Source organism: Emys orbicularis, chromosome 10 (assembly GCF_028017835.1).
Source record: "Emys orbicularis isolate rEmyOrb1 chromosome 10, rEmyOrb1.hap1, whole genome shotgun sequence".
Lineage (NCBI taxonomy): Eukaryota > Metazoa > Chordata > Testudines > Emydidae > Emys > Emys orbicularis.
In genome coordinates, this window is record NC_088692.1 from 51,927,995 (window position 1) to 52,070,791 (window position 142,797).

A 142,797-nucleotide genomic window follows, 5' to 3' on the forward strand; every position below is an offset into this window, starting at 1 on the left:
AGGCCCCCTCCTGCTTGCCCTTTCCCCCAGCCCAGGCTGGCTAGCTGCTCCTCTTCAGGGAAGTGTACTGGGGCAATGGCTAGGGTGGCCAGAGCCAGCCTGCGGTCGGGACTTGGGGTGGCTGGAGTCGCCCAGCGCTGGGGATGTGCTGCTCGGGGGTAGGGGGCTGCACACTGCCTACCTGCCCAGTGCTTGGGGGACTAGGGGGGCCGTGTGCCACCCGCCCAGGGGGAGGAGAGGCTGGCAGCCGTGGGGGGACAGCTCTGGGCTCTGTCGGGGGAAGAGGGGGGTGATGGCCAGGGCCAGCCAGGGGCTAGCCTCCCCGAGCCGGCGGGTCACCCGCCGCCCATGAGTGAGCCCCTGAGCATGTGAGCAAGAACCAGGCAGCCAAGCACCCGAGAAAGAGAATATTCAGTGCCACCCAAGAGCCCTGACCCTCCCCCCGTCATCTGGCACAAGCAAGGGTTTGCAGAAAGCTACTATCCTAGTCCCATGGGCCGAGCTAAGACTAGGCTCCCCCAGTCTACTGAGTCATGGTTTAGTGCTGGGAAGTTGGAGTGGCTAGGTAAGAAGAGACAGTTGGGGTTGTCAGGAAGTTCTACCCGTGAATTTTGAAACAGTGCTGAATGTGGTCAGTCCTTGGCAACACCTGCAATTAAATCACGCTCAGCGCCAGTTGCTCTGCACCTGTGTCTCACATGGCAGGCCCAGACGTGGGTTGTTTTGTAGTACAGCTTTGGATTCTAGAGCACAGCTGTGCAACCAAGAGTGGGGGCTGTGCAAATTCTGCAGCTCTAGATGAACAGAAAAGCAGAGGGCCTGGTGGGTACTCGACTGGGTCCCAAGTAGCTAGTGGTGGGTATTTTTAGAGTTGGATGAGCAGTATTAGCAACCTCAAACATTAAAAACCCAGGAGTCAGGCCCCAATGAATCATGAGCCTGTCTTAAAAATCATAAGAGAACAAAGTAATAAATTGTGGGTTGTGTTTGTTTGCCTTCTGGTCGCTGAGTCTTTCCAGAGCCCTTGGTTTACATTTTCCACCTTTTCTTCATGAGAGCTAGAAATGTCCTTATTTTTGTAAATGAAAGCTGAGATTCTCCCAGTTCTGAAGCTTGACGATAATAAACACCAAAATCTTGAGAGTTGGCCCCTGGAGAAGTGTGTGGATGAGGTTTGCTCTGTGTGCAAATAAGAAACGGGCTCTTTCTAGATAAAGCACATTGTAGTTGTGGCCCGAGGTCAGGTGTCTTTGTTCTTTTGCACATTACAAGTGGTTCATTGGCTGAAGCCCCATGGTCTTCCACCCAGCCTTGGAACTGTGTAATCCAGGCTCTGATCTGTCCCGCTGTGGCATTTCTTGCCCTGTATTTTGTGTAGCCAAGTTGTAATTGCAAGAGTTTTCTTGTGCGAGTTGTAACGTGGTGGGCATTCCTCACTGCTTGTGTTACTATTTTGAGGAACACTGTTTCACTGCGGTTTGGTAAATATCAGGGTTATGTCTGACAGCACATACCGGCCTCCTGTCTGCTTTTCTTTTATTTTTTCCAAGGGCATGTCGGTGGCTTTCTGGAGGCTTTGATGTATATGTGACCAAATGGGCAGCTTCAGATTTTGTGCCGGGGCCAGTTTGCTTAGCCACGTCCTCGCCAGCAGGGGTGGAGGCCAAAGATTTTCCAAAGTGATCAGTGATTTTTGGGTGCCCAGCTGGCGACAGCCTGATTTCAGAAAGTGCTGAGCACCCACCTGCTGGAAATCAGGGATCTCAAGTTGGCTGCTCCAAAATCCCTTAGTCCCTTTGAAACATCTTGTCCGTGAATTCATTTGGTGGGGAGTGGGGCAGATAAGACTTTTGTGAGAATAATCTCCATGGGATTGAGTGGGCGCATTGTGGAGGGTGCCTCGCCTAGAAGAGGCATCCATGTTGCATAGAATCCAGTAATGGTTTTCTTTTGGGTGCTGTTCTGTGGTGTTGGGAGTAGCATGGAGAATGGTTGATTCATCCTTCAGGCCCGCCTGCTTTGCTGAGGTTTTGTGATTTGTTTTCAAACGCAGACATGGGCCGCTGCATGAATGTTGCGCTACCGGACACCTGAGGCACTTGCTGTAGGTTTGTCAGCATTCCCAGTGCCTGTGTAGCTGGGGTATCACAGGAGGCAAAATCTGGAGAGGATGGAAATGTTTGTGTTATTACCCAATTTCTTTCTTGTGTATTCGCAAATAGTTAAGGTGCTTTTGACCCCTGTGCTCATCTGAGCTTTGATCTTTGTGGCATGCACAGAGGGGATTGATTTCATTGGTGTACCTGGAAAGCTGATTTCCCATATGGGCGTGTGGTCTCTGATATGCAGATGGGCTGCCTGCTAGCATTTTGCTGAGATTTCAGAAAGCCGTTCCTCTGGTTACTTTACTGGCCTGCAGAAGCTTGTGTTTGCTTTTGTTCTTTATACCTCCCTAAATAATCCTGGAAATGCACGTCCAGAGATCAGAGCAAAGAAGTTGGGAGTATTGGGGGTAGGTGCTGGAAAAGGGATTGGAATCTGCGGGTGATTTTCATTTCAAGGAATAAAGGGAGCATCGAAATTGCTACACCAGTTCAAACCAGTGGCCTGTGGAGTCTGATATCTGGCCCAGCAATGACATTTCTTATTTGTGCAATGTGTAGCGCTTAGGGGCCCCAACCAAGATCAGGTCCCGTTGCGCTAGGTGCTGCACAAACACATAGTAATAGACAGTCCGTTCAGCTGAAGAGCTTATGATCTAAAAAGACCAGACAGACACAGGGATGGAGGGTAAAACAAAGGCATAGAGAGGGGAATTGCCCAAGATCTCAAGCAGGTCAGTAGCCGAGGTGGGAATAAAACTGATTCCCCCCAGTCTAGTGCTCTACCCTGCCCCTCTAAAGACCCTGTGCAATGGCTCAGGGGGAATGTCAGAACCAGCATTCTCCTGGCTCCTATGCTCCGCTCTAACTATTACACTGTGCTGCTTTGCTCCTACTCAACGTGTTCAGGTTAGCCAGGGAACTGGCCATCTGGTTTAAATCTCTTTTAATGTGTTCAGCTCGATGGAGGTCGATTTTGTGCTACAGGGCAGTTCATGTTTGGGTGAGTTATTATTCCAGTGTAGTGGAAGCCCTCTTTACTCCACGCTGGGCTCAGGATCACAGATTCCTGCGGGTGGGCAATCTCTGACTATAATGGCTTCTGTCTTTGGTTTGTTGATTATGGAAACGGAGATTAGGTTGAATCCCTGTCTTAGGTGAAAGACCTCAGCTTGGCCTGCAGGTATTTGGCTTCATGATGAACAGCGGAATGTCATCTGAATAAAGCAAAATTCTCTTCTCTTCTCCCTCTGTATTTGTGCCTTGTATCTGTGAGCTATCGCAGGTCATACGAGGCAGGGGGCTGATTGCTGAGGCAAAGCACAATGAGGATAGAAATCCAGAGCCTCATTTTTGTCTTTTATCCCCATTGTTCTTTGCACTGACAAGCAACTCCTTGGCCAAGTGGATATGCAATAACTCACGTATTCCGGGCATAGATGGAATTGTATCCCATCTGCAAGATGCCTCTGGTAGCACAGTGCCCCCTTAACTCTGTGCTGGGGCTTTGCTTCTGTACTGACTGCAGGGAGGGCACTGCTACTGAATCACGCACCCCACTTCCTGCAGCACTCTTTTCTCTAGAGCGTTCGCATTCAAGCCCTGTCCAGCCCAAGCCTGCTTAGTTTGTTAATTCTGCTGAGCTCCCAAGGTGGGACAACTGCAAGGTTCCTGTCCAAACCAAACTACATTGTGCAAGACTTTAGAAACCACCTCCAAAACCCAGGCAGCGAAGTAATAAATGAAGCGTTCACTGGTATTCCAACAGAGGTGAGTCTGAACCCAAAATCCGAATCCCGCCCTAGGGATCTGGATCGGAACCTCCCATCTGGCTCCTGTTTTTAAAATCGGCTGAGCTAAAACTGGGCCTGATCCTTTGGGGGAGCTTGGACCTGGGTCCAGACCTGAACTTCCATCTCAACATTTTAGGAAGATGCAGATTGGAATATTCAGCAACCCCCTGGAAGTGCCTGGAGATGCTGCCTCGAACCATGGCATTGCTGCGAACTTCGTACTATCCAAAGCAAACGACCGGGAGCCCAGCTGGGCTCTAATCTGGATTGTGGCACCAACTCACCGTGCAGTCAGGGCCGCATTAGCTGGAAAAGAACTGGAAACGCATTCCTACCCCAGCAGGATCTCACTGAGGCTCTGCCTTGGAGCTGAGCTGCCCAGTGGAGAAAGCAGCTGGGATATGAAGCAGGAAATGGTTTGTGTACAGAGCTCTCCTCCACATCAGACTCAGTGCAGCCCTGCCTCCTTGCCAGTCCAGACAGGCAAGTGTCAATGCCAGTCCATACTGCACCCACTGCTCCCCTCCCGGCCTTTGTTGCTCAGTTCCAAGAGAATAACATGCAAGTTTCTTTTCTTCTTGCCTGGAATTCAGGGAATGTGGCCTCTGACTTTACTGGATCAGATTTTGACACCTCCTCCCAACTCAGGAAGTGGAGTGGAAACCGTCCGCAGATGGATGGCTTGAGGAAATCCATGTCCAAATGCTTCCCAGTCCTTGGGCTATGTTAGCTGAGTTGCTGGGATTAAACAAAACCCATGGTGACTGGGGCTGGTAGGCAGGCTTGTGAGGAAACTGATCCCAAGGAATTTAGGAGGGGAAGGATGACTTTGTGGCTACAGCACAGGGCTGGGAGTCAGGAGATCTGAGGCCCAATTCATCCACTGAAGACAGCTGAGTTACACGGAGGTGAATTTGGCCCCTTGGCTCTATTCTTATCTCCTCCATGGATTTACCCTGTGATGTTTGGCAGCTTCTTACTCTCCATGCCTCGGTTTCCCCAACTGTGAAATGAGGATAGTGATACTGTCGCATAGACAGCAGTCCCCTCCATGACTGCTTAGCCCTGGCCAGGACTCTGGGGGCCAGAGAGAACAACAGGGTTCGTCTGTGTCCCGCAGCCTCAATAAATAATCCTCTTTATATCCATTACAACCAAGTCCTGTCTCTCTTCTCTACCTCGAGTGATCCTGCACACACCTCACATGGGGTTTTATGAGGCTTAAATTGTTATTGCTTGTAATGGGCTTTCCGATCTTCAGGTGGAAGGTGCCATAACTTAGCACAGCTAATTCCTGCTGATTAGCCTGGAGGTCAAATCTAATGTGAGGAACTCGAGACATTTCCCATTTCTATTCTGAATACACCTGCGGCTTCCTCATGGCATAGGAGTTTGCAGGCTTCTATCCCAGTGGCTAGGAGCTAGGTAAAGGCCCAGAGCACTCTGAAAGCTGTGGGATCACATATGCATTGTTCCTACTAGATTCATGAAGACAGCAGGCTCTGCTGTAGTAGGTCTAGCTTGCTGGTCACAGTATTCTTATTAATTATTTGTATTGTCATAGTGCCTAGCAGCCCCAGTCCTGGCCCAGGACCTGTTGCGCTAGTTGCTGTACAAAAAATAGAACAAAAAGGCAGCCCCTGCTTGCTCCAAAGAGTTTACAGTGTAAAGAATCTAGCTCAGGTGGTTCTCCCTGTCTCTCCAAATGTCAGATGGGTGACCACAACTTGGGTATCTTGGTATCAGCGCATGGCATCTGGGTGACATGAGGCAGATGACAAACATTCTATTGTTCAGTAGCTTTTTACATTTGCAGAGCTCAGAGGTTTCCGAAGGTGCTTCCCTTGCCCCCCCAAATGCTTTTTTCTTAACAAAAACAACCTCCCCCCCATCTTTTTCTTTTATATGCATGTGAAATGCGTGCTGGTGCAAGAGGAGTGCAAAGGAGGTCTAAAACATTCCCAAATCACCGTGGTGATACCCAGGGGCGGCTCTATGTATTTTGCCACCCCAAGCATGGCAGTCAGGCGGTTTTCGGCGGCATGCCTGCAGGAGGTCCACTGGTAACGCAGATTCGGCGGCATGCCTGCGGAAGGTCCGCCGGTCCCGCGCCTTCGGCGTACCCTCCGCCAATTTGCCGCTGAAACTGCGGGACCGGTGGACCTCCCACAGGCATGCCGCCAAAGGCAGCCTGACTGCCGCCCTCACAGCGACTGGCAGGCCGCCCCCCGCGGCTTGCCACCCCAGGCACGCGCTTGGTGCGCTGGTGCCTGGAGCCGCCCCTGGTGATACCTCTTGGACCTAAGTGACTATGCAACGCGCAGTGCAATGGGGAATTGGGCCCCTGGTTTCTTAAACATCTCCATTAATGCTGTTAATCTTTCAGAGGAAACCAGAAACACACAAGCTCCCATCTGCTCTGGGTGGACACTAATGACTCTGTCATGCCTTTCTTATTGCTGATTTATTTCTTTGTCTTAGACAAGTCCTTTGGGCTCCCATTCAAAGATCAGAGCTCTGCAAGTAGTTGCTAGGTTTCTCAGTTAGATTTTCTCCTCCCACCAGCTCACTGATTTGTGCAGTGTACTTTTTGCTGTAGCTGGCTCCTTTTTGCCATGCCAGGTGCAGTGTCTGCATTTCCCTGGTGCTGTACATAGGTAGATGGAGGCGATGAAGGTTGCTTTATGAATGTAAATTATTCTTAAGGTTATGGTCTGGATTAGGCATAGGGTGACCAGATGTCCCAGTTTTATAGGGACAGTCCCAATATTTGGGGCTTTGGCTTATATAGGTACCAATTACCCCTCACTCCCTGTTCCAATTTTTCACACTTGCTGTCTTGTCACCCTAATTAGGCAGCAATGGAACAACCAGGCTAAATTCCAGCTTGTGAAATACAAAGGTGTCCACGCGAGGGACTGAATCCAGCAGGCCTAGTCGATCTACTTGTCTGCATGGCAGCCATGGAAGATTACTGCTCGCTGCTCCTTTAAGAGCCCCCCTCCTTGGCAGGAGCTCAGGGCTGAGCAGTGAACTCCTCCCTTTGCGGGTTGGTCCAGGGCGGGTGGGAAGCACAGCTCCATTCTAGCCTTAGAATGCTGCCCCTGCCGTTTCTATGGGGACAGATTCACAGTCAGCTTTGAAGTGGGCCTGAGCACTGAAGCTGGAGTTTCCCTGCCAGTTAAAGGCGCAGTCCCATCACTCCCTGGCTCTGCTGGCGGCCAAGGAATTTGGCCTGGCAAAAAGAAGGCCAAGCGCGCTAACCAGCTGCCTGGCTGAAAGCCCCTGGGGACTGGGAGGGCAGCCATGAGCTTTAGAGCCTGGGATTTGGAAGAGGCCGGCCTAAGGAGCAGTGATAAATTATAACATCAGCCTTTTGCAGCTCCTCCTTCCTCCTCTTCTGCAGAGGACTCAGAACCAGGGACTAAGGGGCATCATTTCAAGGCTCCACTCCTCTAGCTGCAGCCCAACCCCACAATTGCACTTCCAACCATGTGTAATCTCCCCTCCAACTGTTCTGCTCTGCTGTGGGGTGGTAATTCCATCTCCAAATCAGTGAGGAGCCTCCTGCGATGGATGCCCTGGGAGCCCTGTCCCTCCGATCCTGGTCAGTGGGCCAGTGGAGAGCATCCTATGAGAAGTGTGTATGGGAGACCCTGCACTCGAGTCCTTTCAGGGTAACCTTCTTGGACATTTGTGCAGGGTGCATGGGTGGGCTTAAGTTATGCCAAATGCAGACTGGTGGCGGCCCACTCAGTGCAGTCTCCAGTGGCTGGCTGGCTGTGGACTGACAGCTGCAAAGTGCAGGACACACTCACACACCGAATGAGGCCACCTGCTAATTTTTAAAGTCCACCTGCTTGGCCCAGAATTAAAACAAGGAATGATCACAGTGCACGTGCTAGTGTTGCTACTCATCCCAAACAGGGTGGCATCAGGACAAGCCTGCAGGTAGAGTAGGGCTTGTCAGAGCATCCAGATGTCTTGCCAGTGGAGATGTTGCGGGAGCTGAAGGAATGACCCCAGTGTTATTCTGGAGATGGTCAGCAGGTCGAGGGGAAGTGCTCTGTGAGAAACAAGGGGTCCTCTAGCCATATCACGCTGAGCTGTGATCCTATCAGTGCTGCCGAGCTAGGCGCAGCTTGGCTGGGTCAGCAGATGGAGGGCCCTGCTTAGGGTGACCAGACAGCAAGTATGAAAAATCAGGACAGGGGGTGGGGGGTAATAGGAGCCTATATAAGAAAAAGACCCAAAAATTGGGACTGTCCCTATAAAATCAGGACATCTGGTCACCCTAGCCCTGCTCCAAAGAAATCCCAAGTGCCACAGGGGAGGTGTGGAGACTGATCAGATGCCCTCTCTGAATCAGTTCTGAACCAATGCCCTGGCCTGCTGGCAGGGGGCTCTGGAGGTGCTGTCTTTCCATTGCGAAGTAGCACTGAGGCCTGCTGCTCCCCGAGTGTGTCTGTAGAGATCCCAGGCAAGAGGAGGATGTTAACCCTGGTGTTCTGCCTAAATCCCAACTCGGTTCCCTTTCTTCTTTTTCTTTAGCGTCTACAGAGGGCTGGGGCCCTGTTCTGCCAGGGGCCGTTTCCTCCTTTCTACCTCCCTGCAATCCCCGAGACAATTCCAGGGGTGTACAGCGGTCTTCCCTCCCTGCCCTCAGCTGGGGTGTGGTGCTGTGTGCTATGGCGCACCCCGCAGGCAGACAGTGATCCCTACCCATATCGCTTACCAAGCTCACAGAGGGCATGCAGGACTGTTGGGAAGGGTTTTGAGGCCCTTGGGTCAGTGGTGCCAAGGTTGGTTATTAAAGGCTTTGCAGCTAAGGGCCTGGTAGGGTTCATCTTGAGAGGCTGATGCTAATGTTGTAACCCCGGGCCAGTGCTGGCGAGTGCAGTAATGCAGCGTGTGTGTAGCAGTGCCAAGACAGGAGTGTACCTGGCCACCATGCCCAGACTGAACGCGTAGGCAGGGTTAATACACGGAGGAGGGCAAGGACTGGCAGACTGCGTCCCCCCCTTCACCACCTGTTTTCTGGAATAGTCCTGCTTCTTTCAAGTGCATTTGTATTCCACAGGGAGAACAAATACCTTTTATCTGACACCCAGCTTCCTGCTCAGGTTTTCCCTTTGTTTCAAAGGAACAAAAGCCACGCTGCATCCCCAGCCAGCTTGTCTTACTCAGGTTCGGGTTGTGATCTATCCCTGGGACTGCCTGAGAAGGATGCCAGAAGTGGATGCCTATGGAGACTGCATTCCCCTCTCTCCCCAGCAGGAGGTAGTCTCTTCCAAATCAGGAATGGGATCCACTGGTGGAGTCAGGCCTTGGAATGAAGGAGCATGGAGACTAAATTCCCCTGTCCACAAGGAGGGGGCAGTCTTTGATACAAGGCAAGGGAGTGGACCCTGTGGTGAGCGCACATGGGTGAATGCCAGGGCTGGCTGAGACTGAGCTCCATTGATGGAGCAGGGTGAGGGTGTGGAATCTGGGACATTGAACTCCCTGTCAGCAGAGGAAGGGGATGTTGAGCGTTGTGTGATCTCATCAGGGCTCTCTGTCGCCTTGATGCTCGGACCGTGCTGTTCTCCTTTTGCCCGTGGAGTGGCCCGGCAGAGACAGCTGTGGAGCGTCAGCCCTTGGGAATAAACACTCCATTCATTCCACAGCTGACCTGCAGGACCCCGTTTCCCAGAGTGCCCCCTCTCATGGAACATAGCCCCAACTGTTCCTTCCCCACACCACACGCCTCAGCCTTTCCCACTCTGTCCCTTTGTAAGTAGCCTTAGAAATACAGAAGCCCCATTAGCTCCCCGCCACACGGGGGTATCTTTAATGGGACAGCTGCTTGGCTCCATCCAGAGGATGGAGATCTGTGATCCTTGCTCACATTCATGGATCTCAGCTGATGTCCCCACTGGCAGTGCTAGAGCACTGTGGAGGGGAAGCTCGCACTGCTGGAATCCCAACTGGCAATGCTAGGTACTGCTGTGAGGAAGCACACGCTCCATGCTGTCATTTCTAGAGCGCTGCTCTGTGGTGCTCACAATGCTGATGTCCTTGTGGGGGGTGAGAATCGCCTAGTTAGTGTTTTATTGCTACATCACAGGGCTCAGGGAGTTTAGAATGACTGGAGTTCTGTGTGGGTAGGGATGTACATACGTATGTGCCTGTGTGAGCATGCTGTGTAAGTACTGAGGGCAGGTCTTCACTACAGGGGGGGGTCGATTTAAGATACGCAAATTCAGCTACGCGAATAGCGTAGCTGAATTCGACGTATCGGAGCCGACTTACCCCGCTGTGAGGACGGCGGCAAAATCGACCTCCGCGGCTCCCAGTCGACGGCGCTTACTCCCACCTCCGCTGGTGGAGTAAGAGCGTCGATTCGGGGATCGATTGTCGCGTCCCGACGAGATGCGATAATTCGATCCCCGAGAGGTCGATTTCTACCCGCCGATTCAGTCGGGTAGTGTAGACCTAGCCTAAGCATTAGTATTGCTCATGTGTACCCTGGATGAGTGTCTACAGAATTCCCATGCGTGTGTCTTCAGGCTGTGTTATTGTTAACTTCTGTGTTAATGAAGCCAAGTCCTGGAGAGAGGGCCACAGTGTGTGAGCTGTGTCTGAGCTCAGCTTGGGAATGGCTCTTCCCTCTCAGCAGGGCCCACTGGACTCCCTCCCTGATGTGTGCCTGCCTCCCAGATTGTCTCCTCACCCCTGCTTTTCTCTTGTCCTGGCCATGTGCTTAGTGCGGAGGAGTCCTGTCATGCACGAGGTAGGACACCGGCTTCTCCTGCTCTGCACTCAGCCCTCCGCCACAACACAGCAGTAACTGGGCAACCCAGCAGAGAAAGGGAAAGCAGTGAGAAGAAAAAATAGTCTCAGCTGTACGCAGGGATTTTGTGTCTCCAAGGGATCCCCCCAGCTCCCGTGCTGGGTTCTGAAGCTGTCTGGGCTTGTCTTCCTGGCAGGGTTAGTTATCCACGCTCGCGCCTGCTCTGGAGCTAGCCTCGCTCGAGGGAGAGCAGCCACACTGCACAACAACCCTGGAGCCGCCCGGCGTCTTTGTAGGAGCTGCCCAGAGAAGCTGCATCCCCACCATGTTAGCTCCAGCGTCAGCCACACTCAGGCTTCAACCTATGCACCCCCTGACGGGCCACCTAGCCCGAGCTGAAAGCACCACCTCACTTGAGCCAGAGATTTGTGTGTGTGGATGGGAGTCAGTTTAGGGGCTGTAACTCCTAGCTATACCTCAATCTAATACTGCAGCAAAGGCAAGCCCTCCGAGTGACATACACGTCTGGAGCACAGAGAGGTCCTTATCAGGGGCATATACTACAGTGCATATGTGATACACTCACACTTCACTCAAATTGTACAGCTGTACACATCTGGCATGCATACCACTACAGCTGTACACATCTGGCATGCATACCACTACAGCTGTACACATCTGGCATGCATACCACTACAGCTGTACATATGTTTTAAAGGTTGAAGTTTGTTTTTATATTTTTAACTGGTTCCGCAGGGAATGCTGTGGCCCCAGCTCACAATCAAGAGACGATCCCATGACATGCATCATGTCAGAGGTGTGCGCAGCAAAGAAAAGACTCTGACTACCACTGACAGAACAAGTCCTCCAGGGCCCGTTCAAAGTTGGAATCCAACTCCCTCCTCAACTGGGCATCAGGTGAGTGATGCTAAGGTAGCATAATAGCTGAGGATGTCCTTATTTAAAGGCACCAGGAGTTTTCTGATCAGCTTGTTCTATTGCCAGTAAAAATGTAAAAGGTCGTTTCTTACCTTTGGCGCGAGAACGTTATATTCCGAGTACCATTAAACACTCTCTCGTTTGTAAAGCCTCTTTGGAAACTGCATAGTAAATTAACATGATGTTTAACTCTGTTGCTTGTGCACTGGCGTCTTCAGAGATGAAAGTTCAGCACACAAAATACCTGCCCTCCTGTCCCATTGCAGGTGTCTGGCCCTGCTCTGAGATCAGTAATAGCTAACTGCTGCTGCCCAGTCTGTGTAACAGCAGCAGGCACTGCTACAATGTAGGTCGGGTTTGTGGGTATATTGGGCAAGAGACTCTCCTGTTCTGGCCACTCAGGCAGAATCTGGCTGTAAACGACTATCTGAGAATTCCAGAGCAGGGGAGCTCTCAGATAGTGGACAGTGGTGTAACTGGCTCCTATGCCCACTGCTTCTCCCACACCCTGGTGTAGAAACGCTTGGGGACCGTAACCAGCTGGTGTAAGTTAGAGCAGCCCTTAAACTGCTCAGAGTCATACCAGACATGGGGCAGGCTTTACTGGCTACCTGACTGCCCCTCCTCCACCCCTGTCCCAAGCAGATTTCGGCACAGGAGACAGTCTGACCCCACTGCCTGTTGCTTTGAGGCTAGGTGACGGAAGGCTGTCATGTATAGAATATAAATATGCAGAAGCTGGAGGAGGTTGAGATTTTGGACCTAAATTCCTTGACGTGGGGCATAATTCTCCTTTCACTTTTACTGGTGTAAATAAGGATTGATTCCACTGAGGTCAGGAGAGTTAGACCAGGGTCTGAGTGGAGTAAGGGCAAGGAGAACCAGGCTAAGTGTCCCTGTTGTTCGTATTTAAGTGATGAAATTAAGCCCACCCTCCGCTGCTAGGCTCCGGATTTCAATATAACTGGCCTATGGATCTGTTCCAAAGCCCTGCATTGGTAGAGTGTATATGATCCATGACAATTATGTAGCATGTCATGGGGTGAGTCCGGTGTGGCCAGCTGAGAGGAAGCAACATTGTGCTGGAGAAACTAGAGACTATTGACAGTCCTGTCTAGCAAGTCTTTCTCCTTTGACTGTATTCCTTTACTTTCCCTTTATAATTGGAGCACAGGAACAATGCATGTAACAAGATGGTTACTTAGTCCTGCCATGAGGCAGGGGACTCGACTAGATGACCTCTCAAGGTCCCTTCCAGTCCTATGATTCTATGATTCTATGGTTTCCAGGCTAAGTAAAATCCTGCTCTTCCTTCCAATGGAACGTTAGCTCCGGATGTTTGACAGTAGCTGAGCACCTGGCCTTCCTGTGTAAATGACACCTCTAAGGTGGAATAAGATCAGCCATGCTGGAAAAATACAGGAAGACTCACCCTGGTGAGAGACAGTGTAGCAAAGGCATCGGTGTGCATGCGCTGCTAGGAGTGCAGAGTTGGCAGTGCAGGGACATACGCTGAGCTAAATTCTGCCCTTATATTCTCTGGCATAAATCCAGAGTAACCTGAGTGAAGACAGTGGACTTGTACTGGATTTACATCTCACTGTAATGGGCAGCAGAATCTGGCCCGGTATATGTTGGACTCAGGTTACAGTAGGTCTGATGTGTCCTGTGGCTCGATATTTCCTTCTACAGGGAAGTCTCCAGATGACTATGTGCTTTAAAAATAATTTGTTTATTTCAATATTCATTACAAAATTGGTCACTTTATTATAAATTATCCAATTCACTGTTGTGAAGCAAAATGTATAGAAAGGAAAATACAAAACCAAACACGTAAAGGTAGCTTTAAACAACGTTGCTGCTATTTGAACTATTCACATGTTTCATCCCACCCAAAGGCTCCGTCTCTGACTCAGGGATTCCTTTGTTATTAGACAGGTGAGGTACAAAATTCCAATCTGGGGCTAATGTGGGAGGAGGGGGAGAATTTGCATTGCTTTTCTTGTGTGAACGTGAACAGGATGAGGGAGCCTTCTGACGCTAGCTGTGACATTGCTGGAATAGTAATACCTAGCTCTTTTCATCAGTAGATTTCAAACAGCTTTACAAAAGAGGTAAGCACCAGTATTGTAATTTTTACAGATGGGAAAACTGAGGCACAGATTGGGGAAGTGAGTTGCCCAAGGTCACCCAGCAAGACAATGGCCAAGCCAGCAGGGCCGGTCCCAGGCACCAGCGCAGCAAGCAGGTGCTTGGGGCGGCCAATGGAAAGGGGCGGCATGTCCGGCTCTTCGGTGGCAATTCGGCAGCGGGTCCCTGTAGAGAAGCGGACTCACCCCTGCGGCGCCTCCTGCTGGTGACTTCCGGGAATTAGCTCGTTCCAGCTCCAGAGCGCCCTCTGCAGGCTGGTGATCCGCCTTGCCACTGCTTGGCTCCCGTGTCCCTCCCAGGCCCCCGGTGCCCCTTTTCTCGGGGTGCTGCCCCCTGGCAGTAACCCCTCAGTCTTAGAGTCTCCCCTCCCCAGGGAACCCCCACCCACTATTCCCACCTCGCCTCAGTATAAGGCTACTGCCAGTCATCGTCTAGCTCCACGCCCTGGGGCAGACTGCAGTATCAGCCTACTCATCACTGGCAAGGTTGGGTTTGGACCTGCTGCCTTGGCCTACCCCTGGGCTGCCCTCTGCAACCCCCAGGACCCCTTGGCCTTCTGCTAGGCCGCAGCCTGGGGCTTTCCAGGCTAGAACTCCCCAGCTCCTCAGCCAGTCCCCAGCCCTGCTCCACTCAGGTACTCTGTCTCTAGCTCCCTGCAGCCAGGGCCGGCTTTAGGCCAATTCAGCCAATTCCCCTGAATCGGGCCCCGCGCCCTTGCCGCCGCCGGTACGCCGTACCGGGGCGGCCTGGCTTCCCCACGGGGCAATTTAAAGGGCCTGGTGCTCCCAGCAGGGGCTGGAGCCCCAGACCCTTTAAATTGCCACCAGAGCCCCACTGCTGAAGCCCTGGGGTAGGGCTGCGGGGCTCTGGGGGCTATTTAAAAAGTCCGGGGCTCCCGTTGCGTCTACTGCCCCGGCCCTTTAAATTGCCGCTGGAGCCCCACTGCTTCCCCAGGGCTCCCTCAGCTATTTAAAGGGCCGGGGCAGTAGAAACAGGGGAGCCCCGGGTCCTTTAAATAGCCCCCAGAGCCCTGGAGTAGCGGGGGGTTCCGGCAGCTATTTAAAGGGCCGGGGCGGTAGAAGCAGGGCAGCCAGCCCCTGCTGCACCCCCTGCCCAAACCAGCCCCGCACCCCGCACCCCCTGCCTTGCACACAGCCAGCCCCTGTCTCCAGCCAGCCCCGCACCTCCTGCCTGCAGCAAGCCCCTGCTGCAACCCCTGCCCTGCCTCCAGCCCCGCACCCCCTGCCCTGCCCGCAGCCAGCCCCTGTCTCCAGCCAGCCCCGCACCCCCTGCCCACAGCCAGCCCCTGCTGCAACCCCTGCCCTGCCTCCAGCCCCGCACCGCCTGCCCTGCCCGCAGCCAGCCCCTGTCTCCAGCCAGCCCCGCACCTCCTGCCTGCAGCCAGCCCCTGCTGCAACCCCTGCCCTGCCTCCAGCCCCGCACCCCCTGCCCTGCCCGCAGCCAGCCCCTGTCTGCAGCCAGTCCCGCACCCCCTGCCTGCAGCCAGCCCATCTCCAGCCAGCCCCGCACCACCTGCCCTGCCTCCAGCCAGCCCCTACCTCCAGTCAGCCCCTGCTCTGCCTCCAGCCAGCAATGTACATAATATATAATTTTGTTATTATTTATATAGTTATTGAAAGTAAATAATACATGTAAGAAATGCCGGGGCCCTGCCAAAAATGTTCGAATTGGGCCCCACACTTCCTAAAGCCGGCCCTGCCTGCAGCCAGGCCCTTCTCTCTCTGAATGCAGAGAGAGACTGCTGAGCTCCTGGCTCCCAGCCTTTTTATACAGACCAGCTGTGGCCTGATTGGGGTGTGGCTCAGCTGTAGCCGCTTCCCCAATCAGCCCAGCTTTTAGAGCTGCAGCCCTCTCCAGGGCTGCTTTCAAGCCTTCTAGGCAGGAGCGGGTGTCCACCCCGCTACAGTCCCTCTCGGAGGGAAGGACCTGCCGCTGAATTGCCGCCGAAGAATGAAGCGGCGGCGATAGAGCTGCTGCTGAAGTGCCGCCGATCGCGCCTTTTTTTGTTTTGTTTTTTCCTGCCGCTTGGGGCGGCAAAAACGCTGGAGCCGTCCCTGCAAGCCAGAAATAGAAGCCAGGTCTCCTGAGTCCCAGTCCAGTGCCCTCTTCGCTAGGCCATACTGCTTCCCTACAGCAAAAGGAAGCAGGTCGGGGCTGAGGTGTATTGGCAGAGCTATGTGGGGTCCTGATAATGGACAAACTTGCTGATAAAAATCTAGATGGGGGAGTGTAGGCAGAGCTCTGTGGAGGTCTAGGAGTGTCTCCCATTGGGATGGGAGTGTATTGGCAGAGATGCACCTGGAGTCGGACTGGAATGGCAGGGTTGCTGCAGGACAGAAATGAGATGCATTGGCAAAACTACATGCAGACCTGGCCAGAACTGGAACAACAAAGGTATTTGGACTGGCAGAGCTGTGTATGAGAAGCCTGCGCTACCCTGCTCCGGTCAGTGCTGTCAGTCTTACTTTCTTGAGTGCTAAGTTTCTAGTGTCATGCAGCGAGCGTGCATCATCACTGCAAACGAGGAGGAAGAGAACTTGAAATGAGTCATTGCCTCCCTCTTCCTCCTGCTGGAATGAAACCTAGCCCTCAACTCCATTGCAGTTCGTTACAGCCCTTCATGTCCTACGGCACAAGAGCAGTCTCAGAGATAAAGTATTTGTTATTATAGAAACCCTGAAGCCAGATTTTCAAAAGGGTGCATGCTACACTGCACATGCATTTCTAAGCATGCAAATAGCAATGTATGCATGCTCTGATTTGCCTGTGCACAAGGGTAGCTGTGCACACAAAGCAGGGTTTACACACACACACACACACACACACACACACACACACACACACACACACACACACACACACACACACACACACACACACACACACTGGAGTTTAGGCTCTGGAGTCCGACGTGCAATTTAGCACCCACAGTTCTAAAAATTCGTCCCCATACGTAAACAGTAAACTTCAGCATGAGCAAAATAAACATGTCTCATCTTTGTGTTGACACTAGATATAATATAGCAGGAACACCCCTGGGGTTCCAGGACCAAACAGTCGATTTGGAAGGAACAATAAAAGTAAATTTAAATTAAGGCCAAGTTCTACTGTGAGTTAGAACGGTGTACATTGGCTTTAGTGGAGTTACACCAGCTTTACACCAATCTCAATGAGAGATGAGATTCTCAGCTGTAGCAATACAAAGGACTATTATTGGGTCAGAGCCTGAGCTCATAACTTAGTTTTTCCTCTGTCTTTACTCAGGTTAATTTCCATTGATGTCAATGGGAATTCTACCTGAGTAGAAACTGAGCAAGACCCAGGATTTGACCCATTCTTTCCAAATGTTGTTCTAGAACTAGCAGGGCTGAGAACAGGTCTGGAGGGCATCCCCTCTGGAGAGTATCAGAATGTTTGTTTAGAACAATATGATCATATGATCCACCTGCTGTGGGTACTTCTGCTGGAGTGTCCTTATAACGGATCTAATTCTTCTCTCACATGTATCTCCTTTGACTTCTGTGGGGTTACTCCTGATTTACACTGACGTAAGGGAGAGCAGAATCAGGGTCGATATAGCACAGGACCAGATCCTCAGCTGGTGAAAATCAGTGGAGCTCTGCTGAGTTACACCAGCTGAGGATCGGATCCCGTATGTTTGTTATCTGTTTCATAAAATATATTCCACACACCAACAGACGTCCCAGATAGTGGCATCCTGATAGACCCTAATCACTGCAAACATGCTCCAGTTTTGTAATCTGTTACATTCCTTCTACCTGTTGTGCAATATGGTAAATGACTGTTCAATCCATCTGATGCAACACATGACAAATATTCAAAGAAAAAGAGATTGCTTTTCTGAATGGGTGGGGACAATTTAAATTCCCTTGGCTTCGGCAGTGGAGATTTTCTGATCGTAAGGGCCAGTGCCTTAGCCCACCTAGCCCTGGGGAATTTGGAGGACTCTGTGACCACCCTGACTGAATGCAAATTGCTCTTAATCTTGCCTTTTGCGCCAGAGCTTGAAAAACACCCTGGTGGAAAGCTCACCTCCCACCAGCCTCAGGGCCGCCCAGAGGATTCAGGGGACCTGGGGCAAAGCGGGGAGCGGACGCACTCACCAGGCGGCGCTCCGAGTCTGTGGCAGCGGCGGGTCCTTCAGTCGCTCCACGTCTTCGGCAACACTGAAGGACCCACTGCCGAAATGCCGCCGAAGACCCGGACCGCCGCCGGGTAAGTAAAAAGGCGCCTCTAGCCAGGAAAGGGATTCTCAGCCAGGGCTCGCGGGGCCCCTGTGGGGCCCGGGGCCAATTGCTCCACTTGCCCCCCCCCCCCCCCGGGCGGCCCTGACCAGCCTCACTGAAATGGTTAAGTGCAGACACTCCTGTGCTTGGGCTGAGCGAGATGGGCCAGCCGGGACCTACCTGTCCTATGATTTATTGGTATCTGTAACTCTTTCCCAGTGCAGATGAGCTATTGAGGTGGCCAAATATCTGCCTGGAAAGGATTCACTGGGGGCACACTGTATTCCCACAACCTTCCCCTGCCCCCCGGCCCATTACACTGCACAGTTAAGTCACCCACAGGAGTTATCTGGCTTTCAGCTGTCCTTTCCTTCCCCCCTCCCATCCCACCCAAACAACTGGGAGACCTGGGATGTCAAGATATTTATTCCCTTCAGGGAGATTCCCTGCTGTCATACCAGTGAGACTCTGGAACCATCTTGGGGACCCTGCATCCCCAGGAGTCCTCTTGTGTCAATGGGATTGCCTCCTGCTTGTCAGGAAGGAGGAGGAGGAAGAGGCAGGATGACTCCATAACAATCCAGGAGGCCGAGGAGCTCTGCTTGGAGACAGTCTTGCCTTTTAGACTCTCGGCCCAGCGTTCAGACCCAGTACTGGTTATTTTTTAAGGCGGGGTTGGATGTCCTGCAGTACTGAAGTAGCTCGGGGTCCTGCTGCCCTCCTGGCCCTTTGCCTGTGGGCCCCGATCCTTTGGCCTCCAGAGGGTTCACAGTCGTTAAAGGAATGGCTTGGTTCGGGTCAGTCTTGCGGAAGGTTTCCTGGTCGACCACTGCCCCATTCTTGGGTTTGGAAGTTGTCCCCTGGACGTTGTGCTTCCCGGTCTTGTTGCGTTTGTGGAGATAAAAGATCAGGAGAAGGATTAATGCCAGGAGGAGGATGATCAGGCAGATTGGGATGATCACGCTGAACATGTTGGCTTCAATGAAGCTGAGGAATGTGCCCCCCTCCAAGGGAGAGGGGCTGGTGGTAGCTTCGTGGCCCCCCCAGGCTGTTGGAAGCATGTCATACTTGCTGGTGTTGTGGCTCAGCTGGTCAGAGCCCTGGGGCTGGGTGGCCAGTGTTTGTGAGGAGGAGCTCACCTCTTGGGGCGTTTGCCTGTCACTCGTCTCCGGGAGGTGGGGGGCTCTGAGTAGCGGGGTTCCGTATGGCGTGGAGGAGTTGTACGGCTCTGTGCTATACCCCAGAAATTCCAAGGCGGGTGGCACCCCATCAGCTGCCAGCTCGAACAGAAAGCTGTCATTCAACAAGTGGTGGCCAGCATCTTCCATTTCCAGAACTTGCAGCCCGACCAGCCCCTGCTCGAGGTCGTGCTGGGTGAAGGTATCTGTGGGCGCATGCTGACTCTCTTTGTCTCCTGAGATTTTCACAAAATGGCTGCCCTGGGGGGCTCTGAGGATTGTAAAAGCTGGGATGCTCTTTGTCTTGTTGGCCAGCTCACTGGCATCAAGGACCCTGGTGTCCAGAAGGGTGGTGGTTCCCCTCGGCCACCGAATCCCCTGCCATGTCCTGACCAAGGCCTTGACTGTCACATTCACTCCCCCCGATGTGTTTGCTCCTTTGGACGTTGAGAGGAACTGGAATTCATCTTTGGCAGAGGTGAAATCTGTGAAAGTAAAAGTCACTTCACCATTGTCCACTTGCTTCTGGGAAAAGCTTCTCGCTGGGCTTTGATTGACCCTCAACTGGCCAAATTTTGGATCCCTGGTGATTGTGTAATGGACTTCTTGTTCCCCTGGGTGTGATGCCCCCAGGAGGTGCTCTCGGGACAGCGAAGCAATGTTTAGGCCCTGGGGTATTTCCAGGGGTATCTGGCTCATCACTGTGGTTACTTCAGGCAGAACCTCAATCTCCAGAGAAGTGAAGATGGGTGGATTATGCCCATCGGAGATGCTGAACTCTAAGGACCCAGGAGAACCACTCCCATTGGTGATGAATATTAGGTGCCCGGCATTGATGTCTGCTTGGGTGAACTGACTGATAGGCACCTGTTTGTTGTGTGTGTTGGCCAGGAAGCCATTGGATGGCCCCTTGAGGATTCTGTATTCAACCTCTTCCGGGGAACTGTCAGGATCTATAACATCCAAATGATCCTGGGAGAGCACCGCTGAGGAGCCATGGAGAACCTGCAGAGCATGGCCTTGCTTTGCGAGGCGAGGTGGTTTCTCATTGATCTCGCTCACTGTTATGTTGAATGCTTCAGAAATGACCAATCCCCCTCCTTCCTGTGGAGGCCGAGTAGACTCCATAGCCCTAGGCCGCAGCCAAGCCTTAAATCTGAAATTATCTTCCCGGGTCCCAGACCCACGGTGAGCATATTGCAGGTTTCCCACGACCACATCAGACTGCAGGAAGTAGGGATGCTCTTCGCTGATGGGTACGTCTGCAAGAGAAAGGTGCCCATGGGTGGGCAGCTCCGTAACTAGGAACACTACATCATAGGATGCCCGCTTGGACTCCGGAACTTTGGTCAACAGGTTGGAAGCATCCAGCACTGAGGTGTCAATTTGCGCTCTTTGAGCTTCCAGGATCCTGAGGCCTGGAAGAAAGGAGAACACTGTCCAGTGACTGTCTTGATGACAACAGCACTCAGCCAGGAGGAACCAGAAAAGGTGAAGTGGTGGGGAGGAGAGGAAGGGCTGGGAGAGAGAGACGGTGGAGCTAAAACAGAGAATGCTATGGAGGAGAGAGGAGGAGAGCTCAAGGAAGAGAGATACAAAGGAAAGCTGGAGGCAGGGGAAGGAGAACAAATGCAATGTATCACAATAGTTCTGCTGGAGAACAGGAGGAAAGGAAAGGAATCGAGGAAGGTTGAGAGGTACAGAAGGAAGAGGGAAGCCACAGCAAAGGAAGGACTGAGAGAAGAGAAGTATGAGAGTCCTTGCTGCAGAGGGGGCCCGATTCAGAAAAGCATTTAAGCACTTGTTCGGCTACGATTGTGCTGAAGTGCTGTCCGGCATGGGGTTGCCTTCCTGAACTGGGATCTCAGTGTGGAGATTCAGAATGGCTGTTCCTAAGACTCCTCGGTAATACAGAGAGAGAGAGAGAAAGAGAGAGAGGGAAGCTAGCAAAGTTCAGTACAGCTCTCATGTCCCTTGCTTCCTGGATGACATTGTCCGCACCCTCCCTCCCCTTGACCACAGACTCCCTCGTCTGTTCATGGGAGCCAGCGCAGCTTTGTTCCCAACAGCTCCATGGCTCTTTTACCTTGGTTTCTCCACAGCTTCGTTGAGGGGTGGGGACAGCTTGCCTCGAATGAGACCAGCACTCCGAGGACGTTTGAATTGGTTACTGTGGGTGGGGAGGAGACTTGGAAGTGAAAAGCATCCTGGGTAAACCAGAATGGCTGCTGAGGCATGTCGTGCTGGTAAAAAATTATTCCTCTATCCACCTGGTTTGAAACAAAAAGCAAACAAGCAAACACCCTTTTAATCATAGCAAAATAAAACAAGAAATAATACCCAATACTATTTCCTGGACAGGATCCTGCAGCCAGCCAGCATGCAGAACTGCCACTGAATTCAGCAAGAGATCTGCCTATCTGTTTTATTTATAGATCGCCAATCACTGCGGTATCATTATCAGTGTTGTACAGGTGGGGAAACTGAGGCACAGCGACTGCCCTGGGTCATATGGTGAGTTGATGGGAGAGAAGGGAGTAGGACCCAGAATTCCTCATTCCTAGCTCTCTGCTCTAATCACTGGGTCATGCTGCCTCCGAGTGCCCCTCTTGGTGCCCAACACAGAAGAATGGGAGAGTCAAGCCCTCTGTTATGCTGAAAGGTGCTATTGGCTGCCACTGGGCGGGTGTTTCAGATCCTAAAGCCAAGGGGTACCAAGCACCCTCTTTCAGGCCTAAAAGAGGGAGCAATAAAAGCCTTTTTATTTAATAAAAACAGCTACAGATGATGGTGTGGGGGACGACTGTCCAAGGCAGTGGCCTCATGGCAGGTCAGAGCTAAGCCGTTGGCACTGAGGGCTTTCCCTGGTGCAAGTGCAGGAGTTAAGCTATTGGTTGCAAGCAGTGTGTGCTGGAGGCAGAAAGCCAGGAGAATGAGCTATGTGTGTGACCCGCAGAGGAACAGGGCTTCTTGGGCACAGAGCTTGCTGGAAGAGCAGACGTGGGGATTTCTGAGCCAGGAAACTGCCTGCTTTGTTTCTTTATGCTCAGGGAAAAAGGCCTAAATACACAAGATTACATCTAGAATATAACTGACTTGTATCGCTGATTTCTTGTCCTAATGGAAACAACACTGCAAGACCCCGAATTTTGGCTACCCGTTCAGGCCACAGGGGCAACACACTGAGGGGCCCTCAGTCTGCATTGGGCTGAGAATGGAGGGATGTGGGCAGGAGCAGAGCAGAAGGGCAAAGGATTGGAGCCAACACTGAGATAGGAGTAGCTTAAAACAACATGTAGTACTGGTTCTGAGCATTGGTCTAGCGCAGGGGTCTCAAACACGCGGCCCAGGGGCCGCATGCGGCCCGCGGGGTTGTTTTCTGCGGCCCTCAAGCTCCTTGTGGCCCCCCCGCCCCCACAGCATTTACCTAGAGCGGCTCCAGCCCGACGCGCACCGGGGGAAGGGCAGACTCCCTGCCTGCCCTGCCCCCGCGCTGCTCCGGGAAGCGGCTGGAACGTGGGGAAGGGGGGCACAGGGGTCTGTGTGTTGCTCTTGCTTCAGGCAGCACCCCCAGCAGCTCCCATTGGCCGCGGTTCCCCATTCCCGGCCAACGGGAGCTGCTGGGGGCGGTGCCTGAAGCAACAGCAACACACAGACCCCTGTGCCCCTCCTCCCCCAAGTTCCGGCCACTTCCTGGAGCGGCGTGGGGACAGACAGGCAGGGAGCCTGCCCTGCCCCCAGTGCGTGTCGGGCTGGAGCCCGCCCCCCGAACCTCTCCTGCAGCCGAACCCCCTGCCCTGAGCCCCCGCCACCTCCTCACACCCCTCCTGCACCTCCTGGGAACAGGAAGGGGGCAGAGTTGGGGTGGGGATTTTGGGGAAGGGGTTGGAATGGGGGCGGGGCCTCATGGAAGGGGTGGAGTGGGGGCGGGGCCGAGGGCAGTGGGGGGGGAGGTGTCAGTAATGTGGCCCTCGGCCAATGTACTAGTCCTCATGTGGCCCTTGTGGTCAATTGAGTTTGAGACCCCTGGTCTAGCGGGTAAGATGCTGGCCTGGGTATTAGGAGACCTGGGTTCTATTCCTGATTCTGCTACAGATGTGCTGGGTGATTTTGGGCATGTTACCTCCCCTCTTGCTGCTTGTCTCTCTTGTTTATTTAGATTGTAAGTGCTTTTAGGTCTGGGAGTGTCTCTCACAATGTCTGTACAGCGCCTAGCGTAATGGGACCGGGATCTTAGGTGTATGTATAAAAATGATGTTGTTGGGAGATGATGAAAGACAACACTGATTCTTCTCCCAGCTCCTTATTTGCTGGGCTGAGAATGGCTACTATGGAGGAGTATGGGAAGCACAGAACTGGAGAGATCGTCATTCTGAAGTGGGCTGAGAATAGCTCATGTGGGAAGATATGGGAAACATTTATAGTTTTACTAGCAAAAGAAACTGTGACTTGAAAGCTGTAGCTGTTTAAAGCAGGGTTAAATTAGAGTGAGAAGCCTCTCTTAAATGCAATTCTCCAGAACTAGGCAGGCAGAATTGCACATGCAAAATATATATGCCTAATTTGTATGTGCAGTCACTCAGATTTTTTGCCTAAATCAGCTAATTGTGGGTACAAATGGTTGATTACACAATCCTGATTTGCATGTGCAGCCACGATCAATGTGTGCACAATTTAGATGTGCAGTTGTACTTCTGTGTGTGCCTGGCTACGTGTGCCTGATTTGAATAGCAGGCCCTTCCTGGTTTGCACTGTAAAAATTATTAAAGTACCCTCTGCCCTCTCTTTAATCTAGATATTTCCATGTCTGCACCTCCCTCGCTCTGTTGAAGGCAGCAGTAGATTTCTGGAGGGGGAGAGACCCCTAATTTGAAACCCCATCAGAGGTGACCCAGTTTGAACAGTCCATCCGCCTGTTCACATGTTGCTGGGGACACTGGGGCCATCATCTGCCACAGCCTTTCTGGAGTGTGATGTCAAGGGAGCCGTGGCAACTGCATGCGTTGCTGTGGTAACCCGGTGAATATTTCATTGGCTGGCGATGGCAGAAGAGTTCAGCGCCTATCTGATGGGATAGTGTTTACAGCCCTGCTGCTTGCTGGGACTGTCCAAGGGGGTGGGGATTAAAAAGAGGATGAGAAACGAAAAACAAAATGTGGTTTGAGTTCTGTGCTGGGGATCTCGGGGGAAGTCTGAATCAGAGCAGTGCTGGGTGAGAGGAGCAGTGTTCTCCTGCGTATTTGCTCTTTCTGCAATTCTGACAGATGTGGTTGAGTGCTGAGCCCTCAGAGAACAGAACAGAATAGTAGTAATACTCTGTGCTTGTATAGCACCTTTCATCCAAGAATCTCAAAGCACATTACAAGGTGGGTGAGTATCACTGTCCCAATATTACCAAAAGGCATAGAGGGGTGAAGTGACCTGCCCAACAACCCAATGGCATTGCTGAGAATAGATCCCAACGTCCTGCTTTAATCACTAGATCACGCTGTTTCAATGGGCAAACTGAAATCAAATCATGGCTACCAAAGTTTAGAAGCTACCCAGGAATGCTGCATCCTTCATGGAAAGTTCCTAGAGAGAACAATCAGGCCACATTTTGATAGAATGTCCAGGCCAGCCTTTTGAATTTATGTAGCGGGGGGTAAAATTCTCTGTTACATTCAAAAGGGTTTGAGAATCATTTCTGTAGAATCCTATGAGTGCATTTACTATAGCATTTTGTAAGACTTTTCTGTAAGAGAGGTGTGTGTGTGTTGAGTTAGAATGGCGATGGTAGAAAAAGAGAGAGAAAAGAAGGAAAAGAAAGGCAGAATGAGAAAGACGAGAGAGGAGGTGAAAGAGATGAACAGCCTGCAAACTGCAATGTAATCTATTATCTGAGAAATATACTGGATCCCATCTGTCCCTCCATGGAAGGAAAGGCAGCAGGTGAGTGTGCTCAGTCTGATCTTACAGCCTGCTCTGCAAAATAATGTGTAGCACACAGGGAATGCTGCTGCCAGGAGGAGTGGGGAGAGCCGAATTCTGAATTGGTTGCTTGCTATTAAACACAGGGCTCCAGAGTTCCAAGATTCCCATGGCAGACCTGAGAGGGTTTCAGGCCCCAGGTTATAGTTAAAGTTGCCAGGACCAAGATTTGTTCTGAAATGGGAGCAGTGTGGCACCCGGTGGAGAGAGACAATGACGGCTTTTTTTGGTTTGTGATTTGGGAGGAAGGCCTCACTTTTGGCAAAGGAAGGGCTAGATGCTCAGCTGATGGCGCTGTGCTGCTCTACCGCTGCCGTGGATCTGGCCCTCATGTTTCATCCAGGAATGAGCAGTGAATTCAGAGCTGGTGCAACATGCCAGTTTGACAAGGCTGGAGACACATGTCCTCTATCTCCAAACACAGGGGCAGGCTTCCAGAACAGAGCCCGATAATCCCCCTTAACACCAGATTTTAGGACCTTCTGTAGGGCTGGAAAAGCCAGTTAGTCTCAATGGCCTCTTCTCTGAGACCACCAGCAAGGACGTTGGTTGTGTTGATACTTCTCCCATGCACTGGGAACTGGTCTGAGACCACTGACTCACATTGCAGAAACCACCAAACACCACAGGTCACATGCAACAGTGTTTGGTCATTATCAGCTCTGGCTGGATTTACCCTGGTGACAAGGAGGTAAATGGCTCTGCTGCCTTGAGCCATCCGGTCTCCTTGCATATATTTCAGCGGTGACTAAAGAAGACTGCATTGTGCTGTAGAATCCAGTTATGTTAGTCAGGCTGGGAGCTAGAGGGTTTGCGCAGGTGCAGCACAGTGGCATAGCTAGGAAGGGAAATTTGGGTGGGCTGCAATTTATGCTGGACAGGCAGTGAGCAAGGTCTGCCATCGGAGCAAATCATTGATATTGCACATGAAGAAATTTACTTACACTTGGCATTCAGCCATGCTCAGATTTGGGAAGGCCTGGCTGCTAATAGGGTGGACCACACCCCACCCCGGCCCACACATGGCAACGCCTGTGGTGCAGCAGCCTCAATAATGAATCAAGGCACCTGAAGCTTGTCTCTTCTCTAACATGAGACATGATATAACATGAGGGACATGACAATGGGGAGGCAGGACCACTTACCTCAGCCTGGGTGAAGTTCTCCAGTGGCCCACTGGCACTGCCCAGATGGTATTTCACCAGCCTGCCCAGTTGTGGGGGCTCCTCTATGCTGTAAAATAAGGGACGGGAATCTGCTTTGCTGTTGGTTACTGCTTTCAAATTCTGGCTTGTGATTGGCTGAAGGGTCCCTTTAAAACAAATAGTATACAGTGCATTTATTCACAGCAGCCAATCAGTGCTCCCTCCTTCCCCCCTTTATAGAAGGATGTATCTTATAGGCTAAGATGTCTCTAACTGCCTGGGAACCTGGCATAACCACACAGATCAGAGTGCATTAGCTTCTTTACCAGCCCTTTCATTCATATCCTTACACCTGTAGATTCAAGTCCCATCCCAGAATTTGGGCTAGTCCCCTGGACAGAAAAAGGGCAGGTGGGGCATTGATACACATCCATTGGGTATCATCAGATACTTGTCCCTGCATCAGTGACATCAGTGGGAGTTTTGCAGTGGATTTCAGTGCTAGACGTAAATATTTATACACACAGATATATTTTAAGCTAACCAACCACAGCCTTTAAGGGCCGGCTTTGCTGCCCATTTACGTGCACACAAAATGTCTGCATGATTTGCCTCCACACCTGCCAAAACTCCAAGCATGGACCGGGTATTTATGTGAGTAAATGATCCATAAGTGCCCCATCTGCACAAAGAATGGTCCCGATTTGTGCAGGCCGTGCGATCCGGGTAACTGTGCGTGTAAATGGGCAGCTTGGGCGATGCTGCTGCCTGTGCATTTTTCTGAAAATCTGAGCCTAAGAGGCTGCTGAGTCCTTATGTCTCAGTGGGCAACAGAAATGCCTCTTATCATGTCTCCCTCTCTCTGTGCAGCTAGGCTGGAAAGTGTCACTTGAGTGTTAGGTAAATGCCACACAATAGGAGGTGAAATGCCATCTGTGGTCTCAGAAAGGGAGTGGAGTCACAAATCAGGCCAAGCCCTTTCTCGTGCCAGATCACCCACCCCATCGCCTCCCACTGCTGCATGCTTAATCGTCTGCATGGCTGAACAGCAGCTCACTGGATCCTCTGGGGAAGGGCTGCTGGCAGTACTGACATAGTAGAAGCCAGTCAGGACAAAGGCCCAACATATAGATTTCTAAGCATCTACCTTTTCCTGCATTGTCTTTCATTCTGCCTCCATCAGCGCCCATATGTTACCATCAGCCCTCCCTCCTTTCAGCCTGACACACCTTACTCCCACTCATGTTTCTTTCAACACAGTCTTCCACTGATTTTTCTTTTCTCCTTCCATAAACCAACCTAGCCCAATAGCTACTGGAGCTGTTGGACACTGCTGATTCGATGACTTTTCAAGGCTCTTGCTGGCCCAGCTCCTCTCCTTTCAGCAGCCCCGACTGGGGTCACCCCTCTTTCCTCTGTGGGTGACTCACCTGGACACAGAGTGAGATCCTGTTTGTTTTCCAAGGTGATGACCAGCTTCTTCTGGGCACTCACAGTGAAGAAATGCCTGGGGGAGATGTTCTCGCCATCAGATAGATTGAAGGAGAAGCCACCATCAAGGGGTCCTGCAGAAAGCATGTTAGTGGGACAGGGATCAGTCAGCGGGATCCAGTGGCATGACATTGATAACTCTTACCCCATAAGAGGAAGGCAGAGGGTGAGAGACACTGGTGGAACAGCGTAGCAAAGCTTGTGAAGGAATGAACATGGAGACTAAATTCCTCACTAGCCATTGTTGGGGTGCACTAGTGACTTGGGAAGCCTCATTCAGGGCTGAATGAGCAGGAAAACTGAATCCCCCCAGCTCAGCACTGGGCTGGGGTCCACTGGTGACTTGTGTGTTTGTGTATTGGGTGTGCGTGTGTGTGTGGGGGGGAAACTAGCCCAGCTCAGGAATGAGTAAGCATGGAAGCTGAATTGCCTCGGCTCACACCAGGTCAGGGCTGGGCTCTATTGTAGAGTCCCCTTGTGTCACTAGGCTGTCCGTGATTGCCAAATTATGGTCCATGGTGCCCTTCATGGTGGTCATAAGAATAAAACAAGAGGACAGCCAAGAAGTGAGGGGTTCAGGAATCATGTGGGGAGGCGGCTCCCTCAGCGGCCTCTCTTATGAAGTGACAGGAAGACTGAGTCCTTGCCGTAAGTGCCATGCTGTCGGACACAATGCCTGAGCTCAGTACATCACGACACAAGTTAATTATGGGGGAGGGCCAGGTGTTGGGTGAGTTACACATCAGGGGAAAGCCAACTTTGAGTTGAACGAACTTGCAGGGTTGGTGTAAATCTGGAGTAATGACATTGAAGCTGAGGGGGTTACTCTGCGTTTACAATGGGGCTAATGAGAGCAGGATCTGCCTGGGAGACTGCAGTCTCTTCTTGTCCCAGGACAGGGGGTTCTTTCCAGCTGTGGGCTGTACACTAGTGTTTATGGGCTGGGCAGTGCCGTGTTGGGGTATTTGACTGGCCAGAGTTAGTTTTCCTTAACATACAGCTCTCCCCGCATTGATCCACAACAGGCCCCTCAGCACCCTGGCCTCCAGGCCCGGGAATGTCCTGCTTCCACCTGTCCATTACCTACCTTCATGCACAAACTGAACAAGTCCACTATTTATCTGAGCCTGAGTGAACTGCAGGATCCCGTTGCTAGGAGACGACCTCAGCACAACCTTCCCATTGGCTGGGGGCCTGATGGAATAAACCACTTCCTCTGGAGGGGAGTCCTCATCCTCACTTCTCAGGATATCGGGAGTGATCTCTGCGGTGGTACCTTCCTGCATCTGGGGGAAAATGCTGAGCAATCAGCCAAGCGTGAACGTGACACAGTTTCCCAAAGGGGTGGAGAGATTCCACCAGTGCCTTTGGAGAGCTAATTTCATAGCCAGCTGGGGGCCCAAACCAATCTCTCCCCGACCCCCTACCCCCACACAGCCTCACTGACAGCAGCTGGACTACTCACATGAGTGTACACAGAGAGGGGGAATATGCAGATAATCTGGTGGTTTCACAGGCACCATGCCACCCTGTGACTGGAGCCCAGCTGTTTGGAACTGATGTTTCACAGCACAAGCTGGGAAGCCAGGTGCTCACGGCCATAAAGCCAATTGTATTACCAGGGCAGCATCGTTTCTTGGTTAGAACAGGCAAGTGGAGGGCAGGACTCTGGGGTTCTATTGCCGACTCTGCCACTAACTCACCGTGCTTCCTTGGTCAAGTCACATCACCTCTCTGAGCCTCAGTTTCCCCTTCTGTGAAATGGGGCTAATGATGCTGACTCACCTCACAGGGCGCACATGTGGCTTAATGAATCTCCATTAGGCTGGTGAGTGAGAATTCATTCTCTCCACCAGCATCCTCTGACCCACATTTCTAACAGGCTTTGTGTCTTGGAATCTCACGCAGATTTCACCACGGTGCTTTCAACTGGGTCACTGGTTTTGAGCTCTCTCCACGTAACCCCACTCGGCCAGTTCTCCTTTCCATATTATTGTCTCATTTTGCTTGTGCTACAGTCTCTAACTGAAAAGCTTCCAATCCTACCATCCCTATCTAATGAGGCCATAAACTGTGCCAGCAAACCCTTGTGGAATGAAATGTAAACTAGCTATGCTTCCTGTAAAGCCATGATGACAAGTTGTAACTGTCTGGGAGCAACCTTCCTCAGGGTAATGAGCTATTACTATTATTTAGATTACACTAGCATCCAGAAACCTCATCTAAGATGAGGGCCCTGTTGCGCGAGGTGCTGTGCAGACAGTCTCTGCCCCAAAGAGCTTTCAGTCTACATAGACAAGACAGACAAAGTGTGTGTGTGTGTGTGTGGAGGGGGGGAAGCAGCTTGCCCCAGGTCACACTGCAGGAGGGGCATGAGCAACAGATCATGCAACGTGCATGGAATTTGCAAAGCATTTGGAATGTCTTCCCTGTTAGACTGATAACTGCTAGGTGTGGCCACTGGTCCCTGGACTCCCATGGGGAGGAGATGCTGCAGGCACCATTTACCCCTGCTGGGGCAAAGTTACACCGGGGGATGGATTTGGCTGGGAGACTTTCTAGTGCCTTAAATAACGGGTACATTAGATTTTACAGCCAGATATTTATTGTCTGCGATGAGCCAAATTCTTTTGGTCTTTAATGGGGCCAAATTCCCATAAAAATCAATGGGAGCTTGGCTCCCTGGAGGACTGTGGGATTTGAGCCAATGCCACTTTAGAAACGATCCAGAACCAAACCCCAGAGACCAGGCTGGAGGTTCTGATTTTGGGTATTGTGGGTCAGCCCCCGTCTCTACAAAACAGTTGGAAAATGAGGCCAGGCGGAGAGCGTGGAATTGATTTCAGCATGATGATGTGTGAGCACTGTCATGCTGTGCTGGGCAGGGCTGCTCACAGCAGGAAGTCAGGCCCAGACGCTCTTTGGCCTTTGAGTGGCTCCGTGTGTTAGAACAGGGCACACCCAATCCGTACACACTGCAGCCTCAGCTGGAATGTTAGCTCCCAGCAGACACTACAGTAAAATCACCCTTTCAGCTCTGGGTTTCAGGCACTCGATCTCGACTCGGGCAGTTTTATGTGCTCACCAAACCCTTCAGTTGAAAGCTTTCCATCATCTGATTGGGTGTAGCTGGTTCTCTTCCTATTGCAGTGACAGGATGTTGCCAGTTGCTATGGAGAAAGTTCTAAATGAAGAACATTCTTGGAACCCTCCAATTCTGGATTGGTGTCTTGGGCACACAACTCTGCCAGTTCTCCGTCCCAGCCTCCTCTTCCAGGGGACAGGAGGACAAGCTACTCCAAGACATAAAAGCAAGCTCCTGTATATCTGTGGTCATTTGGCAAGGGAGCGAGTACCCATTGTGTTCTACTGACTTACTTGATTCTCCACTCCCTGCCCTAAAATCTTATGTAGTGTGGGCTGTACATGACACCCCAGAGGTGGCTGCATTTCACAGATGAAGGGATCCCTATGATGCTATATATCTGTTGAGAAGCTGCAGCTTCTATTAAATGTGCTATATCTCCCTGCAGCTTGCATGGTGGAGATAAGGCCCAGATCGTCAAAGGTATTTCAGTGCCCAACTCCCCTAGGCATGGAAACACTTTGAGACTCTGGGCCTGAGAGCCCAATCCTGAAAACTCTCCAAGGGAGTTCTGGATCAGGCCCTAAATGACGGCAGTTACTAAAAACTGTACTGTAAAATTGTGGTCACAAAGGGCTTAATCCAGCTCCCCTGGGTGGTTATTATTTGAGGGCATCTCCTAAGCACAGATACACTATATGACATGAACGGCTCGGTCCCACAAGCCCTCCAACCATGAAGCAAGCAGTGAAGTCAGTGGCAGCTCTGTGAGGACTCCCAGGGCTGGACCCATAGCTCTGGAGTCTTGGGTGGAAGGTGCTCTCTAAATACAAGCCAGGATTGCGGGGAAACATGCCTGTTTCAGAGCGTCCCCTTTAGAGTCAGAGCCATCCCAGCGGAAGCTGCTGTTTCATTTGTGTCTGGGATCTAACAGCCCCTGAGGGTGGGAATAAATAGCTGAGGGCTCTGTGTTGCATTCAAGAGCTTTTGCATTCCCTCTGCCAGGTACCTGCGGCCTAATGAGGAAATAAGGATTTTTAATGGCAGGTAAATTTTATAGTGGGTTCAGCACCATCCAGAATTCACACTGGCTGGGGCTAAAATGTGCGGTTCTGAGCATGTGCAGCAGTGGCACATTTCCTAAGCCAATAACTCGTTGTAATTTATTTCTGCCTATTGAAAAGCATTATTCCCCATCACAGACTAATGGAAAGCACTGCAGCTCGGCAGACAATGCTTCCTGAGCAGCAGGGACGACTAATGGAATGTCTTGGGCCTTTACTCTTCGGGGTTTGTTACAGAAAGCCTGCTCCGCAGTCACTGAAGTGCTTAATTATATCCCACATCCCCTCTGAATTATTAAAGCTTTGCACTTGGTTTCTATTCTTACTTACTCGTCTTATTATATCCGGTCAGACTTCGTGTCGCCTGTGTTCTCTGTGAGCACCGGGTGTAGTTTAGAGACCAGCTCCAGGACTGCTTTAGCCTGACTTGGACTCACTAATGGGAAGGTGTTGCTGTTATGAAGTTTCAGCCCATGTACTGATTCCTTTCTGTGATTTATCAATGAAAACGCTTCTTTTAAAGGGGCTGAACATCTGAATAAACCCCAAACGATCTTTTTGTGTTTGCCTTGTGGCTGGTCAGTTTCACTTGTGTTTCTAGTTAGTTTTGCTTTTGGGCCACAGGGGCTGCAAGGTTGCAACCACAGGATGGCTTAAACACCAGGGAGGCAAACAGTAGCTGAGTTCAGAGCAGACAATGAAGTGGAATGGCTTTGTGTATCCCCTATGCTGGGGGCTGGAAGAGGTTAGAGCAGTCTGAGGGCTGCCTTGACTTTCATAAGAACAACAGAATGGCCATACTGGGTCAGACCAATGGTCCATCTAGCCCAGTACCCTCTCTTCTGACAGTGGCCAATGCCAGGTGCTTCAGAGGGAATGAACAGAACAGGGCTATTTATCAAGTGTCCATCCCCTGTTGTCCAGTCCCAGCTTCTGGCAGTCAGAGGTTTAGCCAGAGCATGGGGTTGCATCCCTGACCATCCTGACTAATAGCCATTGATGGACCGATACTCCAGGAATTCTTTTTTGAACCCAGTTATACGTTTGGCTGCACCCTTCGCAACATCCCCTGGCAATGAGTTCCACAGGTTGAGTGTGCGTTGTGTGAAGAAATACTTCCTTTTGTTTGTTTTAAACCTGCTGCCTATTAATTTCATTGGGTGATCCCTAGTTCTTGTGTTATGTGAAAGGGTAAATAACACTTCCTTATTCACTTTCTTGACACCATTCCTGTTTTTATAGACCTCTTTCATATCCTCCCTTAGTCGTCTCATTTCTAAGCTGAACAATCCCAGTCTTTGTAATCTCTCCTCATATGGAAGCCTTTCCATCCCCCTAATAATTTTTGTTGCACTTCTCTGTACTTTTTCCAATTCTAGTACATCTTTTTTGAGATGGGACAACCAGAACTGCATGCAGTATTCAAGGTGTGGGCAGATCATGGATTTATGTAGTGGCATTATGATATTTTCTCTCTTATCTATCCCTTTCTTAACGGTTCCTAACATTGTTAGCTTTTTTGACTGCCGCTGCACATTGAGCAGAGGTTTTCAGAGAACTATCCACAATGACGCCAAGATGTCTTTCTTGAGTGGTAACAGCTAATTTAGATCCCATCATTTTGTATGTATATTTGGAATTGTGTTTTCCAATGTGCATTACTTTGCATTTATCAACATTGAATTTCATTTGCTGTTTTCTTGTTCTGTGAGATCCTTTTGTAACTCTTTGCAGTCAGCTTTTGGACTTAACTGTCTTGGGTAATTTTGTATTGTCTGCAAAGTTTGCCACCTCACTCTTTACCCCTTTTTCCAGATCATTTATGAATCTGTTGAACAGCACTGGTCCAAGTACAAATCCTTGGGGAACCCCGCTATTTACCTCTCTCCACTGACCATTTATTCCTATCCTTTGTTTCCTATCTTTTAACCATGAGAAGACCTTCCCTGTTATCCTATGACTGCTTACTTTGCTTAAGAGTCTTTGGTGAGGGACCTTGTCAAAGGCTTTCTGAAAGTTCAAGTACACTATATCGACTGAATCACATGCTTGTTGACACTCTCATAGAATTCCAATAGATTGGTGAGGCATGATTTCTCTTTACAAAACCCATGTTGACTCTTCCCCAACATACTGTGTTCATCTAGGTGTCCGATAATTTTGCTTTTTACTATAGTTTCAACTAATTTGCTTGACATTGAAGCTAGGCTTACCAACCTGTAATTGCCACTGGAGCCTCTGGAGCCTTTTAAAAAAATTGTTGTTATATTAGCTATTCTCCAGTCCTCTGATACAGAGGCTGATTTGAGTGATAGGTCACATACCACAGTTAGGAGTTCTATAATTTCATATTTGAATTCCTTCAGAATTCTTAGGTGAATACCATCTGGTCCTGGTGACTTATTACTGTTTCATTTATCAATTTGTTCCAAAACCTCCTCTACTAACACCTGAATCTGGGACAGTTCCTCAGATTTATCACCTAAAAAGAATGTCTCAGGTGTGGGAATCTCCCTCACATCTTCTACAGTGAAGACCGATGCAGAGAATTCATTTAGCTTCTCCGCAACGGCCTTGTCTTCTTTGAGGGCCTCTTTAGTACCTTGATTGTCCAGTGGCCCCACTGATTGTTTGGCCAGCTTCCTGCTTCTGATGTACTTACATTTTTTTTTGCTGTTAGTTTTTCTGTCTTTTGCTAGTTGCTCTTCACATTCTTTTTGGGCTTTCCTAATTATACATTTACACTTGACTTGCCAGAGTTTATGCTCCTTTCTATTTTCCTCAGGAGAATCTGAGTTATAATTTTTAAAAGATGCCTTTTTGTCTCTAACCACCTCTTTTACTCTGTTGTTTAGCCTTGGTGGCATTTTTGTGGTCCTCTTACTGTTTTTTAAAATTTGTGGTATACATATAGTTTGAGTCTGTGTTATGATGGTGTTTTTAAAATGTTTCCATGCAGCTTGCAGGCATTTCACTCTGGTGACTGTTACTTTTAATTTCTAGTTAACTAGCCTCCTCTTCTTTGTTTATTTCCCCTTTTGAAAGTTAAATGTTATAGTGGTGGGTTTCTGTGGTATTTTTCCCCCTTCAAGGATGTTAAATTTAATTACATTATTGTTGCTATTACTGAACAGTTCGACTATATTCACCTCTTGGACCAGATCCTGTGCACCACTTAGGACTAAGTCAAGAATTGCCTCTCCCCTGGCCAGGACTAGCAGCTCCAAAAAGCAATCATTTAATGGTGTCTAGAAATTTTATCTCTGCATCCCATCCAGAGGTGACATGTACCCAGTCAATACGGGGATAGTCGAAATTCCCCATTATAATTGGGTTTTCTGTTTTTGTAGCCTCTCTAATCTCCCTCAGCATTTCACAATCACTGTCACCATCCTGGTCAGGTCATATATTCCTACTCTTATTATTCAAGCATTGAATTTCTATCCATAAAGATTTTATGGTACTGTTTGATTCCTTTAAGACTTTTACTATATTTGACTCTATGCTTCCTTTCACATACAGTGCCACTCCCCTTCTGTGATGCCTATTATATCAATATCTTCATTTAATTCTAGACACTCAAGTTTACCTATCTTTTTCTTTAGACTTCTAGCATTTGTACACAAGCACTTATAAAATTCATCAGTATTTAATTATCTGCCTTCATGTGATGAAACTGAATCTTGCAGTCCTTCCTATTAATGTTAAGTTTTGTACAACCTAAATCCTAAACCTAAATTGACCCGGCTAGGGTCCCTTTAAACAGCGAAGTCATTCATTTTAACAGCACAGAAATAGGCATGCAGCCATCCTTTCTGATGTTTGATTTTTTTAAAAAATGTCTACCGCTTTAAAACGCCAGAGCAGATTTATTTGTTGAAGCCCCTCTGGAAACAATCCCTCCCCGAGCTGACACAAGTGGGGCTAGTCAGTGTGTCGGCATGAACCCAGCGTCCTTAGGGGAAGGGCGGTTATCCTAATGGAAGTGCTGAAGGGCCCTTGGCTCTGTAACAAAGCTGGGTTTATTTCTGGGCTATGTTTTTAGCAGCACGCCCTGGAGGGATGCATATGTACATGTGAAGGCAGCTTGGTATTGCGGGAATGCACAGTAATGGACTGGGTAATAATAATAAGCCAACAGCTGAGGCTCCCCCCCACTCCCGCATCCCACTCTTGCAAAGTAGCAGACACAATGGCCCTGCTGTCCCGCCAACGATGCCCTGCTAGCTCTCTGCTCGGGTTTCTCCCAATGCAGCAAGTGCAGGGGTGCTTGTGAATGGGTGTTTGGCCTTCCCAGCTCTGAGCGCATCCTTTGAGAGTTGGCAAGGCAGCAGCGTCTCAGCGGAGCGAGAACAGGCGGGTGAGGTGGCTGGTCCTTTCTTGTGGTTGGAGTGCTGGCTCTGCCCACGTTCCCGTTAGAGAGCGTGGTTTCCGTGCCGTGTCAGAGGGGCAGGTTGAATGGGATCCAGAGCATTAACCAGGCAATTATAATACTCCTGGACTGTAGCACCTGTGATGGGGAGGGGAGGCGCTGCTGTGAGCTTGGCAGAAAAGGGATTAAAACGCTCTGTGACTAGAGGAAGCACCCCCAGCTGCCTGTGTCTGGAGCACAGGGGCTTGCTGGGTAGCAGGCCCAGGCCAACTCTGGGGAATAAGTTAAGTTCTCCCCAAGGCACTATTAGAGGGATGTCTGTGGGGAGTAGGGTGACCAGATGTCCCGATTTTATAGGGACAGTCCCGATTTTTGGGTCTTTTTCTTATATAGGCTCCTATTACCCCCCACCCCCATCCTGATTTTTCACATTTGCTGTCTGGTCACCCTAGTGGGGAGCTGGGTGCTGAGTCAGGGACTCTAGCTGGGGCAAGGGCTGGAGCTGAGGATGGTGCTTGGATTCAGCCGCCCCGGATGTGTTTCTTTACCTCAGGCTCTGGCTGAGTGAAGCCGTGTGCGGTTTGAGTTTGGCCTTAAAGGTGCAGGGCTGTCTTTACATTCACCATTTTCCTTTACCATAAAGCTTGCCACAGAGGTGGTTCAAACCCCTCCTTGGGGTGCAGAACGCTTTCCTGCTCCCACCAGCCGTTCAGCTCGCCAGACGCTAACTGAGCCCCGCGATCCTTTGTGTGGCCTAGCGTGCAGCGCGCTGGATGGGGCCTCAGGAGACCTGGCTTCTAGTCCCTGCTCAGCTGCTGGCCTGCTGGGTGACCTCGAGCAAGTCACAGCCCTGCTCTGTGCCTCAATTTCCCCATCTGTACAATGGAGCTACTGCTACTGCCCTCCTTTGTGAAGTGCCCCGAGATCTGCTGATGAAATGTGCTAGACAACAGCTAGGTAGTTATTATTATTATTGTACACAAAATACAAAGGCAGACAGAGAGGTGAAGCAATTTGCCCCAAGTCACACAGCAAGTCAGTGGCAAAGTTGGTCCTGGAGCCCAGGAGTCCTGGCTCCCACCCCCTTCTCTGGCCAGGCATGCACACTCGCCTCTCCCTGAGTTTTGCTTTTCACCTGCAGCTCCCGTGACTTCAGCTGGAGTTGGGGGTGCTCAGCACCTCTGCGAATCCAGCCCCAAGTTATAGGAACAGAAAGAAATGTTGTTAAATTAACCCTTGTGCTGCTGATGAATGGTGCGAGAGCCGCTTCCTTCATTAGGGCCAGGGATTGGCTCTTTCCTCCTTTGTTGGCCCAGGCTGGGAGCTCTCCGAGCTCAGCTACCATTCGCAGAGAGCCCGCAGGAGCCTGACTTGGCTTGATGTTAAAGCAGGTGCTTCCCTGGGGACTTGGTATCACTGAACTCGCCCCACTGTATCCAGTGACACTGCCAGCAGGATAATGTTCCTGTGACTGTGCTGGGCTCTTATTGCAGTACTTTGTGCTCATAATACTGGGTATGATAGTGCTTAACAGGGCAGGCCAGCGTCGTAACCCTGGTTAGAGACAGAGGCACAGACTAGCCCAAGGGCAAAGAGCAAGTTAATGGCAGAATGGAGAACAGAACCCAGAAGTCCTGAACCCCACCCCCCACTCTAATCGCGGAAACCCTGCTTCCCAAATGACATCATGCCCCATTTTTCCCCAAGGGAGGGAATTCCCCTACTGCAGAGTCTCTTGTTTGCCCTCGGTGGGTTGATCTGCTGAGGGCAGAGTTTACCAGGGGCTGGCTCAGGAAGGTATTTGTCAATAGTGCCGATGCCAGCAGTCAGGAGCAGGAAGGACCCTCAGTTGGGTGCTGAGGCTTTCCAGGCACAAAGGCTGCAGTGGTGCTGAGCCCCGGCCCAGGTGCCAGGCCAGTGCCCTACCAGCACAGGAGTGAAACTGGGGCGGGGCCTCCATTAGATGATCATGATGGACCCGTCTGACCTTAAGTAGTCTATGTAAAATCACCATGTAAGTGAGTCACACAGGCCAACCCTTTACAGAATCAGAGGCTGCAGAGTGGGCAATGCTGCCATCTTGTGTTCACCAGTGGCATTGCAAGGCAGAAGATGGAAAAACAGATGTAAAGATTTGACTGAGTTCATTTACCATCCAAGGAGCAGGTTTTTTTCTCTCATAAAAGCGTCCAGGTCAAGGGTCAGTGGAAAAACTGCACAAGTAGCGCAACTGCCTCAGTTCAACTGCTTTTTGCTTCCCCACACTTTGCTTTGCCCTGGCACTGCTGGCAGCCAACTCCTTAGCAGCTGGAGCCGAGACCCACAACTTTCCTTAACCCCCAGGGAGTCTTTTTGTTTTATAGTTTTCCTTCTCTCCTGACACCTGGGCTGGCATTTGACTTGTGAAAGCGAGTGGCTGAAAGCCACGAGAACAGGTGCTGGGCAAGCTTCCTGCAGCCCAGTTCTGTGGATCATCTTGATCCGGATCTGCAGGCCCCTGTGATTCCAGCCCTGGGATCCCCACACACAGGTCTACCTATGCACCTCAATCCTGACCTGCAGCGCCCCAGTGATTCCAGCCCTGTACCCCACCCAGCTCTGCTGGTGCCCATCAGTCCGGACCTGCAACCTTCCCTGATCCAATATCCCTTAGGGATTAAAATGCATCATTATTACACATGATCATATCAGCTGATTTGGTTTTCACCCAGGTCCTTGGGAGCAGGGTCTAATATGCTAACACCTGCTGCTCCACATGTCTTAGCATATCTTTGAGGCGGTCGGCCAGTGGATCAGTGACATGCACCAGCATCAGCAAACCCAGGCCCAGGGCATGATTGCTGGTCACCCCTAGTCTGTACGAAGGGAAGCACCGGATGCACACCTATCTTATGCATGCAGGAGGGATTCCGGCAGCACCATGCTGCCTTCTTCTTTCTCTGTTCAAACCCGCTGGGGCAGAGCACGTCACACTCCTAACACTGTCCTGGCCCAGTCCCCATCCCTGCCCCCTGGTCAGCCAGCAGTGTGCACTCAGCATGCAGGCTCAGGTGGAGTCACAGGGTCTTCAGCACTGGCTTGCCCCTTTCCCCCTGAGTTAGGCTGACATGCCCCGAAAGGCTTAGGGAGCCAGCATGAATGCAGGGTGCATTGCCCTCTCCCTGGGTCACACGTGGGCAGCAATAAGCTGTGTGCTGTGCTACCTGCTGTTCCTGCCCTGCTGCTGCAATGGCTCATCCTCTGTCCCCCACCCTGAGCAGTAGGGAAAACGGCCGAGATGTCGTTTGCAGAGGAGCAGAAGAGCAGAGTGAGACCTGGCTCCCCCAACCCCAGTGCAAAGTCAGGTTACCCAGAAGTGACTCTCTTCCCTGGGCTGAGTTGGAGGATGGCTGGGGATTGGACTCAGAGCTGGGCAAGCAGCATGGGGGGTTGCACAGGCCTGGTGAGGGCTGTGTGTGACAGGGTATGGCATGGATCAGCTGGGATGCATCTCCAGACTGGATGTTCCCCCTTCCTGCATTGGCACCTTGACAAGCATTGGGACACAGGACACAGCGACACAGACCTAGGCTGCATGGGGCTGCAGCAGCTGGGAGGGAATTCTCTTTAGCGGGAATGGGGGGCTCTGTATTCTGGGGGTGGGGCAGGAGCAGTGCTGGGACACAGTAGGGCAGGGGGAGACAATCCCACTGGTCAGGAGGAAAGGGCAAGGAAAGGGCAGACAGTAGTGGGGGGTGAGGTGATGGGGGCAGATTCCTTCTGGGTCTGATTCCCCCTGGGGGTCTAATGGGTTGCAGAGGGGAGGGAGGAGATGCATGTTACTGCTCTGAGGGGGCAGGAGATGCTGCCCTGGAGGTTGTATGGCTGGCAGCTTGGGTCACAGGAACAGAGGTCATGGAGCTGTGTGTCCTGGCAGGGGAGGTTACCTGCAGCCCGGCGTTGATGGTGATTGTGGGCCCCTCGTCATTGCGTGGCACGACAGTGATGGAGACGGCCTTGGGCTGGCTCTGCCGGTTGACCTCGGAGGCGTTGGCCACGATGGTGAAGCTATCGGCCAGGGACTCGCTGCCGTCGTGCACGTACTGGATGAGCTGCTGCTCCACCTGCAGGCAATGCAGATCTGAGGAGTCTGGGAGGGTCTCACCCACTAGCAGGCTCCTCCGGGAAGCCACCGTGCGGGTGGGCCTGACCACTCCCTTGTGCAGGGATGCCAAGGCCAATGGAACTACAGCAGGGGTAGCACAAGGCCCGTGCTCATCAGAGCAGGCTCAAGTGGAGCCATACAGGGAACAGGTCATCTGAGCTGCCATGGGGAGCTGTGGGAGGAGGACTGTGGTGATAAGCCTCACATAGGCCTCCTGTTCTGAGTTGTCCATCCGGGATGATCCCATCCCACAGACCTGGCTGTGTGCACAAACACCCCCCTCCCACGACACTGGGAGAAGATCTGTGCAGGGACCAAAGGCAGGAGGTGACCCTCTGTGCACCTTGAACATGAAAGAAACGTGGATCCCCTCAGCTGCTGCGTCTGTTCAGCTTCCTAACCTTCAGTATCCCTGGGGCCTGATTCTGATCTTGCTTTGCACAGGTGTAAATGAGGAGTAACTCCACTGGGATCTGTGGAGTTCCACCACTGGGGGATCAGGATCAAGCCCCTGGGTATTAACCTGGCACAAAGCCTATCTAGACATATCAGTCAGCCTCTGGAGAGGTCGGCTCCATACCTCATTCCAGGTGAAGAAGTGCAGGTTGCCCTCCTCAGGTCTGACCATGTTCTGGATGACGCCGTGTCTCGGGGGCTCAGGAACCATGAACTCCACATTCAGGGCTGTGAAATAGGCGCTGGGGATGGTCAGGATGTCTGTGGAGAGGGTTATGGAGCTCCCTTCAGTCACTGTGATGTTGTGGATGTCCAGGGGGACTGAAAAGGGAAGGACTTCCAGGTCCACCACAATCCCCTCCAGGGTCTCTACCCCACTAGCCGTGACATCCACGGTGAACTGGTCGCTCTGCCCCTCAGGCCCAGAGTGCAGGTAGAGCACTTGGCTTTCGTTGATGTCCTCCTGGGTAAAGGACTGAATGGGGTTCAAGATGGGAGGCTCGTTGGAGGTGCCGCTGTGGTAAACCATCATCAGGGATCCTAAGCGCGGGGGACTGGTCACCGAGTAGATAATCTCCTGAGGAGGGATGTCCTCGTGAACTACCTGTGTCCGTGAGAGAGAGAGAGAGTTGGCAAGGCCTGGTCGATTCCATCCTGTGATGGGAGAGGCACTTCATTCTTTCCGGTGGGAGCAAGGTGTGACTCCTCCCCCATTCACACAGGGAGCCCCACTCTCAGTTGGACAAAAGCTCCTGGCAGTGCCCAAAGGGGTTAAAGTGGGCATGATTTACAGAGCAGATGAGAGTGAGGCCTAGTCCATTCTACTGAATACCATGTGCCTGGACTCTGTTGCCTAGTGCCTGGTTCATTTCCACCAGTGACAAGGGGTGTCAAAGGCTACCACTCTGAGTAAGTATCATTGTACACCCACTGGGCACTGGTGGGAATGGCCGTGCAAGGAGCAGGGCAATGGAGAATATTGTATTCAGTGGGGCTGGTTCTTCAGGCTCCTTGTTTGCAGCGTGGCTCTAACCTGAGAAGTGGCTCTGTAAAGCTGGCATGGTGGGGTTCCATGCTCACTGTGTCTCCTGGCCCCCAGATCAGGTTTATGCAGATTGCAGCTACAAAGATGGGATTTGTTAGTGGCCAGCCTTGCAAACTCCCCTGAGATCTGAGAGCCAAGTGGGCCTCTCCCCTTCTCACACACCAGCAGTAATCGAGGCTCTCCAGGGCCGATTGTGCCTCCAGATCCACCTGTGCAACACCATTATCTCAGTGACACCTGTGCCAACCCACCGAGACCTGTTGAGGACATAACCTCAGACAACAGGATTGCACAGGTTTAGCAGAATTTGGACTGTTAGGATCTTCATTAGCAGTGCTGATGCACAAGGTGGTACGGACTCAGTCTGACTCCCAGATCCCAGGGGGTGTTTGCAGGGCTGGGCAGTTAGAACTGTATCCACACCCAACCTCCACCACCCCGTCTTTTTACATGCAGAATGAGAAACTTTGATCTGGAAATCGGTGAGTGAGGATAACCCCGGAATCCCACAAGGCAAAAGTACTGCATCATTCTTCGCGGTAAAACCGCAGTTTAAGGGATAAGTTTTCCATGCACCTCTCTTTGGGAGCTCCGCAGAGCACAGTAACTCGAGCCCTCGATTGTTTTCAGGGCTGATGTGTCTTGTGCAAGGCAATTATCACTGTGCATCATCCTCCCTGTGGGAGACACCTGCATTCACAGATTATTACCCTGTCAGTAGGAAAGATGTGCTGGGAAAATTCATGCCCGTTCTAAGCTCTTTCCCCTATTCAATTCCAAGAAGGTCCTGTAGGATTTACTAGCAGAATTTTGCTATCCCATGTCCTGTAGCCAGGAAGACACATGGGGGGAGGGTGAATAAAAGCCTGGGGAGATGCCTACAGAAGGTGTTACTTACCAGTAAATAGTCTTTCTTAATCTCAACTGGTTCTCCTTGGAAGATGTGTATCTTCTTGAGGTGGATGATGGTCAGGGGACTAGGATGGGTATCCAGGAACACAGTGATCTCCAGCGTGTCTTCCACAGCCACCTGATTAGCTTCCACAGAGAACTGGAACTTGTCCTTGGCATTCCTGCTGCTGTTGTGCTGATAGATCACTTCTCCTGCCAGCAGATCCTTCTGGGAGAAGGAAGTCACTGGCTGGCCCCCTTTCAGCACCACCCCCCACCTTGGCGGGGTAGTAATCTGGAACCAGATTTCCTCGTCGTTCCTTATGTCCATGTTGGTCTCCAGGCTGAGGATGGAGGAGTCAATGGTCTCCTGGCTCCCTTGGTGGATGACTAAGCCAGTGTTGTTGACAATTTGGATGTAGGGGTCCGAGGCCTGTACTTCCAGGAGGGCTGCAGTTTGGTGCAGGCCATCAGAGACCTGCAGCTGTATCCAGCCCCGGTCTGCTCCGGAATGGACAAAGAGTATCTTCTTCTTCCTCAAGTCATCCTGCGTGAAGCGATACACCTGGCGGCTCCTGTCATCAATGGAAATGATGCTACCAAAGAGAATGTCCTTCCTCACCAGCACCAGCTGTGTGTCAGAGAATCCGGAGTCCTGGTCTGTGAAGGCGATGTCATTGGTGGTCAACAGGCGCTGCCCGTTCCGCACTACGTTGAAGACCTTGCTCACTACCTGGACTGGCGGGTGGTCATTGATGGGCTGGATGGAGACTCTGAAGACACCTCTCACCTCCTCCGCATCAGAGTCAGCACTACCCTCGTCCTGCTTGACGGCCACAAATGGGATATCATCCTCTGTGGTCTCAGAGTTGTCATGCTGATACAGAAGCCTGCCCTGGAGAATGTCCTCATTGGTGAACTCTGTTATGAAGGAAGGCCAGTTGGATGGTGTCCTCCAGACCAGCTTCCCATGCGTCGGCCCTTCAATCACCTCATACAGGTAGTCCATGTTATTCAAACTCCTCACAAACAGGTGGTCCTTGGAGATGACAGCCTGCCCTCCTTCCAGGACAGATAGAAGGACATTGGTCAGGACAGGTGCATCTGGGTCACCCCCAATGCTTATCATATAGGTGTACATGGGGGAATACTGGGCATCAGCAATGACACGGAACTGGAAAGAGTCCTCAGTCTCTTTAGAGTTTCTGATTGTTGCACTGTAGCTTAGGTGTTTTCTCTGCAAGTCCTGTTGGGTAAATCCAAAGCCCTCTGTCAGCCTGCTACCGAGAAGCTCAAGGTTCCCCTTTTTGGGTGCCTGGATTATCATGTAGTAGAAGGAAACTGGGTCAGAGCTTGGATCCTCCAATACTGCTTCCATTTCCCTGGTGGTGATGTTTTGGTGCCGCTTATTCTTCATCTGAAGGGGGACCAGGGTCCTCATCTTGATGGTGGCCTTCTTGATCCTGATTAGGAAAGTGTTGTTTGGTAAGGTCTTCTGGCCAACTTGGACCTCAAACCTCAGCTTCTCCATTACATCTTCCAGATGGTGCTCAGGATCCAGGCTGAAGTACTGTATGCGCCCTTGCACAATGTCCTGCTGGTGGAAGGACTCAACTCTCTTCCACTCCCCTCCCATGCTCCCTTGCTTCTGAACTTCGCCATACCAGAGAGGCTCTGTGAGGCGATACAGGATGTTCACTCTTTGTTTCACGGCATTGGTCTCCACGGAGAGGTTGGCTGTGGTAACTGGAACGGCACTTCCTTGTGAGACAAACAGGCCAGTGTTGTTGCGCACTTGGATGTCAGGCTCTATAGCGATGACTCTTAAAGTGGCCACCGGGCTTCTTACCAAGCCATCGCTAACTTGGAAGATGACCTGTAACGCTGGGCCGTTCTGGTGGACGTAGACCATGTTGCCCGCTTCCAGGTCCCTGCAGGAAAACTCTTCTGTGGGCACCCCAGGCTTAAAGTCATATTCCACGTAACCTTCTTCCATCCTCTTGCCTCCAAGCAGCTGGAATTTCAGACTGTCACAGGGTGTGTCGTCATCAAGGGCCTGGATGATGTCCGTGCTTAGATGCTTTCGCGTATGCTCCAGAATCACCATGAGGTCTCCGTGGGGGAAGATCACCTGCGGGGCATCATTGATGGGGTTGATCTTTATTGGCAGCAGGTATGTCTGGCCTTGCCATAAACACTCAGGAATCCCCCTTCGGGTCGTGACAGTTACCTCCAGCATCAGCTGATCCATGGGACCCTCGGAGCCATCATGAACATACTTGACTTTCCGATTCACTATGTCTAGCAATGTGAATTTCCTTCTGCTCCTAGAGCCGTGGATGTCTAGTTCCAGCTGGCCATGCCTGGGTTCGTTTGTGACACTAAAGAGGACTTGAGACTGTCTGATATTTGCGCTGCTTAGGTCTATTGTAGGTTGGGTATGTTGCCATTCCAGGAAGGCCGTGCTTCCTTCAGCTACGACCAAGGGGCTGACGTGCAGCAATTTGGTGAAGTTAGCAAAGGCGGGAGGGAGGTTGGGGTCAAGGTGGCATGGTTCTACCACCGGGCCTAATGCTCCCTGCCAAATATCAGGAGTTGGGATGATGGGTGCCTCGTCCCGCTCATATGCGTCCTCATAATCTGAGTACTGCTCCTGCATCCTGCAGCCGGGTGTTATGTCCTTTGTGACCAGAGCGTCTTGCAGGCTCTTCTTCTCCAGGTTGACCCTCAGGTCCTCCATGCAGCCAACGAAGGAGCTGTTGGCAGTGCTGCCCCCTGAAGTGAAAGCAAGCCGGCGTTCCTTTAGCCTGTGGGAGGCATTTTCATTCATGCCGCCGATGAAGAGGCTGCCCTGGAGATCGAGGTAGCTGTGGATGCCCCTGTTGGAAGTCCTCGAGGCATAGTAGTCGACAAGGATCTCAAACTTGTAGATGTCCACTTGGAGCTTCACGTAGTGCTGCTGCTCGTCACTGATGAAGATGTTATTGTGCAGGATGACGGCCCCATTGCCTTTCTCCACCACCCCCCTCAGGCGCCCGTCGTAGATCTCCAGGTACAGGAAGTCATTCTGCAGCCCCGACTGGTAGATCAGGGGGGCGTGCTTGATGCTCGTCACGATCACAAACTCGATAGTCCCTTCTTCCCTCGCGCTCCACCCCGGGAAAGCGATATAAGAGCGTGGGCCCAGGAAGCCGAAGGGGTCATCTGGCCCGGCAGAGAACTCCTCGCTGCACCCCTCTCGAACCTCGTGGAACATTGTAGAGCCAACATCAGATGCCCACGGAGAGAGAACATCGAGGCCATTGAACTTCGCCATATGGAGGCAGCCTCTGAATGGAGAGCTGGACCCAGGGAGGTATGGCAGCTCCAGACTCCCTGTCCCGCCCACATAGAGGCCGTACTGAATGTCCAGCCGCTGTAGGGGACCTGGGATCTCCACAGAGGTGTTAAAGAGGCCATCCACGGTCAGAGTCATCCTACCATCTCCCACCGACAGCTCAGCATCATGGGTTACTAGATTATTGAGGCGTGGCCCTGCTGGAGATTGGATCGTCACTTCTTCTGAGCCCAGCTCTAGTCTGACCTGCAATGAGAGCGGGTGAAAAGTGGAGTTAGAACCTTGGGACAAGCCGAAAGTTCTCTGGGTTGGACAAGGATACAGGGCATGGCCTGGGTGTCCTTGTGCCCCAATGATCTCCAGCTGCCAAGACAGCCCCTTGGGGCAATGAACCACCAGATACAAGTCACAGCAGCCCTAAGTCTGCTCCCATTTATGCTGGGGACCAGCCCAGCTTTAGGCTGGCCTTGGGATAAGGACAGCTTAAAGATGGCTTAAAGATATCCTTGCTCTGCCCTCCCCTCTGGTTTTGCACCAAGCACAGCTCCATAGGACTGGGAGATCCAGACCTCTTTCTTCTTCTGTTTTGAAGATATAGCTGTTTCAGGATTGGCTGATGTGCTCTTGTCCCGTGAACCCAGCCTTGCAGAAAATGTTATGGGTCTCCAGCCAGACAACTAAAACTCACACATCAGAAAAAGCAGGTCCCTGCCCCAAAGAGCTTCCCATCTCTTTAATGTTAAAAACAAAGAAGGAAATGAAATGCAAAAATGATGCCGAGGCAATTGTAAGGTTGCATCGTTAAAATACATTTTAAAATGTAATGCAAAAACAACCGGGGCCAATTTCTCTTCAAGTGTAAAAGTTCAAAGCTGCATTGAACTCAAAGGAGCTACACCCATTTGTGCCAACACAGAATTTGGCCCAAGGTTTCAAAAGCAACATTAACATGGCTTCTTTGCACATCCTGGAGACATTGACATAGGCAGAGCTATATTAAGCAGCACATTTCAGAAGGAAAAACAGGAACAGGAAATACAGGGCAACTTACTGATGCCGCCTTAATGTTGCATTAATGCAGTTTGTTGCACACGAACGCACAGGGCGATCGATTGCCATGTAAAAAGCTCAGCATATGGCACAGATATGACACAGATGTGACACAGACCTGATAACTAATCTGTTCCCCCCATACCTAGAATGGGCAATACATTTGGGAGCTGTTGATAGCTGTTGGCAAGTGCTGGCTTTTGGAGGGTGGTCGCTGTGGATGTGCACATACATGTAGACAGTCTAGGTAATTCAGCGATAGGTCTTTCTCTGCTGCTTGTAACTGGGCTGTCTATCAATCTGTCTTGTAATTAAGCATGTGTCTGGTGCTCATCAGTTAGGGCTTGGGGGTCCCTTAGCCTGTGCATCTGTCCAGGAGCATAAGGAGAAGTCAGAAAGTCCTTTATGCCTCTGCACAGGCTGCCTAGACTAAACGTCTGGGTGTGCCGGGGTGAGTAGGTACCTGCGGCTCTCACCCTGGAATGGGGGAGGGGGGCATGGCAGGAAGTTGGTGGGGTTTGGCTATACCTCTCCCCCAGTGTGCTGGCCTGCAGAGCTGAACTGGGGTGGAGTAATAATTTATCGCTGGGTTTATAGGTGCTGGAATTAGGAGTTCTGGGGGTACTGCTGCACCCTCCTGGCTTGAAGTAGTAACAAACACCAAATACATGGTTTCTGCCTTCAGCACCTCCACTATAAAAATTGTTCCAGCACCCCTGGCTGGGATGGTTCAGCTAGGGCGGTGGAGCTGTGGATCAATCGATTGTCTGTCTGTCTGTCTGTCTGTCCTTCCCTCCCTTCTATCCATCCTAAGATACTCCCCCAGCCCCTCCACAGTATATCGAATTTGAGCACCAGACGCTTTCTCTAAAGGCTCCCTCCTCTTGGCTCCCACCCTGTCTCTGGGCCTGGATCAGCAGCTCCCATCCAGGCTCGTGTCTTGAGTAGGTCAGATGGGGGCAGCGTTTTGCAAGCAGTGGGGGCAGAGATCCTCATTGGCTGCAATGCTCTACCTCCCCCTCCCACACAGAGGAGACCAGCCCCGTGCTGACTCTTCATTCCTGATGTCCTCATTGCCTAGGGGCTGGCTTGGCTCTGCTCCGTAACCACTGCTCTCCCTGCCTGCCAGGGAAATAGCAGGCTAGGTTTCCTCAGCTGTCCCCACAAAGAGCAACCTCGGAGCCGGGCTAAGTAGAGGGTTGGAGGAAGGAACCTGAGGGACGAGGCGGGTGGGATCTCTCCTGACAGATGGCCTCCATTAGAGAAACCTCAACCCATCGTCTCCCAGGCGCTGCAGCCTGCCAGGCTCTGTAGTCCGTGGGGCAGCCCTGGCGGCTCTCTTGGGCCTAGAGAGGTGTGGGGGAAGGGAATGTGTGTTGGGGACACTCCTTCTTGTTCTTTCTTTGTGACAGACCCTGGTACAACCACACAGACAGGGGGTTCATCTCTCTGCCCCACTCACCCCTGCAGCAGTCTGGGCCTTTTCCCAACGGACGCCCTGGATTTGGACAGCGGGTCGCTTTTCTGGAGCTGTCCCACCCTGCTACTGGACTGTCAGCAGGTGCGGCATTAGCAACAGGCTCTTGTGCCGTGCTTGCACGACATCCTGACGGTTGCTACCTGGGCAGGTGGCAGGTGGGCTTGGATTAAGGGCTTTCAGAGCTAGGTAAAATAGCCAGCTTCACAGTGAAGGTGTTGGGGGGAGGGACGCTACAGGCTCTGTCTCACCACGATTAGCAGAGCTCCTGATTGGCAGCCAGGGGAAGGGGGGGAGGGATGGCTCAGTGGTTTGAGCATTGGCCTGCTAGATCCAGGGTTGTGAGTTCAGTCCTTGAGGGGGCCATTTAGGGAACTGGGGTAAAAATCTGTCTGGGGATTGGTCCTGCTTTGAGCAGGGGGTTGGACTAGATGACCTCCTGAGATCCCTTCCAACCCTGATATTCTATGAGTCTATGACAGAGGGCCAATTAAAAACAACTGTAGGGTTCAGCACAGATGGTGCAACCTGCTTTCAATAGCACTGACACACTGGACAATAGGCCAAGACCCACCCTCCCTCCTGGAGTTTCCTATCAAAGCCAGAGCTCCCTCCTGAGCTGGTTGTTTCCGGGGCTTCCCCCTACAGGATGTCCTGTCCCTCCTGCTCGGTGTCCTTTGCCTTAGACACGCCTGCTTGGTCTGACTGCCAGGGGAGGTAGCGCTGCACCCCGATCCCTGCTGAGCCTGGTCCCACAGGGTGTTTTGTGGCCTTGGTTAGTATCCAAAGAGAAGACGCTGTCCTTAAAAACGTGCGACATGGGTGGGCGTTACTGCCCAAATCACACTGCCAGACTCACAACCCCCCATTCCCCCAAGATCCCAGCCTCCCCACCGTGGCTTCTCACACTGGGTCAAATCTCGGGGTAAGCAGGTACAGCCCCACTGATGTCAGCGGAGACCTGCCCGCCAGTAACCTTGCTATGCCTGCTGCAAGGAGGAGAGAGCGTTGCTGACCTGCAGGACGCCGGAGCGGAGCTCCACCAGGAGATAGTCAGTCTGTCCCGCAGCCAGGAAGAGGAGCCCACTCCGCTGGCTTGTTGAAAACTGCAGGTGGAGCTGGACTGTGCTGTACGCCTCCACCAAGGGCATCTCCATGTAGCCGTCTCCAAAGAAAGAGGCTGAGAGGGAAAGAGAAGAGGTTCAGGGCCTGGGCTCCTGTTAGGTGACTCGAGCACCACATGGGGCCAAGAGAACCCCCCCCCTCTCCCCTGCAGAAGGGCCTCTGCCCTGTGACCTAGCCGTGGGGCTCCCTTTGCAGACCATCAGCTGTGTTCCTAGGCAGTCCACCAGAGGTTGCTGGTGAGCAACATGCGGCACACTCTCCAGTCAAAAGGGTGGACGTTTGGTCTACTGGACGGGGACTCGGGAGACCTGGATTTTATTCCCCGCTCTGCCACTGCCCTGCTGGGTGATGGCAAATCACTTAACCGCTTTCTGCCTTTGCTTCCCCTCCCACCCTTCGTCTGCCTTAGCTGTTAGACTGCAAGGTCTTTGGGGCATGGACGGCCCAAGAGTACCTAGTCTCGAAGGTGCCTAGCACATTGTGGCCCTGATCTCATCTGGGGCCTCTGGCACAACTGCATTACAACTGGGGCTGAGCGTCTTGCCCCCATAACGCCAGCTGCAGCCAGGCCAGGATGAGAGATGGGGAGTTAGGGATTAAAGCCAGCTCTTTCACTTGGCAGTGCAGAGCTCTGGCTTTGATAGGAAACTCCAGGAGGGAGGGTGGGTCTGCAAAAACTCAAGTGTCTTCGCTATTCGGGTTTATTTTTTTCTTAGCAATCTTTTGTTTTTAACCTCAAGGAACCACTCACAGGGCTAAATTAATGGGAGATCTAATCTCCTTGCTGGATTTCCATTAGCCAGGAATTGAAATACTCTAACCTCTCCAGCCCCTGTGTTGTTTCATCGCCCTGCAGCATTCAAAAACCCCGTGAAAAGCAAACACAAATACAACTGGAGGAAGCTGCACATACCCCTCACTGTCACTAGGTGGGGAAAGCAGGTCAGCAGACTAACACAAAACTGTCTCTTTTTGCTACCCGCTGCTCTCCTGAAGAGCGTTATAAAACCTCTCACTCTTCTGGTGTTCAGCAGTGCATATGCCCAGGGCAGTGTTATTTAAGCAGCTTCCCTCTGTGCCTCTCAGAGGTCCCTGTTGGTGTCACCTTCAGGAGCTGCCCAGCTCTGACAGGAACATGCTTCGCTCCACAGAAATGTGTTGCAAGTTGTTGGGCGTCGGCAGCACAGGAAAAAGGAAGGAAAGCGCTTCAGACAAATCCTTTCCCCTTTCCTGGGTGTCCCTTTCCAATGGGACGCCATAGAGCTGGGTGGTAAAGACGAGGAAGGCTGTGTTTCTTCTCAGAGTGCAGCTAGCATGAGATTGGGCTGGAGTGAGATCTTTCCTGTCATCTTTTCACAAGAGCTGGTGTGTGAGCCCCAGCGTTCTGGCCAAATTTCAGTTTCGGACATAAGGCTTCAGTAGCTGGAACCTCAACTGGTGTAAATCAGTGTAGCTCCATTGAAGTTAATAAAACGACCTAGATGTACACCAGCTGAGGATCTGGCCCGCTGACCTTATTCTCCCCTTTGTTTTAGGCAAAGGGTATGTATATTCTACCAAAATTTCCTCTGCCGTTGCAGTTGGATACTGTATTCTTCTTTATTCTCGGTGTACACTACTGCGTGCTGTTGCTTTGGACCATTCAATAGTTGCTGAATTTCACCCCCAAAGTGGCTTCTTTTCGGTGATAGGGAAGTTTATTCTTTTATATGTCTGTGTGTGCACAATGTATATCTGTACAGCTATCTATTTTCCATACAAAAAAAGCACATTCAAAGAATTTAAAATTACAAAATCAAGCATTCCAAAGTTTGTAAATGCTAGAATTAGGAGCAATCAGAAAAAAGCATGTGCTCCTGTAGTTAAAGATGCTCTCATAATGCACATGTCCAAGGGGGCAGAATTAAAGTTGCTCAGGCAACCCAAATTCTGGCATTTCCTAACTTTTAAAACTTTTGAGTGCTTGACTTTGCAAAGTTTTAGAACATTTTAATGTAGTTTTTGTATATATGTGTGTGTGTGTGTGTATTACTTAGTCCATCCCATGCTTATCTGCACATTGGGCTACCCACATTTGCCATCCTTGCCTGTCAACTGCCCTTCTCTCCAAATCTTCCCATTTCATGTTGAGGTGCTTGATGTCGTTCAGAACTGTTCGATTCCATGCCATTCGCGGTCTTCCTCTCTTTCTTTTTGCGTTTTCTGGCTTCCATTCAAGGGCGGTATTTGGTAAGTGTTCTTTTTCCATTCTCAGCACATGTCCCAGCCACTGATGTCTACTTTTGTAGATTATTGGTGAGAGGTATGTGTGTATGTATATGCATATATAATATGTATATGTGTATAGTATATATATGCATATATGTATAGAATATGTATGCATGGTAGATAAATATACAGACACAGTCCCAATCTGTGCAGTCTCTTAAATAAATATACAAGTTTAAAACAAAACTTTGCATGTTCCAGAAGCAACCTTAACTCTGCCCGGTATCACTGCCCAGTTTCAACGTATAGATCAGAGATCTTCTTACATTTTCCCATCCTCCATCGCTGTTGTCACAAAACACTGCCCATCTATCACAGACCCTTGCTGGTTCACCCACCCATTGGTGTCCAAAGACACCAACATCTTGCCTCTTATCCTTCATATACAGAACAGAGACTTGACTCTGCCCAATCCCAACAACCGTTTATGATCAAACTATAGCATGGCGCACCTTGGGGGACAGTCTTTGAGGATAAGAGGGTTTAGGGCTTGGCTTCTTTGAATGCTACAGCCAGCATTTTCAAATGTGCACTACCTAAAATTAGGCATCTAACCCCATACTTAGGTATTTAAGTAGTCCGATTTTCAGAGGCACTGACCTGTCCATGTCTTCCTCCCTGGCCATGCCCCTTATCCTGGCAGCCATGAGGCGGGGTGGCAAAGGAGCCACCATAACAGCTCCCCACTACACCAGGTTCTGCCGATGCAGGAGAGATTGTCTAGAGGCTGGGTCTGCTGGGTTTCGAGCCATTTTGCATCAGTGGAATGCTGCTTAGGCCCAGGCCTCTCATGTCTTCAGTGGATTTACTCCTGATTTACCACTGGTACATATGAGAGGAGAATCCAGCTCACTCCTTGCAGCTTGTTTGCCTTCAAACAGCTCCTAAATATCAGCTGCCTTTAGGTCTCTGATTTTAGGAATTTCAGCGTTGTGTCCAAACTATCACATTCTACATGACGCGTTTGCAGTTTTTAAGGATCTCAGAAGCTTTCCGGCTTGACTTGAGATTGAGCTCAGTTATCTCAGTGACTGAAGCTGACAGCTTCTAGAACTGACAGGAAATTAACCAGGCTTATCCCCTGCAGGTAAAATTTGCTAATACAGCCTGCAGAGCAAACGGAAAGCAAACACAGCACTTGGTGACTGCAGAACAGCATCTGTAAGGGACAGTTTGAAATAACAGGAGTACTTGTGGCACCTTAGAGACTAACAAATTTATTAGAGCATAAGCTTTCGTGGGCTACAACCCACTTCTTCGGATGCGAAGAAGGGTTGTAGCCCACGAAAGCTTATGCTCTAATAAATTTGTTAGTCTCTAAGGTGCCACAAGTACTCCTGTTATTTTTGAGGATACAGACTAACACGGCTGCTACTCTGAAACCTGTCAGTTTGAAATAAGCCCATCATTGGAAAGGTTACAGATAATTACACTGGCTTGCCTGGAAGAGGCAAAGCCAGGGCTCCTGCCTCTTTGACATATTTTCTTATAGATTCAAAATCCTGTGTTTGTTTTTTAGCTAAACCTTGCTCCTTTGCTGCTCTACTCCTACCCATCACTTTCTCCTATGTAGGAGTTTGCCACCTGAGCTTTCAAACGGTCTTCTGAATCCCAACCTTTAGGGACAGCCTCACGGCTTCAATAACTTAGGGGCGTCCCTGATGTTATTTAGACACGTAAACAGTGTTTTCATTCACCTGCAGAGCGGAAGCTGCCCATTGGTGTCCCTTTGAGAATTACATATGTATTACATGTATATTACACCCACTTTTGGCTGAGCAGAAGAAGCAACATGTACACGCTTGTGCTTGTTTGAAACTCGCCCTCCTAGTTAGCGCTGGGCACAGCTGCCAGCACATCTGAAGTGCTTGCTCATTTCCTGGTTGTTACACATGCCCTTGCTCATTTCCTGGTTGTTACACATGCCCTTGGAAGCCTGTTACACATGTGTCATTTTGGAAGCCTGGCCCAGATGAATCACAAGAGGTGTGCTTTTAGCCACGAGGGCATTGTAAGTCACTGTCCTCTGAACATTGCTCCTCTGGCCTTTTTTAAAAACTAGATTTGCCTTTCTTTACTGCGTTGGCTGTTTCACTAGGAGGCACTCTTCTCTCTGAACCAGCGCCTGGCTGAGGCACGAGCCGGCAAGGCACTGCTAGATGTGTACGTAGGTACTTAATTGGGCATGACTTTGTGCTCTCTATCTCACCTTTACATTTCTATGGCATCGGCCTGCTTGCAGGGGCAGCTGCCATTTTGTGAGCAGAGCTGAATGCAGCATGTTTCAGAGGAAACACACTGTGCTCTGGCTCATAGAGAATTCCCTAAATTTTTGTTTCCCTGCTTCCCTTCATCTGAAGGAAGTGGCATCCAGACTGATGGTAAATGGCTGCTCTGCATATGGAAGAGCACAGTCTTTGAATGAGCGGTAACCCTGAGCTTCTGATTAATGACACCTTTTAATAGGTTAGGCTAGAGGGAGCATGGTCTAGTGGATATGCTGTTGGACTGGCTTCTGTTCTTCGTTCTGATACTGACCTGCTGAGTACCCAGACCCCCTCTTCTCTGTACTTCTGTGTCCCTTGCCACCCTTTGACTTCTCTATTTAAGCTGTAAGCTCTTTGGCTGTCTTTCCCTATGGGTGTCTTCACTGCAGAGCTCAGCCGGGGATGGACGCCTGGGTTAGCCAAGCCCAGGTGTGAGATCGCATCCCCAGTGCTAAGGGAACACTCAGGTCAGACCTGTGTAGCTGCATCCACGCTGGGACTGTGGTAAACCTGGGTGAGGTGTTGGGATTTCTGGGGGCATATCCCTTGGTTCTTAGTGCTGCATGAGATAGAAAGGCAGGAAAACATGGCCCCTGGGGCACTGTGGGAAGGTACTGGAGGAATATCAGGACCTGGGTTCTGTAACCCAGTTAACATCCTGTATCCATGCTGCAAAGTAGGTGGGTTAGACTAGAGCTCCCTTAAAGCGAAACGTGGGCTCTAACCTGAGTAAGCCCAGGTTCCAAACTCATATGAACCCAGCTAAAAGGCATTTGTGTGCAGATGGTAGGGGGGCATAGGGCTAAAAGCCAGGTAAGAGCTTGAGCTAACTCTGCAGTGAAGACACACCTATGTGTTTGTACGGTGCCTAGTGCCATGTAGCTCAGATCTTGGTTGGGGCCTCTAGCTCCCACTGTAATACAAATAGTAATAAATAGGGTTGGGAGTTTGACCCTGGCCTTGGTAATCAGATTCATAGTTTGTGAGGCCAGAAGGGACCATTCTGATCATCTAGCCTGACCTCCTAGCACAGGCCAGAGAATCTCACTCAGTAACCTCTGCATCGAGCATGTTCTGTCCCACCTAAATCCCCCTGCAATTGCCAGAGAGGTTGTCCTTCAATTTCTCTGCCAAAAAAAAGGTTGTATAATGTGCTGATGCAAGATAGCTGCCTCCAGAGAGATCTGCATTTCCTTGGTGAGCGAATGGCCCTGCATACAGCCTGCAAAGTGCTTTGGGATTCTTCCCAAGGAAAAGCGCTATAAAACTGTGAATTATTGTTGTTTGTCTCCTCGTGTCCCTGCTTTATTTCAGCTTTATTATCTTTCTCGTCTCTGCAGCCGGCTCCGGATGGGGACTCTATCCAGAGGCAGTCGAGTTGCGGTGGAAAGGCTGTCTTGAGCTTAGTGGTCTAGTTTAAAACAAAGCTGAGGGTGTCTGTGATTTGAAGACGCAGGTAAAAAGAAAATGTTTGCACTAAATGTTCCAGAGTGATCTCGGATTTCTTTGTAAAGTATCAAGAGTTTGTGGGGGGATATTTAGCTACAAAAGGTAGCTTGTTCCCAACTCTTGCAATATCTGGTGTTTTTCTTAAAGCCCCAGCTCCTGGAGTCCTGTGATTACATGAGACTCTCAGCTTTCATTTAAAACCTGTCCCGGATTTCTAGTCTTCATGGCTGCAGAGAAGTTGAAAACATAACCCCTTGTGGCTCTCATTTTTAAAAATCTCATGGTTTCTAAGCCAATCTCGGGATTGTTTCCAGGGCAGCCTGGCTCATGATTGTGGAAGGTCTGGGGTTGAAAGTCAGTGGGGGGTAGGTGTCCAGATGCCCTTTTGTGCCTTTCAAAACCTCTCTCTTAATGCACGTGAAAATGTGGGCACCTAGCACTGCATATGCAAGTATTCCAGGCTTTGTGTAAAACTCCCCTCAAGCCCCTGCCACTTTGCTTCACTCTTGACACGTAACATGCCCTACTACTCCAGGCCAGCGTCAACAGATGGCCGTCCACCCTGACCTGCACAATTGCCGCTCCAGTCTTGGGGCCCCACACTGCTCTGCTAATACACTTTAGTCCTGGCCTGCTCTTCCAACCCAGGGACTCCATCGAACTGTGCCGAAGCACTTCAGTCCTGACTTCCTGACTTCCAGGCCCCTGTGCTCTTCCCATCTTAGGCACCCCTCCCCCCGGCTCTGCCAGTGTATGTCTGTTCTGAAATGCAGGCCCCTGGACTATTCCAGTCCTGGATCCCGCCCACAGTTCTGCCAGTGCATGTCAATCCACTGGCCACCTGCCCAGCTCCGCCAAAGCATCTCGCTCCTCATTTCCAGAATCTCTGTAGCTCGGATCCTGGGCTCCCACTCTGCCAACTGTGCTAATGTCTAGCAGCTTTCCAGCGTGGGGAAGTGTCTAGGATGAGACCATTACGCTGAGTCCCAACCCCAGCTGGGCTCTGGGATTTGGATCACTGTTTTTTTCCCATTACACTTTCCCTGTTCAAAGACCCAGTGTAATTGGGATGGAGATGCTGAGCTGGGGGGACATGAAGTTCCCAGTCACAGCTATTCTTAGCTAGCTCCTAGTTTAGCTTGCTGCTACAATCACCTCCTTTGAATGATTAGCCCCATATGATCCGCCACTCCTGGCTGAATGCCTGGTTTGCCATTCATAAATAAGATCATCTGTACTTTGGGGCAGGGACTGTCTTGTCTGAAGTTCTCTGTACAGCATCCAGCCCCATGGCACTCTTATTCTGCGTGGGGTCTCAGGCACTGCTGCAGCACAAAGAAGTAAGAAGTGTCCGTGGTGCAGGCGCTAAGGTGGTTGAGAGAATGCAACTAACGTGGTCCAGCAATAGGTACAAATCAACCCCTCTGATCTGAATTTTGGGGTGTTCAAAAGCCCTGAGCCCACAGCTAATCCAGTCGCGGTGTCGCTCTCATCAGCTGGTGATTTACACCTGGGGGAAGAAGTGGGAGTTTCTGCCTGTTGCACGTGACGGGTGAAGCTGCTTTCCTGTCTAAGGTACTTATCTGGTCCCATCGCTGTAGTAGCTGAGCTCCTCCTCCCAGGCGTTAATGTCTTTATCCTGAGGACACTCCTGTGAGGCAAGGCAGTGCTGTTACCCCTGCTACAGAAGGGAACCTGAGGCACAGAGAGTCTAAGGGACCTGCCCGAGGTCACAGAGGAAAGTCCATGGCAGAGCAGAGAACTGAACCCAGGTTTCTGGTAGCACCCTTACCCCCAGACCATCCTTCCTCACTTCCCTGTCTCTATTTCTTCTGTTTCCTGGGATCCCCAAGCCCATTTCCAGTCCCGTGTCCCTTTTGGGTGCTCCAGCCCTGCTGCCCCTTCTCCCCCTCCAGAACCAGTCCGATGCACACCAGCTCCCCCGGGGAATGGCTTGTCCCTGGAACTGAACGCAGCCACATCGCTCTTCCTTTCCGAACAGATAATAGCCGCAGTGTTCCTGTCCTGATGGGCTGTGCTGTGGGGCTCAGCGGTCACAGTGACCGTCTTTGGTTGGGGTGCTCAGCCCCGGAGCTAAAAATACCTCCTGTTCCCAGCTCTAAAGGTCCCTCAGGAAATGACTTTCCCCTGCCTTGCCAGAAGCAGAGACCATGCGAGAGAAAGGCGTGCACTGAGAGGCCACAGTCACAGTTTCCCAGCGCTTGGCCAGCAGTCAGTAGATTATAGGCTGCTGCTCTGTGTTTCTTTTTTTGTGACCAGCCTCTCCATGATCTCCCACCCTGTGTGATTACTGCCCCGGAGCAGATGCAAACAAGCGGAGGCTGAGTGCTCCATCCAGGGCTGCCCCGGGCTCCCGCAGGAAGCAGGCTGCCAGTGTGCACCCAGCAGAAGCGCTGCCAATGGGCCAGGTCAGCGATGGATGAGTCTGGAAAGCACTGGGTGTCACTCCCCACCCCGGTTCCTCTTTCGTTACTTCAGAACACGCTATTCTGGGCATAGCCAGTGTTTGGAGAGGTATTTATGCAGCTGAGGGGCTCCCCACCCTTGCTGTCCCAAGCAGTGATGCTGTTCTAGTGGCTAAACCAAGCCGCTTTGTGCAGGGGCCGGCTGGCTTCTCCACTTGGGTCCTCCTTTGTCTTGTGTATGGCAGCTCCCTCTACCTCTGGCACTGAGGCATCAGCCTCGCCTATAATAGGGCAAGAAAACAGGATGGGCTCTTTCCCTCCCCCGCCCGCAAGATGAGTCACCCCTCAAGATGCTTAAGGAATCAGAGACTTCATGTAATTCCCTAACTTGGAGCTGGCTAGCAGAGAATGCCCTGCCCTGGGGATGCTTCAGCAGGGTGGAACGTTATCCGATCCCTGGCATGAGCCAGCAAGGGACAGCCCAGGCTTGGGGCCTTTATTGAGGGGGGAGATTTAGCCAGACCCAATCGTCAGCAGCCAGGAAGGCCCTGCTCTGGGAGAGGGGAGCCTTAGTGCTATCCTGGCTTAGCTCCTTGTCTGCTGAGGGAATTAAACGCAGCGTCTTACGAAGGCAGCACCTTCCATCAGTTAGCGTATCGGGTGACTGCTTTGTGATAGGGTGTACCCCCCTCTCACTGACACTGAAAGGGCTAAGGGGAGCTGGAAAGCTCAGGTAGAGCATCTGGTGGCAACTACAGGGCATGGTCAGCGGAATTAAGGATGAGAGCCAGCTGGGGTGGGCCTGGGGGAAGGGCTTCAGGGCAGAAGGAGGCAGGAAGCCCAGGGGAATGGCCTGGGGGACCTCCCCCAGTAGAGAACTCCGGCAAGAAGCTGGGAGAAGCCACCGGGGTGGAGCAGGCTGCGGCAGTGGGCAGGATCTGGCCCTCCAGGGAGAAAGCCCTGGGAGGCGTTGAGCCGCGGAACAGAGCCCCGGGGAATCTGAAGAGGGAGGATAGGTCCTGCCTGTGGTGGGCAGCAGTGGTTTAAGTTTGTATCTTCATTTGGGATTTTGTGTGTGTGTGTGTGTTTGGGATCTTGGGGGAGGGTGAACCTAAGAGGCTGTGCAGCCTGGGGAGAATACCGGTGCACATTGGGCCCAGGAAGGGCTGTGGGAAAGGGCTGCTGATGGGCTGAAGGAGGAAGAAGCCCAGGGAGGAAGCTGGGGGAGGTGTGACTAGACAGACCTTGCCTGCTCACTGCAGGGTCCCTGGGCTGGCACCTGGAGGAGAGGGGTGGGCCAGGCCCACTTAGAAAAGTGCAATGACCCTGGAGACCAGGGTCAGGCCAGGGAGTCTGGATTTGGATCAAAGACTCGGCGTGAAGTCATTGGACTCTCATTTGTTGGGCTCTCTGTTACCCTGGATGGGGGGGGTCTATAATGGATCTGGTCAGAGGCTGTGCCATGAGAAGGCTGGCATGGCTGTTGGCAGGGGCGCTAGATGAGGAGAGCCTGCTGTGCCATGCCCTGCCATGAGGAGGCTTGCCAGCGACGAGGCTACTCTTGTACACATCTGTCAGGCATTTTTGTGCACGTTGCCCCGACATGTTGCCAGTGGCCTCTCCCGCGCTCAGTCACAAGCAGCCTTATTGGGGACTCATCTGAACAGAGACCGTCACAGCGTCTGGCCCCGCTGGCAAGCTGAGATCGATGCATCTGAGCCCCGCTCCCTGAGCTGGACCCCACAGTGAGGACTCTTTGCTGTGCTCTGGAGAGGGGCCTGCAGCAGAGAAGAATAGCTTCACTGAGAAGCGCCTGCCAGAAATCACAGAGCACCGAGCAGACAGCCCCTTCCTGTGTGCATGACTGGAGAGTGAGGATGGAAGGAGGCGGGGGTGGGAGGTCAAGGGGAGAAGGGGGCAGGCAGAGCTGCCTGGGATTAGATGGAGATGGAAGAAGTCAGCTTGGAACATCAGGGAGGCTATAATTGCTTACAGCTGGCTCTGCAGCCTCTGTCCAAGGGGAAGTCCCAGAAAGCTCTTTATTAATGGTGACGACTCATCCATCTCTGATTCCCTCTCATCAAAGCCTCATCTCACTCCCCTTTCCTGGTCTCTTTGTTGCCCGAGGCTCACGCTCGCTCTTTCTCCTGCCCAGCTTTTCTTTCTCCCCTGATCTCTTTACCCCTCTGCTTTACTCTCCTTTCTCTCTCACGCACCTTTGCTAACAGCAAGGACATTTTTCAACATCCCGGAAGGTTCACAACCTGGCCCACATCGGAACCAGCGATCAGTGGGCTCAAAGGCACCAAGGTCATGGCTCAAGCTGAAAGAGACTTCTCTTTTGCTGGAGCTTTCTGGGCCTCCAGCGACTCAAGGGTGTCCTGTTACGCCATGCAGACCCTGGGATGAATGAACAGGGAGGTGGAAGTCAGTGCCCTCTCCTGGGGAGGGTGATCCTTCCAAGTGTTGGTTCTAGTTGGGAGCTGAGGAAGGGACTCCACACTGAAAGGACATGGGGACTGAATTTCCTTCCGGTCTATAGCTGAAGCAGATTATTGTACCAATTCTTAGGTAGTTAGAGAGAGACAACTCAGTCACTAATCTGCAGGGTGGAGAACAGACGTGCAGCCTTCTGCTGTGATCATGGCCCCGCCGAGCACTAGGAGTAAGGCTTACAGTATCTGCAATCCTTCAGCCATCAGAAGGCAGGTGTGACAGGTAACACTGGAGCAGATCTGATCTCATTCCTCAGAAGACTATCTGGAACATCACAGGATGTGTGTGGAAGGATGTCTCCTGAGGTCATGCAGACATCTGTCTCCTCTCAAGTGCTTAAGAGGGGGAGAAGCACCAGGTCTGGCCTGTGGAATGGTCTGTGATGTTCAGTGTGACTCTCCGGAGCTGGAGCACTAAATCCTCCATCTAACACTTGGCGATGGTCCTTGAAGGTCGGCGATGGATTCTGTGGAAGGATACTGACTGCTCACTGAACTGGTGAGGTTTCTCTAGGGAAGGGGACCATTGAGTCCCAGGCATAGGAATCCCTCATCAGGCTAGTGCCGTGTTCTAGGGAGTGTGGCACCAACTCCCCCTGACTCGTTCCTTGTGCATTCAGTGTCTGACGGCCCCAACCCTGGGGGCTGAGGGATTGGCAGATTAAAGAGAGATCCATCCTCACACTCACCATGTAGCTGCCAATGGGGGCTTAGTCCACCCTGAATCACTTACAGCTGGTGGGCATGACCTACATGAATCCAAACCACTGGGCTTTCAGCCCAAATGGCATTCATACCACATGGCTGGGAAGAGGAAGGCAACTCCAGGTAGTGTTAGAATGGGCCAAGTTTGTTGCTGCTGCAGGGCCTCCCGGGGGGGGGGGCAAGTGGGGCAATTTGCCCCGGGCCCCGCAGGGGCCCCGCGAGCCCTGGCCCGGTGGCTGTCCGGGTCTTCGGCGGCATTTTGGCGGCGGGGGTCCCTTCAGTGCTGCCGAAGACGCGGAGTGACTGAAGGGCCCCCTGCCACCGAAATGCCGCTGAAGACCCGGACCGCCGCCAGGTGAGTACAAGCGCCGCAGCTCCTCCGCTTTGCCCCAGGCCCCCTGAATCCTCCGGGTGGCCCTATGCTGCTGTAAGCAGATGCAGCCCCCTTATCTACTATAGAGTTGTGCTTTTTTCCTCCAGGGCTGCACGTAACCCAGTGAGTATGTTTAGATGTTCATCATTGTATAACAGTGCATATACTGTGTGTGTCAGAAAGCGTGTCTGTTTGGAAATGTGTGTGTGTGTGTGTTTGGATGTGTATATGAGAAGGTAAGTGTGTAGGAGAATGACACTGGGTGTGAATGGGCCAAGTTTGTTGCTGCTGCAGGGCCTCCCGGGGGGGGGCAAGTGGGGCAATTTGCCCCGGGCCCCGCAGGGGCCCCGCGAGCCCTGGCCTGGTGGCCCTGGCCTGGGTGTGAATGTGTGTTGTGGGGCATATTACTTCATTCACAGCTCCAAAATCGCCTATCTGATACTCTAGGGCCAGGACACACATACACACATTCAAAAAACCCATCAAGTTGTTTTCAGAGACTGTGAGACAGAAGGCAGGGGAAGGGGTTTGCATGGACACACAAGAGACGTTTGGCTGGGTGTTTCAATGTGTGCGTGGTATTTATATGGACAGTCAAGCTGTGTGTGTGCTGTTCAGATGGGCAGGTGTATACATGGGGGTTAGCCTGAATGGGGCTATGACTGTGAGTGTCTATAGGTATGTTAGCACCTGGCTCATGGGTTCCCCACAGGGGGGCTGTGGACACATTTCAGGAGGTTACAACTACCTTCCCTTTTTTTACGGTTGGATGGCAGGGGATTCCCAGTAGTATGGGAGCAGGGTCCCAAAACTTCGTTCTATTATAGCCAGAGGTGACGGTACGGGACAACTTGAGGATTGCTGTGTTTGAGTGAGGTGAATTCTGCAGAATAGCTGCCATTCACATTGGCTTGCATTTGAAGTGAAGTCACTTCGACCGGGCCCACACCTGTTTTTTATGCACTCTTTGCAGCTCTTCTAGCAAATGCATTTATTGGCAGAAGTGTTGTGCCGAAACAGTGAGTGGCAAGCAAGTATTGCAGCATATTCAGAGCAGGTAATTTAGTGTTCACACCTGATTCAAAGATTCATCCAATCAGGGTACAGAGACCAGGCCATGTGTCCAGTCGAACCAACTTGAATTCAAAGTATCCAGCGCTCCCAATGCGCGAGCAAAGGAATAATGCACTGAATATTTTCAGATAGTGATTATATCTGAGCAAATCACAGACAAAAGAGACAGAATTCAGAATAGATGATTTGTTATGGATCAGTTTGCCCAGCTCTGATATTGGTATATGCTTCAGTGGTTTGGGGCGTGACCATACAGAAGGGCAAGGAATATGCAGGCAGCCGAAGACTAAGAACTGTTTGGGTAAGTGACATGCTAGGCCTTTCTAAGGCTCATGCTAAAGCTGGGAGGGCCAGAAGTTGTCGGCCTCCGTAGCTGGGTCCTAGTCTCAAACCTTGAATGCTGTTGCGTGCTCTGCATGCTGAGTGTCCTGAGTCGGGAGTACCAGAGCATGGAATGTTAATGTCCAGAGGCACTAAGAGGCTGTGACCGATCATGTTCCCATCAGAAGGTAGCAGGGGACCTCACAAAGTGCCCAAGGTGTGGCAGGGGAGAGGGCTTGCAGCGTGACAGGGTTGAAAAGGTTCTTTGGAGGAGGATCCCAATATATCCATCCTTATACACTGAGCTTGGTGTCCAGCCCATCTCAGCAACCTCGTTCTTCCTTTACAACAGAAGGGAGCGGGGAAATGATTGCCTCTTTTAATTATGGTTGATGTAACCGCTTGGTATTTTCTTTCCCACTAGAGGGCACGTTGCTACCATCAGGCAATGGGACTTCTGCGGTCAGGAGGAGGCCTCCTTGGATGGGATGAAAAACTCCCGAGGGCAGGAAGGTTTTGCCTCTCCCTTGTTTTGAGTCAGATCTGCTGTGATCTTTACCCACTGCTGTGAATTTCCTCCAAGCGCAGTTTTGCACGTCAGTTTGACCCATGTGCACCAAGATGTTGGCAGCCTCCCCTGTCAGCCTCCCTTGCTCAGTGTGGGCAGGGGAAGATGCCGGTGTGAAATCTGAACGGCTGGGCAGGTGTTTCTCAAGAAAGCCGAGCGTTTGCAATTTACGGGTATGTTGTCTTCAGGGAATCCCTCCGGTCCAGGGAGGGAATGGGAAAGGAGGCGGGTCCCAACAGAAAGTTTCTATGCACGAACTCTTTGGACACTGCCTAGCAGAGAGACACATAATCTCTGGCCAAGATTTTCAAAAGTGGCCAGAGATTTTGGGTGTCTCACTGTGTGTGTGGCCCAACATAAGACACTTTAAAGGGGCCTAATTGTCAGAAAGTGCTGAGCACCCATCACTCTGCAAACCACTCTCTCTATTTTAGGGTTTTATGTCGCTGCCCATCACCATAGCATCTGGGCTCTGTCCACAAACAATCAGTAGCAAAGTGTCTGATGGACTGCATAGATTCTCTGGCTCCTTCTTCCTTTCTGGGGTTAAAGCTCTGCTTGGGGTAGGGATCTTGGTTTTTTTGTTTTGTTTTGTTTTTTTTGTTAAGTATTATTTTCCTGTTTTTTAAGGTTGATTTGTTTCAGGGTTGGTTTGTTGGGGGGGTTTTGGTAAAGGAGTGTCAGTGTTGTGAGTGCCTTTCTTATGGTGGAAAGGCCCTGGAAAATCAGGCCTCTTTTAGGCTCATAGACTCATAGACTCATAGACTTTAAGGTCAGAAGGGACCAATATGGTCATCTAGTCTGACCTCCCGCATGATGCAGGCCACAAAAGCTGAACCACCCACAACAGAATCTTCCAGCCTGCGACTCCTGCCCTATGCTGCGGAGGAAGGCGAAAAACCTCCAGGGCCTTTGCCAATCAACCCTGGAGGAAAATTCCTTCCCGACCCCAAATATGGCGATCAGCAGAACCGCGAGCATACAGGCAAGATTCTACAGCCGGACCCTCATTTTACCCGCGATGGCACGTTAATGCCTAATTGACTAAAATCACGTTATCCCATCAAACCATTCCCTCCATAAACTTATCAAGCCTAATCTTGAAGCCAGAGAGGTCTTTCGCCCCCACCGTTTCCCTCGGAAGGCTGTTCCAAAATTTCACCCCTCTGACGGTTAGAAACCTTCGTCTAATTTCAAGCCTAAACTTCCCCACGGCCAGTTTATATCCATTCGTTCTCGTGTCCACATTACTACTGAGCTTAAATAATAGGCATCTGAAGTTGGGCACCCCAAACCACTCATCATCTTTTAATATCGTGGGCTATAGCTAAAACTCAGCTTGGCCTCCAGTCTGGCAAATGCCAATGCTATAATGGTTCCTAGTTTGCTTTTGCTAGGAGAAGCCTGTTTGAGAGAGAATGTGCATGTGTGTACCGCACCTAGCACAAGGAGGCCCCGATCCTGGTTGGAGCCCGTTAGCACTACTGCAGTACGAGTGATAAAGAATGAGAACATTATGGGAAATCATAGGGCACGTATGCATTTGTCTGTGGGGAAGGTAGCATGGATGCGTGGGGATGAGGGTGTGCACGTGTGTGAAAATGCACGTGCCATGTGAAAGTGGGTTTGAGCATGTGTATGTGAAAGAGGGGATTTGTACATGTTTTTGGGAGAGGTGTGCATGTATGTGCAGGAGTATGTGTGCAAACTTGCATGTGCGTGATAGAGCGAGAGCAGGTGTGCACGTGTTCCAGTAATTTAGGCTTGGAAGTCCTGAGTTCTAATCCCATCTCTGACACTGACTCCCTCTGTGGCCCTGGGCAAGTCATTTATAACTCTTCCATGTCTCGGTTTCCCCCTTTGTAAAATTGGGATAACTCTACTTAACTTGCCAACAGGGCTGTAGTGAGGCCTAACTCGTGAAAGCATGTAAAGCACTGAGAAGATGAGTAGTGCTAATGAAGTCTTACTCAGTGTGTCTTTGAGACGGGGTGTGTGTGTGTGAGAGAAAGTGAGAGAGGGCAGGTGTGTGGGAGAGAGTCGGGTGTATGCGTGTTTGTGCGTATGTGTGCAGGGAGGGAGACCAGCTCGTCAATTGTATACAGAACATTAGAGCTTGTTCCAAGAAAACCACACATGCGCGCCCTCCCTGAAAGGGGTTGTGTGTTCCCAGCCATTTCCTGCTCTCGCCTCACAGTTTTCTTAAGGTGGAAAAACATGCCAGGCGTTAAGGTTCCTTGTTGCTGGGAACAGCTCCTGGCTTGTCTGTGATGGTGTTTGTGGAACACGGCTGGGAGCAACGCTGCTCATTATTTCCTGCCAGGGAAGGAGAAACTGGAGCTGCCTTTCAGAGGAGGGGAGGTGGCTGGGGACAAGGAGCCCCGTGTTCCCCTGAAGCAGCCGTTGGGGTGGGAGACGGGGGACCCACCCAGTTCCCTCTTGATCTCAAGGTGACATTAATCCTTTCCAGGCGGCCACAGGGAGGCCAAACCCTTGGGAGTCTGAGTGCCCAGCTCTGTGGGGCTCCCTGGGGAGAGATTTACCCTCTAGGGATCTTAAGGTCTGGTCTTTCGTCCTGGCCACCAAGCACATCATGGCTGCACCCAAGGCTGCTCCACAGCTGGGCTCTCCTAAGGCAGGCATGGAATGGAGGCTTGGAGCCTTCAGTGAGCAGCAGGTTATCTGAGCCTGCCCCAGTCCAAACCCCTCTGAGTGCAACCCTGCAGGGAGCCCCTGAAGGATTTCCCTGCCCCAGAGCTTCTGGGGGCTGGGTCTATCTAGAGGCAGCAGCGCCGTGAGGGCACCGCACGTGTTGCATACACAAAGCCCCGCCCTGAGGATGCCTTTGGTGTCTATAATCCCACCTGCCCCATACACCTGCAGCACCAGAGCCATTGTATTACGTGGCTCCCCCAAGGGTTTCCACCCTGCTTCCAACACAGCCCTCATCCTCCTTCCCAGAAGAGCTGATAGCTATGGGCCCAATCCTGCAAGGTGCTGAGCTCCTCCTGCCATTTCAAAGGGAAGGGGGGCCTCTTGGCAACACCTCACAGGATTGGACCCTACACGAGGCTTCCTCAGGAATGGGAGTCTCTGCTAACTCCATCCCTCTTGTTCTTAGGGACACAAAGATTGCCAGGCTGGATTGGACCCCAGGTCTGTATCTCCCGGTATCCTGTCTCCAGCAGGGGCTGGTACCAACTGCTGCAGAGGAAGGTACCAGAGCCCCTGTAGTGGGCCATGATGGCATGACCGGCCCCTAGAGGAAGCGTCTGTTAGCAAGTGGCCTGTGCCCTGAAGCAGGTGGGTCTTTATCCCTTACGAAACCATTGTTGATACCCCGTCCAATACCACTCTGTAGGTTCTCGTTTTCCGCCCTCTTTGTCTGAGCCTGGCCGAGCTCTTGGCCTCCAGCATATCTTATGACAAGGAGTTCCGCAGGCTGCCTGGGCCTCGAGGGTAACCACATTTCCTCTGATGAGTTTGAAATGTGCTGCCTTTTGATGCTATTGAGCACCCCCCGTCCCTTATATTGGGAGGGGGTCCCATTTGCCTTCCCGGGACCAGCCATTACAACGTATAGCTCTATTCTCTCCCCTCTCATTCATCTCCCCTCAGAACTAAACAGCCCCAGTCTTCGCAGTCTCTCCTCCTACAGAAATTTCCCAGGCTTTCAATCTTTCCCCTTGCCAGTCTCTGCACCCCTTCTCCCTCTCTCTCTCCCTGTATTTTTTTCTCTCTCTCCCCCTGTTCCCCTCATTCACCCCTCTCCTTCACTCTCTCGCTGTCCTGTGCCTTAACACTCCTCTTCTCTTAGCTCTTGTACATTTTCTCACATCTCCGATTTCCATCCTTAATTCCAGGGGGGATGGGATGGCTCCCGCAAAAGCCTGGGACTCAGGGGATTGTCTCTTCCCCTGTTGGAGGTTCCTCCGCTGTTGACAAAGCAGAGTGTCATACAGGCCATAACTACACACACAGAAAATGGACCGAATTGACTATGCTGGGTCAGTTAAAGTGGCACAATCTCCATCCTGTGGATTCAGTTTTGGGGATATAAAGGTGCTCGTGCTGGTGTAGCTCACTCTTGTGAGTTCAGGGGAATGTGCTGTACCAGTTTAAGGCACCTTTATATCAGTATAGCTGCGTCCACACTCGGGGTTTTACTGATTTCAATCCATTGTATCAGGGCAGCCCACGAGTGTGCTGCTATTGCTGTGCTTTACTGCCTGCTCAGATCCCCTGCAGGGGTTAGGGTGGGTCCCCATGCCCTACGTGTGGGGCACTCTCCCAAGCCCAGCTCTGCCCTGACAGCTCACCGGCTGGCCCGTGAACAGGGGACACTGTGTATTCCTTGGTTCACAGCAGTACGGCCGGAGGCAGCGTCATCGGAAGGAGCATTCCAGGGCCTCGGAGTTTTTTATGACTTTATAAGGTGAAAAGCTCCCTCAGCCCTGAGCCAGCTCCTCTCTGGGCCAAAACCTTCTGTTTGGGATTTCTATGCAAACAATACACAGCTGCCTGGCTGAGGGACAGAGCCCTCCTGACTGCAGTGAGCAATGCTGATTTACGCCAGCTGAGAATCCTGCCCTGGTTCCAGAGCTGGGACTGAATCAAAGCCCTGGATCCACAGAGAACTTTGGATCCTGGTTCGGTCTCAGCAGTTGGTACCAATATCTCCCCCAGGAGCAGAACTAGAAACCATGATCGAAATCCCTGTAAGTTCAGATCCCCGTGAGCGTGAGGGGATGATGGAAAGACTCTAGCTGTTATTCCAGGATAACAGCCCTCCCAGCACATGCTGCAGTCAGTTGCCCAGCTCCATGGGTAGCTCCCTGCTCGCCAGCCCCTCTAACCCTGGCCTGTGCTCTTGTGATCAGTCTGATGAGAGATCTGCATGAAGATTAGGCCTAACAGTCTGAATTACCGGGCATGATTGGGAACACTGGGGACAGGAGCTTCCAGTAGACAGCCACAGTGCCAGCCCTGTCTCTTCTCCCCAGGGCCCCCGGGGCTGAGGGTGTGCGTGAGGGGTAGGGTGACCAGATGTCCCGATTTTATAGGGACAGTCCCGATATTTGGGGCTTTGTCTTATATAGGTGCCTATTACCCCCCACCCCCTGTCCCGATTTTTCACACTAGCGAGGGGGATGGGACAGGAAGGGCCCCCTCCTGCGCCTTGGGGTCTGATTGGCTTTATTAGAAAGGCTTCATTGTATTGCACGTTCCCTTAATTGTATATAACAGTTTTATTTATGGTCGGGGAGGAAATTAACAACTCGCAAAGCAGACTAAGGAAAACACAGCCTCCACCGAGCACACTTGAGGGTTGTCTAGGGCTTTCTTGCCATTCGAGGGTGTGTGTGTGTGTTTTCTATGCAGGAAAATAAATGTAGAGGGTTGGGGCTGGGGAGTTGGGGGGAGGGGGGAAACCAAACGAGGTTTGAAGACTTTTACATGGCGGAGCTGACACTAATAATGAGACCTTGGCGGCTGTCTCTAGGTACGTTTCCGTACCAGCCTGCAGTGCCAACCTCGCCTGGGCCTCAATGCAGGCTTTATGTCGCCTGCGTGGGATGGCTAGGGGGATTCGAAGACATGCCCTGGCCAGGTCTCTGCAGCGATGAAATCCATGGCCAAGACCGGCTGCGATGGTTCTCCAGTCACCTGTGCGGAGATCCAGAGGCACTGGACGGGGCTTGTCGCTTTCAGGTCAGCGATGGGTTGAGAGTGGATGGAACGGATTGGGCAGCTGCAGCTTCCCTCCATGTCCACGACCCCCGGGCAAGGGCTTGGAGCACAGAGGGGAGCAGCGTGTCACTCCAGGAGCGTGTTAAACCTGTGATTTGCACTGGCTGCCTCTTGATTTTAGTATGTTAGCCTTGAGCACAAAGCCCTAAATGGCCTGGGATCTACCTGGGTAGGAAACCTCCTCTCTCCCTATGAGACAGGGTTACAGTGGTGAGCAGAGGCAGCTGGGCTCTGGTCCCAGTGGTACAGAAGAGAGGGGGCTGCTGGCTGGGTATTCTCTGCTAGGGCCCTGTGCCTTTGCAGCGCTCTTTGTCCACGGTGGCTAACCTGCAGGGCCCACTGCAGGGCCCATCTTTTCTCACTGGCTGGCTGCAGGGAGCTGGGACAGGGTGATAAGGTTTCGTATCTCCTGTTTATACTAGTGCAGTTAAGAGGCTGTTCAGGGCACCTCTAGAGTTTGACTGGGGCTCCCTTGTGGAGTTGTTATAAATCTAAATAAATACACGCTGAAAGGAAAGAGCCTCCCTGGAAATGAAACACTCAAGCCCCTGCCCCAGGAAATAAATAGAATCATAGATTCCAAGAGCAGATAGCCTGCTGTGATCATCTAGTCTGACTTCCCGTATAACACAGGCCAGAGACCTGCCCCCAAATAATGCGCAGAGCAGCTCTTTTTAGTCTTGATTTAAAAATTGCCAGGGATGGAGAATCCACCAGGACCCTTGATAAGTTGTTCCAGTGGTTATTTACACTTACTGTTAAAAATCGACACCTTATGTCCTATCTGAATTTGGCTAGCTTCAACTTCCAGCCATTGGATTGTGTTCTACCGTTCTCTGTTAGATGGAAGAAACCATTATCAAAAATTTGTTCCTCATATAGATACTTATAATGCGCTCCCCTTGTCTGCAGAAAAACATGCCCGGGGGTGGGGGCAGGGCTCCAGATCTGGAGCGTTAGCCTGTTGATCCTTAATTTGGCCCCATGTTAAGCCTTTAGCAAGGCAGCTGTATCCAAGGGTTAGAGCTGGCGGCTGGGAGGCAGGGACCCTGGGTTCTATGCTCAGCTAACTCTGCCACCATGAGCTCTTGGGGGTGAGTTGCTTCCCTGCTCTGTGCCTCAGTTTCTCTGTCTTTAACATGGAGATAATGATCCTTACACCCACGGCCCTCAGGTGCTTTGAGGCCTTTGGATGAAAAGGGCTATAGAAGTGTCATTGTTATGACTGAACCTGTCCCTGGAGGCTGGGCTGGTGTGATTGCCCTTGGCAGGGGGCAAAGGGGATTTGCCAGGTAGGTTTGCCAAGTTAACCCTATTTCCAGGGCATTGGCCTAAGCTATTTCAGCCTGAAACTCAGCTCGAAAGGCCTCCACCCATTCATTCTTGTTTTTTAAACCACATGTGATTGAATTGGTTGCATGGTTTTAATCTCCCCCAGCTGGTCCCTTCCTCAGGAGGAGTGGTGTGGGAAGGGGCTCTCTGTGAGGGCCAGCCAGCGGAGATCGCTTGAGAGGAACATGAGACATATCTCCCCTGGGGGCTGCCACCTCCACTATTCTCCTTGCCCAGGCTGGCCCCATGTGGCTCTGTTCAGCTGTTTCTAAGTCTTTGGTTGGCAAAGCAGAGGAGAGGTCTGGTGCTCTCAGATTGTTTGCTACTTTACTCTACTCTGGAAAACTGGTGTGTCAAGGACATTTGCAGTGTAACATGCAGGCTGGCTCAGGGCAGTTAGAAATGCATCTTTCTAATACAATTTTTGTCTGCCTGGCTGCCTGTCAAAACACATTTGGGACCAGATCCTCAGCAGGTATAAATCAGCCATGACATCAGTGGGACTACCCTGCTTTACACCCATTCAGATCTGGCCCATTGTTCCTATTGAAACAACCCAGATCTGTCACACAAAACTCCTGAACTGTATGTGTCAGAGGTGGCTCTGGCTTTGCAGTTCAGTCAGCCAGGGCCATTCTGTGCTAGCCCTCTGGGCGCAGAGGCCCTCTGTATCAGGAGTATCCTTTGGAGAGGCCCTTCATGGAGTACCCTTTGGAGAGGCCCCATGCTTGCAATGTCATACAGTGTGAGTATTTTTTGTACAAGTTGCAGTAGAAGCACTAATGGTGGGTGTCCGGCTCTCTGTCTATATCAGTGGTTCTCAACCAGGGGTCCGGGGCCCCCTGGGGGGCCATGAGCAGGTTTCAGGGGGTCTGCCAAGCAGGACCAGTGTTAGATTCACTGGGACCCAGGGCAGAAAGCTGACACCCCCCCTCCCCGCCCCCCCATGCAGGGCTGAAGTCCAGGGCCCTGATCTCTGTCACCCGGGGCTGAAGCAGAAGCCTGAGCAACTTAGCTTCGCAGAGCGCCCTGTGGCATGATGCCCCTGGCAACTGCCTTGTTTGGGTTGAAAGAACCCCGGGTAACAGCCCTGCTTGCTACCCCCTAACAATGGGCCTGGCTTTTATATGCAGAAAACACTTGTTGTGGCACAGGTGGTCGTGGAGTTTTTATAGCATGTTGCAGGGGGGAGAGGCGGCTCAGAAAGAAAAAAGTTGAGAATCCCTGGTCTATATTGCATTCATCACAGCAACACTGAGCAAGTGGAGTTCTGTTTGCCCCTTCATTCATTTGCCTTCGGTTTGATGGAAGTGGTTTTTATCACAGATGCCCTGACCTGGGAAGCAGAGCTCCCTAAAGCATGCCCTTACCTGAGCAAGTACAACACCCATGCTCTCTGCAACACTCTGGATCCTGAACTGTACACACGAGACTCTGTGCTAAATAACTCCAAGAAGCCCCTGAGTTATGGCGTACGATCTCCGAAGCTAGGAAACCCACGAAACAGCAGAGAAACAAAAGGGTCAACTGCTGCTGTTGGTATACAGCACATTTTCACCTGGACTCTTGTTTTGCACTTTGCCTCTGTTTTTCTCTGTCCCACTAACTGTGCTTAACAAAAATCAGTGCGGATGTTTTGTGGGCAGCAAGGCCCAGATTCTCCAAGGTATTTAGGCACCGAACTCCCATGGCTTTAAGTGGAAGTTCGGTGCCTAAATGCCTTTGGGGTTCTGGGCCCACTAACTTGCAAATCAGGGAGCCGTGCAACCCATCTGCATGCACAAGTGTAGACCCTTCATTGCCTATATAGGTGCACACCCGCTTTTGCAGGCAAAATCCAGCGTGCACACAAGGAACAGAGGATATCTGAAGGTGGGATGGAAAGTTGGCCTGTAATGCCTGGATTTACTATGCATGCGCCATGTGGCGTATTGGTTTACAACTCTGATTAACAGGCTGGATCGTAAGGAACTGTTGTGGTTACCGTGTCAATTCTCCACTAGCTACCCTTCACAAGACAAAGTCAATTATATTAACACACCCAGCTGGATTCCGGGCAGATGAAAGGGCTGAACTGCATCCAGGGAGGCAGCATTGAGTTCCACTCTGTCATTAACTCCCCCTAGTGTGCCTCACGTTACAGAGCGAGCACAGATTGTTCAGCACGTGTGACACGCCCCAGGCTGAGCGGAGCCCCCCCTCCCCCGCAATACACAGGCCTGAGTAGCGGGGTTACAACTCAATGCTAATGCTGCTGTAGCCTTGTTTCCCCTGTGCTGCTGCTACTGTCAGTCATCACACTGATCCCTAGCACTCAGAGCGCTTTCCATCCATTGATCTCAAAGCGCTTTACAAAGGGGGTCCCTATCATTTTACCCTTTTTACTTGAGTTCGGGGCTCCAGCTTGAGACTCGTGTAACACCGACAGACCCCGGTCATTGGTGGGCGGGATGGATCCTGGGACCTCTGGAACTAAATGCACGAGTCTCTACTGCATGAGCTAAAAGCCATATGGCTCTTAGCTAAAGCTGTAGAGGAGACTCATTAATCGCTCTCTCTAAGTGGTCTTGGTACCACTGGAGGGGACAGAATGCCACACCCAGGAGGTGTGTGGGTTACACTCGCTCAGCGGAGTTTATCTGATTTCAGAGGGCAGGTGCTCAGCCCTTTCTGAAAATCAGGTCCATTTAAGGCATCTCTCGTTAGATCATCCAAACCCGGAGGCCCCCCAAATCACTTTTGCAAATCTTATAGCATATATTTATTAAGCTGGTGCCCCCCCCATTCCCCCTCTTTACTCCATTTGCTCTCTCTTTCCCTTCTCTCTGCTCCCTTTTCATCAGCAGTTCTCCCTAGCAGGAATGCGATCACTCCAATTTGAGAACCCACACTCTTGAAGATGGTTGAAAATGAGGCAAATCAAGTTTGCTTGTTACTAAATCTAATTGTGATGTGGCTCTGTGGCTGGACCAGCTGGCTTGGCCTCAGTATGAGAAAGGGACTTGTAGTGGCAAAAAGGATCGAGCCGCTTTGTATTTGTTGCATAGTTGAACCCAGCTGGCTCTAACGTGTCTGTGGTTCTTCTCTCCTGTTCTTTGGCTCCCTGTCTCCCGCATAATTCCCAAGTAGAGTAAAGGAGACTCTGGATAGCTGCATTTTGTACAGCAGAACCCAGAAGACTTGGCCGGCTTGACCATGTGTGATGGACCCTTGCTTATGCAGTGTGATTTTATAATGATTCTAGAGGTTCTAATGCTGATGGCATTTCCTGCACTGTCTGGCTCTGCCAGATGCAAAACCGTTAGGGGAAAGTTAAGGAGGAAAGGCAAATGATCACTGCAAAACAGGCCACAGCTGGAGTGAGCACATATGATTGAGTCTACCTTAAAAATGTCACATTGTTTTTTAAAAAAAGAGGGAGCCAAACAGCAGGTGTAACCTGGCTTGACCCTCATCTGGGGGACTGAGGCTCAATGCGTTTGTCAGAAGGGACACAGTCTCTTCTGCTTGTTTATTTCTTTGCATGTGTGTTTGCCTGCATTTGGAAGGAGTGTGCTTGTGCAGCTGCCCATTGTGACTGGCTGCGTTGGCATCATTCAGCACATGTCCATTTCGGTTGCCATTGCAATGAAGTTAAACGAAAACAGCTTGTCCTTCTGGGGAAGGAGCCCTGGAAAAGAATCTGACACTAGAAGTCAAATTCTTTGCAATGAAATGTGAAAAGTTGCCCTTTGTGTATGCGAGTGGGTGTGAAGAGTCTCTGTGGGTGTATGTGTGTGACAACGAATCTCTGTGTGGTGATGTGTGTGTCTCTGAAGTATTGGTGTGTGCATGTGAATCGTGTGTGCACAGGTTACAGTGTATGTTACTGTGATGTTTGTGTTAGCGAGCACTTGGCAATGTGCATGTATGCATGCTTTCTGCATGATTTCATGTGTGTGGGCAATGCATGTGGTGATGTGTGTCCCTGTCCAGACATGTTATAATATATGTGACTGTGATGTTTGCATTTGACAGTAACCGAGCTCTGCATTTGACAACCCTGGGCAATATCCATGTTTGCATGTGGCTGTGTAAGGTATTCTGCATGAATGACACATGATTTCGTGGGGACAGGGGAGCAATGCATGTGGTGATATGCATGCATGTGAAAATGGGGAGGCATGTCTGTGTGAGATGGGTATCCGTGCCCGTGTGTCACACTCGATGTGTGAGTCATGACTGTGTCTGATTGGACATGCTGATGTGTACTAGCATGTATTTTGCATGTCAAGAGCTTGTTTCTCCACCAGGAATTGGACTGTACGGCTCTTGGCTTTGGAACGTACCACTGACATTCCCGCCAAAGGCCGCATTGGAACCACACTGAAACAGCAGTGAAAAGTGAGGAAGAGATGAAGGGATTCTAGTTAGATGTCACTACCAGACTCCAGGGGGCTGAGGAACACATCCTAAGTTGGAAGCAGCAGCAGGAGCTGCTGAGCTGAGAGCAAGAGCAGAGGAAAAGAGGGAGGTTTTGGGGAGCAGGGAGGTTAAAAGGGTCTTTGTGATGTCTGCTGCAGTGTGACTCAGCCTCACTCATTGGCTCCAGGCTGCCAAGAGAAGTTGGCCTGGAAAAATTGTTTTAGCCTTAGAGGACGTGGTTCGCAGTATGTTCCAAGTCGGTCTTTCTCTCTTTTGCTGGAAGGATTTCTGGACGCTACTCTGCATTCACTGCCCCTCACACCCACAGCTTTCCCTGGCCCCTCCCAACCTCCAGAAGGGGCTCAGCGTGGGGACCCGGTAGGGGAGCAGCAAGGGGTAGTGCCCCCTTTGTAAAATGAGGGAAGGTGTTTGATTACATTACACAGGGTAAATTCTGCACTGCCTTACCCTCCTGCAACTCTCCTGCAATCTGTAGAGTTGCATGGGGTAGAACTTGTCCCACTAAGCACATTTGACTACACACATGTGCTCTGCAGGGGTGCCTTTTTGTTGTCATGTCTCAGAGTGTGTGCCATGTGATGTATTGGTTTATGCTGATAGGCACTGGGTGTTAGTGTGTGCATGTATATAAGTGCACACAAGGTCGCCAGCTCTTGGGATTTGATCTCAAGTCTTGCGATATTTGATATTTTTCTTAAAACCCCAGCTCCTGGAGTTCTGTGATTACATGAGAATCTCTGCTTTCATTTAAAAAAGAGGATGCTTCTACCCCTCGTGCTTGCAGAGAAAAGGTTGAAAACCTGACCTAGATGCACCCTAAGGTATGTCTATACTGCAATAAAAAACCCGTGGCACTCAGTCTCAGAACCCTGGTCAATTGACTCAGGCTGGTGGGATAAAAATAGCAGTGTGGACATTCAAGCTCGCCCGGGCTGGAGCCCGGACTCTAAGACCCGCCTCCTTCACAGGGTCTCAGACCCTGGGCTCCAGCCCAAGCCTGAACATCCACATGGCAATTTTTAACCCCACAGCCCAAACCGCACAAGTCCAAGTCAGCTGACTCGGGCCAGCTATGGCCATGCCACAGGTCTTTTATGGCACTATAGACATCCCCTTAGTGCTCAAAAACCCCAAGGAAAAGAACCACAAATCTACTCTGTTTTAAAAACCTCATGATTTTTAATCCAATCTCATGAAATGCCTGGGGTTGGAAATATTGTGTGTGTGTATCTGTGCATTGATTTCTGCCTGTCTGTCTTGGTTAGGTGTGTCCATGTATAGCTCTGCACTATGTATGTGAGTGCTTGAATGCGTCTAAGTGCATGCGGATTTGCTGAGAGGAGTTTGAATGTGACTGACGTCATAGCCTTGGAAGATTCTCGTCCAGATCTCTGACCAGGCCTTTGGAGGAAAGACCCCCCAACTCTCAACTGGTCCACATCAGGTTTTATGCTTAGCCCACTGCATGCTGGGATAGGACTTTGACAGCTTAAGGTCTGGTCTGATTCCCATAAAAGGTCTTTGGGAAGATTCCCATTGTTTTTCATAGGACTTGGATTGGACATTGAGTTAGTGGTGTGTAAACATGCCATAAAGCTGCCACTTCAATGCAGAGTCACACCACTTTCAGTGGAGAAGCTCTCAGTGACTTGGGGAACTATATGAGTGCCTTTATGTTGGGGGTGGGTTTGATTATGGGGATGTGACAGATTTGGGGCAGGAGTGCGTGCATGTGCATGTACAGGTATTAACCATATGTACAGAGGGGCTTGAATTGACGGCTGAGTGTACATTTGTGCAGGGGTTGAATGTTTTAGTAGGGATGTATGAACGTATACATGAATTGGTTTCTCTATGCAGCTTGCCAGCGGGAGGGAATATGCTATGATTGTGTCTTGTGGTATAAATCCTAGGCCCTCTATTGTTCTAGGGGTGGGAGGAATTATTTATTTACTAAAAGCAGCTTCAGTGAAGTTTTGGCTGTTTGCTCTGAGACCATAGTGGTGTCTGCTTGATCTATCTGGTCTGATGTAGGTTGCCTGTCTCTGATCAGAGGTGTATGCTCTGATCAGCATGTGCCAAATGGTTTGTGCAGTGGGTCTGGGGTATGCAGCAGTGCCCTTGCGTGCACAGCCATGTGCTGCCTGGGTGTGAAACACACCAGAGGGCACAGGAGAGTTCTAAGTGAACGCTGTGTCTGGAGTGGCACAGTCTCCAGGGTCCCTGGCTTCTGCTCATCCTTTGTGTGTGGATTTGAATGTGAGGAAAGGTCTTATAGGAAAATATAATTATCTGGGAAAAAGAGCTCCCTGTTCTTCACTAATAAAAACAGCTCTGTATCGCTAAGAGGCAAGCGCACTGGGAGGAAATGCAATCACCATGAATCCTACCTCCCCACCCCATACCACCACGGGCCCCTGCTGGGAATCAGGAGCAGAAGTGTCTCCTGAATTAATATGGGAAGGTGGAAAGGGCCAAAGAGATATGCTGGGGTTTAGGTAAGAAAAAGAACCGTTAATAGGTAGAGAACTGATGGGTGAGGTAATCTCTTTTACTGGCCCAGCTTCTGTTGGTGAAAGAGACAAGCTTTGGAGCTACCCAGAGCTCTTCTTTCATCACAGAAGTTGCTCCAGTAAAAGCTATTACCTCACCCACTTTCTCTCTAACATCCTGGGACCAACACAGCTACAACAACACTGCAGATAATAAGTGGGGAGGGGAAAGACACTGCTCTCTTGGATCCCTCCGTGCTAAGGGTGTGAAATCCTAGTTTAGGAAAATCCCTGTATGAGCTCTGTCTCTATCCCTCTGCCCACCCACCGATCTAACTCTTATCCCACACTGAAATCTGGCTAGGCTTCACCCATCCCCAGCCTCAGCTCTATGCGTGTTGGTTTCCCTTGTTGAGGAAGCTGACAGGAGAGAGGTGATCCCCACAGGACCAAATCTCCAAGATTCCTGGTGTTAAGTTGGGAATGAGGTTTGCTACAGGTAACCAGATCAAAGTTTGAGAAGAAGGAGCCAACTCTTTAAGAAGCCCCCAGAATTCACCAGGAAAGATTCAGGATGCGTTAGAAATAGATTATTCTTATTAACTGTACAGTAGCATGTAGAGACCCGCCTAAGATCAGGGCCGCCCTGTGCTAGGCCCTGTACATACACATAGCAAGAGCCCTGCCTCAAGAGCTAACAAACAAGATGGGCATGACAGACCAAGTGTGGGAGGGGAAAGAGAGGAAGTGACTGACCCCATGCCACTGTAACAAGGTTCCCATTAAGGGCCAGGGCCTACCCAGCTCTGTTTGATTATCAGACCCAGCTGGGAATGGTTCAGGTGTTTTCTATAAAGGGCTGAGAGACTCAGTTGGAGGGAGATGGGCTCCTGCAGCAGGGGATAGGCTGGAAGGGAGAAGAAAAGTATGGGGACTGTATGTATCCATCCTTTCAGCACTGAGAGAGAGGGGAAAGGAAAAGCCTCAGGGAGTTGTAGTCCAAGGGGCAGAGGAAATGCTTTGTTTTGCTCAAGTTTTATGTTTAAAGGGTAAAACTGTGAGCTGAGTGAAGGGCATGAAGGACTTTGGGTGTGGTGTTAGTCCTTCCTGGGCTGGGCAGACAGGCCAGCAACTCTGTGGTCACACTGTAGCTCTCTGGCTGAGCCAGGAATAGAGCCCCAGGCTCTGCACTCCCTGTCCAGTGCCCTGGCCACTGCCTCTCTGCTTTGAACTTTGTTTTTCCTGCTGCCCACACTCGGGTAGGTGATAGTTGTTGCAGCCACCCATGTGAGCTCTGTTTAGCACAGCTCTCCTACAGGTGGTGTGCAGAGGTAGATTGGGAGCGTGGGGCTAAACCAGCAGCTTTACTGAGCACATCTAGCTGCAGGGAGACCTGCATAGAACGGACAAACACTCTCAGTGTATTCTCTCCCAGCATCCGCAGGCTGCAGTGAAAATCCTGCGATGGCTTGTTCAAGACCTGTCTCAATCTCAGTTGCTAATCGTTGCCTGCCTGGGGTAGGAGCAAGGGCTTCTGTCTGGGATGTTACAACAGGGAACATAGGAACCGCAGAGCAAAGTACAGGAGACAGAGAGAGCAGTAAAGGGGATTTCTAAATTTTAGTGACTAGATCCTCAGCTGGTATAATTCAGCAGGCCCAAGATTTCTAAACCTAACGTGCAACTATCTTCACAACACTGACATGCGGGGAGAATTGATCAGCTTTAACAAGGGCAGGAAAAGAGATGTTTAAAAAACAGGCAGGCGTGTGAGGTGCCTTTTTGAAGCTCATAGAGGAGCTACCTGCTGTGCTTAATTTCAGAATCTAACGCTATCATTAAAGGGAGAGGGAAGGCGCCTTTCATCTCCAAGGCACGTTGCATCCTCACCGCATGCCACAAACATTTTCATCAGAATCTCTGACAACTACAATACACTGAGCACATGGAACCAGCGTGGGACTGGGCATCACCTTGGGGGAGGAGGTGGAAGTCGCGTCTCTTTACGCTGTTGCAGTGACCCCCCTGTACCATGGGGGGAAAAATAACCCTCCACTATTAACTGGAGCAAATGTTTGCAGTTTGGGATGTGGAAGAAAGAAAGAAAGATGGATGATTGGGATGTTCTTTGATGAGAGAGAGAGAGAAAAAATAATGCTTTATTTTCACAAAGAAAGGAATATTCAGAACTTCTTTCTTTTTTTTGCCGTGGGTTTTGTAGCAGGAGCAGGATTTGTTCTCCCTCCAACTTTTCTTTCTCTGAGAAACAAGTCTAGAGTTTGTGTTCATAGAGACAAGAAATGTCTGCCCGCCCCTATTTATAGACAGGCCTGTATGTGTGGGGGTGTGCACATCCCCTCTCAGAGCTGCCTTATGGGGCAAAAAGTTTTTCTCAGCCACCTCCACCTTGGCCAGAAGTTTCCTCTCTCAGCCTCCCCCGCCCCAGTTCCCAGAGGAAATGACAGTATGAACCCAGAGATTCTGTGGGACAGGATATATAAAACCTCAAACTCTCCTGAAGCCAAGCCAGGAGGATCACTCTATCTCTGAGGGGCAGGCGAGGAGGGGAAACGGAAAATTCCTCCAGAGTCCCCGAGGGCTGAGCACGGATCCATCCGCTTGGTTCTCACGTGCATCAAGAGCTTTTCTTTTCTTTTCTTTTTTAAGGGTGGTAGGGAGGAATTTCAGTTTTTAGGGTTAGTTAGCAATCACATACTGACCAGAGTCACTTACTGTACAGCACTTAGTTCCTGTCCCCGCCCTTTCCCACAACGAGCTGCAAGTTCACCTCCTCAGGAGCAGTTAAAAGGCTCCAGCAAATGGATTTGATTGTACTAGGGTATTTTTTTTTTTTTTTTTTTTGACAGGGAAGTGAGATGCAAGGAGGAAGATCATGGGAACTTTTGGTATCAGTTCCTTTAGACTGGTCTGATTCTATCCCAGGGGTAAGCAGGGATCTTATGTAAAGCAGTGGAAAGTTGTAAAGTTGTGCCTGAGTGGGGTTTTGGCCTGGTGTCGCTAGCTGGTATTTCACTTTCTTTTCAGGGAGGACAGAAGTTGATCAAGCAAAGATGAGCCATATGGGCAGAAAATTGGAAATCGTATGCTACCTATTTGTATTCCAATAGTGCCTAGAGGCCCCAGCCAAGATCAGGCCCCCCTTACACAAGGGGCTATACACCCGTAGCCAGAGACAGCCCCTGCCCCACAGTGCTTAGAATCCGAACAGACAGGGCAGACAAACTCTGATTATCCTTATTTTCCAGATGAGTCACTGAGGCACAGAGAGGCTAAGGGTCTGATTCGCTGCGTCCCTGCCCCATGTGTGGCCATTGACACGTGTGCAGTGTGACAGCAATGGGGGAGCAGAAGGCTGCTGAATCAGAAAGGTGGCATTTGACATGCACTTTGCACTGGGGCTAACGACTGCTGGCTTATCCGTGTGGGACAGTGTGACCAGCTCTGTCGATATAGTGATCCAGGTTTAGCAATACAGGTGTAACACCCCTCCCAAGGGAACTTAAAATCCTTGTCTGCACACACAAGTTGTACTGATTTAACTATACAAGTACCGATAAAATGGTTCAACCGTCCGGGGATGGAAGCCGGTATATTGATATGAAGGTGCTTTATACCATTATGGTTTCATAGACTTTAAAGCCAGAAGGGGCTGTTACCTCATCTAGTCTGATCTCTTGCATCATGCAGGTCATTAATTTTCACACAGATACCCATATATTAAGCCAGAAGTTAGACTAAAGCATTTCAGCTCTCAGGAGACCAAACTATGTGCCACTGGCAGAGAACAGGAGAGACTGAAGGGCCATCAATGCCCGAGACCCTGGCAGTGGCAGGGGATTGATTACGTGAGATATGTATAAGTGAGAACGGAATAGCTATTCCCATCTAGGAAGGGGAATAAGCTATCACAGGATATGAGACCTTATACCAGTATATCTGCATCCACTTTAGTAGTTGTACTGGTATAACTGTACTAGTTAAAAAAAAAATCACCCCCCAAACTGAAATAGTTATAAGGGTACCAAAACTGTGTAGAGCAGGTCTTATTCTGGTATAACAGGGCTTGTTCTTGGGGACAGCATAACATCCTTCCCAAGCGATATATGCAAAACTGAAAAAGGCCCTATTGTAACTGGAATCAGAGCGTCCATGTGGGCGGGTCATACCTGTATAACTATAGTGCCAGAATTCACACCATTGGTTACCAAAACAGCTTTCCTGTGTGGATAAAGCACATAGCAGTGGAGATTAGACTGGAAGGCCCAGATCCCCACAAGTATTTAGGGACCTAACTCCCACTGGTTATGTTACTTGCCCAGAGTCACCTATGGAGTCAGTAGATCTCAGAGCCAGTCCAGTGTCTTAACTAAGACCATCCTTCTTCTTAAAGACAGGACAAATCAGAAGTCCCAGATAGCCTGGACAGCCCCACTACCTCAAGCATCTGGGAGACTGTGATTCAGCCAGCCCAGAATTAGCAATTAAAAACACATTTCTTCCATAACTAATCACAGACTTAAGAGCAGCTGAGAGGTGTTTCTGTGTGTGCTGATGAGCCACTGCCCCTCCCTTCCCTGAACAGGACTTTATTCCTCCCCATGCCCTCCGCCCCAATCCGCAAATAAAAAACATTTGAGCAAAAGGGGAAAAAAAAAAAAAGATCTCCACTCAAATTTATAACTGACTCATTACCCATAAAAGCTCCCTTTTTAAGTGGGTGAGTCATGGCATCGTGCTGTGGCTTTTGAGCTACATTACACACAAGTTTGAATGTTACTTTCTTCCTTGTTCAGCTGAAGGGATGTGGTGGGACCCCTCCCCAGGCTAGTCAGGTGCCAGCCCGGAGGCTGTGCAACCCCCTGCTTTTCCTGCCAAGTGATATTTTTGTCAAACCTCAAGAGGCTTTCTGTCTGTCTGCCACTGTCTGTCGAGCAGCCAAGGGCTGCCGCTCAGGACAGTGCAATACTCAGTGGTATTGCATGGAGCCCAGCAGGATTGCAACACAAGACATATGCAGATCAAGAGAGACAGGGATGGAAAATCTGAATTTTTTTAACTCTGTTGGGTCTTGGGTGGGGCCAGAATTTATGTCCCTCCATCAACTGGAGAAAGGGTGTGGGGGAGGAGGGAGTTTATTTCTGACTGATGCAGGTGAAAAGTGCTGTTCTTCTAAGGAAATATAGTGAGTGGGGAAATCCACTTTCTATCTGAGACTAGTGCAGAAAGATGCATGCTTGGGATAGGAGCAGGGAGACTGGTTAAACCCACTTCTCCCAGAGGTATCTTAGCATCGGCTTCTGTCAGCCTCTGCAGCCAAACTTTCCATCAATCACCTGCTGTAACTCTAGCATCCAGCCCCTGCATCCTTGTCTCTATCTCAGCTGCATCGTCTGACCAGTCTCAGCATTCACCCTGTTTTCCCACTTTTCTTGCTTAGCACCTGCCCCAGGGCTGTTTCATGTGGATGGGTACCTTTCACTGGCTCTTCACTTCCCAGAATCCAAAGGTGCCGATTATGTGCAATTTGAACTTGTGATACGTGACCTGATTCAGATGAAAACAGACCTGACCCAAACCTTCCCCCTCTAAACCAACCCTGCACCCTCCACTTCTGGGTTGAACCAACCCTGCACCCTCCACTTCTGTTAGGTTTGGAAAAGCTGGGACCAGAAGCAGAATTGCAGGAACACAGTGAGACAGTCTGTTTGCATGGACCCTCCAAACCAGTTTGTCAGATTTAAGCATCATCCTAACCCAGGATTAAATTTTGCAAATAACCCCTATCTTTACAATGGAACAAACCAAGATTCCTGAACTCTGAAGTGTTTGAAATCTGGGTTCAAATTTGGATCTGAATTTTGTAGCTTCATACCATCTTTAATAGATGCACCTCAGACAAGTACGCTAAAACACACGGAGGCATGCTCACCACATACATCTTCACACAGAAATACTCACCCAACTCTCACAGACACACAAACACTCCAAAAAAGTATCTGCACCTGCAAATATTGTGCTTGCATTTTTTTGTGTGCCCACAATTCACTGCAGGTGCACATGTTGGCAGTTACATGGTTAACTGATGAAAATCTTGGGCATCAAAATAAACTAGTTAATTTCACTCTGATTTAAAATCAGTTTCTAGTCCATTTAATTTCCCAGTTAGTATGCATTAGCAAAAAGGCTGCAAGCCTTATTTGAAAACACTGCAGGAAAATTCTTCTGGAGATGGGATGGGAACTGTTTCAACCTTTTCAGTTAAAAAAAATCCTAGAAACATTTCTGTTGGGCTTAGTTTTTCTATTACATTTTATTAATAAAACCTAAGTATAAAGCCAAATTCAACCCGACAAACAACATGATCAAACATTAAAATATCACTAGGTTATTTTGATGAACATTCAGTTACCACAATTGACCTGCAACTGCAGCTAAACTCTTCCACAGAGACCAGGGCAGCTTTAAATACCTGCTATACTTGTGAAATTGTGTGTGTGTGTGTGTGTGCGCGCGCGCAGCTGATCTGCCACCTAACCTCAGTGTCAGCCTCAAGATCTGTGGAACTGTCTCCATTTAAGCTGCATCCTAGGTTGTTGGCTTGCAGACCAACTACAGAGTCCTGAATTTATTTTAGGCATGATGTGTCATGCACATTGCACTGCTGCAGCATGGCTTTGCAGTGCTGCAATATGACATTGCATCAATCTATCATGCTGTTGCTTCCTGGTGTGAAGATTCAACATAATCACATTATTTCAGAGTCATTTTATAAAGGTGCAGCTGTCCCAGAAAGGAGTAATTTGGGATTGAGGAATCCCTTACTACAATAACTTTGGTGGGGGCCCCCCCAAGCCCTGGAAGCCGATTTGGTGATATAGATAGGAATAGGATATCACTGAAATCAGGGTAATTTATGTGGACTCCTGCTAAGAGCTGCGTGCAGCAGAGAGACTACAAAAATATTTCTCTTGATTGGCATCTCTTGATTCTGAGGTTAATTATGTATATGGAACTGGCACCTGCATGACATATTGGGCCAAACCCAGAATCCAGGTCAGCTAGGTATGAAAATACAAACCAATGATTTTCCTATGAGTGTCCTAAGGGAAAAATGTAGGTTAATGAAGCCTGCAGCTGCACTAAGACTAGACTCAGTTTAGGGAATCTAGATTCTAAGGAGAAGAGTCCTAACTGGATTTCTGTGGCCACCTGGAATGGACTCTGGGAACAGCCTTGGGAGCACAAAACGTGGACTGAATTTCTCTCTCCCTGTTGTGAATGGTCTCTGTTTTCAGCCAGTCAATACATCAGACTTAATTTAGACTCTAGGCTAAGGTTGTCTGTGCCTATGAAATTGTATCACCATCCACTTAGTGACTGTAATCCACAGCTAGCCCTGTGCTGCCCCTGTTTAGGAATGTGCTTATTGTGAATTTGCCTGAAGCTTGCCACTGCTAAATATAAGAGTGAGAGGAACATATTCCTATATGATTCCCACGATACTGACTTGCATTCTGCTCCTTCTCTCTCTTACACAGTTTTTTTCTGCTCTTTCCCATCAGCTGGAAACTCTTCCAGCTGCTTAGAACTTTGACCTCAACATATGTGGTGCATTTGGGAAAAAAAAAGAATAAATCATTTAGATTTCTCAATGTAGCACAAAAGAATCTCCAAACCGTAACACTTTATTGCTACCCATCGTCCAATGGAGGGACAGACCCAACCTCCCTTTGACTTCTGAGTGAGGAATGTCTAGGCAATCTTCATAGGTCTCAAGCCCTGTTAAAAGAGGAGGTCAGGCTAGCCGCATTGGCCTGCATGCTTAGCTGACCTGCTAGAGAAGTAGTCAAACACAGTAGTAACTTCTCCATGACAAAGGCCAGGTGGCATGGCTGTCCCACCAGGTATAAGAAGGGCACTGATGTAAGCAAGAGGAAACTGGCTGGGTAATTGTCTACCTGTGAGGAGACTGGCCACTCCTGCAGAACCAATTGGCTTGGAAGGGACTTCCAGGGAGTCATTTAGGCCCAGATCCAGCAAAACACTTAAGCATGTGCTTAAGTTTAAACAACGACCCAAGTAGTCCTACTGAAGCTAATTGGGGTACTCATGTTCTCAGAGTTAGGTGCATGATGGTTGAATTGGAGGCTGCATCCATGTAATTTTTCAGAATCTCCTCTGAGAGACGGGTGTCAAGTCCAGCCTCTTGACTATGTCCACTGGAGGGAGGTCTCTCCATAACTTCCCATGGCTGTTTTGTTCCATTGCTTACTAGAGATATGCCAAAATCAGAGTCAGGCATCCAAACCCCCTGAACTTTGGGGAACTTATCATCCAGGTAGGGTGACTAGACTGCAAGTGTGAAAAATCGGGACATGGGGTAGGGGGTAATAGGAGCCTATATAAGAAAAAGACCCAAAAATCAGGACTGTTCCTATAAAATTGGGACATCTGGTCACCCTACATCCAGGTAGAGAGGTGCACTGATTCTTACAACGTTCTCCTTCAGATTTAACCTCTTGTTTCCTTACTGGAGCTGACATGGGCTAGATCCTCATCCGGAATAAATCAGGATGGCTCCATTAACATCAGTGGAGTTTTACTGATTGACACCAGCTGAGGGCCTGGCCCTGAGTAGCATTTAGAGAATGCTTTAAAAATAATTGATTTATTTTGTTACTGATAATTTATTTGTCTGTGGTTTCATTTGTGCTGAAGAACTAAACATCAAGTCTAGGGGCATGTCTTCACTAGCAACGTTAAAGCTACCTTGGAACTTCCTGGCACTACAAGAGAAACAAAGAAACTTTTTGCTTAAGGACTGGGTGCCGCCCCATGATTAAATAAAGTCATCTCCTTTGGAGACAGCCTGGTTCAAAGTCTGCTCTCAGTTATACCCAGTCAATCCTGCTGAACTCAGTACAGGTGTCTGGGTATCGCTGAGGGTGGAATAGTGCACAATAACTTTAAAATCATGGGCCAAAATTCCAGACGTGCATGTGCAAAATGGTGTGCACATTTACACGCTCCCAGCTGGGATGTACAACCACCCCAGTGCACGCCTGTATGCAAATTGCCTTGTGCTCACACAATCAAATATGGCGCTTCTCCACTGGGCATGTGGCCTTCTGAAAAGTCAGGCCCTAAATCTCCATAAATTGAAAAAAAATGTACGACCTGGCTTGGGGGGCGGGGGGTACAGTGGAGGCATTTTAACTGGATACTTCTGTTGTTCATTACCGCCCCACCACTGCTGCCCTACCAACACTCCCTCCTGGAAGCATACTGTGAATAGTCATTAGAGCAATCCTACGGAAGTCCATTTCATTACAAGGTTTTACCCCCCTGTTTGTGCTTATTAAAAATGCTCAGCTAGAAGATAATGGGAGAAAGGGGAATTTAGCATATGTGTGGCCTTGGCAGAAGCTGGCAGAGAGCAGAGGCACTCCTTCCACTGAAAAATCAGTTTACTAAAGCTTCACAGTTCTATGTTAAGAGCAAAGGTTTACAAGTTGGTTTTTTTTTGTACGTGCAATGCCTATTTCCATTTGGAAATGGGCGAAAAGCCCAGGGTCCTGAGCAGAGACACCCTCCTTGCTAGTCTAAACATGGGCCATTCCTCTACCGTCTAAATATGGGCCCTTCTTAACCCACCTGAAACTGGCCCAAAGCATGCATGCTAGGGGCATAAAACTATACATGTGCAGAGATGGGAGGACTGGTTTACGGGGGGGAGGGGATCAACCAACCAGTATTTGATTCTGAGGCTTGGGGCCAGATGTTTGCCTCTGATGCCCCCTTGTGATGGCAGCCCTGCTGTAAGATTGGTTTATCCAGCCATCTGAGGATTCCCCAGCATGCTGGAAACCCCAGCGGTGTAGAGCTGGCATAGCTGGCTCTATACCACCCCTCGTTGCAGCCCCCAGTATAGGTGGTCTGGAAGGGACATGGCTGGGGAAATGGGTGTGGCTAGAATTGACCTTGTGCTCTGACGTGTCCCAAGTCCTGGAATGGTCCCTTCAGCTATTGGCAATTGGCTGTCAGTTACAGCAGCCTTGAGGCTGACCTGATTTGGTTGGGAGCTGAACTAGCCCCAGCACCAGAGAGCCGGAAAAGTGGCATAAAGCCACCTTTGTTCCCTGCCCTTAGGACCTGCATCAGATGGAGCTTAGCTGGTCCCAAGGGCTGGGCCCTGGGACTGGAATGGCATCTGCGCAGTTCCATTGATGATCATACGCCCAGTTGGAGATCTGGTACTTTGTGTGTTGAAGAATTCAGTCTACTCTTCTCTTTCGTCACCACCATGCCACAGCCTTCTTGGAAAATGCCCAAGAATAGCCAAGTAAGTAATAAACTGCATTCTCCCAGTCCCAGCATCCTCAAGTCTTCCCGTCTCAGGCAGCTGCTCCTTACACCCATTCTCTCCTACTAAAGGGACAAGCTGGTGTGAGTGCATAAGGAAGGCTCCTAGGAAGGTTGAAGCTGGCACCACTTGGCAGAAGAAGCAAGAAACCACTGACTAACCATCCCTGGTATGTGCATGACTGGGTGGAGCAATCTGGTGATACTGTAAACTTTGGAAACAATAAGCGTGTCGCACTATGAAACATCTCTAGTGAGTGCCAGAAGGAGCACTGAAGCCATCTTGGACAAAGAAATAAGCAGTGGCTCTGCCTGGTTAGCTCTTTGTCCAGTGGATAAAAGCCAGAATTAGATGGAAGGTGATCACTTTACCCAATAACAAAGCAGAAGAGGAAGAATTTTTCCACTTATGTTGCCAGTCACTACAATATTTTGGCGCGTGAAGAAGATAGTGTGCAGTAGACAGTTATGGATCCTTACACCTCCTGGAAGCACATTGGCCTGTGGAAAGAACCATCTTGGATACTCTGGATGCCAAGGAAGTTCACAATGAACAGGACACCGATCCACAATGGGTCAAGGTCATGGTTGCCTTTGAATCTGAATCAGGAAGGTTCAGGTGAAGAAAACGACTGGGAAGCAGAAGGCTAGAGCTGGTGGCAATTTTTCATTCCAAAAGGTTTTTAGACAAAAAAACGGTCTGTTTTCTAAACAAAAGTTTTTGAGGAAAAATTTCATTTTTTTTTAAATTTCCCAGTTTTTCAACCAAACATTAAAACTTTGGGGGGTTTTGAAAACTGAGTACAAAATTTTTTTGTCACAAAAAGAAAAAATCCAGTAAATTTTTGGGGGGAAAAAGAAAAAAGTTCATTTCTTGCAATTTATTTTCCTACAGGAAAATACTTACCTTTTTCTAACCAGCCCTAGAGAAGACAAAGTGGTTGAAGTTTTGAGGACCAGCTGATGAGGGAGTACAAGTCAAACTTTGAAGCTGGGATGGAGATATGAAACCCTGTCAAATGAGGAAGAGGAGGAATTGCCTGGGTTCAGTGGTAGAGGGGGCCACTGAAGGAGTGGATCAGCTTTAAAGAAAGGCTGAAGGAGGAATGACTGGACCAGCTCGGCAGTCATTGGAAAACCAGTAAGAAGAAGAGCTGGTCGAATAAAACACCTGAGCCATGGATGGCTTTAAGAATGAAAGTGCCAAGTTTGGTTTGCCCTGACCCATGAGCTCATGCAGTTCATTACTCTGAGTGTTCAAACAGCCACTGAGCAGCCAGAAAAAGGCCTGTAAATCCCCGAGTGTGAGCATTCACACTGGAAACTCATGATTCACTGCTGCCCTTGGAGCGCATCCTGGTCCTGGGAAGAGCCGTTGCACAGGCAGAGCTTGACTAAGGAGTGAGGCTGTCTGCACTAGGACAAAGTGTTCCCTCAAAGTGGAAATATTGGCTCTTGCAGCCTGTTGCTACCCCTCTCCTCCCTTTCCGGAGGCAAATATGCTGAGAGGAAGGGTGAGGGGAGAGCTAACGGATTTTGGCGGGAAAGGCAGATGAGAGGAAGCCCTCTGCACCTCCTCCCCCTCACTCTCTAAGCCAGTGGTTTTCAAACTTTTTTTCTGGTGACCCAGTTGAAGAAAATTGTTGATGCCCGCAACCCAACATAGCTGGGGATGAGGGTTTGGGGTGTGGAGGTGAGGGCTGGGGGATGGGGCCAGGAATGAGGGGTTCAGGGTGTGGGTGGGGGCTCTGGGCTGGGGCAGGGGGTTGGGGTGCAGGAGGGGGTCAGGGCTCTGAGGTGAGGGGTTTGGGGTGCAGGAAAGGGCTCCGGGTTTGGGGGGGCTCAGGACTGGGGAAGGGGATTGGGGCGTAGGGTTGGGGTGCAGGCTTACCTTGGGTGGCTCCCGGTCAGTGGCGCAGAGGGTGCTAAGGCAGGCTTCCTGCCTGTCCTGGCACCATGGACCGCGGTGCACCCCGGAAGCGCCCAGCAGCAGGTCTGACTCCTAGGCGGAGGCACACAAGCAGCGCTGTGCGGCTCTCTCCTGCAGGCACCGCCCCCCATCTCCCATTGGCCAGTTCCCAGCCAATGGGAGTGTGGAGCTGGTGCTTGGGGCAGGGGCAGCGCGCAAAGCCCCGTGGCCCCCCCGCCTAGGAGCCGTACCTGCTGCTGTCTGCTTCCGGGGCGCAGCGCAGTGTCAGAACAGGTAGGGACTAGCCTGCCTTAGCCAGGCAGCACCACCGATGGGACTTTTAACGGCCCGGCCGGCAGTGCTGACCAGAGCCACTGCGACCCAGTGTGTTACATTCCGTGACCCAGTACTGGGTCATGACCCGCAGTTTGAAAACCACTGCTCTAAGCAGCTCCAGTCGCTGCTCTCTGTCCCCTGGGAGGGGAGAGAAAGGAAGGCAAAGTGTGCAATGGGCTCCAGAGTACGCATTGCCTGCTAGGCTTTGAACCTGACCCCCCTAGCCCTGGCTGTGGAAGCTATGCCTATGCATGCTGGAAGACAGAAGGAGTCACTTCTCAGACCAAGAGCACTGGTTCAGTGGACTGGCTGCCATCGGCACCTGTTCCTGAGACACCTCAGCTGAGCAGCTCAGCTGACCCCAATTAGCGCTGTGGCTGCTTTTGTGGAGTGCCCCGGGAGATGTTCCTGCAGATGCTCCTGCAGCCATTGCCTAGTTTGTCAGTGAGTTCGGAGACCCAGGACAGCTTGGGGGCTGGATTGGCTTTGTCCAGGTCTCGTACACCCAGGCTTCAGCAGAGGATCACTGAGCTGGGCCACAGGTTTATAAGCAGCACTCAGCTTGCCGGATCCCAGCAGCTGTCTAAGGCTCTTCCTTGTCCATTACCTGCACCTTTCTCCCACACCCGTCTGCCATTTCTGGGCCCAGAGCAGAGCTCTCAGAACTGTTCTGGCAAGACTATTCGGGTCCTGGTTGGAGCCTTCAGGGATCTGATACGAGTGGCTAGCGAGGCACTGGGGAGTTGCTAATCAGAGAAATGGTTAATTTTTTGTTTGCTTTATAAAATACTACCTCTTTTTATCCCTTTTGATTATAAGCATCATCGCCCACCCTCACTGCCTCATGCTAAAACTTCTCATTGCTTGTCTCCTGCCTGGGTCCGTGACTGCACAGAGCACTATTGAGGGTATTGGAATTGTCCTCAGGGGCAGGCATCCATGGCCTATATGTCCCCATGAGAGTTGGAGGCACTGCTAACTGATTGCACCCAGTCCAGTGGCTATAAAATAGATGATGCCACAAACCTGGCCAATGCTGCCTGGGACCCTCATGTATATCAGCTAGCACCACTTAGTGGAATATGGGTTATTCAGGACCCTCCTGGGTAAAAGTTCAGTCATCCAATTAGGGAGAGAAACAATGCCTTGTGACTAGTGTGGCCAACCTCAAGGAGATGAGGTGATGAAAGCATCCCTAAGCATGTCCCCCTTTTGCATGGAGTGGGAAGCAGAAAGGCAGGGCATGGTTGTGATGGAGTCAAAAGAGAAAGGCCTGGAGATGTTCAACAAGGGCTGTATTTCTGGAGGAGGAGCAACTGCATGGCACTAGCAGGCCAGGCCAGAAATGGACGAGGCCAGCATGTCAGTATCACCCTTAGTCTGAATTGGGTGAGGTGCCTATTTCCCAGATTTATGACTGTCCTGGCAGATGTGAGGGATACGGCTGAAGGAGAAAAGACAAAGAGAAGGACAGTGGAATTTCAGTCGCAAGACGCTGGAGCAGGGAGTACCCACAGCTCAAAGATCTGCCAAGTGCTGTGTGGTAAAACCTGGCCAGTACATGAGGGAAACTAATTATAAATCAATGCTCTGCGTTCCCGCCTATCCTGTGCCCAGCAGTAACCCTCACTGGCTGAACAGAGACTGGTTCATTCCATGTGTGTGTATTTGTTCCAGGCCCTGCTGCGTCCGCTCCTAGCTGGGACAGAGATCAAGCCCTCACTCTGTACTGTTACTTGCTGTGCCTCCTACTGCACAGAACACATCTGATGTGGTGGCACCTTTCTATTTCCCTGCTCCTACTAATGCACCTCAACCTCACACATCCATTTATAAGGGGGAGAAGATATTGAGTTACCCGTGACAGCCGGGCTGCTGATTTCTCTGGATGCTGGAGTTTGCACCTGAATATTCAGCTGGAGAAAACCACACAGTGTGTATATAAATGCCTGCAGCGTAGCTATAAACCATCTATTTTCCTAGGGTTGTGTACTGGTGCCCATCACAATGGTATCTGAGCACCTATTAGGGAGAAAGATGAAGACCACAGGCCAGACAAGGTGGAGTCCAGGAGGTGAAACACAAGTGCATAAGCAGCATGTCCTCCATCTGTTACTGATGATAGTAAGCCATCCACTGTACTTTGGATGAGAGAGGGTTGAAAACTTGACTCTGCACAGCATTACAGTTCTAACTCAAAGCCCACACATGGACAGAGGGCTAGGTCTGTTGCTCCCAGGCTCTGCCCTCTTTAGGGAGATATATTGGATGCACAGACGCTCCATCCCTGCGGCACAGTGCCAATACCACAAAATCACAGAGCAGGGACAGCACTCACTTTGATTTCTCCCCATTCATTCCCTCATCCTTCCGGAGTTCCAGCCCTGCTAACAGCAATGGGAGAAGTAAACCGAGCCCAGCTCAGCCACCCCCAAGACAAAACTACCAATTCCAGTGGTGAAGGTCAGATACACATGGGATTGATATCTTTCCAGACTACTGTACCCGTTTCAGGAGTCTGATTTGTCTTATGTACCCCCAAGTTTCACCTCACTTAAAAACCACTTGCTTACAAAATCAGACATAAAAATACAAAAGTGTCACAGCACACTATTAGTGAAAAATTGCTTCCTTTCTCATTTTTACCATATTATTATAAAATAAATCAATTGGAATATAAATAGTGTACTTACATTTCGGTGTATAGTATATACAGCAGTATAAACAAGTCATTGTCTGTATGACATTTTAGTTTGTACTGACTTCGCTAGTGCTTTTTATGTAGTCTGTTGTAAAACTAGGCAAATATCTAGATGAGTTGATGTACCCCCTGGAAGACCCCTGGTCTCTGCGTACCCCCAGAGGTACATGTACCCCTGGTTGAGAACCACTGCCCTACTGAACACTTGATGGAATCACATTCCCCGACAGAAGGGAGCTTACAGCACAACCTGCCTCATAGGGAAATCCTGTTTTAAAACTAGCAGCTTGTCTCCTTGAGCCTAGGCATATGCAGCGTGGGGTTGAGATCTCATCACTCTGCAATGGACCCTACTGAATCCCTGACCCCAGTGCTGGACTGTCTGAAACCGATGGTTAATTGCCTTGAAATCTGTACTTCCATCCCCCTGATGCTCCTGGGCTGGGATGCAGAGAGCTGGCCCTGAAACCAGTCTCCTTATTTGCTCCCTGCAGCTGCTGTCCCAGTATTTGGACTGTCTGGGCTTTGAGACGAATCCCCATCGAGTTCATTCCCTTCTTTTTCTCCCTGCAGCTGCAATCCCAACATTGAACAGACAGGATTTGAGGGCTAATCTTTCTCCAGTACACTCTCTCTCACCTCTCCCCATTGATTTTTCTCTGCTCTGTGCCCCATGGCTCTCCCTGGCATTGACCATGTTTTCCCTGTCATCTCCCAAAAAGTTGGGCTCTAACCAGCAGCAAGTGACTTTGCATGGGGGAACTTACCTCCAGACTCTGGTCCTGCGTGGAGGAGCTGCATCTGCAGGGTGAGCTGGAGCAGCAGCAGTGCTGTGGGAAGATTGCTGGACCCCATGATGTAACCTAGAGTGGACCAGCCGTTAGCATTCCTCACGCAACGAGAGAGGGGAAGGAGCAGGAGGCACAGCCACGGACAGAGCCTATCTGTTTTCAATTGAGGGCTCTGCTACTACTATATTTAATAAACTGCTGCTGAGGGAGGGACTTTTGAATTTTCCCCACCAGTCACAAATCAGACTGGGTTAAAACAGGCCCCTCTCAGATTACAAGTAGGTTCCCCTTCTTAAAGGGCTAGTGCCTCAAGGCTGCATCTCCCCCATGCTCTGAATGATTCCTTGTTCCTTGCACTGGAGGGGTTCCCTTTCTCTCCATGGCTGTTTTGGGCTGCCCAGGCCTGAGGCTGGTGAGGATGATGTCTCACCGCCGTATGATTGCTGGTGTCAGCTGAGAGAGGAGTAGGGTGTTCCCGTGAGCGTTGGGTTGTTTCAGCGGCAGGTTTCCAGGTTTTCTCAGAGCTGGTGGGAGCTATATTGTCTGACAGCACTGGCATTGGCAGCTACTGAGAGTCTGAATCTCCCAGGAGCAGGCCTATGTATGGAGGCTAATACTGGGAGCTGGAATATGCATCCAAAATTCAGATATGGATAAATAAGAAGAGGCCCAAGGGCAGTATCCATGTGCCAACTCCCAGCTTGGCCAGAAAAGCCATCTGAAGCCTGGTGGGTCCTAAAAGCAAAACCTTCTGTGGGGGGTTTCTCCAGCATGGCTAGAGGACTACCCAGTTCACAAAGGCTCCAATTGGTCTCATAGGCTGATGGCTCAATTAAAAATCATGTATAAACGGAGGCCTCACAGAGCATTCTGTTTCTTGGCCGATGTCTGCCCAGTTCTGCAGTATCTCGGCTGACTGGCTTAGCTGCTGTTAGGAGCAGAGTTTGCCGCAATTCCCAGTAGCCATCAGGCTTCAATCCCAACCAATCTGGGCGAAGTTTCTAGAGTCTGGGTGGGGTTGCAAGGAACGGTGGGATTGCAAACAAAATGGCTTTTTCCAGTGAAGCTCCACTAGGCTAGCAGGGAATTTTGGATGGTGGAGATGTGGGTGTGGCCATCCATAGCCCTTGGAGACAGAAGACTTTATTTATCTGACAAATAAAGCTCTGAGGAGCGTGTGTGCCATCACCTCACTGAATCTCCTTCCCCCTCTAACTCTGAGGAGATGACCCCCCACATGGTGAGCTGGGACACTGTGCTCCTTGCTGATTGCATGTGTGGGGGTGGGAGAGGTGAAAGGATGAAAGGCTTTTGTAAAACATATTTATGTTTCTCCTTTGCTGGAAGCAATGTGTGCCTTATTCGGAGCTCAGATAGTGGATCACAGTGTCTTGGCTTCACTTCAGGTTCTGGTAGCCCAACAATAGAAATTCACTGTGGATAGGACCTATTAGATCATCGAATCTATTCTTTGGTTTCCATGGCAGGATTGTTCCCTATGCTATGACCCTTCTGAGAAAGATAGGTTATAAAACACACATTGTTTTAAATCATTTAACCAGTTGTGTGTTTCTCACTGTCCTTTGGATCTGTATTCCTAAGCTAAAGGACAGCCTGGAGAATTATTATACATTTATCAGTTTTATTAGTCAAAATAGCAAACAAGCAATTACAGAAAGCAAAATAAAGTTGGTTAGATGATAGTGTTCACAATATTAAAAAAATAATTGAACACAACATGGGATGTTATAATTTTAAGAGATAATAAATCAGTTCAATTAAGTCAAGCTCTAATCACAATCTTGTTACAAAGGCAAAATTTTATCCTAGTTCTGTGCTCGTCTGGGCAGGTGATTTTGGTATCAACATGGAACTATGGATCCTTAAATATAGATCCTTATCTCCAGTCAAACTTATCTGCGAAGGGAATGAAGGGACTATTATGGCAGCTTAGCCGAAACAATTCTACAGTAGGATTTAGAAACTGAGACAAGTTAATTAACAAAGAATGTCAATTCAGTTGATGGGACCTTTAGTATGACCTTGCCCAGGTGATACTAATAGCCAAATGTTGCCACTTATACATGCAAGACTATCACACTCTAAACCCAAAATACAATAGATAGATGATAATTTTGTGCTGTAAAGTCTCATGCCACTTTAAGCAAAGTTTCAAGTAGTGGTAAAATTGGTAGCTTACAAGCCAGTTCAAAGCTTCTTCCTCTTTTTGTCTAAGAAGCTGTCATCGGTTCTCTTGACCACAGAATGTGATTTTTAGTCTGTCATTTGAAATACTCAGGGTTCCTCGCAATAACTTTTGCTAAAGGGAAGCACAGTTTCCTCTTACAAATAGTATGAGGCTTTGGTAATGAGTTTCTCCCACCTCAGTGCTTTCAATTACCTATTGATTTAGCATAACTTCTAAACAACTAAGATTAAACTTGTTAGTGAAATATAAGCACACAACATACATGTGAGTCATTCTGAGGGTTTTAACTCAGGTGTGTAGTTTCTGAGAAGCAGTTAGCTTAACATAACCAAGTTGTCATTTGGGTAAAAAAATACATGGATAAAAGTCATGTTGCTGCTTATCAGTTCGAACTGGCTGTGACGTTGCACTCCATATGTTTATGGAAATATGCTTATGAGTGTAAATATAATGTAACTGGAATATCCTTTATTCAAAAGGTCTCTTGTGAGGTATCATTACAAAGCTTATAAACTACTGAGTGTGTTCATCCTATTTGTATGAATGTATCATTCTTGTATTTGAAGCTAGAAATATGAAGTATTACTCTAAAATCCTATTGTAATTATGAAAAGTGTGGGCCATTAATGGTGGTTGGGAATCTTGATGGCTCCCATTAACCAGGACAATTGGTTGTAAATGGCTCTGTTTACTTGTAAGCCTTCCTGTGTTCATGTGAGTCAGGCCGGAAAGAATGGAGGTTTGGGGTCACACAGGACATGCAACCATGTCACCTGGTACTGGAATCCATCTTAAACCTGGTGCTTTTCCATTTAAAAGGAGGGTTGGGAACCCAGAGAGAGACAAAGGATTCCCGCCTTGTGCCAAAGCTATAAAAGGGGGTTGAAAGAGAACAAAGGGGGGGCCAGTCATGAGAAATCCCCTAGTTTACCACCTGAGCTGGAACTAACAAGAACTGTACCGGGGAAAGGATTGGGCCCAGACTAAGAAGTAGTCTAGTCTGTGAAAGAAGCTTATTGGAACATCTCTGAGGGTGAGATTTACCTGTATTCAGTTTCTTAAATGTATTAGTCTTAGACTTGCATGTTTTGTTTTATTTTGCTTGGTAACTTACTTTGTTTTGTCTGTTATTTCTTGAAACCACTTAAATCGTACTTTTTATACTTAATAAAATCACTTTTGTTTATTCATTAATCCTGAGTAAGTGATTAATACCTGGGGGAACAAACAACTGTGCATATCTCTCTATCAGTGATATAGAGGGCGGACAATTTATGAGTTTACCCTGTATAAGCTTTATACATAGTAAAATGGATTTATTTGGGGTTTGGATCCCATTGGGAACTGGATGTCTGGGTGCTGGAGATAGGTAACCTGCTGAGTGGTTTTCAGTTAAAACATGCAGCTTTGGGGCCGTGATTCAGACCTGGGTCTGTGTTGCAGCAGACTAGTGTGTCTGGCTCAATAAGGCAGGGTTCTGGAGTCTCAAGCCATCAGGGAAGAGGTAATTTCAGCACATCAGGTAACAGTCCCTGTCATAAACATACAGCTAAGGGTAGCATAAAATCCCTCTTTACCCTGTAAAGGGTTAATTCCTCTTTTACCTGTAAAGGGTTAAGAAGCTCAGGTAACCTAGCTGACACCTGACCAAAAGGACCAATAAGGGGACAAGATACTTTCAAATCTGGGGGGTGGGGGGAAATGCTTTGTCTGTCTGTTCTGTGTGCTTGCCGGAGACAGATCAAGAAGGCAAGCAATCCAACTCAATTAGAATTAGTAAGTAATAATAAGGGAATGCGTTAGCTTACTTTTATTTTGGCTTGTGATTTTCCTTGTCTAGAGGGAGGTTTATCTCTGGATTTGTAACTTTAAGGTTTTGCCTTAAAGGGGGATCCTCTATGTTCTTGAGTCTTTTGTTATTCTGTAAAATACTTACCATCCCGATTTTACAGAGGTGATTCTTTTACCTTTTCTTTAATTAAAATTCTTCTTTTAAGAACCTGATTGATTTTTCCATTGTTTTAAGATCCAAGGGTTTGGGTCTGTGCTCACCTGTACCAATTGGTGAGGATATTATTCTCAAGCCTGCCCACGGGTGTAGGGACTTGGGGGGATATTTGGGGAAGGTAGGGCTCCAAGTGGCCCTCCCTAAATGTTTGTTTAAATCACTTGGTGGTGGCAGCGTTACCTAATCCAAGGTACAAGGAAGGATTTGTGCCTTGGGGAGTTTTTAACCTAAGCTGGTAGAAATAAGCTTAGGGGGTCTTCATGCAGGTCCCCACATCTGTACCCTAAAGTTCAGAGTGGGGAGGGAACCCTGACAGTCCCAGGGGGGTCTCTGTGACCGAACCTGTCACACTGGCATAATGGTGGGTTCTCCAGCTCAGCTCCACAGTTGCAATGGCTGGTTTCTTGATCTATTGAGTTCCTTGAGGTGATTTCCTCAAGGCATTATGACAACTGTATTCCTATTCTCTTTCCGGATTTCGCAGCAATCTCCCTAGATAAGATTTTATCAGAAAGGGTTGACAGAGTTCTTATCAGCAACAAGACTTTAGTTGTTATCAGTCAGGGGGCACTCTCACTGGCCAGGCAATGACAATCCTGCTCACAGTCTTTCTCATCTAGATGTTTTGGCTTCAGGGAGCAACGTGTTGAACAACACAGGGTGTTTTATACATTTTTCTGATGGGCGGCATGGTCCAGTTCCTCTTCTTGGCAGTGGGCCAGTCAGGCAGTGACCTATGCAGGTACAAGCTGTGTCCTCTCTCACCATCCAACAAGAAAATGAGGCATCTCCGTTATTACTTCTTGAAACTTGATCTGGGAAAATGCCAGTATATTTTGCGCAAAACATCTTATGCCATACCAGTTTGTATAAGAAATGTTGGGCCATACATTGAACGCCAGCTGGTTTAGCTCTGGTCAGCACCTACTCCTGCAAGTGAGCTTTCTTGGGCCTCTCTGTGGTGTGTTCCTTTGGCCAACTTTGCATGACTCCATGCTCTTTCCTGTTAGATGAAATGTACTGTTTCAATTAGCTATTAATAAGATGTTTTTAAAATACTGAAGTGAATCACTGACTTTAAACTGAAATTCAAAATGGAGTATATGAACTCTGACTTTGAACTCCATCTTTGAAAGGGGACTTGTTTACCACAAAGATTCTAGCTCAAACCAGTTAGAACCGGTTTTTCCCGCCAAGACCAGCCCTCAGTGTTCCATCACCTCAGAAGCGTTCCATCACCTCAGAACTCTTCCCGCCAAAAAGGCTTTATAAGGACTTGTTCAGCGCCTGCGCGGGGCTGTCCATTCCAGCGACAGATCGTACACGGTCGGGTCTTCGCAGAGCTCCAGAGCTGAGATCGAAGAACAACATCTATCCCGTAGTATGTTTGAGGAAGAGGAGTCCTGTCATCGTCATTTCTATATCCTGCATTTCCTGGTGTCCATCATCCCAGAGGGTCTCCTCGCCAGCGACGAGAACCATCAGTCGTCTGGACTCCCCAGTGTTCCTCCTCAAGGACTCTAAATCAGTCCAAGAGTTGTAGGTCCTGGGCATCACGCCTGTACGTGACATCTGCTACATCAGAGCAATAGGAAAAAGATTTCTGTGTTGGGGTATTATTTATTGTTTTGTAGAATCCCACGGGAGGGTTTATGGGCCTGAGCTTCAAGCTCTCAGTTAGTCACTGATTCCCTGTTTTACTGACTCATGGTTTTGCTGTTTTACTGTATTATTCTTGCATTTCTCCCCCATTCTCCCCAGTCTGTACCTTTTACCCTTAATACACTCACCTTGTTTATACTTGATTGTCTTGTTTTCTCTTTATTTGATTCTACACTATACAGGAGGGAGGGTAATATCCACTGGTGATAGACACAGGAGAGAGTCGAGTCTGCAGCTTTGGGAAAAGGGGCTTTCCTTTCTTATTTTCTTTTTCCTTACCATTTCTAGAGTTTTCCTTTGAAGTGTTGCCTTCTTCCCCTTGAGGTAACATTCCACTGGCACTTTTTAAAAATCTTTCTGCAGAAATATCCATTTTGAAGTTAGGACAGAGTCTTTATGTAAAGTTTCTTTACATTTCTGGATGGTTCTGTCCTTGTTTAGTAGTTCATCATGCAGCAATATAAAGTCATTTGACTCATTTGCTTGGTCCATCACCAATGGACTATAACAATTATTGAAATAAAACAGCAGCACATGCCTCTGTACCGGTACTTGATTATTTCCTACATCTCAGTGACAAGGTTAGTGGGATCAATTAATATGCAAAACTCTCTCTGTGAAACTGCCAACTGATTGGCAGTTGCACAGAGAGAGTTTTGCATAGTCATTTAGATCTTATCATGTTTTGGTTGATTCATATAATGGAATTATAGAAATGTAGAGTTGGAATGGACCTTGAGAGGTCATCACATTCAGTCCCCCGCGCTGAGGCAGACCAAGTAAATCTAGACCATCCCTGACAGGTGTTTGTCCAACCTGTTCTTAAAAACTTCCAACAATGGGATTCCACAACCTCCCTTGGAAGTCTATTCCAGAGCTTAACTGCCAGTATAATTTAAAACTTTTCCCAAATATCTAACCTAAATCTCCCTTGCTGCAAATTAAGCCATTACTTCTTGTCCTACCTTCAGTGAACATGGAGAACAATTGACCACTGTCCTCTTTATATCAGCCCTTAACATATCTGAAGACTGTTAGCAGGTCCCCCTCAGTCTTCGTTTCTCAAGACTAAACATGCCCAGTTTTTCTAACCTTTCCTCATAGCTCAGGTTTTCTAAACTTTTTATCATTTTTGTTGCTCTCCTCTGGACTCTCTCCAATTTGTCCATATCCTAAAGTGAGGACACAGTACTCCAGCTGAGGCCTCACCAGTGCTGAGAAGAGTGGGACAATTACCTCCTGTGTCTTCAGTATGACCCTTCTGTTAATACACCCCAGAATGATGTTAGACTTTTTGCAACTGTGTCACATTATTGACTCTCATTCAATTTGTGATCCACTAAACCCCCCAGATCCTTTTCAGCAGTACAACCAAATAGCCAATTATTTCCCCTTTTGTAGTTGTGCATTTGATTTTTCTTTCCTATGTAAGAACATAAAAACATGAGAAAGGCCTTACTCGGTCAGACCAATGATCCATCTAACCCAGTATCCTGTCTTCCAACAGTGGCCCATGCCAGATGCTTGAGATGGAATGAACAGTAAAGGGCAGTTATTGAGCGATCCATCCCCTGTCGTCCACTCCCAGCTTCTGGCCGTTAGAGGCTTTTGACACTCAGAGTGTGGGGTTGCATCCCTGATCATCTTGGCTAATAGCCATTGATGGACCTGTCCTAAATGAAGGAAATGCATTTATTGAATTTCATCTTTTTGATTTCAGACCAATTCTCCAAATTGTTAAGGTAATTTTGAATTCTAGTGCTGTCCTCCAAACTGCTGCAACCCTTCCCAGCTTGGTGTCGTCAACAAAGTTTCCAAGCATACTCTCCAGTCCGCTATCTAAGTAATTAATATATTGAATAGTACCATACCCAGGACTGATACCTGTGGAGCCCCACTAGATACATCGTCCCAATTTGACAGCAAACCATTGATAACTATTCTTTAAATACGGTGTTACAACCAGTTGTGCACCCACTTTATAATAATTTAATCTAGACCATATGTTTTTTTATGAGAATGTCATGTGGGACTATGTCAAAAGCCTTATTAAAATCAAGATATAAAACATCTACTGCTTCCCCCCATTCACTAGGCCAGTAACCTTGTCAAAGTTTAAAGATTTACATTTCACATTGGCTTCTCAACATATCATTTGACTGTATTAGGTTCTTTAATATAAAACGAATACATTGTATATATACCTTTATTAAAGATGAGTTATATATCTCTCATTTATCACATTCCTATTTAAAATAGACAGCATGGTTTGAACTACAGTATTTGAAGTACTTTTGTGGTCAGGTTGCCAAGGCAATGAAACTTCCTCAAACTGAAGGAGTCTGTTACCGAATTTAAATAGCTTTAATTGTTTGGTCTAGTTTCTTAAATCTGAATTGACACCTTTTAGTTTTCTTTATTTAGTAATAATACTATACCTGGTGATATGATATCAAATAGTCTAGCCTGATCTACTGTATTTCCATTACAAATGTATAAAATAGAAGAAAAAGGTAACAGAAAGTTACTTCCCAATTTAGCAAAAGCTTGTGGTGAAGCCGGGCTAGTTGGCTGCGGCAGTAACTCTGTCAATATCTCCTCTGTGTGACACACAGAAACTGCATTTGCTATTTGACATGTTTTAAGGTGTAGGCCTAAGTTTAACCAAGATTTTGGCCTATGTCTAATGTCTGGATGTCTCTAATGTTATTGTTATTAATAGGCTTCATATTTTCTGCATCATGATTACACTCTGGAGCTTCATCCAGTCACATTTTAAACAGAGATGGACCCAAACAAGAGCCCCAGATCCAAACATCCCCAACCTAAGGGAAAGTTTAGATGCAGGTATGTGGCTCATCTCATCTTTTGTTTTCAAACGGATCCGAAAATGGAGCTTTTACCACTTCCCCTTGGAGGCTATTCCTCAGACCTCAGCCATTTTGATTTATGGTAAATTTTCCTTTGCTCATCTTGGGTGCAGCACAGGGAATAGGCAGGGATGTGGGAGGAGATGGAGGAAGGCAGATAAGAGGCAGAGATGTGAAGAGCCTTGAATGTAAGGACAAGCAGCTTGACTCTGATGCAACAGGGGATTAGGAGCCACTGCAGTTCCGAGGCATGCTCAGTCAGAGCAGTGGGAGAGCATATTGCCAGCAGCAAAATATAGAATGTGGAGGGAGCAGATAGGAGATATGACAAGCCCACAGAAGAGGAAGGATCATTGTAGCTGTAGCCTCACCGGTATTCTAAGGCAACTGCTCCCTTGGCCAGCGATGTGACGCCTCTGGATATACACCTCAAACTGCATTGGCAGTCTTTGCTACTGTATCTCCTGGGAAGCTCATGTTCCCCTTGCTTCCCGTTATCGCTCCTAGATCTTGCATAGCATTGCCACCTTCCAGGGGTCTCCTTCCCATTGAATAGCTGTATTTCAGATTGTTTCCACGCAGATGTTTCTCACTGTTCAATCTCATTCAGTTTATTGCTAACTTCGTTAGGACCCTTTGTGCAATTTCCCTGTCTTTGGGAGTGCTCGCAACACCTTCCAACTTAGTATCATCTGAGAATTTAATCAAGGGGTTGTTTACTCTTGCTTCCAGATCATTAATAAAGACATTAAATAAATCTGGTCTATGCCTCGTTCTTCATGACTTTTTTTGAGTAAGTCCCAGTGGTTCAGTAAATTCATTAGCTAATTCTATTAAATCCCTGGGTTACATAATATCCAGGCCTCCCGGTTTGTACAGAGTCAATTTTATCAACTGTTCCCTTTCCTGCTTTTTATCTGAAGCTCTATTGACAAGGTCTGCATTACTTTACCTCCTACTTGTCCTCAGCCTTTTCCTTTATTTTCTTTGTTTAAAGACTGATGTAAAAAAACAACTTAGTGGCTGGGCTATTCCATCTCACCCCATCTTGATTCCATCTCTCTCTATCTTTATTTTTGTGTAACAGGCTGGCTAAATGTGTCCTGGCCTCCTCTCCACAGAGAGGATAAGAGCCTATTACTACTACTGGAAAACAGAGTTACCACTTGAGATAAAAGAGTAGAGGCCTGTGCTTTGGTGCAGGAGATCCCAGGTCCACTGCCTGCTGCTGATTTCTCTTGATAACTGTCTCTTTGTGGCTCCTTGTGCTAAGAGAGCATAAAGATGAGCAAAGATCTGGCCCCTGTCAAGGACCGCAAGGTGGGAAAAGGCTCCTTACATCCCATACATCATCTTGTGTACCTTCACAAGGCCAGGCCCAATGTAGCTCCAGAGAGCCACCCCTTCACCTCTCCTTCCCTTTCTGACTCTCCTGGGTATGTTTTGCACTCATCAGGACTAACAGTCTGTCTGGCACACCCATCTCTCCCAATGTCAGGAACACCTGCTAGGCCACACTCCCCGTACTTTGCTATCACTTCCAGCTCCAGTGAGCTTACTTCCCACATTCCTTCCATCTGTGCAGAGAAGCTGAGGTGCATTTACTACCCCTTTAATATCCCTTTTACTGACCCTTTGCTACAGAACATGGCTGGCTTCTTTAGCATTATTCAGACTGGATGCTCAGGGCAGATTTTAGCTAAGAGAAAGCTAAAGTGTGCCTAATAAGCCCTGGAACTTCTCGACCCCAGGGTCTATCTGCTCAGGTGGAGACCCTAATCCAAACGTCTGCTTCTCATCGCAGCAAGTGAGGCGTTCTGGTGCCCCGGAAATCCCAAACCCTCCTCTCTCAGCCAATGGCACCACTTGGCCTGCAGCTTCAGCTTTCATCTTTCTCTATTCATACGTGGCATCAGAAAGATCAGCTCTTCCCAGGGCTTTTCTGCTGTTTCTGCCTGTCCTCCTGGTTCCCTTGTGGGGCACAATAAACAGGAGTTCCGCAGCATCCTTCTGGCTGTCCGTTGCCATTCTTATCACATCTCGTTCCTTGGCATTTGGGAAATATCCTCATCCTATTCTGTTCTCTTTCAGTGGGTCACAGATAGCCCTGGACATGACTGAGTAACCAGCCATGTCCACTGGCCTGACCTCCCTCCTTTCAGCATTTTCCTTTTGATCGCGTCATCGGCTGTTCTTCTTCGAGTGCTTGCTCATATCGATTCCAATTAGGTGTGCGCGCGCTGCGTGCACGATCGTCGGAGAATTTTCTACCCTAGCAACACCCGGTGGGTCGGCTGTGGAGCCCCCTGGAGTGGCGCCTTCATGGCACTGGATATATACCCCAGCCGACCCAGCGCCCCCTCAGTTCCTTCTTACCGCCCGTGACGGTCGTTGGAACTGTGGAGCGTGGCATAGATGTTCTCCACTCTCCCTAGCTTTACTCGTTAGTTCTTGTAGATAGTTGTTGGTTATATTCTTTAGATTAGTAGTTTGTTGTTATTAGTTTGTAGAGTTGTTATAAATAGTTAGCGGGGGCTAAGGGGGCTATTATCCCCCCTTTTCCCCCCGGCGCGCAGCCGGGTCATGCCCAAGGCTCCTGGCTTTAAGCCGTGCGCAACCTGTGCTAAGCCTATGCCAACGGGAGACCCTCACGACTCTTGTCTGAAGTGTTTAGGGGAGTCTCACCAGACGGACAAGTGTAAGAGCTGCAAGGCTTTCAGGCCCAGGACCAAAAAGGAGCGGGACTTTAGACTTAAGCAGCTCCTTATGGAGGCGGCACTTAGCCCAGATCCTCCTTCGGCGCGCCAAGTTCCGGCACCGAGCGCCTCGGTGCGCAGCGCCCCAGCGGCACCCTCCGGTACTGCACTGCGAGCAGACGCGGATAAGGCCCCACGGCACCGTCCTCCTTCGGCACCGCGTCCGCCGCAAGCCCCTCGGCGCCGTTCCCTGTCTCCGGGACATAAAAGACCCCGCAAGACCCAGGACACTTCCGTCCAGCAAGCACCGGCTCCCCCCGCACCGGTGGTAGAGCCACGTCCGGCTTCGGAGCGCCAGAGGGTACAGGCATTGTCAACACCGTTGACTCCGGCACCGGGTGTAGGGCCATTGAGTCCGTTGCGGACTGGTTCACCACCTCGTCCTGTGGTTGAGCCCTGTCTCCCTTCTACACCGGAGACTTTTGCAACGGCGAAAGACCTCATCGCCCTCACGGAGCTGGCGCCGTCTCAGCCCGCGGCACTGCATCCCCTTCGCACGGTGCAATCCAGGGGCAAGCCTGCCCTGATACGCCCGCCATCTCCGAGCGTGGACTCGCGGCCCCGCTCCCGGTCTCGGAGCAGGTCCCGACGCCGCTTGCAGTCCCGGCACCGATCTTCATCTCGGCACTGGTCATACTCGCGGCCCAGATCTTCCTCCCGGCACCGGTCTACTTCTCGGCGCCGACCTGAGCATCGGTACCGGTCGGAGTCCAGACGCAGTTCCTGGCACCGGTATGAGCGCCGCTCCCGTTCGCAAGGCCGCTCCCGGCACCGAGTCTACAGACGGTCTTCGTCTTCGCGATCCAGATCTGGATCCTGGTACCGGCATGGCCATCGGCACCGTTCTCGATCCCGGTACCGCTCACCGGCACCGCGCAGAGACCGCTCGCCTGTGGACTGGCACCGCTTGGCACCGTACCAGGACGAGCCCCTGCAACCACGCTCGGCACCGCCCTGGCCCTCAAGATCGGCGTCTCGCTCATCGGAAGGAGCTTCCCGATCAGCATACCCTGCTCAGGGACAGGCGGCAGACGACTTGGGTCATTGGCAGGAGGGGGCAGAGGACCCTTGACAGGACCCTGCACATTGGTCTTTCTGGACCCCATGGGCATATCACCAAGCCCAAGGGGCTCCACCAGCGGCCTCTCGCTCGGCACACTCTGAGCCCAGGGTTCCTGAGGCCACCATCTCCCGTCCTCCCCCAGGGGGCATGGAGGCTCCAGTGCCGACTCCCACGCAGGCCCCAGACCCCGATGCAGGGGATCCTGCACATCAGGGACCCTTGGAGCCGGACCCTCATATGGATCCTTTATCCCCTGAGGCATCCTCCTCATCCTCCCCAGATGAGGCGGTGGCGGGTACAACTTCCAATAGACCTCCGTGCCCACCAAGACTTGTTGCGTAGGGTGGCACGGAACATGGACCTACAGGCTGAGGAGATAGTGGAGGTGGAGGACCCAGTGGTGAGCATCCTCTCAGCTGATGCCCCAACCAGGGTGGCGTTGCCCATCATTCGGACGATCCAGGCTAACGCTAATGCCATATGGCAAACCCCGGCCTCCATCCCTCCCACTGCCAGAGGTGTAGAGAGGAAGTACTTTGTCCCCTCTAAAGACCATGAGTACCTCTATACACACCCTCCGCCGTGTTCACTGGTAGTCTCCTCCGTGAACGCAAGAGAGCGTCATGGTCAGCAGGCGGCAGCGCCCAAATTGAAGGACGCCAAACGCTTCGATTTGTTTGGGCGCAAGGTTTACTCAGCGGGGGGTCTGCAGCTCAGAGCTGCGAACCAACAGGCGCTCTTGAGTCGGTACAATTACAACTCATGGAATTCCATGGGTAAATTTAAAGAGTTGGTCCCCCAGGACTCGAGGGAAGAGTTCGGGGCCCTAGTGGAGGAAGGTAAAAAGGTGGCTAGGACCTCCTTGCAGGCCTCCCTGGACATAGCGGACTCTGCCGCCAGGACACTAGTGTCTGGGATAGCCATGAGACACTAGCGTCTGGGATAGCCGCGTCTCCTGGCTCCAGGTTTCGGGGTTACCGCCAGAACTGCAGCAGACCCTGCAAGATCTGCCATTCGAGGGCCAGGGGTTGTTCTCGGACAAGACGGACTCTCGGTTGCAGAGCCTCAAGGACTCCAGAACCATCATGCGCTCCCTGGGGATGCATGTCCCAGGACCCCAGCGCAGGCCCTTTAGGCCCCAGCCACAAAGGTTCTACCCTCCTCCTCCTCGTCCAAGACAGGATTTCCCCAGAAGGCAGGGACGAGGTGGTAGACGGAGGTCAACCGGCCCCCAACCCGGTCAGAACCAAGGCCCTCCTAGACCACCTTCAGGACCTAGGCAAAATTTTTGAAGGTGCGCTCGAGGACGGCGTGCCAGCCACTACCCAGGATCCATTTCCTTTCTTTCGAGATCGCCTCTCCCGTTTCCACCGTGCTTGGTCCCTTATAACCTCGGACCGTTGGGTCCTTCGCACGGTGGGGAGGGGATACGCTCTCTAGTTTTCTTCGTTCCTCCCCTCCCACCCCCCCTCCCCGTCCCTCTTCAGGGACCCTTCTGTGACGATGCGGTTCTGGCGGAACCCAACTGAGAGTGCCAACTCAGGACAAATTGCTCAAACAGGGCAGTTACAGCCCAAGGCTGGGGTTTTTTCCACCTCTAAGGCAAACCAAACCAGCCAGACTAAGAGGACTTCGGTCTCACCCCACTGGCTAACCACAAGTCTCACAAGCAATCTCCTTAGACACTCCAGTTTCCCAGTATTACCACCAGTGCCACTCGTTATGGGGACAAATGGTTATGAAAACCAAGACCCCAGTAAAAGAAAAAGGTTCTCCTGATCCCAAAGGACCAAGCCCCAGACCCAGGTCAATATACAAATCAGATCTTACCCACAAATCACGCTGTTGCCAATCCTTTAGAATCTAAAATCTAAAGGTTTATTCATAAAAGGAAAAAGATAGAGATGAGAGTTAGAATTGGTTAAATGGAATCAATTACATACAGTAATGGCAAAGTTCTTGGTTCAGGCTTGCAGCAGCGATAGAATAAACTGCAGGTTCAAATCAAGTCTCTGGAATACATCCCCCGCTGGGATGGGTCCTCAGTCCTTTGTTCAAAGCTTCAGCTTGTAGCAAAGTTCCTCCAGAGGTATGAAGCAGGATTGAAGACAAAATGGAGATGAGGCATCAGCCTTATATAGTCTTTTCCAGGGGTAAGAACACCCCTTTGTTCTTACTGTGGAAAATTACAGCAAAATGGAGTCTGGAGTCACATGGGCCAGTCCCTGCATACTTTGCTGAGTCTCAAGGCATATTTGCCTTTTCTCAATGAGTCCATTGTATAGCTGATGGTTCTTAATGGGCCATCAAGCAGGCTAGGCAGAGCTAACACCAGCTTGTCTGGGATGTCACCCAGAAGCATAACATAAGTTTGCAATACAGACAGTATAGAGCCAATATTCATAACTTCAACTATAACACTGATACACACATACAGACAGCATAATTATAACCAGTAATCCATAACCTTGTCTTAGACACCCCATTTGACCTCCTTTATACAAGATTTGGGTGCCACTACAGGACCTTGGTTGCAACAATGATCTATATGGTCCCAGATTATATCAATAACGTCACACCTTCTCACGAGCATCTCCTTACACAGGAGGTTTTTGGGCTCCTCTCTATGGGGACCATAGAGGAGGTGCCCCCAGAGTTAAGGGGCAGGGGTTTTTACTCCCGCTACTTCCTGATCCCCAAAGCAAAAGGGGGTCTGCGACCCATTTTAGACTTAGGCGGACTCAACAAATTCCTAGTAAAGTTGAAGTTCCGCATGGTCTCCTTGGGGACCATCATCCCTTCCCTGGATCCTGGAGACTGGTACGCCGCCCTCGACATGAAGGACGCATATTTTCATATAGCAATCTCCCCCCCACACAGACGCTTCCTTCGATTTGTAGTAAACAATGTGCACTACCAATTTGCCGTCCTTCCCTTCGGCTTGTCCGCGGCTCCGAGAGTGTTCACAAAATGTATGGCTGTCGTGGCAGCATACCTTCGTCGACAAAGGATACAGGTGTTCCCGTATCTAGACGACTGGCTGGTGCGCGGCCGCACCAGGGAGCAAGTTCAAGCTCACGTCCAGATAATACTACAAACATTCCACGACTTAGGCATTCTACTCAACAGAGAAAAGTCCACTCTGGAGCCAACCCAGAGAATAGAGTTTATCGGGGCAGTCTTAGACTCCAGACTCGCCCGAGCTCTTCTGCCAGACACTCGGTTTCACACCATCACAAACATCATCCAAGGACTCCAGGTCTTTCCGATCACCACAATAAGGACGTGCCTCGGCCTGTTGGGACACATGGCCTCTTGCACTTACGTAACCAGGCATGCCAGACTTCGGCTTCGCTCACTTCAGGCCTGGGTATCGTCGGTGTACCATCCTTATCGGGACAACCTGAACATGGTGGTCACGGTTCCGAACTCAGTCTTGACCTCTCTCACCTGGTGGCTGGATCACAAGGTGGTGCCATTTCACGCCCCACAACCCTCCCTGCACCTGGTCACGGACGCTTCATCTCTAGGTTGGGGTGCTCACCTCGGGGACCACCATACCCAGGGCCTGTGGACCGCATCCCAACTAGCTCTGCACATCAGTGTTCGAGAGCTGATGGCGGTGCACCTAGCCTGTCAGGCATTCCTCGGTCTCCTACATGGCCGTTGCGTGTCAGTCCTCACAGACAACACCACGGCCATGTTCTACATCAACAAGCAAGGAGGAGCCCGGTCGTCTCTCCTGTGCCAAGAGGCCATTCGCCTGTGGGAATTCTGCATTGCCCACTCGATACATCTCATGGCATCGTTCCTCCCTGGAGTCCAGAACACTCTAGCGGACCGTCTCAGCAGATCCTTCCAGACGCACGAGTGGTCGATTCGCCCGGATATCATCCATTCCATCTTCCAGAGGTGGGAATTTCCCCAGGTTGACCTGTTCGCCTCACGAGCCAACAGGAAGTGCCACGTGTTCTGCTCCCCCCAAGGGCGATCTCCGGGCTCCCTGTCGGACGCTTTCCTCCTATCGTGGAAAGACCAGCTGTTCTATACTTTCCCTCCATTTCCACTGGTCCACAGGGTGCTGCTCAAGCTACGCAGAGACAAGGCACGTATGATTCTAGTCGCTCTAGCTTGGCCAAGACAACACTGGTACACCACGCTTCTGGAGCTATCGGTTCAAACTCCGATCACGCTTCCCGTGTGCCCAGATCTGATCTCTCAGGACCATGGCCGACTCTGTCACCCCGACCTGCAATCGCTCCACCTCACGGCGTGGATGCTCCATGGCTGAATCGGACAGAGCTACGATGTTCACATCCCGTGCAACAGATTCTGCTGGGAAGTAGAAAGCCCGCTACACGGACCACTTACTTAGCCAAGTGGAAACGTTTCTCCTGTTGGTGCGAGCAGCGGGCCACGCCCCCCTTGCAAGCGTCTATTCCTCTTATACTTGAATATCTCCTATCCCTGAAACAGCAGGGCTTGGCGATATCTTCAATCAGGGTTCACCTGGCCGCAATATCGGCTTTCCACCCAGGAGAACTCGCTTCCTCGGTCTTCTCTAACCCGATGGTCGTCAGATTCCTCAAGGGCTTAGAACGACTGTACCCACAGCAACAACAACCTGTTCCGGCGTGGGATCTTAACCTGGTTCTCTCCAAGCTCACAGGGCCCCCGTTCGAGCCATTGGCTACTTGCTCACTCCTGTACCTATCTTGGAAGACAGCCTTCCTTGTAGCCATCACTTCAGCAAGGCATGTTTCTGAAATCAGGGCGCTCACGTCTGAGCCTCCATATACAGTCTTCCATAAAGACAAGGTGCAGCTTCGCCCCCCCCCTGCCTTTCTCCCCAAGGTAGTTTCAGCTTTTCATGTGAACCAGGATATATTTCTCCCGGTCTTCCATCCTAAGCCGCATGCCACCCGTCAAGACCAGCGTATGCACTCCTTGGATGTACGCAGGGCCCTTGCTTTCTATATTGAGCGTACGAAACCGTTTAGGAAGACGACACAACTTTTCGTTGCAGTGGCCAACCGGATGAAAGGCTTACCGGTCTCTTTGCAACGCCTCTCCTCTTGGATCACGTCCTGCATTCGTGCTTGCTACGACCTGGCTGGTGCCCCAACGCCACGCCTCACCGCCCACTCCACGAGGGCCCAAGCCTCCTCAACTGCCTTCCTGGCTCACGTCCCGATCCAGGACATTTGTAGAGCGGCGGTTTGGTCATCGGTCCACACCTTCGCCGCTCACTATGCACTTGTACAGCAGTCCAGAGACGATGCTGCATTCGGATCAGCGGTTTTGCACACAGCGATGTCTCACTCCGACCCCACCGCCTAGGTAAGGCTTGGTAGTCACCTAATTGGAATCGATATGAGCAAGCACTCGAAGAAGAAAAAACGGTTACTCACCTTTGTAACTGTTGTTCTTCGAGATGTGTTGCTCATATCCATTCCAAACCCGCCCCCCTTCCCCACTGTCGGAGTAGCCGGCAAGAAGGAACTGAGGGGGCACTGGGTCGGCTGGGGTATATATCCAGCGCCATGAAGGCGCCACTCCAGGGGGCTCCACAGCCGACCCACCGGGTGTTGCTAGGGTAGAAAATTCTCTGACAATCGTGCACGCGGCACGCGCACACCTAATTGGAATGGATATGAGCAACACATCTCGAAGAACAACAGTTACAAAGGTGAGTAACTGTTTTTTACTCCCCTGAGTCTGACCACCCGCTAACCTGCCTGGGGAGGATTATCTCTTGCTGGAGTCTAGGTTGAATAGCTCCCCAGGGGCTTCCTTGCCTTGTCACATTATTACAGTTTCATTCATCATCCTGTGCATCTCTCATACCTGAGTGTGTCTCCTGAGTGTGCCTCCCTTCATGATCAGCTTGGATTCTCTCACCTGGTTTAGCTGCTGGCTCAGCCCCTCCAGGATGGAAACTACCTGACTCCATGGTCTCACCTGCTCAGTCTGAGCACCAACCGAGGTAAACTCAGATAGACATATTTATTATTGTTTATATTATGGTAGCACTTAGAGTCCCCAAGCAAGATCAGGGCTCCATTGTGCTAGGTGCTGTACAAACACAGAGGATGAGAGCATACCTCCCATGGAGAGACGACAATATAAACAGCCACAACAGACTGTGGTGCGGGTAAAAGGTGTGAGTGAGGGTCACTGGAGGGTTGAGTTACTGGTGTGGTAGCGGGCATAAAACCCCAAAAGATTTAAATTTCATTCGTATTTTATGTGAACCAGTTTCCCCACCCTCCATCGCTACACAACAAAACACTCAGGCTTGCATAGGACACATTCATAGCAATACTTCCCACACTGGCCTTCTAGCCCCTCTCATCCCTTCATGTGCACGCCTGTACACAAATGATTACACACCTTTCTACATACCCCACACATGCAACACACTCCCCTTTCTCTCTCTCTCTCTCTCACACACACACACACACACACACACACACTTAGTCACACTCCTCCCTTCAGAATTTACTCACCCCCACGTACACTCCATGCACACAGACCAACAGTCCCTCAGACACCTACACACACACACTTACACACCTGTATTTACTCACACAAACACATATCCCAGCACCCCTTTTCACACCAATATACCCCTCCCTCATCCCCCCAAGAGACACACATTCTCCTTACACAATTCCACACACCCAAGCTCCCCCGTCCACACACCTGCCCCTCACACCCTTAGAACGCACACTTCTCCCTCACACAAACACCTAGTCATGATGGCTGAGTGTCTGGCTGATTATTGGAAGGCTATGTAGACATGCCACCCCAGTGCTGCTGAGGGCTGCTTCTGTTTATCCAGGGGTCTCAAAGTCCCGGCCCGCGGGCCATCTGCAGCCCAAAAACCTCCCCACTGCGGCCCAGGGAGGAGAGACACATGCAGACATGCTGCCGGCAATATCTGCTGCAGGCGCCAGCCCCCACAGCTCTCATTGGCTGGGGGAGAGGGACAGAGATATCATCACTAGTTGCTGGGCAGAGTCAGCCATGGCAGCAGCATCATTAGTTGCTGGGCAGAGTCAGCCATGGAGGCAGCATCACTTTTTTCCACAATGAATGTAAACAAATCAAAATATCGAACACAACTATCTGATGCACACCTTGCTGCAATCCTGAAAGTTTCAACTGCTCAGTCACTGAGCCAAACATCAACAAACTGACAGAACTGAAGCGTTGCCAGGTGTCTGGCAAACACTAAAAACTCTCTGGCAGGCGAAGAATTGTATAACGTTGTGTGACAGTTTTATTATTTCTAAGAAATTCAAAATAAAAAATACAACATAAATGTTTTCTTTTCTGAACACCATCTTTAGTCACATTATTGGCCCGCTGGGAGGATCTGAGGACTGGCACTGGCCCTAAGGTAAACTGAGTTTGAGACCCCTGGTTTATACCATCTCTCATGCTCGCCCCGTCCAAGAGTTTGAGATCATAACCAGAGCTACTGTGAGGTTTGACATCCATTCCTGGCGGGAACAAGCAGCCTCCAAATACTGTTTATTTGTAACTCATACACAGCTCAGGAGCTAATGCAATTCCTGTTATACACAGCGAGGTTTCCAAGGTGTGAAGTAGCCAGGGCTGAGGTGCTTTGTATAATGGACGCTTGCTCTGGGAGCCATTTCAGCTGGGGGGCTGGCTAGGTGTGACGCCTGGCTAGAAAGGGTTAAACATCCTCCAGAATAAATAACCCCCAAAAAAGATATAGGGAGATAATGTTTGTGTTTTTGGGTATTTATATATTGTGACAGACCCAGACCAGTGGGGTACAGGAGTCTGGTAGAGGGCAAATATACTGGTCACTGGATGAGTAGTTTTCTGTTCCCTGAGTGACCAGAGCAGGGGCTGCACTAGAGTAATCAGGAACTTGCTAGAACCAGTTAAGGCAGGCAGGCTAGTTACGACACCTGGAGCCAATTAAGAAGAAGATTCTAGAATCAATTAAGGCAGGCTAATCAGGGCACCTGGGTTTTAAGAAGGAGCTCACTTCAGTTTGTGGGGGGAGTGTGAGGAGCTGGGAGCAAGAGGTGCAAGGAGCTGAGAGTGAGAGGGTGTGCTGCTGGAGGACTGAGGAGCACAAGCGTTATCAGACACCAGGAGGAAGGTCCTATGGTGAGAATAAGGAAGGTGTTTGGAGGAGGCCATGGGGAAGTAGCCCAGGGAGTTGTAGCTGTCATGCAGCTGTTACAAGAGGCACTATAGACAGCTGCAGTCCACAGGGCCCTGGGCTGGAACCCGGAGTAGAGGGTGGGCCCGGGTTCCCCCCAAACCTCCCAATTGACCTGGACTGTGGGTTCTCCCAGAGGGGAAGGTCTCTGGGCTGTTCCCCAACCCACATGGTGAATCTCTGAGGCAAGAAAATCCGCCAATAAGCGCAGGACCCACCAAGATAGAGGAGGAACTTTGTCACAATATGTATCAATAGGGTCCACGATGTAATCAACAGTCCCTGTCTATGCTGTATTCTGATATCATTTAAATGAATTGTAAACACGGGATATCTCAGTATGCATCTCTCTTTGAAATGTACTATGAATGATGGAGGAAAAAGCAAATGGCCATATGTTAATTCGTATAGCTAAGTACCGGTGATGGACCTCCTTCAAAGTCATCCAATTCCCTTTTGTTCCCTGCGGAAATCCCAACTTGTCAAAAGACACAAAATTGTATAAAATATCCTTGGGTCCTGATTCTGTCCTCTCAGATCTGCTTAGACTTCATCAGAGGAAGTTTGAGTCGCAAGACTGAGGTCCCAGTTATGCTCGTACGCCCTGAATATGAGATTTGGACATTCGACTATGACCTATGAACTATTTCTGAAAGAACTCTTTGCAACTACGAAGCTCACCATCCCTGCTATGAATCTGCACCTCAATGAATTGAACTCATGTCTGTATGTACATTGATCTTTTAACAACTCTCTCTCTCTTTTGTTTTTTAATAAATTTTAGTTTAGTTAATAAGAATTGGCTGTAGCGTGTATTTGGGTAAGATCTGAAATATTCATTAACCTGGGAGGTACTGTGTCTGATCCTTTGGGATTGGTTGAACCTTTTCTTTTATATGATGAAATAAGATTTACAGAAATTTTCATCATATTTGACGTGGGTACCTGGATGGAGGCCTGAGGCTGGATCACTTTAAGGGAACTGTGTTGTTTGGACTTCTGAGTAACCAGTAAGGTAATAAAGAAGCTGTTTTATACTGGTTTGGTGAATCTACGTATTGGAATATCAACCTGCTGTATGGGGATTGTCTGCCCCATTCTTTGCAGTTCACCCTAATTGAGTGACCACAGCTGGCTCCCCACTAGGACCCCGGTCACAGTGGCATAGTCATGCTTGGATACACATTACCACAGGTTAATTGGGTTTTTGGATGAGAACCACACATGCTTGTCAAAATTTAATTATGATATTGGGGAGTTTAAGGGTTAAAAATCAGTTACAGTGAGTGACCCATGATCAAGATCCTGACAGAAAAAGCCTGGAAGAATTGTGCTTACAGAGAGGGTTGCATTTTAAGCAAAAGGCCCCAGAGCAGGAACTGAAAAATCTGTTAATTGCCAGTGATAAGGAAGCAGACCCAGTGAAAATGTTTGCAGTGAGAAACCAGCAGCTAGAATTTGAACAAAAGCAAAAAATAGCTGATATGTAAGGAGAAGCTGCTGAAAGAGAATGCCTGTGTTTTGAACATGAACAAAAAATGGCATATATTCGATTGCAGGAACTAGAAGCTAAGGCAAAAGTGGACAGACTTAAGCTCCAACTCAAGAGAATAAAGCAGGGGTGGGCAAACTTTTTGGCCCAAGGGCCACATCTGGGTATAGAAATTGTATGGTGGGCCATGAATGCTCACGAAATTGGGGCTGAGGTGTGGGAGGAGGTATGGGCTCTGGGCTGGGCATATAGGTTCCAGGGTGGGGCAGAAATGAGGAGTTCAGGGTGCAGGAGGGGGCTCCAGGCTGGGACAGAGCGGTTGGGGTGCGGGGTGGTGGTGGCACGTGAAGGCTCTGGCTGGGGGTGCAGGCTCTGGGGTCGGGCTGAGGATGAGGGGTTTGCAGTACAGGAGGGTGCTCGGGGCTGGGTCCGAGGGGTTTGGAGGGCGGGAGGAGGATCAGGGCTGGGGCAGGGGGTTGGGGCACGGGGGGGTGGCTCAGGGGTGCAGGCTCCAGGCAGCGCTTACCTCAAGCAGCTCCCGGAAGCAGCGGCATGTCCCCCCTCCAGCTCCTACGTGGAGGCGCAACCAGGCGGCTCTGCTGCGTGCTGCCCCGTCCACAGGTGCTGCCCCTGCAGGTCCAGTTGGCCGCCATTCTCGGACAATGGGATCTGTGGGGATGGCGCATGGGGCGGGGGCAGCGTGCAGCGCGGAGCCCCCTGGCTGCCCCTATGCATAGGATCCTGAGCGGGGACATGCCGCTGCTTCCAGTAGCTGCGCGCAGCGGCCCCCAACCCTGCTCCCCGGCTAGAGCACCAGAGTGGGGCAAGCCCCAGACCCTGCTCCCCAGCGGGAGCTTGAGGGCCAGATTAAAATGGCTGCCTGGCTGGATGCGGCCCGCGGGCCATAGTTTGCCCACCCCTGGAATAAAGGAACAAGAGGAACTGTATCATCCTGAAAAAACAGTTTCTCTCAACAACAAAGATGGGGATAGAATCTATCCAGTTTGTAACAATGTTGGTATGTTGTTTGACTCTAAGCAGTTGTCTGTTTAACCAAATTGATCCCAACACTGCCACCTTTTATGTAAATGCTTTTAATGTGAGCTCAGGTGAAGGTAACCCCATAACTTGTGCAGAGAATGTAAAAGTCAATGGTAAAAGCTGTTTAGGGCAAATTACAGCTTCTAACATCACTCTTGTTAAAACAGATTTTGTCAAAAAGGAAGCTTATTTACCAAATCAGAGTGTGAATATTGTAATCCTCTGAGTTTACTGTAAGTGTGCCTTTAGCCAGAATCCATCTTGAATGAAATGGTGTTAAACATGAAATTATAGCTGGTGTAAGGAAGTTATTGCCTAAGGATCTTTTGATTGGGGATAATATTAAAACTTTGTTCAGTCAAGTTGAGGACATAAACCAGTCACAGGAAAGAAATAATCCTGAACCTGAGTCTACTAGGGGCAAGGATTTGCCTATGGAGGGTTTCCCCAAATGTTTGTATGAGGAAGCTAGCTGTTTGTCTGTGCAAAGAAGCAGTGCATATGTGGAAAAAATTCCCAATTGTCTGTCTGGTATCTCAGAAGTGAATCTGGCATTAGATAAGGCTCAGGAAGATATTTCTCTAGAGCAAATTAAAGTTGGTGATCAGGTTAAAGCCCTAATTGAGGAAGAAAAGGGTACATTTTTTATGGGTGATGGAATGTTGGCTAGTAAAGCTTGGGAAAGTAAGTCTGACCCAGGTAAAAGTGATGTGCTTAAAGTAGCTCAGTGTAATAAGACACTATTTGTGGAAAATAGCAGTTTATCTGTTAAGGGAGGGAAAGGCAAAGAAAGTTTAGATGAGCATAGGCAGCCTTCTGAGCTGATGGCTTTGTCTAATCAGCAGTTTGTGAAGGCAAGGTTAGTGGAACATGAGTAACCCTATACCTTATCTGTTACCAGTGTGGAGAATTGTGACAGTGAAGGAAATGTTCCTGTGTCTGTTAGGGGTAATGACTTGCCTATGAAGGGAGCTACCCCAATCTACAAGCAATTGTCCGTGAACAGCCATGTGTGCTGGGACAAAGGAAAAGCTATCCCAAGCTGTTTGTATGGTAAAGGCGAATGTTTCTCCAGTTCTTTTCTGTCTGTAAAGCAGACAGAAGAAGCCTGTCAGCCTATGATGATTGAAGATTTATCAGTTAACCCAGAGCTGATTCTGGATACAACTAAAGCCCAGGAAGGAAGTGGTCCTGAATTTGTCTGCTAGGGATGATGATATTGTAGCTAGGTTGCATCCAGTTGATGTCATAAATAGCTCCGAGAGACCAAGCGATTCTGGTGCTTTTATTTTGCCTGTTGCTAGTGTGTTGTTGGGTAAAGATATGACAACCTTGGCTGATCAGGGTGATATCATAGCCAGGGCACAAGGAAAGCATGAAGGTGATTTGACTCAGTTACTCACTGACAGAGTGGAAACTTGTAACAAGGAAGAGAATGCTTCTAATCTTTTGACTATGAAGTCTAGCAGTTTACCTGAAAGGGGGTTTTGTGAAAATCCTCCTGATGGGCCAGATGTGATTCTGGATGTATGTGAAACGCAGAAGAAGTTTGGTGATTTCTTTGTTGTGCCAAAGTCGGTTCTGGGCATAAATAAAGCTCAGAAAGACTGGGTTGCAGTGCAGGATATTGTAAAAGAAAAGGAATTTCTTAGTGAAGTCTTTAAAGTCTGTGACAAGGAATTGTTTCCACTGACCCTTAATGGGCCATTGTTGATAGTAAACAGCCTCTCTTCTGGGGAATGTGTGCTAGTGCCTAGTGGCCAAAGTCTTTCAAATGAAAATGAATCCACGGAATTTGCTTTGAAAAAAATCCAGTGTGGAGAGCTTTGAGGAGATTTCAGGTGGAATAAAAATGGTTAGGGAGTTTAAACAGCCCTATAAGCTTAACCAGCTTGTCGGGGAGACAACGGTGTTGGGACAGGACTGTCTCCATGTTGATTCTTTGAGTAAACAGTCTGTATCTCAGGTTCAGAGGGATGACTGGACAGCTGAATCTGCAGAGCAGGAGGATAGTTGTGCAGTTAATCTCTCGAGCATACAGGGGATGGCAGGTAAATTCTCATCTCTAGATATTTTGGATATGACTTGTAGTCTTTTAGTGGACTTGACATCTGATTCCATGTGGAAGCAGAGGTTGGTAAGGGAAGAACAAAGAAACCTTGAGTCTAACATGCTAGTGAAAATGGATGGTATCTCTTTAGGACAGAGTCCAGCCTTGGAAATGGTAAAGGTTGAGGATTTGAAAACTAGTAAACAAGCTAATGTCTGTGTTGATGCAAATTACCTGATGGACTGGGGGGAGAAAGACTTGCCCATAGCCATTAGCAAAGAGACCTACATGGGACAAAGGGTTAACTCATTGGGTTTGCACAGCTAGGTACCATACTTGGGGCCACATCAGGCTGAGGCTACGAGTGAAATGAGATTGGGGGGTCTAATCACCAGTGGAGATTTAACTGCATTACAAAAGCATCACGTTGTCTGGCCCAGCTAGAACCATTGTCTAGGAAAGGCACAGAACCAGGATAGCAGGAGATGCTGCAGGTCCAGATGGAGGTGCATGATCAGAGCAGGATGGGGGACGGATGATTGGAAGAGCAGGAGATGTTGTAAGGCAGCACTGAGGTCCGATAATGAAGCAGATTGTGGGCAGAAGACTGGGATGTCAGGGAGTGTAGGCAGGGAGGATTGGGGTTCACTGGCAGACCTGTGTGTGCGTGGCAGTGCAGGACTCGAGGAGCAAGGGGTGCTGCAGGTGAGGAATGAGAGTCATCAGCCACTGCATGTGGAGAAATCCAGGGCTGGGCTAGTCGGGCATGTGGAGAATCAGGATTGAGCTGTTTGTTCAAAGCCTGCACTGTGCCTGCCTGCAGGGCCGGCTCTAGGATTTTTGCCGCCCAAGGCAAAAACAATTTTGGCCGCCCCCTCCCCCCGTTTTTTAATTACCCCACCCCCGGCCCCGCCTCAACTCTGCCCCTTCCCTGCCTCCTGCCCCCAGGCTTGAGAGCCTGGGAGGGAGGGGGAGAAGCGGTGCCCGCGCCGTGGCCACTCGGAGTGTCCCCCTCCCTCCCAGGTTTGAGAGCCTGGGAGGGAGGGGGAGACTCCAAGTGGCCGCGGCGCGGGCGCCGCTTCTCCCCCTCCCTCCCAGGCTCTGAGGGAGGGGGAGCAGCGGCGTGCGAAACAGCTGTTTCGCGCGCCCCGGCCGCTCGGGATCTCCCCCTCCCTCCCAGGTTTGAGAGCCTGGGAGGGAGGGCGAGCAGCGGCGCGCGAATCAGCTGTTTTGCGCGCCGTGGCGCACGAGCAGCAGCAGCGGAGGTGAGCTAGGGCGGCCGGGGCACATTTTTAGGGGCGGCATTCTGGCGCCGGCCATGCCGCCCCTAAAAATGTGCCGCCCCAAGCACCAGCTTGTTTTGCTGGTGCCTAGAGCCGGCCCTGCCTGCCTGCATCACGTCAGGCCTGGCTTGGCATTAATTCCTCACTTTCACCAGCACCAAACTCATCCAGTTTGAAACGGACAAACAAACAAACAGCTCAAACCAATGAATCATTCTAATGAGAAGACTCCGGCTGGTCAGTGAATCATCCCAGAGAGGCAGCCTTAATGAAGAAAAAGCCCCACTGTCAGATCTGATAAACACAAGCCTTGTCAGGTGGTGCTCTATCATATGAGAGGCTGGAACAAGCGTTCAAAGGGAGGTGGCCCTTGAGGGGAGGGCGGGGGAGAAGCCGAGGTCGACTTGTGAAATATGGGCATCTGTTGAGCTGCGATAACTCGCGGAACAATTAGATTATCCCAGCTGTGTGCTGTCATGGATGTTTGTCCTGCCCAGGGGAGTGGGGCTCCCTTACTCTGTCCTACGTTACACAAGGAGGGCCATTGATGTCAGTGGGAATCCTGGATGTCATCAAAGGGGAGATCTCGTTGGAGCACTGGTGGAGGGGCTAGCTGCCTGAGCTTAGACCCATGGGGTAGGGCGGGATTGAGCACCAGTGGCTAGCCTGAGCCGCCGCTGGTGCTGCAATGTCCACCCAGCTAGTCTTAGCTCGCTAGCTCAGGCCGTGCTAGCACAAGTCTCACTCCCAGCTGCCGTGTAGACATATCCAAAGAGAGCATATAGCCCTAGGTTTGTCTCTTCCCCATTCTGTGGGGCAGACAGCACAGAGACCCGTCAGCGCCCCTTCCACATTAGAGAGGCGCCCAAACCAAAACCATGCATCAGAACATGGCTGAACTGTGGCAGTGTCTGGTTCTGCAGCTGGATCAGAGCTTGGCAGACTGGGCCCATCTTTCCTACAGACCAACAGCTGCAGAGGGGGCAGTGATAGGTTGCATCAGTTACCCCATAACTTCAAAACACATCAGCAGCTCCAGAGTTCAGGTTGGCTGTAGATTTGCACTTTCAGCTGGAACAAAGTTCTGGAAGCCTATCTGTTAGTGCACATAAATATATTCATCGCATGCCATTCATGCGTGAAAGCGCTAAAATCTAGTTTGTCATTTGCAGTGTTGCGTAATTTTTAGTTTACTGTGGTTTCTAAAAAATGTCTAACCTCATCTGAGGCTCAAGTGAGGAACGATTGGTGTTTTGGGTTGTGTTTATGTGCTGGGCTGTGTAGTGTACGTGTGTTTGTAATAAATAGAAACTCACATGCTAGAACTTGTGTTTGCTAGCGAAGCGAACTCAATCTGTGTTCATGGGATGGAACTTGTTAGGGTTGTCTCATGGCAGGAAGACACTGCAATCTAAACATCAGATTTTGGAGTAGCAGATCAATGAAATGATTAACACAAAATATGTGCTGAAAGCTAGCAGCTAACGGAGCAAAGGATGGATAAGCTGGTGGGAACATGCGTCAATCACAGCTGCATACAACCCATCAATCGTCAGAGTTAAGGTTACAATTTACAAGGCCTGTGATGGTTCATTGTGCTGCACCTTGCATAAGACTTTAAGGTCAGAAGGGACCAGCGTGATCATAGTCTGACCTCCTGCTCATTGCAGGCCACAGAACCTCACCCACCCGCTCCTGTAATAGAGCCCTAGCCTCTGGCTGAGTTACTGAAGTCTCCTAATCAGGATTTAAAGATTTCAAGTTATAGAGAATCCACCATTTACACTAGTCTAAATCTGCAAGTGACCCATGCCCCATGCTGCAGAGGAAGGTGGAAAACCCCCAGGGTCTCTGCCAGTCTGACCTGGGGAAAAATCCCTTCCTGACCTCAAATATGGTGATCAGTTAGATCCTGAGCATGTGGGCAAGACCCACTAGCCAGACCCTGGAAAAGTGTACAGCAATACAAAGTGTTAGACACTCACCCTGCACTCATTTTGCACAAAGTACAGGTGGCTGAATGGACAGGGAATCAATCCTTGCATTATGGAGCTATGTTGCTAATGTTTGCAATGTGTTCTGTGAGGAGCCCGCATTATTAGTGAGTTTCCTGAGGACATGTGGATTGCTGATGTCTTAAATTTTCGTTTCCTTGTTTCATCGTGCTTGTGTTGGCAATGCTGTATGTTGTTTAGCAACCTTCACTGAATTACTACGTAGGATTTTTCCCTAAATGAATATGAATAAGGGAAGCATCAGCCATCTTCCAAGAGTTGTATATTACTGCTGCAGCACCACCCAGGATTCCCCTGTCTCCTCCAAACCCTGGGGTGTCTGAAATATCCAGGCGGGTGGGGAGACACTTTGGGGGGCCTTTTTCACTAACAGCATAGATGCTGGGTCATTATTTTTATTGTTTATCATTTGCATTGCAGTGGTTCTGTTGTGTAGTGCTGTACACACAGCAAACAAAAGGGATCCCTGCTGCAAAGAGCTTGCTGTCTAAGTATAAAATGGGAAACAACAGGTGGATATAAGAAACAGAGACATCGAGCAGAAGGTGTTAGGGAAGTCAAAATGGGGCTCTCCCTCCCTACCACAATCCCCTTTGTATTCCACTCTGGTCAGTCTTTTTAGCACAATAAATAAAGGAAACAAATGAATCTGAGGCAAGGACAAAAATGCTGCCTCTGGACGGGCTCTTACAAAGAGAGACACAGCTTTTGCGCCAACTTCCCCCATCCCTATCCCTCTCTTTCAGCCACCTCATTCAAGTCCCCCAGGTATTTATTACAGCTCTGCAGTCTGCTGTAATGTAAACTCAGGAGAAGCCCAGGGTATGGACAGCAGATTTGTTTCTCTTGGGAGGCTAGGATGATGGCTGTGGGTTTGTTTTTCTTTCATAGTCAACATCTGGATTGATGCGGAGGAGGGCAAACTGCAGTGGACCGGTGCCTCTGAGAAGCAAAGCTTCCTGTTCAACTGAAAACTACTGATTTGGGGCCTACCAGCTCTGCCAGTAACCCTTTAAGGGCGGGACTGCGTCTTTCTGCAACAAAACTGCCTGTTGAGTGGCTCCTTGGCAGATTTCAGGGAATTTACATTCTCCTCTTGCATAAGAAACTTCCAAACCTGCTGGATTTCCCTTACAGAGTCCTCGGTGATAAAGATGCCAAACACAGCAGCACACAAGCAGTGGCGTGTAACTGCAGTACATACACAGGTGGTACTCCTTAAGGGTTTGCTCAGCACAAGGACAGCAAGCAGTTCTGCTGCTTCCCAACCGGAGGAGAAAGAATTAAGTACCTGGGGGCATATTAAAATGCCCCTGTAATCTCACTGCTCTCTGCTTTTACAATTCTTACTCTTGAAGAGAGTGTAGGGGTGGCCATGAGGTTGGCGCAATGTGTGTTTTTAGTGTCATTTATGTCCTTGTTTTATTGGAGACTCTCAAAGCACTTTACAAAGGTAGGGAAGTGTTATAAACCCTCTTTTACAGGTGGGCAAACTGAGGCACAGAGCGATTAACTGATTTGCCCAGAATCATACACATTCAACGGCAGCGTGAGGGACAGAACCCAAGTCTGCTCACTCCCTGTCTTGTTCGAAGCACAAGGCCACTACAGGATTAATTGTAATTAGTAATTGTGCCTAGAAGCCCAAGCCAAGACTGAGGCCCCATTGTGGTAGGCACTGTGCATACGCACTGAGACAGTCCCTGCCCTGAGGAGTTTTCCATTGAAATAGGGAGCACAGGCAATGGGTGAGAGGGAAACAGTCTGAGAGTGGAGACGTGACTTGCCCAGGGCCACAGCTGATCAGCGGCAGAGCCAGGGTTGGGACCCAGTGCTGAGCCCCCGTGGAGTGCCAGAGCCACTAGAGCAGTGGTTTTCAAACTTTTTTTCTGGTGACTCAGTTGAAGAAAATTGTTGATGCCCACGACCCAACGGAGCTGGGGATGAGGGTTTGGGGTGTGGGAGGGGCTCAGGGCTGGGGCAGAGGGTTGGGGTGTGGGGGTGAGGGCTGCGGGGTTGGGCTGGGAATGAGGGGTTCAGGGTGTGGGAGGGGCTCAGGGCTGGGGCAGGGGGCTGGGATGCGGGAGAGGGTCAGGGCTCTGGACTGGGGATGCAGGCTCTGGGGTGGGGCCGGGGTGCAGGAAGGAGCTCCAGGTTTGGGGGGTCTCAGGGCTGGGGCAGGTGATTGGGGTGCAGGGTTAGGGTACAGGCTTACCTTGGGCGGCTCCCGGTCAGCGGCGCAGAGGGTGCTAAGGCAGGCTTCCTGCCTGTCCTGGCACCACGGACTCCGCTGCGCCCCAGAAGCAGCCAGCAGCAGGTCCAGGTCCTAGGCGGAGGCGCGCAAGTGGCTCCATGTGGCTCTCGCCCGCAGGCACTGCCCCCCAGCTCCCATTGGCCGGTTCCCATCCAATGGGAGTGCGGAGCCGGTGCTCGGGGTGGGGGCAGTGTGCAAAGCCCCATGGCCCCCCTGCCTAGGAGCTGGACCTGCTGCTGGCCACTTCTGGGGCTCAGCACGGTGTCAGAACAGGTAGGGACTAGCCTGCCTTAGCCAGGCAGCACCTCCAATGGGACTTTTAATGGCCCAGTTGGCAGTGCTGACCAGAACCGCCACGACCCAGTGCTTTACATTCCACGACCCAGTACTGGGTTGCGACCCGCAGTTTGAAAACCACTGCACTAGACACCCTTCTTTAGCTCGAGACAAACTATTTTGAGAGCTGCCTGGACAGATCAGCAGCCAGCCCCTTTAGAGGAGTGCTAATGGGGTTTTTACAGACTACGCATTATTCTGTGATAATAACTTGGGCTGCAGGGCTCATAAAAGGTTTTTTTTTTTACTAAAACTTTCTTTTACAACGGCAGCGACGGTTGGTAACATGATCAGCCTTTGGAGCCTGCCTAGACCATGTCTCAGCAACTGCCTGTGGCTTTCTCCTCCTTAGTGGTCACTACGCAGAGCTAATGCCCACCATGTCGGGGGCTAGTCTGGCTCCATACACATCCTTCCACAACATTCTGCCAGCACCATGGCAATGTGGAAATAAACAGACTTTCCAGAATCCACACTTACATCATTCCCTTGGCAACCAAAGGGCTAATCAGAGCAGGGGCTGCCGTTTACGGTCCAAAAAAAGAAGTCGAAGGCAAGTTTGAGGATCTGGGTGTTGTTTTTTTGTTTTGTTTTTTTAAATTAAGCTTCTAATCCCTGGCCAAGTTGAAGCGGCAGCAACGCAAGTCACTGGTCCAAACTGATCGTTAACGCAGAGCATGTCTTTTCCCCACACACGTTTTGCAAATGGCTGCTTTGACTTTGTCATGCCGCCCTTTAGGTTCATCAGTGTCCCGGTCCCTCTAGCAAGAAGCCGAGCCCGGGTGCCGCAGAGCTTTGTTTATTTATTTAGTGTTTTCTTGGCGTGTGTTTCCAGGGTAACTGCTGGCGACGGAAGCTATAAAGACTCCCTGAGGCCTCCCCCAAGGGAGATGTCCAAGTCTAAAGGTCCCAGCCGAGCTGGCAATTATGGTGCTAGCACCTGTAGAACCTCAGCCACGGCACCAGGGGAAGTCAAGCAGTACCCACCAATCAGTGCCAAAATCAAGGGTGAGTGAACTTCTTACCTGGGGAAACACATTCTAACTAAAGCACGTTAGGGAAGACATAGCCCTCCCTGACCCAGCTTTGCTCCAGCTGGAGTGAAAGAGTTGCCCCAATACCCTGGGGCTGGGCAGAGAGATAGATGGAAGAGTACCTAGAATAAATGGGAATTACCCAGTACAGTATCCCAAGATGACAGATGGATAGATAGATGGTGCTGCTGATAATAGTAGTTAATAATAGTAAGCACTTCTCATCCTAAGGCAGGCAAGTGAGCCTTTTTATAGATGGATTTGCTGTAGATATAAAGACAGACCTGGGGGGTGGGAAAGGGACTAGTGGAGAAGCTTGTAGGTATGGAGCTGGACTAGGTCCTGTAGGCCAAAGCCAGAGTTCACAGGGAACCAGCATCTCTAGGTTGTACCTGTCTTTAGGGGGATGCCAATGGCTCCTCGGGCTGATGGAGAATTGGTTACATCTGGTTATCACTATGGCTTGTGCAAAATCTGAAGTAATCGCATTCAAACCAGGGAGTAACTCCTTTAGGTCATCTGCAGCCTGGGAGGGTAGGAAACAGAGGGGCTGGAGGCCTTCTTGTTAGGTCAGTGGATCTCAAATGATGGTCCATGGATCACTGCCAGAGCTCTGCAGAGACCTTCCTGGTAGTCCATAGTTGACAGTCAAGCAACAGAACTTGGAGTATTGGGATTGGGGGGTCCATCAGGTAATCTTTCTTTTACAAAGAGGTGCTTTCCAGGATGGAAAGGTTAGAAAGCTACGACCGTATGGGACAGTCACCTTTGCAGTCACATTCCCATCTGGGGCTGTAGGATACAGAGGGCAGAGATTATCTCATCTGTGCCCTGGAGTGACAAGGGGGAGGAGGTGATACCCTTCGTTAGGGACGGTAACACCCATGCCATGGTGTTCTGGAGAACAGGAGGATAGAAACCTTCTGGTCAGGGTAACTCCTTCAGGGTAAACCTTCTGGTAACTCCCATAATTATATCCCCATGCCAGGGAACGGGATACAAGGCCGGTGGGAGACTAAAGACCTTTTCATTAGAGCATGGTCACCCTCACTATTAAGCTCTGAAGAATAGGGTTTAGAGCAGGGGGGCCTAAAGACCTTAGGGGACATTAGTCACAAGATCACTTCCTTGTCTTGGACTGAGATGATACATGGGTAGGAGGAGAAAGGAGCTTCACAAGGAGCATAGGGCGTGAATCTCTTCTGCTTGAACCTTTTATATAAATTAAAGGGGGGCTGGCTCGTTCCTCTCTTCATGTTAACATTGTACATTCACATTTCCATTTGCATTCCAGGGCCAGGAGCCGGAAAATATGGCCGGCAGCCCTGCACTGGCATCAGGAATCACGACTTCACCATGTTCGCAGAACCAGCCTACACGATGCGTATAAAACACACGGAGAAAAGTGAGTTACAGACATGGAGCCAGATCCTCAGCCGGTGTGAACTGGTGTTGCTCCATTGACATCAGTGATTTACACCAGCTGAACATCTGGCCCACCGTTCCCTAGCATACAAAAGTCCAAAATGAGTTTGAAACTCCGTAGTCGGAGGGAAAGACAACCTGACTAAGCCTCAAAGGCCCATGGACTCAGCACCTCACCAGCACGTGGATGGTCTTAGTCCCAAGTGTCCATGGACTGAGCACCTAACCTACCGAAGGTTACAGGATAAATGACATGTGCTACAATCCCTATGGGAGAAATGCATTGCTTCTTGGATGCCTCCTACCCAAATGGTAGCAGAGTGTAGGAGTGTTCATGTGGTGCTACCAGCCCAGGGACTACCAGCCCATTTCTGGCACTGGTCAGGGACAAAATCTTCAGCATGAAGACATGTGGCTATCATGCCCAGCCCCTCTAGAATCGCAGTTCTAAGGGCTCTCAGGGAAGCTAGAGGGACCAAAAAAGTCGAACCAGTGCAAGATGGTGAGCTGAGGCTCAGATCTCTCAGATGTAGCTTGTGAGCTGATACTTCTGGAACTGGATTCTTCTCCTTTCTCTTGTAGTCTTGGCTGACACAGTCAGTCCTGGTGCCTGCTTCGTAGACCCTCACCTCTCCCGCTTTGGGTGGTGGAAGCCATCGTCCTTCCACATACAGAACCGAGAGAAGAGTCTAAGTGAGTAGCAGAAACATGGCTGGTCTGTTATTGCAGTGCATTCCATTATGGTTAGGGTATGATGGACAGATAGATGAGTGTAGTGTCACAGGTTACTTGGAACTCCTTAAAATTAAGTGAGGTACAGAACTCTGAGTTTTTCTGATCATGTCTGCACTGTGTGAGTATCTGCCCAGCATGCCCTAAGCCCACAAAGTGCTGTCCCACCATGCAGTGGGCTAAGTGGGAAACCTAGAAGGTTTCTCTGGGGGACTTGTCTTCTTTGGTTGTTCCAGTGTCTTGGGGAGGAATCTGGAGACTAGGTCCCTAGGACAGTGCACCCATAGATACCTACAGTAACCCTGAGTGCTGGCATCACAGTTCCTGTCACACATGCTGCCTACCTCTGTCCTGGTGCCAATGGCAGCAACTCTCTCACCCATCTGACTGGCTCCCACTCCCCTAGCCCCGTGTGAGCTTAATCAGGGGCACACCCATGCATCAGGAAAGAGCCCAGTTCAATGGGCTTTGGATCAGGCCCAGAACCAGCTGCTGCTCCACCTAGCAGCTGTTAACCAGGTGGGGGACAGTTTCCTTTTTAAAGCAGGTGAGGACGCAGGCTCCCCACCTGCTGCCATGGACTCTCTGGCTCTGAAAAGCTGCGGCTGCTGTGCTTCCCACCATACAAACCCTGGAAGGCAGTGTGATGGGTTGAATCACAGAAACCCCCTTTGGAACTGCCAAGTGATGTGCCAAGAGTACTTCTGCCCCTGCTTTTCCTGCCAGCTCGGGACCCCAGCACCCTGTCTTGTTGAGCCAGACACACCCGTCTGCTCCAACACAGACCCAGGGTCTGAATTACTTGCCCCAAAGCTGCAGACTTAACTGAAAGCAGCTTACAGAAGTGTTCTTGTCTTTAAAACACAGATGCCCAGCTCCCACTGGGGTCTAAACCCAAATAAGTCCGTTTTACCCTGTATAAAGCTTATACAGGGTAAACTCATAAATTGTTCACCCTCTATAACACTGGTAGAGAGATATGCACAGCTGTTTTGCCCCCCCCCCCAGGTATTAATACATACTCTGGGTTAATTAATAAGTAAAAAGTGATTTTATTAAATACAGAAAGTAGGATTTAAGTGGTTCCAAGTAGTAACAGACAGAACAAAGTGAATTACCAAGCAAAATAAAATAAAACACACAAATCTAAGCCTAAAACAGTAATACAACCGAGTACAGATAAAATCTCACCCTGAAAGATGTTTCAATAAGTCTCTTTCACAGCCTTCCTAGTCTGGGCACAATCCTTTCCCCTGGTACAGCTCTTGTTCCAGCTCAGGTGGTAGCTAGGGGATTCCTCATGATGGCTCTCACTTTTCTCTGTTCCACCCACTTATATATCTTTTGCATAAGGCGGGAATCCTTTGTCCCTCTGGGTTCCCACCACCCCTTCTCAATGGAAAAGCACCTGGTTAAAGATGGATTCCAGTTCAGGTGACATGATCACATGTCATTGTAAGACTTCATTACCCACTTGCCAGCATGCACGTATACAGGAAGACTTACAGATAAAACACACCCATCTGCAGTCAATTGTCCTGGTTAATGGGAGTCATCAAGATTCCAAACCACCATTAATGGCCCACACTTTGCATAATTACAGTAGGCCCTTAGAGTTATATTTCATATTTCTAGTTTCAGATACAAGAGTGGTACATTTATACAAATAGTATGATCACACTCAGTAGATTATAAGCTTTGTAATGATACCTTACAAGAGACCTTTTGCATGAAGCATATTCCAGTTACATTAGCATATTTTCATAAAATCATATAGAGTCCAACGTCACAGGCAGCATGCATGGAACATGCTGAGAGCATTCAGAACTAGTATCACACACACTCGCACCAAGAGTAGTTAGTTACATAATTTCTTGGCATCCGATAGCCCAAGCCCTCTGGGTGCTTTAGCAAAAATAACTAACATATTGGATCCAAGCAGGCCAAATTCATACCCAGGGCAAGCTCATTACAGCATTGTGGAATCTGGCCCATTGAGTCTCACTGGGCCAGCTCCTCTGCTGGTGTGTATTAGCCTAGCTCCATTATGGAGCTACATTGGTTTACATTAGTGGAGGATCTGAGCCTGCACTTCGTAACCTAGCTGGAATTCCAATGACATTTGCGAAGTCTCGCCACGCATGGGGATGAAGGAGCCAGAATGTAGTTAGACTTTCTAGGGACCATGGTGTTGCAGTGAGTAAATGCACTAGCCTGTCTTCTCTGCAGACGTGGGTTTCAATACGACATTGACTGCAACTTACACAAGGTTGAAGGTCTCATCCTAGTCCTTAGCGGGCATTTGTTCTAGCATGATACCACCTAGGGTGACCAGATTACACAGGTGAAATATCAGGATGCGGGGGAGGCAAAAAAAAAAAAAAAAAAGCCAGGGGCGAGCAAAAAAAACAACAACGGCCGGAGCTCCACGCCCTCCCCCGCCCCGCCCCAGCATGCCTCCGCTCCGTCTCCACCTCCCCGCTCCCTCCAGCGGGAAAAAAGAAAGAAAAGAAAAAAAAAAAAGGCCACCAGAGCTCCACGCCCCGCCCCGCCACCAGCTTGCCTCCACTCCGTCTCCACCTCCCCACTCCCTCCAGAGCTTGCACCGCCCTACAGCTGATCAGCGCAAGCCTGGGAGGGAGGGGGGAGGAGGAGGAATGCGGCGTGCTTGGGGAAGAGGCGGGGCCAGGGCAGGGATTTGGGGAGGGATCCAATGGGGGAAGGAGGGGGCGGAGTCGGGGCGGGGGGGCGCGAGCCTCCTCTGGGTTCCGCTCCGCCTGTGAGCGGAGGCAAAATATCGGGACAATTCGCGTCCCGACCGAAGGTAGGTCGGGACATGGGACAAATAAGCAAATATCGGGACAGTCCCGATAAAATCGGGACGTCTGGTCACCCTAATACCACCGGAGTTTATCATCACTTCGGTATGTTCAGGAACACTCTGCACACCTTCAGTGCTGTTCAGGAATGGCCCCCGATACTGGAATAGCAGCTCAGAGAGAGGTGCATTGGTAGAGCTGTGGGAGACACAAGACTGGAAGAGCAACAGAATTATGTGAGCACTGTGGTGCATTAGCAATGTTATTGGGGAGGACAGTCACTTACTAGCTGGGCTATTGGAGGCCAGGCTCCACATGCATTGCTACAGTTCAGTACTTCCCCCTGCTCTAACCAGGGCTATCAGCTTCCAACTTACAAGCCCCCAAGTCACCTAATGTTTATTAAACAGATGCTCTGCAGAGTGTCCCTGCTGCCTTGTGCCTGTTTAACATCACACCCACCATTTGGTAGACAAGTGGGAGAGACCTTTACCCTCTCCTCTTGGTGAATCGGGGGCTGATCTGCAGCCCTTTCAGGTCAGTGGAAAGATTCCCATTGACTTCAATGGGCTTTGAATCAGACTCTAGGGTTGTTTGTTTTTTTAACATTATTTAGAGAGGGCAGATACGCCTTCTCCCATATGACCTCCACATCCTCTTTGGGAATCATGAGGTGAGGCAAGAAATGTATTTAATGGGAGGAAAAAAATTACATTGAGAAACTTCCCATAGATGCATATGCCCCTCCAGCCATTATCCAGGCTTACCAGACATATCTTGTTGGACAATTAGCAACAGTAACTCTAAACCTATGGCTTTCCTAAGCACAGGAATTTGCCATCAAATAAAGTAAACTGGCAAAAATGCCATTATTACTAATTATACAATCAACAACAATAATAGTGCTGAGGAGCAGGACCAGGACCAGGAGCATAGACAAGGACTCTTATGTTAGGTGCTCTACATCTACAGAACCAACAGGTGGTCTCTGCCTCAAGGAGCTTACAATCTTAGCATATGTTATTTCAACTTGTGTTAGAGAGAGCGAGACTGTGTGCTTCTACTCCCACCCCCGCAAACACATGTGGCTTGTTGACAACAGCCACATCTGGAATTTTGTTGGCTGTATCCAGCTGCGTTCCCTGTCTCGGCTCAGGGAGCAGGTGATGGGAAACATTGTGGCTCTGTGTAGCTGTTAGAAGCAGCTGGGCAGATGTGCAAATAAATCCCTGTAGGGTTTGGTTTATGCAGAGGAATGGGAAGGGATAACGGCAGGGGCCAATTTGGGTTGTTCAGTAAATCCAGAACACCTCATCTTCCTAAAGCTAGGGGACTTGGAGAGGCTGAGTATGTGGCTGCCTGAATGAACAGACAGCAACACCAGTGCAAACCACGTGGAAATAATGTCAAGGAATCCAAGAGGGTTATGTAGCTTTAGTTTCATAATCAAGAACTTTGGAGGTTAGCTACTGAATTAAAGATAAGCAACCATGAATTACAAGGCCATTGAAGAGTTTAGTGGTGATATCCTACACCACTACAGTATATTTGACAGTGGAGCCTTCTGTTATAATAACTGTGGGGAGAGGGACCTGAGGTCCCTGTGCATGAGAATTGGCTGTCCCACATCCCAAAGCAATGGCTGACATCTCTGTCTCTGATGTCTGCAAATATTTGTGCCCACATGAGGGAGCAGGGCTGGTCTGCCGGGTAAGGCACAAAACTAGGTGCTGGGAGACTGGGGTTGAATTCCTGACTCTATCACAGACTTCCTGAGTGAGTCTGGCCAAGGCACTCAACCCCTCGGTTGCTCAATTTCCTGGCCTGTTAAATAGGCATCATAATGTTATGGCAGGTGGCCCTGTTACATATAGTCTTCCAAGTTCTTTATTGTTTAGCATGGGAACAAACATTTGGTCTTGTGAAGACATGCTGTGTGGTGTTAGTTTGGGGTGAGGCAAGCTTCTGTATGGAGGCAGCTTCTGGGGAGGGAGCCCTGTGAGCCACAGGAGAATTTGCTCTCTGATTATAGTCAGTTCCTGTGGCGGTTACCCTCTGAGAACTGGGCATTGATGTGGGGCTGATTTTCCTGGATGAAGAGATTGCATGCCATTTGTGACCCCTCTGTTCCAGGACTGACAGAGCCCCCCTCCCCCAAATCCATTTGGGCCAAAGACCAAATCTGAGGGAAGATACCCCAAGAGTTTCAGCCAAGAGGCCTCCAACCCAGGGACCCAGAAGGCACAGAGAAAAATAGAACACCACAACTCATGATTGGGTAATTGAGGGATGCCTGTGAGTATGGGTCCAAGCCAAGGCTCTTGTCAGAATACAGCCTGCTGTTCCAGATGATATAATTTCCAGCTCCCCACAGAAACCACACAGTCCACAAGGGCACAGCTACTTCCCTGAGCATAACCCTGCAAAGAGGAAGCCAGATTATCTCACATCTTGAGCGACATCCCGTCCAGAAAGCTTCGTCTACTCCTGTGCTGACAGTGCATGATGGCATCTCCAGACACGAATATGCCTTTGGCCTGCAGGCAGATATGCCCTAAGTGGCCTTCTAGACACCCATATGTCATGTATGGTTTGGGATGTGGCAGCTGGTGTGCATTGATACAGAAATATAGGGGAGGGTATTGCTCACGTTCAACTTCTTCCTTGGCTCCATCTACCTGCATTCTCAGCTCCATCATTGTACCCTGCTGGCCCTCCTCCTTTTCCCTTCTGGACAGCCCTCCTGTCCTATCCTCTTATTTCCTTGCTGGACTTGGTCCCTGAACAGACCCCTTCTGGTCCTTAAACTCTGAAACCTGTCTCCACGTCATCCCAGCTGTACCCCACCAATTTGTGTCTTTAGACTATAAACTATATGGTGCAGGGACTGTAATTTGTTTGCCTCATTTCCCTAAGGTCCTTCTAGGCTTGCAATGCTGTATACATGGCTAATAACAACAACATGCAAACCAAGCAGTGCAGGAGCTGAGGACCTTCTGGACCTAGTAAGGATCTGGTAGCTTGCTCAGAGGGCTTTTGCTAGGTTCTGGCCACTCCTATTGCTCTTAGCCCACTGCTGGGCATGTAGTCCTCCTTCCAGTTCAGTCTGGTATCAGATGGTACATCCTCTGCCCCTTCCCAGCTGTCCAGGAGGAGAGGATGCCAACGCTGAAGGTTCTGTCCATGCTGCCAAAGGAGGTGAAGGATGTGCCACCATTGCGCTTGCTGATGTTCTCCCACCTCTGTCGTGTTATCTATTATATGACCCGCTGTGTCTGTCCCAGCAAACCCTTTTGGGGGTTAATGATCTGACTTGCCAAGTGCACTGACTCATCTGGCCTGTGGCGCTTACTCAGTGAGCCTCTTAAAGGTCAGTGCCAAAGGGCTGGGATGCCTGTTTAAGGCAGGGTGCACAAATGTGTCTCAGCCATTCACTCGGCACCTACGACAGTCACGCCAGCACAGCATCCAGCCCTCAGTGCCTAATATGGGCCTTGTTTAGAACCGCCTCCCCCCCCCAAGCTCTGCTCGATCTGGGGAGGTCAGTAGCAAGCAGGGCAGCCGAGCTGCAGGCCGGAGGGGTCACCAGGAGCGTGGAACTGTTCCTCAGGAGAAAACATGGCTCTTGCTGGAAGAGGCAATGAGGTGTGAAGATCCTGCTGCTGAAGTGAGCTGGGCATTCAGGGAGAAAGAGATGAAATCGGTTCCCTGGGGAAGTGAACAGAGGTGGTGGGCTCTGCATAGAAGGGCTTTGAAGAGCTAAGATGAAGACAGGAGGTCCCCAAGGAGAATAGACTGAGGGGCCAGCACTAGAGCCCCAGGGGAGATGCTGATACCCGTAATGAGAGCAGTTAGTGGAGCGTCCCAGCTGGACCCAAGCAGCAATAGTTGCTCTGGTCCTTATTTAAACAACTGGCAGCCGGGGAGGATGCTGAGCAGAAAAGCCACCGTGGCCAGCATTGCTATGGCCTGTATTTCTGTGCAGCTGCTAGGGCCCAGAGAAACCTGAGCTACGCGGGCTGCTGCTTTAGCTTCTTCACTGAAGAGTTCATCGTCCCAGTGGGGGGGCGAGGAAATAAACAGCAGCTGATGGCTTGTGCAGGTCGGGGCCTGGGAGCCCTTCTGTTCCCAGTGCATCGTTGTGTGGGAGAAGGGGACAGTCAGTGCTCTTCAAGAGCACAGCAGCCTGGAGCCAGTTGACTCACTCACCACAGATGTCTCGGAGGGGCAGCCCATTCAGAGGGAGAGAGAAACAGAGGCGGCGAGCACAGTCTGGTCATGGCCTGTGGGAAGTGCTGCGTTTGGGAGCTCCCAGATAACGGTAATGAGGGAATGTTGCAACCCTGATGATTTCACCCTGCCGGACACTCACCAGTCTGCTGTACTGGACCCCACCCTGGGGGTTCACAGGCTCTTGGCTTGTTGGGGGTGAGTAGAGTTTAGGCATGTTTGTGGAAAAGGACAGGAGTACTTGTGGCACCTTAGAGACTAACAAATTTATTTGAGCATAAGCTTTCGTGGGCTACAGCCCACTTCTTCGGATGCATAGAATGGAACACCACTAGCTGTCGCCTTCAGCCCCCAACTAAAACCTCTCCAGTGCATCATCAAAGATCTACAACCTATCCTGAAAGATGATCCCTCACTCTCACAGATCTTGGGAGACAGACCTGTCCTCGCTTACAGACAACCCCCCAACCTGAAGCAAATACTCACCAGCAACCACACATCACTGAACAAAAACACTAACCCAGGAACCTATCCTTGCAACAAAGCCCGATGCCAACTCTGTCCACATATCTATTCAAGTGACATCATCATAGGACCTAATCACATCAGCCACGCTATCAGGGGCTCATTCACCTGCACATCTACCAATGTGATATATGCCATCATGTGCCAGCAATGCCCCTCTGCCATGTACATTGGCCAAACTGGACAGTCTCTATGCAAAAGAATTAATGGACACAAATCTGACATCAGGAATCATAACATTCAAAAACCAGTAGGAGAACACTTTAACCTGTCTGGTCATTCAATGACAGACCTGCGGGTGGCAATTTTGCAACAGAAAAGCTTCAAAAACAGACTCCAACGAGAAACTGCTGAGCTGGAATTGATATGCAAACTAGATACAATCAACTTAGGCTTGAATAGGGACTGGGAATGGCTGAGCCATTACAAACATTGAATCTATCTCCCCTTGTAAGTATTCTCACACTTCTTATCAAACTGTCTGTACTGGGCTATCTTGATTATCACTTCAAAAGTTTTTTTCTCTTACTTAATTGGCCTCTCAGAGTTGGTAAGACAACTCCCACCTGTTCATGCTCTCTGTATGTGTGTATATATCTCCTCAATATATGTTCCATTCTATGCATCCGAAGAAGTGGGCTATAGCCCACGAAAGCTTATGCTCAAATAAATTTGTTAGTCTCTAAGGTGCCACAAGTACTCCTGTTCTTTTTACACACACTTACTTTACTCATAGAAAAAGCACAAGAGATATAGAGATCTGTACAAACCTGCATCCCTCCTTCCAGTGTCCTCACCACTCTGAGAGCCCTTTGGGTTTTGGGCCACCCTTTTAGGGGTCCCAAGTCCTTCCTGCATCCCTCTCCTCCTGCTCAGTCTTCAGCTTCGGGTCTCTCTCCTCTCCTTCTCTGAAAATGACTGGTGAGAGAGCTTCCTTTTATAAAGCTGCAGTCCCCTGTGTCAGATGACCATTCTCAGTCACTTCAAGTCCCTTGTCAGGTGATCCATTGCTTGGTTACCATCTCACCTGGAAGGATGGGTTTCTCTGGGCGGTAGCTAGCTCATTGTCCAAGGTGCTTGCCTTTCAGCAGGAGGCCCTCCAGGTTCATGACCCTTGATTGCTCTGTATTGTCAACACTTCTTGGAATCCTAGTCCAAGACAGAGGCAAAGAGACAACAGGGAAGGTGCTGGACAGTCTCACAACCAAAATAGTGCTCACAAAACAAAATGGAGACATACACTACAAATATGGATTAAATCATTGCGGTGCAGACAGACCTGTGAAAGGAGAGGAGACGATGGAGAGTCATGGGGACAGAGCTGGGGTTATTTGTGTGGTCAAAGGAGGGTATATTGTTCCGGGCCTTCTTAGATGAGAGGTAGGAAGGTAAATCTGAGGCGCTCTAATAAGGATTTGCCTTGAGAATCTGCCCATGTGGCCATTAGAGGGGCCCAGGGAGAAGGCAGAGATGAATGAGGGTGATGAGCATTCAGGTTCCTGACTGCCACCTTGGATCTGCAGGCAGGCACTTGGAGAGTCACTCACTATGCTGGTCCCAGCTGTCCCTTGTCAAGCACCATGGGCAGAGGCAGGAGGCTTCCCTAAGGCTCAGGCTGCAATGGAACCAGGTGAGGATTGTACTGACCAAATCTTGCCCCCATTGCAATCAATGGCAAGGCTCCCATTGGCGTCAGTGAGACCAGGGCCTGGTCTGTTTCCTCTGACCCTCCTTCCATGCAAGTGGAGGTGCCAAGGGCCCTGCTGGCCCCTCCCTGAATCTGCTTGTGTTTGGGGTCATTTGGCAGGACCCTGTTTGACTGGTCACCCGGCCCAAGCCTATCCGTGGCCTGCGCGTTACGATGAAGATGGAATGAGGGCCGGGCTTCTGCTGCATAATAAACAGGGATTTGCCAGCAAATCCGTGTGTCCCTGGCCGTCGCCTCATTCCCACGGCCCAGTGGGTGTCTCCCCCTCGGCCTCATGCCTGTCTGGGCTGATGTGTCACTGCCCCGACCCCCTCGAGCCTGCTCCATGGCGACGTTTACCCCAGAGGGAGAGCGGCAGGAGAGGGAGGTCTCTTACTGGGTTCCCTGGCAATAGACAGTAACGTGCCACCCGCTCTCTCTGGCCTCTGCAATGCCCTTGCCTGCTCTGGCTCTTTCACTGTAATGCTGCAGGGCCCTGGGGCACTGGAACGGGCATTAGAAAACCACAGCGCAGAGAGTCGCCTAGGCCCCCACAAGGAGTGGAGAGCAGGGCTGCTGTGTGTTTCCTGGAGCCCACACAGTCACTGCTCAGAGAGTAGGGCTGGGAATGTGCCATTTACCAACCCATCTCCTGAATGCTGTGGCATCAGGGCATGATGCTGGGCATCTGGCTACCCCCTCCAAGAATGGCCTTTGGCCCTGAGTGCGGGGACATGTACTGAAGGCAGAAAGGCCAGCCTGTGTCTGAAAACCACTTGTGCATGTGTGAGAAACACTGTGCAGCTGTTTGCCCCCCAGAGCAGCAGGGTGCCGAGCAATGTTGGAGGGGTCGGCATTGCCTGCTGGCGGTGCTCTCTGTCAGTGGGAAATCCAACACACTGAGATGGTTTCTTCAGGAAAGCATCAATAACATGTACAATGGGACAGCCCTGGCTGACTGGTTAATGCCCCAGTGACTCCTCCGAGGGTCGGAGCAGCCCCTGCGCCCAGGAAGGCTGCAGTTATCTTGAGCCCTAAGGCAGTGCCTGGCCCCTCTTGGTCTGAAGTCCCAGATCCATGTCTTTGGAACAGCTCCTCTTTGTGAGCTGGAAATGGGGTTGTCCCAGGTGGTGTCTCCTCCTGTCCTTGGCGCAGGCCCCTTTCCCTTCTACTAGAGCCAGAACAGTAGGCTGCTCCCAGGGATCAGCACACCTTTGGGTGGGCCCCTGCGCTATATAGTGAGGGGACTTGCTTGGTCGTGACTCTCCATTGACTAAGGGGTATGCTAGTATCTTCTTGGTTAGCCAGCATATGAGGAGATATTTGACTTGTATCATGGATGGAGCTCTCATTGACTTCAATGGGAGCTGGGCAGAATCCTTTATGGGTCCCAGGGAACACAAAGGGTGGGATAGATTTCTTAGTGCATCTAAACTCTTGTGCATGGGGTTGGGGTAGTACAGGAGTGCATTGTCTTCTGGGCTTCTAAAATTGCTTTTGGACATGTGAGTCCCATTGAAAATGTGTTCTAAAGGAATCACATGTAAACACTGATGGCAGCATGAGATTTTCTTGGAGTCCTCAGGTGTTTATAGTATCAGGTGGCAGGAGACAGCTAATGCACAATTTGCCTCTGTAGGGGGGTGATCATCCACTCCTGCCCTAAAGGGCTTGAAATCAGTCCTGGGAGAGGGCTGTGGCTGGGGGCAAGCAGCCCAGGCTGATTGGGAAAGCAGCCTCAGCAGTGGCCACGCCCCAATCAGGGCCCAGCTGGCCCTTATAAGAGGGCAGTGGGCTAGAAGCAGACAGACACTCTCCCTCAAGAAGGGCCTAGCTGCTGGGGAGTGTACCTGAGGTCAAGCAGGGCTGGGGGAAGGCAAGAGGAGCTGGGGAGCTCTGGCCTGGAAACCCCCCAGGCTGCAGGCCTAGTGGAAGGCCAACTGGGTACTGAGGTTGTAGGGGGCAGCCCATGAGTAGGCAGAGGCAGCAGGTCCAAACCCCCCTTGCCTGTGATGAGTGGCTTATATACTGCAGTCTGCCCCAGTGAATGGGGACTAGATGGAGACTGGGCAGTAGCTAAAGACTGAGGCAAGGTGGGGATAAGGGGTGGGGGTTCCCCTGGAAGGGGGAGACCCTGAGACTGTGGGGTTACTGCCAGGGGGCAGCACCCCAGTGGAAAGGGGCACCTGGGTCCACAAGGGATATGGGGGCCCAGCGGCAGCAAGATGTCGGCCTGCAGAGGGCGCTCCAAAGCAGGAAAAAGAGCTAATTCCCAGGATGCCAGCAGGAGGTGCCGCAGGGATGAGTCTCGGACCATTACAGCCTCATTTAAGGGGATCTAGAGGGCATGAATCCAATGAGAAGGCAGAGTGCTGGTGCAGCAATGGGGAGAGGGGATGGGGCTACTATGGGAAAGGCAGGACAAGAGAGAGACCAGACTGTACCAGAAGCTGTTGCAGGTAGCACAACATCTGACAAAGCCCTCTGGCAACTAACTGTGATTTAATGGTTGAAAATGTCATTCAAACATTGAAATATGTGAGTTTTGCCCAGTGCCAGGCAGCATGAAGGCAAGTGATCTTAAACACTTTGGGCTAGATCCTCGGTGTAAATGGGTATAATGCCATTGAATGAAATGGAGCTGCAACGATTTATACCAGCTGAGGGTCTGGACTGATTCTCAGGGCTGATGCACAATGCAGATTAACCTTTTGTGGGTCTGGTGCCAAACATATTTGTGGGCCCCCCATGTAGTCATTATGGACCCCTTCTGAGTGTGGGCCTGGTGTGGCGGCACCATTGGCGCCATAGTATACCCAGTACTGAATCTCAGAGACATTTTTCATTTTGATCACACGCCTCTGCTTAACTATATGTATTGCCATACCCAGCTTCCTCAGCCCCCAGTTTTTCTCATTGAGCTGTACACCCATATGGGTTTACCAGTGTCCACAGTGAGCAGAACTTTCATAATGATAAGGGAAACTCCCCACAGATTTTATCTCCTTCCTCGTTGACATTCTATAGTCATGTCTCCAGTACCACCCTATTTCACTAGCCACTGTACGTGGTTCTGGTCTCAGCTCAATAAAGTTCCACAGTCAGCAGAAATCTGATCACTTCTGACAAATTCCTCCCCCAGCACCCATCCTGCCATTTGAACAAGCCACCTGCAAACATCATTTCTCCAACCCTTGCTCAGTGAGCACTTAGCTCCTGGAAACCTGCAGTTACCAGCCTTCTTTTCCCCTCTGCTCCCATCTACGTGCTATTCCACTACCTGATCACCGACACCTCTCCCCATGCTTGTTTCCCTTCTACCTTGAATGTGCTCCCCAGACAGCTGGTCCTATTCTCCCCCTGCAAACCTGACCTGCTTCCACTTTCCCTGCTCCCCTTGACATTCCTGTCCTACTGGTGACCTCTGTTTCTTGTGGTTAACTCCAGTTTCTTTATCTGCTCCTAGCTTAATGGCCCCCAGTAGTCACAGAGCCACCTGTAGCTTCTCTGGCTACAGCCATAGGGCCAATTGCCAGAGGCCAGCCTTAGACAGGTGCACCTACTAGCTGCGGGAGGGGTGGCAATTCCAAGAGTGAGCATGCTTGAATCTTGCAACGGTGGCACTAGGGACTCTTAATCCTCAGTTAAGCAGCTGTAGACTCTGCAGTTAGGTGCTTCCTTACTCTAGGCCAAGGCTTTAAGTACCTGAGATGCCCATCACCTGCAGCAGGGCCCCCCAATTCCTATGCACCCAACAGCTAACACATAGTAGTGAAGAAGATGCAGCCTGGATGATTTCCGAGGCTGGGGTGCCTGGAAATTCCCCATCCCTGAGCAGCAGCTCTGCAACAAGCTCACACAACCCCGCTCTGCTGTGGGACCGGTACTCTATGAAGATAGTGGAGTTACCCCATGTTTCCACCCAAAGCCTGTTGAAGTAGGTGGGAGTCTTTTCATTGTCTTTAATGGGCTGTGTAAAGAAGCAAAGGAGCTAATTCTAGACTCTAGGAGTACAGTGCATTCTAAAACTATGGTGCACTGGTTTACTATTGTAAACAGGAGGGACTCATGTTACCTAGTGAATAATCAACACCTGCAGCACTTAACTTTTTCTGAGAGGCCTCCCACCCAATTACTAAATGTAAACCTGCTTAGCTTACAAGGTTTGAAAATACCAGGTGGTATAGTTACAAAAGCAAGGTGCTTCTGAATACAGTAGAAATTTTGGATGTGCACAGAATGGTTCCTGCATGGTTACAGAACTGCAGTAAAGTGGAACGATTTGCAGTTTGTGTGATTGGATGATATCTGGATCCATATTGTGAGACTGTCCCACATAATAAGGAAAAGTTGAGGTGCCTTTGCTGTTCTTTTGTTCCACTCTTAGTTTCTGTGGGGAACTTGCCAATGCAATATTACTGTCATCTTCTTTTTAAACAAACACAACTAAAAAACAAAAACAAAAAACCAATAATGGTTGTTGAAAATAGCAATTCCGGTCCTAGTTAGGATTGGGAAGAGCCAGCATTTGTTGCTCAATTTTATCCTACTTTTCCTACAGCAAAAATTACAGTGGATCAGTATTTGATTTGGGAGAAATGAAGTAACAGAGTCCAAACTGAACTGGAGTGCTCCTGAACTTTGAGGGTGTTCAAATCTGGAAAGGAGGTGCTAGATTCCCTTCCTGAATATTAGATAAATCTGGAAAGGAAAAGCCAATTTCTGCTTCTGTGTCTCAGAAGTGGAAATAGAGTCACATCCTCCTGTGTGCCTGGTACTGTACCTAAAGCTGCCCAGGTCCTCTGGTAAAGCCTTCCCTCTCTTACTTATCATTTTAACTTTTCCTGGTGGGGTCCACATACCTCCCTTGCTAGGCTTCAGATAGAGGCGCATTGTCCATTCATTCCACCCAATTCCTTCTTTGGGGGCTGCCAGCCGAGGAAGTCTTCTGAGGGTGATATCTGGGCCAAAGCCTTCTACTCCTTGTGCATACATGTTCCCCATTCACAGTACCACCCTCTTCTAGCAGCCAGCTCTCCATTCACAGCAAGCCGGTGCATTGGGTCTCACCAGCTCTGGCAGCTTCCCCACTCCCTCCCCCTCTCTTTCCTGTTGATAGCTGCCAAGGGAATGCTGGGAAATGTAGTTCCTTCCCTGTTCCAGGGCCTACTCT

General features: G+C 50.0%; 2 protein-coding genes across 2 annotated transcripts in view; one reads left to right on the plus strand and one right to left on the minus strand.

Moving 5' to 3' along the window:
• Positions 1 to 18,669: 18,669 nt before the first annotated feature.
• Positions 18,670 to 93,988, minus strand: CSPG4 (chondroitin sulfate proteoglycan 4). The gene is made up of 10 exons (XM_065412530.1): positions 93,901 to 93,988; positions 49,750 to 49,913; positions 42,877 to 46,452; positions 41,058 to 41,537; positions 40,260 to 40,436; positions 28,900 to 29,098; positions 27,752 to 27,886; positions 26,322 to 26,488; positions 21,293 to 21,476; positions 18,670 to 20,624 (listed from the first exon to the last, which is right to left on the minus strand). Exons 1-10 carry the CDS (start codon positions 93,986 to 93,988, stop codon positions 18,670 to 18,672), a joined length of 7,125 nt encoding a protein of 2,374 aa, XP_065268602.1.
• Positions 93,989 to 126,062: 32,074 nt separating this feature from the next.
• CIMAP1C (ciliary microtubule associated protein 1C) overlaps positions 126,063 to 142,797 on the plus strand; it is a 17,888-nt gene continuing 1,153 nt past the window's right edge. The window contains exons 1-3 of the mRNA XM_065411615.1: positions 126,063 to 126,180; positions 127,501 to 127,611; positions 128,214 to 128,324. Of these exons, the coding sequence (XP_065267687.1) occupies positions 126,063 to 126,180; positions 127,501 to 127,611; positions 128,214 to 128,324 (340 nt within the window). The remainder of the gene's footprint in view (positions 126,181 to 127,500; positions 127,612 to 128,213; positions 128,325 to 142,797) is intronic.

Bases quoted from the DNA above. Each gene is read 5' to 3' on its own strand.
- CSPG4 (XM_065412530.1), bottom strand. From the start codon at position 93,988: ATGGGGTCCAGCAATCTTCCCACAGCACTGCTGCTGCTCCAGCTCACC. The intron at 49,914-93,900 runs GTAAGTTCCCCC...TTTCCCTCTCAG, and splicing joins CGCAGGACCAGAGTCTGGAG to CCTCTTTCTTTGGAGACGGC. The intron at 27,887-28,899 runs GTAGGTAATGGA...TGCTTTCTGCAG, and splicing joins TGTTCAGTTTGTGCATGAAG to GACCCCTTGATGGTGGCTTC.